General features: G+C 39.3%; 3 protein-coding genes across 15 annotated transcripts; 2 read left to right on the top strand and 1 right to left on the bottom strand.

Moving 5' to 3' along the window:
• The first annotated feature begins 22,218 nt into the window (after positions 1–22,218).
• On the top strand, positions 22,219–42,725 carry GLRX2 (glutaredoxin 2). Of its 6 annotated transcripts, none has more exons than XM_069544549.1 (5): positions 22,241–22,412; positions 24,824–24,884; positions 30,382–30,558; positions 31,759–31,894; positions 42,542–42,725. In XM_069544549.1, the coding sequence occupies exons 2-4, from the start codon at positions 24,825–24,827 to the stop codon at positions 31,888–31,890; spliced, it is 369 nt and encodes a 122-aa protein (XP_069400650.1). In that variant the 5' UTR covers positions 22,241–22,412; position 24,824; the 3' UTR covers positions 31,891–31,894; positions 42,542–42,725. The 6 variants fall into 6 exon arrangements, with proteins under 6 accessions (XP_069400649.1, XP_069400650.1, XP_069400646.1 ...); XM_069544546.1 differs by lacking the exon at positions 22,241–22,412 and adding an exon at positions 22,833–23,059; XM_069544550.1 differs by lacking the exon at positions 22,241–22,412 and adding an exon at positions 23,300–23,590.
• On the bottom strand, positions 37,889–65,270 carry RO60 (Ro60, Y RNA binding protein). Of its 3 annotated transcripts, none has more exons than XM_069544536.1 (9): positions 64,875–65,270; positions 50,998–51,596; positions 49,029–49,249; positions 48,272–48,418; positions 47,876–48,013; positions 43,856–43,972; positions 42,959–43,072; positions 42,524–42,670; positions 37,889–40,815 (listed from the first exon to the last, which is right to left on the bottom strand). In XM_069544536.1, the coding sequence occupies exons 2-9, from the start codon at positions 51,575–51,577 to the stop codon at positions 40,663–40,665; spliced, it is 1,617 nt and encodes a 538-aa protein (XP_069400637.1). In that variant the 5' UTR covers positions 51,578–51,596; positions 64,875–65,270; the 3' UTR covers positions 37,889–40,662. The 3 variants fall into 3 exon arrangements, with proteins under 3 accessions (XP_069400637.1, XP_069400636.1, XP_069400639.1); XM_069544535.1 differs by having other exon boundaries at positions 64,419–65,246; XM_069544538.1 differs by lacking the exons at positions 50,998–51,596; positions 64,875–65,270 and adding an exon at positions 50,795–50,997 and having other exon boundaries at positions 49,029–49,631.
• On the top strand, positions 64,746–112,272 carry UCHL5 (ubiquitin C-terminal hydrolase L5). 6 transcript variants are annotated; one of them, XM_069544541.1, is made up of 12 exons: positions 65,189–65,482; positions 75,307–75,370; positions 77,348–77,453; positions 79,563–79,689; positions 90,508–90,633; positions 90,716–90,777; positions 90,864–90,994; positions 92,513–92,576; positions 96,538–96,640; positions 103,368–103,481; positions 106,218–106,316; positions 111,596–112,272. In XM_069544541.1, the coding sequence occupies exons 4-12, from the start codon at positions 79,651–79,653 to the stop codon at positions 111,638–111,640; spliced, it is 783 nt and encodes a 260-aa protein (XP_069400642.1). In that variant the 5' UTR covers positions 65,189–65,482; positions 75,307–75,370; positions 77,348–77,453; positions 79,563–79,650; the 3' UTR covers positions 111,641–112,272. The 6 variants fall into 6 exon arrangements, with proteins under 6 accessions (XP_069400640.1, XP_069400641.1, XP_069400644.1 ...); XM_069544542.1 differs by having other exon boundaries at positions 103,371–103,481; XM_069544539.1 differs by lacking the exon at positions 79,563–79,689 and having other exon boundaries at positions 64,746–65,482.
• The last annotated feature ends 31,907 nt before the right edge of the window (positions 112,273–144,179 follow it).

Genomic DNA, 144,179 nt, shown 5'->3' on the forward strand with positions numbered 1-144,179 from the left:
CACTGCAGAGAGACCTGTAGAATGTGGTTCACTTTTCTGTATTCACTCTTCAGCCATTTTGCAGCAGAATTTGAGAAATTTTGACTATTCTGTAAATTTTCCTGTTACAATAGTATTTTCCTAAACTTCACCCCAAACATGTTAAAAATAACCTTTTTATTTATCCCCAGTACTATCTACTCTATTTATACTTGTATCAGAGCATCCAGTACTACTTGACTATCTCACCGCAGAGGAATTCAAGGAAGTCAGGGTTTTATGATACATTAGGAGAGTCATTAGAGTCTCCTCAGAAGATGCTGAACTTTGTTTCCCACACAAACGATGACTTGGTCCATTAAGGCTGCTACAAGAGAATGACGTATACCAGGTGTCCTATAGACAGATTTATTCCTGATAGTTCTGAAGGCTAGGAAGTCCAAAATGAAGGCACCGGTAGACTGTTTGGTGCGAGCCTGCTTGCTGCTTCAAACACCTGAGTCTTCACATTGCATCCTCATCTGGTGGGAAGAGTGGTCTCTGAGGTCTTTTTTGAGTAAGGTCCTAGTCACCCCCACAAAGGTCTCACTCTTAGTACTATCACTCTGGAATTAGAATTTCAACTTATGAATTTGAGGAGGACAGGAACATTCAGTTTTATGGCAATAACCAAAACCAGTTTCTCTTTTGGGGTAAATTATGTGGGTTTTTTTGAAGGGTAATTATTCTTTTTTTCTATTCCATTAAAGTTTATTACAAGATATTGAATGTAGTTTCCTAGGCTATACAGTAAGTCCTTGTTGTTTATCTGTTTCACATATAGTAGTTTGTATCTGCTGATCCTAAACTCTTAATTTACCCCTCCCTCTTTCCCCCTTGATAACCATGTTTGTTCTCTATGTCTGTAAGCCTGTTTCTGCTTTGTAAATAAGTCCATTTGTATAATATTTTAGATTCCACATGTAAGTGATGTCATACTATTTTTCTTTGACTTCACTTAGTGTGATCATGTCTAGCTCCATCCATATTGCTGCAAATGACATTATTTCATTATTTCTTTGGCTGAGCAGTATTCCGTTGCATACTATGTCTTCTTTATCCATTCATTCAGGTTGCTTCCATGTCTTTACTATTGTAAATAGTGCCGCTATGAATATTGAGGTGCATGTATCTTTTCAAATTGGAGTTTTCTCCATATACATGTCCAGGGGTAGGATTGCTGTGGTGGTTCTAGTTTTACCTTTTTAAGGAACCTCCAAACTGCTCTCCATACTGGCTGCACCAATTCATATTACCACCAACAGTGTAGGAGGGGGTACTATTTCTCCACATCTTGAGCGTAATGATACTTAATGTAGTGAGATATAGCATTAATAATCTATTGCTTGTAACAGTCAAAGGGCTGAAAATTGTAGATCATTTAGTTTTTAAATCCCTTAAAACTGCCTCACTACTGTTGGTTCAGTAATGTTGCTGTCAAAATACAATAAAAGGCAAGGTCAGTTGTAGAGCTGAAAAATTAGAAAATTAATTTTTCCTGTAGTCATGTACGGATGTGACAGTTGGGCCATAAAGAAGGCTAAGCACCAAAGAACTAGTGCTTTCAAATTGTGCTGGAGAAGCCTTTTGTGAGAGTCCTTTTGGACTGCAAGGAGATCAAAGAAGTCAATCCTAAAGGAAATCAACTCTGAATATTCGTTGGAAGGACTGATGTTGAACTGAAACTCCAATAGTTTGGCCACCTGATGCGAAGAGCTGACAGATCAGAAAAGATCCTGATGCTGGGAAAGATTGAAGGCAAAGGGAGAAAGGAATCGCAGAGGATGAGTTGGTTAGATAGCATCACTGACTCAATAGACATGAATTTGAGCAAACTCCAGGAGACAGTAAGGGACAGGGAAGCATGACATGCTGCAGTCCATGGGGTCACAAAGAGTCAGACATGAGTTAGCAACTGAACAACAACAAACAGAAAAATATTGAGAAATTAGCCTTGTTTGTTGGTCTTAGAATGAAAGCTGCTCATTTTCTCCAGTCATTATCATCTTCTAAAGAATTCCTAACAATCCTCAATTTGAAGTCTACGAGTAGAATAAAGCCCAGTGGGATTTCCCTGGTGGCCCAGTGGTTAAGAATCTGCCTTGCAATGCAGAGGACCTGGGTTTGATCCCTGGTGGGAGAACTAAGATCTGACATGCCATGGGACAACTAATCCCATGCACAGCAACTAAAGAAGTCCCTGCAAGCTACAACTAGAGAAATAAGCCCATGCACCACAACACTTAGCACAGCCAAAATTTAAACAATAATTTTAAAAAAGAGTATATCAGAGGACAGGAAACCAGTAATTATCTCGCTAATTTTTTTCCTCCATGAATGTGCATTTTTATATCATTTTAATAATTTGGAGGTAGTAAAAATAAGCATACATACTACCCAGAAACATTTGTTAATCCATTGCTTTTCCTAAAAATAGGAGTAAACAAAATTATGTTTAGTAACCAGTGGTTTTCCATTCTGCTTTTTAGTTAGAATTTGTCTGAGCATCAAAAGATTAGTTATTAATTTAATTCTGTGTCTCATGTCTTAAAGTTAGTTAAGGATCTGGAATTTAGGATTTTTAGCTAACACATTAATTCCTCATTATTTGTAGCATTCTAAGAATTTATTGAAAAAGATATCTGTTATTACCATTTCATTTAGTTAAATACAATTACATATATTTTATTTTTATATATGTATTTATATATGCACACATGTATGAATATAATTTTAACCATGGTGTAGAAACAATGATAATTCATTTAACTCATAAAACCAACTTTGCAAATTTAAGAAATTTAAATTAAGAGAAGTTTAACCCTAGTCCTGTATAAAACAAAATATTGTGTTGACATTATTTTTATATAGTAAAATAAAATGTAAAATACATACTATAATGTCTTCTTTTGGAATTAAGTTAAGCTTTGTATTCTTATAAGCATATAACTAGGGCTATTCAGTATAAACATTTCTCAGGGTTCACAAAATAAACGCTAAGACTTTGACGACTTATTTTTTTAATATTTTAACTGTTTATCTGGACTAGATATTCCTAACTATGCCAGTTAGAAAGCTAAGCATACAAGTTAATATTGTGGTGTGAAACATGAAGGAAGAAGGTTTGGGACATGGAAGTGGCAGTTTTCGATTGCAAGGAACCCACGAGAACTGCAGTGTTCCCCAAAGATATGCTTGTGCAACGCTGCATCTCTGGAAGTTGGCCAAAGGCTCAGCATCACCAAACACAAGTTGGACAAACCTCTTGCTTTGAAGCAGGTGGAATTATAATTTTAAAACAGAGACTTGAGGCAAAGTTGGTTCAGAGACACTGGTCCGAGGAGACTATGCTCATCAGCCCAGGACCAGCTCAAGCAAGGACTTATGAGGTCTCTGCCTGTCCTCTTCCCATAGACTTTCCCTCTAATAGACAACAAAAGAAGCAGACAGGCCTCAGGAAAAAAAAATGTTAGAAAGCTAGAAAACAGTTTTACTAAGGAGCAGTTCAGATAACAGATATCTGATAACAGATACTCTTCTGATCAGATAACAGAAGGATCCCCTGACACTTTATTCTGAAGAAAAGAAAGTAAAACCCAACACGAAGGCCCTCAACAAAATACTAGAGCTCAATTAAACATCGGTTTACCTCCCCATTCCAGGAATGAGGGCTTTAATCAGGAGACTATGGAAGAGATTTCAGCTGTCCAACCTAGAAAGTTGTGGGTCCTGTTTGTAGACATGAAGATCTGAACTCAATCTTGGTGGAAATTTCACTTCTGTCGGTGACCTTCAAAGAGTGACCACCAGGAGCCCACTGTAGGGGAGAGGCAGTCCACCAAGGGCCCTGGGAGCCCCTGTATGTTCTTTCTGAGGGTGCCAGACTGCAAGGCTCACCCATCTTCTGATTCTAAATAGTTTCTGTGTAAAGTAATAGAGGCAACTAAATGTCAAGGTACCTGCAACCTCACTTCTGTTCAGCCGGCAGGCAAAAGAGACTGGTTTAATGGCATCTTGTTATAACCTTTGCTATTGCTTGAAAAGTGCTGGATGCTTAGCCCTGGGTTCTTTTTCTGTAAAGCAACACCCTGAATATACTGGTGTCATCTGGCCCTCCACATCTCCCTGTTAGAACTGAGGTTCAGGAAACCAGTGTAAACATGCTGACAGTCTAGCCACTGCTTCCAAAAATAAAGTCCTTCTCTGATCCAGGAATCTTGTGTCTTTTATCATCATCTATGAAACTGATGCAAATTAGCTTGGCAGCTTGTAAGTACAATAAAATCTCAGACCCTTCACAGTTCTTGACCAGGAGTTGGCAAATTTTCCTTGAAGGGTCGAATAAGAGATATTTTAGCATTTGTGAGACATATATAGTCTCTGTTACATATTCTTCCTCATTTGTTTGTTTAATTTGAAACAATCCTTTGATTTACATAAAATCACTCATAGCTTTCAAGTCACAGGAAAACAGCCCACAGAGAGGATTTGGCTTGAGTTTGCTGGCTGTTGTTCTTAATACATTTATTAGTCAAAGGAAGTTGGGCATATTGACTGTTTGCTCTAAGAAAGACTATGCATTATGTGTATCTGTACAGTATCTCCATAACGGGATGTTAGGATTACTGTAGGCTTTGGGGCCTGACTAAGGTAATTTGGGGAAGTATTTATGGATGTGGAGCTTTTCTCAGCTATGACTGGATTTCTTAATTTTCTCCAACACAAGGGTTGATAAACTTTTTCTGTAAATGGCCAGATGGAAAAAACATTTTAGGCTTTGCAGGTTACCTATGGTCTCTTTCACATATTATCCTCTGTTTTGGGGGGTTTTTTACCTTTAAAAAATGTTAAAAACCACTCTTCACTCAAAGGCTATATGGAAACAGTCAAGGTCCAGATCTGGTCTTATCTTGAAGGCGAGAGGAATGAAGTGAGACCTAAGCTGTAACTGGCAAATGAGCCCCGATAGTGCTCATGTTTTGATGTGTGCTCAGATCTGATTCCTGAGTGATCTTGTTTTGTCTTGATCCACTGTGGTCACAGAGTGATCTCATTTGAAGTTAGTTCTCTGTAAAATTCTCTGTAATTAGCAGGAGAGCATCATGGCCTCACTGTTGGTGTGGACCCAGACCCTAGATGGCAAGGACAACTTTTCTTTTTGTAAATGGACAGAGGGCCAGACTGACTTCTCTCACTGTTGGCCTAGCTGGGCCCACCTCAGGTGCCCACTAAGATTTACACTTTACAGCAAACAGTTTAATGGGCCTTTTTTTCTGTACTTGATCCTCATAGCATACTGGAATGTTGGTGAGATTTGAATTAGAGAAACCTGAGATCAAATTTCAATTCTGTCAGCAGTAAGTATAGCCTTGGTCCTGTTACTTGCCCTTCCTGTTTTCATTACTGGTTAGAGATAGAAATATTTCATCATGGGTTTTGGTTTCAGACTACTTGGATTAAAAACCCAATCTATCAGCTGTATAACTCTAGACAAGTTACTTAACCTCGTGGTGCTTTGGGTTCTTTATATGTAAAATGGAGGTAAGAACAAACCTGTTTCACAGAGTGGCTAACAATAGTCAATGAAAGAACATGTCAAGTACACTGGATCCTTGAACAAGAGATTCGGAATTAATGTGTCCACTCATACATGGACTTTTTTTCAACAGTAGATACTACAGTCCTGCACAATCTGAGGTAGGTTGGACTCCTAGATGCAGAACCTTAAATATAAAGAAATCGAGGATACAGAAGACCAACTAGGAATTACACGTGGGGATTTCTGACTGTGCAGTGCCCTTAACCCCAGCATTGTTCAAGGGTCAACTGGATTTTCCAAGTAAGCTGTTGTTTGCCATGTGAGTTTCTATACTGGAATCACTCAAATGCAGCATCTGACATATCATTAAGTGTGAGTTATTTTCCCCTCTTCATGGTGCTGATAACCTCCTTTTCACCTGAGCGAGGGTCTGGCATTTTGATCTTTGTTACCTAGTACGAGGACAAAGTGAAGACACCAGTGGTCTTCTACAGGCTCCAGGTCCCTTCCTTCCGGCTCAGACCTGGAGCATTGCTGAGAGGTTCTCTGTGTGCCTTGGACCTGCCCCTTTACCTTTTTTTTCTCCTTCCCTCACTTCAGCTGTCCAGACCACCTGGGCCTGCTTCAGCCACAGCTTCACAATCAATCCCTTTGTCAGTCACCTCTAATCTGACTTCTGCTACCACCATGACTATTCATGAGAATTTGGTCCTGTGAAAGATAATATCTTTCCTCTTACAAATCTAAGAATCTGTGTAAGTTCTCACTCCCTCACTCTCATCAATGTCCTTTTTTTTTTTTTTTTTGCTACTATAGACTCGCCTCTCTTCGGAAAACTTTTTCCCTTCATAATTCTGCCTACATTGTCTTGTGGATTTCCAGAAAGGATAAAAGATAAAATTCAAGGAAAAATAAACGGGTTACTAAAGTCCCTCTATGTCCCTTGCCACTTTTTATTTTATTATTACTATCGTTTTAATATTTCCTTGGCTGTGCCATCCAGCATATGGGATCTTAGTTCTCCAACCAGAGACAGATCTCACACCCCCTTGCAGTGGAAGTGGAGTCTTAACCAGTGGGTCACCAGGAAATTCCTCTCTGCACCTCCCCCACCCAGAACTGTGCCATCTCTTGTTTGTAGAAAAGCTGAAGTCTCCCAGGCTTCCCAAAGTCACAGAGTAGCATTCTCGAGCAGTTGATGATTAGGACAACAGAGTCAGAGACTCAGTGTTTGATGCACATTGCTGAATTGTTTTACAGATACTGTAACTGCCACCAGAGGACATGACAGAGCGATTCCAACCTGAGCAGCACTGAACCTATGGCTGATGAGATTCTAAGAACTGGCCTCAAGACCATGGGATTAACATGATTGCTCATAGTAATCTATATCTTTGTGGGCATCAAAATAATTGTAACCTGCTCTGCCCATATACGTAAGGGGGCAAATAAAATTGTCACCAAAGAGATGCCACAGACCCGTGTTGACATCTTCCCCTCGGAGGAGATGGCGCCCTATGTCAGCATGAGAAAATTACAGAAGATAAACCTTGGCCCACAGCCCCACAGAAATGAAATGATGTCTGACAATGGGGCATTGAAAGCAGCTGTTCTGACCAACCTAGACAGCATATTGAAAAGCAGGGACATTACTTTGTCCACAAAGGTCTGTCTAGTCAAGGCTATGGTTTTTCCAGTGGTCATGTATGGATGTGAGAGTTGGACTATAAAGAAAGCTGAGCACCGAAGAATTGATGCTTTTGAAGTGTGGTGTTGGAGAAGACTCTTGAGAGTCCCTTGGACTGCAAGGAAATCCAACCAGTCCATTCTAAAGGCGATTAGTCCTGGGTGTTCATTGGTAGGACTGATGTTGAAGCTGAAACTCCAATAAATTAGCCACTTGATGCAAAGAGCTGACTCACTTGAAAAGACTCTAATTTTGGGAAAGATTGAGGGCAGAAGGAGAAGGGGACGACAGAGGATGAGATGGTTGAATGGCATCACCAAGTTAATGGACATGGGTTTGGGTGGACTCTGGGAGTTGGTGATGGACAGGGAGGCCTGGCATACTGTGGTTCATGGGATTGCAAAGAGTTGGACACAACTGAGCGACTGAACTGAACTGAACTTCTGCCCCTTTCCTGTTTACCCATTTCTGTCCCCTCTGACCTTCAAAGAACCTAAGAATGAGATCACTAGGCAATATAACCTAACTCCAGACTTATGCTCTCCTGAATGCACACCATGCCTTGTCTAATCTGTCAGTTCTTTTCCTAGATAAAAAGAAGTAAGAATTAAGAATTAAATAATTGAAGAATGATTAACTCTTTCTCCCCAAAGACCTCCTAAGGACCTGCAGGCGGATCCTGCAGGTAAGATAACATCTGAAGAAAGAATCAGCCAGTCTGCTGTCTGCTTATAAGGGACACTGATGCAGAACCCAGCCACCTGCCTCCATGGTTCACTGAGATTCTTCCCTTCACCCCACTTTTCCCTTTAAAAATCATCGTGGTTGAGCAGAATCTTTGGGGTTGGTCTCTGGATGTGAGTCCAGATTGTCAACTTTTCTGGTTAAATCACCTTTCTTTTCTACTGGCACTTGCCCTCAGATTATTGGCTTTTGAGCAGCAAACAGCTGAACCTGAGTTCTGTAACAAGTCCAGCCTCCTCTTAAGAAAACAGATAGGATAGCACAAAGCAATATTGACCTCCATACAGACAGAGAGAAGAGATAAAACTTTGGAATGCAAAGGTTGCTGCTGCTGCTGCTGCTAAGTCCCTTCAGTCGTGTCTGACTCAGTGCGACCCCATTGACGGCAGCCCTTCAGGCTCCTCTATCCACAGGATTCTCTAGGAAAGAATACTGGAGTGGGTTTACATTTCCTTCTCCAATGCAAAGGTTAGGAAACATTTATCACAGATGCTGTTTGTTCAACACCAGATGGCACTCTGGTTATTAATTTGTCTAGTGCAAAGCTTAAAGACTACCCGAGATCTTTTTTTAATGTGAGGTATGGCTGATTTATAATATTATAGAAGTTGCAGGTATGCAATTTAGTGATTCACAACTTTTAAAGGTTGTACTCCATGTATGGTTATTATAAAATATTGGTTCTATTCTCTGTACTGTACAACATACCCTTAAAGTGAAAGTGAAGTCACTTAGTCATGTCTGACTCTGCAACCCCATGGACTGTAGCCTACCAGGGTCCTCTGTCCATGAAAATTTCCAGGCAAGAATATTGGAGTGGGTTGCCATTTCCTTCTCTCTGTAGCTTATCTATTTATGCATAGTAGTTTGTACCTCTTACTCCCTAACACCTCTCTTGCTCCTCCTCTCTTCCCTCTCCCCACTGGTAAGCACTAGTTTGTTCTCTGTATCTGTATGTTCACCCAAGATTTAAAAAAACAATTTGCTCACATTTCAAAACATAATATTTTCTGGTCTTGTCAGTGTATTGACCAAAGACTTAAGGACACACATATTAGGAATGTAGAAATGACACAGAAGTTAAGAAGTTCTTGATAAAAAATAAAAGCTAAATAAATATTTTCATTAGAGCATGTGTGTGTGTGTGTGTGTGTGTGTGTGTGTATTGCTCAGTTGTGTCCAACTCTTTATGACCTCATGGACTGTAGCCTGCCAGGCTCCTTTGTCCATGGAATTCTCCAGGCAAGAATCCTGGAATGGGTTGCCATGGCCTCCTCCAGGGATCTTCCTGAACCAGGAATCAAACCTGTGTCTCATGTCTCCTACACTGGTAGGTGGGTTCTTTACCACTAGCACCACCTAGGAAACTCTTCATTAGAGCCTACTGGATGCTAAATCTTCAGTGAATTAAAGTAGTAGAGCTACTTTTTTAAAAGTTCCCCTAATTCACGATTTATCTTTCATTTCCTTCTTAAGTATGTCCAGGGCATACTTGTTTGGGGAATTCCAAGTCTTCCATATAGGTATAAAATACTCCTTATCTGTTTTTCTGTCCCCTGTTCTCCAGGCTCAGAGCATTTAAATATCTCTCAGTTTGACACTTAAAGATTCTGAGTAACTTTTGACATAATCCTTTCCCTTCTTGCTATGCTGGCTAATATTCTAATCTACCTATCAAAGATATTTTCTTATTCATTTCATTCTTGAATTAGGAACCTTAGCTATATGCTTTCTGAGTATAAGAACTTAAATAATGTTTGACATGCCCATTCATTATGGCTTACCCTGGGTTTCTACAAAAAGATCAGATAGGTCCTTGTGGTGTAATAAAAATATATATATTTGAGTTTTGCTTCTGGTTTGGTTCCCAGCACAGAGCTCCTAAAACTCTTGCAATTTCCTGAGTGATTGAAGTGTCTTGTTATCCATATCGAGTCTCTTTCTCTCATAACTGAGTTTATGTTAATGAAGTTATTATTATTTTTTTATTATTCATTTATTTTTGGCCATGCTAGGTCTTCATTGCTACTCGAGCTTTCTCTAGTTGCAGTGAGCAGAGGCTACTCTTCGTCGCGATGCGCAGGCCGTGGCTTTTCCTGTTGCCGAGCACGGCCTCCAAGACACATGGGCTTCAGTAGTTGCAGCTCACGGGCTCAGTTGTTGTGGCACACGGACTTAGTTGCCTTGCGGCAAGTGGGATCTTCCCAGACCGAAGATCTTCCCAGATCAAACTCGTGTCCCTTGCAGTGATAGGAGAATTCTTAAACCCTGAACCACCAGGGAAGTCCCTGTGAGATTATTCTTGATGGCCCCATATTTAGTTTCAAGGGAAGTGCTGCTGCTGCTGCTGCTGCTGCTGCTAAGTCGCTTCAGTCATGTCCAACTCTGTGCGACCCCATAGACAGCAGCCCACCAGGCTCCCCCGTCCCTGGGATTCTCCAGGCAAGAACACTGGAGTGGGTTGCCATTTCCTTCTCCAATGTATGAAAGTGAAAAGTGAAAATGAAGTCGCTCAGTCGTGTCTGACTCTTAGCGGCCCCATGGACTGCAGCCCACCAGGCTCCTCCATTCATGGGATTTTCCAGGCAAGAGTACTGGAGTGGGGTGCCATTGCCTTCTCTGAAGGGAAGCACTAACTCTGCTTAAAAGATGGACTTTTGATGGCTCTTGCCCCTTCCCCAAACACACATCTCAAAGGAAGGGACTATGTCAAGTAAAACCAAGTCAGTGATCCAATCTGTGTCACCCACCCAATGGGACTTTAATACAACTCTGGAGTAACAAGGTTTCAGGGGGCTTCCAGGTTGGTGAACAAGGTGATTTGCTGGGAGGGTGCTGCTCCTGGAGAGGGTGCTGGACTTTGGAACCCAACCTCCTCCCAGCTGCATCCCAAGCATTCCTTCCATTTGCCTGTTCTTGGATTGTATCCTACATAATAAAACTGTAATTGTAAATAAAGTTTTGTTTGTTTCGTCAATTATTGAACCTGAGGTGAGGTCATAGTAACTTGTAAGTTTACTGGCTAGGCAGAAGTGTGGGCAGCCTGGACACCCCATTAGTGGCTCATGTTTGAAGTGGAGACAGTGTTGTAGGACTGAGCCCTTGATCTTTGGGGTCTGTGTCAATTCTGGGTAGTTAGTGTCAGAATTAAATAGAATTACAGAACACCGAGTTGATGTCAGAGCACTGGAAAATGATGCTGTTTGAAAAACTGGAGTCCTTGTCAAGCTTTCCTATGAAATAATGTGTTATAATTTTTGTACTTGTTGAATGAGAAACTCTGTAATGCCAAAAAGCTTGTAATGGATTTCAGGCATAGTTTTAAACTGCTGCTGCTGCTGCTAAGTCGCTTCAGTCGTATCCGACTCTGTGTGACCCCATAAAAGGCAGCCCACCAGGCTCCCGCGTCCCTGGGATTCTCCAGGCAAGAATACTGGAGCGGGTTGCCATTTCCTTTTCCAATGCATGAAAGTGGAAATTGAAAGTGAAGTCACACAGATGTGTCCAACTCTTCGCGACCCCATGGACTGCAGCCTACCAGGCTCCTCCGCCCATGGGATTTTCCAGGCAAGAGTACTGGAGTAGGGTGCCATTGCCTTCTCCAAGTTTTAAACTAATGTGCTTTTAATTTAGAGTTGGAGTCTATTTGGGAGGAAAACACAAGGGGGAGACATTGTACAGAATAAGACAGTGCATGGGTACACATAAGTTTGTTTCTACCTTTTCAGATGGGGGTGTTTTTAACAGCGATGTCAAAGTAAAAATATGACACTTCTTTGTAAACAATGAAGTTTACACTGAACTTTTTATTGAATGAAAATAAAAACAACAAAAAACAAATGAGATCTAATTAAACTTAAAAGTTTTCGTACAGCAAAGGAAAAGAAACCATGAATAAAACAGACAACCCTCAGAATGGGAGGAAATACTTGCAAATGAAGCAACCAACAAGGCATTAATTTCCAAAGTATACAAGTAGCTCATGCAGCTCAATATAAAAAAAGAAACAGACAACCCATCAAAACTAGGCAGAAGATCTAAATAGACATTACTCCAAAGAAGATGTACAAGTGGCCAAAAAGTACATGAAAACATCAACAGCACTAATTATTGGAGAAATGCTAATCAAAACTACAATGAGGTATTGTCTCACACTGGTCAGTACAACCACCATCGAAAACCTACAAACAATAAATGCTGGAGAGAGCATGAAGAAAAGGGAATGATCCTACACTATTAGCAAGAATTTAAATCGGCACAACCACTATGGAAAACAGTATGCTGGTTCTATAAAAAAACTAAAAATAGAGCTACTATATGACTTAGCAACCCCACTCCTGGGCATATACGTGAAGAAAACCAGAATTCAAAAAGATACATGCACCCCAGTGTTCTCTGCAGCACTTTACAATAGCCAGGACACTGAACCAACCTAAATGTCCATCAACGGAGGAATGGATAAAGAAGATATAGTACATGTATACAATGGAATGTTACTCAACCGTAAAAAAGAACAAAATAATGCCATTCATAGCAACATGGATAAACCTAGAGATTGTCACATTGAGTGAAGTAAGTCAGATACAGAAAGACAAATATCATAACAATTATATGTGGAATCTAAAAATAAAAGGTACAGATGAGCTTATTTACCAACAGAAGTAGAGTTACAGATGTAGAAAACAAAATTATGGTTACCAGGGGATAAAGGAGGAGAGGGATAAACTGGGAGATTGGGATTGACATGTACACACTACTATACATAAAATATAATAGTGTATATATGTCAATTCCCTGGTGGCTCAGAGAGTGAAGAATCAGCCTGCAATGCAGGGGACCTGGGTTCCGTCCCTGGGTTGGGAAGATCCCCTGGAGAAGGGCATGGCAACCCACTCCAGTTTACTTGCCTGGAGAATCCTATGGACAGAAGAACCTGGTGGGCTACACTCCATGGGGTGGCAAAGAGTAGTCGGACATGACTGAGCGGCTAACACTTTCACAGTACTCTGTAATGGCCTATATCAGAAAAGAACCTAAAAAATAAAAGAATATATGTGTGTATGTATGTGTGTGTGTGCTTAATTGCTCAGTTATGTGCAACTCTTTGCAGCCCTTTGAACTGTAGCCTTTCCTCTGTCCATGGAATTTTTTGGCTAAGAATACTGAAATGGGTTGTCATTTCCTCCTCCATGGGATCTTCTCAGCCCAGGGATTGAACCCTGTGTCTCCCACATTGCTAGCAGATTCTTTACCTGCTGAGTCATAGGGAAGCCCATATATATAAATACACACACACATACATACTATATACATACATAAAAGTGATTCACTTTGCTACACACCTGAAACTAACACAACATTGTAAATCAACCATACTCTAATAAAAATTAAATAAAAATTGTTGAAAAGATAGAGTGTTATTTCTTATTAGTTCCTCATTATGAGGGATACCTTTTTGTATCCTATGTCTAGAACAGAGGCTGACATAATAAATGAAGTAATACAGTAAAACAAACCTAGAAAATGAATATAATGTGAAATCCAAAGGATTTGAACAAAACACACAGGACTTCAATGAAATATCAGGATTTCTCTAGGCTGTGTTATGTGTGGTAGATTGCAAAATGGTCCTTCGCTCACCATGTGGAGGTCAAACCCCTGAAACCTGGGAATGCTACGTTATGTAGAAAACTGAGTCTGTAGAGGTAATTTAGCGAAGGGCCTAGAGGTGAAACCATCCAGGATTATCCTGCTGGGCCCTCAGTCTATTCACAGTGTCCTTGTAAGAGACTAACAGATGGAGACAGAGGCAGAGATTGAAGGGATGTGGCTACAAGTCAAGGAACATTTGGAGCCACCAGAGGTGGAAAAGGAAGGAAATGAATTCTCCTCTATAGTTGCCTCTAGAAGGAACACAGCCCTGCCATAATTTGGACTTTTGGCTTCCAGAACTGTGAAAGAACAAATTTCTGTTCTTTTAAGTTTGTGGTAGTTTTTTTTACAACAGCCCTAAGGAAACAACAGCAATACAATAGCTGATCCTTGAGGACTCATGATCACGTTCTATTTAAAGGAAGAGTTTTGGAGGAAGAATTTTCAAAGGTTCCTAGATGCCTAAGGTCCACAGGTTGGACCCACTCTAGAGAAACTCCCTTAAGGTTCTTTCAAGGAGATCTCATTTACTGATCTCAATGACTTTCAATGCTAGGAAGGGGAAAACACTGCTTTCAATGTAAACACAATGTGTGAGCTTTAATTGAAAATTAAAATATAAAAAACAAATTTGAAAAAAACATTGAAAGATATGTTAATTCTTTTAATGAATAACACATTGAATCATGAAAAAAAATTATAGAATGCTTAAAACTGTGTTTGGAGCTTCCTAGTTGGCTCAAGTGGTAAAGACCCCACCTGCCAATGCAGGAGACATAAGAGATGTGGGTTCAGTCCCTTGGTTGGGAAGATCCTCTGAAGGAGGGCATGGCAACTCACTCGAGTATTCTTGCCTAGAGAATCTCATGGGCAGAGGAATCTGACAGATCTATGATCCACATGGCTGCAAAGAGTTGGACACAACTGAAGCTACTTAGCAGGCATACTCACAGGTTGTAATTAACAATGTATCCTTGATCTACCTATACTGACCATCCCATCTTATAGCCACAGCTTTCATGTAAATAAACAGCTGGCATATTTCTTCTTATGTCATTGTAGACATCACAATTTTGCCTCCAAAACACCACTTCTGTAGCTACTCAGAGTTCAACACAGTTCAGTCACTCAGTCATGTCCAACTCTTGTGACACCTTGGACTAGAGCACGACAAGCCTCCCTGTCCATCACCAACTCCCGGAGCTTACTCAAACTCATGTCCATTGCATCAGTGATGCCATCTAACCATCTTATCCTCTGTCATCCCCGTCTCCTGCCATCAATCTTTCCCAGCATCAGGGTCTTTTCAAATGAGTCAGTTCTTCGAATCAGGTGGCCAGCGTATTCGAGCTTCACCTTCAGCATCAGTCCTTCCAATGAATATTCAGGACTGATTTCCCTTTAGGATGGACTGGTTTTATGTCCTTGAAGTCCAAGGGACTCTCAAGAGTCTTCTCCAACTCCACAGTTCAAAAGCATCAATTCTTTGGCACTCAGCTTGCTTTATAGTCCAACTCTCACATCCATACACGACTACTGGTAAAACCATAGCTTTGAGTAGATGCACCTTTGTTGGCAAAGTAATGTCTCTGCTTTTTAATAGCAGAGGTTGGTAATAGCTTTTCTTCCAAGGAGCAAGCATCTTTTAATTTTATGGCTGCAGTCACCATCTGCTGTGATTTTGGAACCCCCAAAATAAGGTCTCACATTGTTTCCATTGTTTCCCCATCTATTTGCCATGAAATGATGGGACTGGATGCCATGATCTTAGTTTTCTGAATGTTGAGTTTTAAGCCAACTTTTTCGCTCTCCTCTTTACTCTCATTAAGAAGCTCTTTGGTTCTTCACTTTCTGCCATAACTGTGGTGTCATCTGCATATCTGAGGTTATTGATATTTCTCCGGGCAACCTTGATTCAGGCTTATGCTTCATCCAGCCCAGCATTTCTCATGATGTACTCTGCATATAAGTTAAATAAGCAGGGTGACAATATATAGCCTTGATGTACTCCTTTCCCAATTTGGAACCAGTCTGTTGTTCCATGTTCAGTTCTAATTGTTGCTTCTTGACCTGCATACAGATTTGTCAGGAAGCAGGTCAGGTGGTCTTTCAGAATTTTCCAGTTTGTGGTGATCCACACAATCAAGGCTTTGGCATAGTCAACAAAGCAGAAGTAGATGTTTTTCTGGAACTCTCTTGCTTTTTCGATCATCCAACCAATGTTGGCAATTTGATCTCTGATTCTTCTGCCTTTTCTAAATCCATCTTGAACATCTGGAAGTTCACAGTTACGTACTGTTAAAACCTGGCTTGGAGAATTTTGAGCATTACTTTGTTAGCATGTGAGATGAGTGCAACTGTGTGGTAGTTTGAGCATTCTTTGGCATTGTCTTTCTTTGGGATTGGAATGAAAAGTGACCTTTTCCAGTCCTGTGGCCATTGGTGAGTTTTCCAAATTTGCTCACATATTGAGTGCAGCACTTTCACAGCATCATCTTACAGGATTTGAAATAGCTCACCTGGAATTCCATCACTTCCACTAGCTTTGTTCATACTGATGTTTCCTAAGGCTGACTTGACTTCACATTCCAAGATGTCTGGCTCTAGGTAATCATACTATCATGATTATCCAGGTCATGAAGATCTTTTTTGTATAGTTCTTCTGTGTATTCTTGCTACCTCTTCTTAATATCTTCTGCTTCTGTTAGGTCTTTACCGTTTCTGTCCTTTATTGTGCCCATCTTTGCATGGAATGTTCTCTTGGTATCTCTAATTTTCTTGAAGAGATCTCTGGTCTTTTCCATTCTATTGTTTTCCTCTATTTTTTTGCATTGATCACTGAAGAAGGCTTTCTTATCTCTCCTTGCTATTCTTTGGAACTCTGCATTCAAATGGGTACACCTTTCCTTTTCTCCTTTGCCTTTTACTTCTCTTCTTTTCACAGCTATTTGTAAGGCTTCCTCAGGCAACTATTTTGCCTTTTTGCATTTGTTTTTCTTGGGGATGGTCTTGATCACTGCCTCCTGTAAAATGTCATGAACCTCCATCCATAGTTCTTCAGGCACTCTGTCAATGAGATCTAATCCCTTGAATCTATTTGTCACTTCCACTGCATAACTGTAAGGGATTTGATTCTGTCTAGTCAAGGCTATGGTTTTCCTATGGTCATGTATGGATGTGAGAGTTGGACTGTGAAGAAGGCTGAGCGCCAAAGAATTGATGCTTTTGAACTTTGGTGTTAGAGAAGACTCTTGAGAGTCTCTTGGACTGCAAGGAGATCCAACCAGTCCATTCTGAAGGAGATCAGCCCTGGGATTTCTTTGGAAGGAATGATGCTAAAGCTGAAACTCTAGTACTTTGGCCACCTCATGCGAAGAGTTGACTCATTGGAAAAGACTCTGATACTGGGAGGGATTGGGGGCAGGAGGAGAAGGGGAAGACCGAGGATGAGATGGCTGGATGGTATCACTGACTCGATGGACGTGAGTCTGAGTGAACTCTGGGAGTTGGTGATGGACAGGGAGGCCTGGCATGCTGCAATTCACGGGGTCGCAAGAAGTCGGACATGACTGAGTGACTGAACTGAACTGAACTGATTTAGGTCATACCTGAATGGTCTAGTGGTTTTCCATGCTTTCTTCAGTTTAAGTCTGAATTTGGCAATAAGGAGTTCATGATCTGAGCCACAGTCAGCTCCCTGTCTTGATTTTGCTGAATGTATAGAGCTTCTCCATCTTTGGCTGCAAAGAATATAATCAATCTGATTTGGGTATTGACCATCCGGTGATGTCCATGTGTAGAGTCTTCTCTTGTGTTGTTGGAAGTGGGTCTTTGCTCTGACCAGTGCGTTCTCTTGGCAAAACTCTATTAGCCTTTGCCCTGCTTCCTTCTGTACTCCAAGGCCAAATTTGCCTGTTACTCCAGGTATTTCTTGACTTCCTACTTTTGCATTCCAGTTCCCTATAATGAAAAGGACATCTTTTTTGGGTGTTAGTTCTAAAAGGTCTTTTAGTCTTCATTGAACCATTCAACTTTAGCTTCTTCAGCGTTACTGGTTGGGGCATAGACTTGGATTACTGTGATCTGAATGGTTTTCCTTGGAAACGAACAGAGATCATTCTGTCGTTTTTCAGATTGCACCCAAGTACTGCATTTTGGATTCTCTTATTGACTATGACAGCTACTCCATTTCTTCTAAGAGAGTCTTGCCCACAGTAGTAGATATAATGGTCATCTGAGTTAAATCCACCCATTCCAGTCCATTTTAGCTTGCTGATTCCTAAAATGTCAATGTTCACTCTTGCCATCTGTTTGACCACTTCAAATTTATCTTGATTCATGGACCTAACATTCCAGGTTCCTATGCAATATTGCTCCTTACAGCATCAGACTTTACTTCCATCACCAGTCACATTCACAATTGTGGTTGCTTTTGCTTTGGCTTCATCTCTTCATTCCTTCTTATTCCTCCACTGATCTCCAGTAGCATATTGGGGTTCATCCTTCAGTGTCCTATCTTTTTGCCTTTTCATACTCTTCATGGGGTTCTCAAGGCAAGAATGCTGAAGTGTTTTGCCATTCCCTTCTCCAGTGGACCACATTTTGCCAGAACCCTCCAGCATGACCCATCCATTCTGGGTGGCCCTACATGGCATGGCTCATAGTTTCATTGAGTTAGACATGGCTGTAGTCCATGTGATTAGTTTGATTAGTTCTCTGTGATTATGGTTTTCAGTCTGTCTGCCCTCTGTTGGAGAAGGATAAGAGGCTTATCACTTCAGGAAGCTTCCAAAAGCTTCCTGATGGGAGAGACTGAGGGGGAAACTGGGGTCTTGTTCTGATGGGTGGGGCCATGCTCAGTAAATCTTTAATACAATTTTGTTTTCTAACACCATACACAAAAATAAACTCAAAATGGATTAAAGATCTAAATGTAAGACCAGAAACTATAAAACTCCTAGAGGAAAACATAGGCAAAACACTCTCTGATATAAATCACAGTAAGATCCTCTATGACTCACCTCCCAGAGTAATTGAAATAAAAGGAAAAGTAAACAAATGGGACCTAATTAAACTTAAAAGCTTTTGCACAGTGAAGGAAACTATAAGCACTGTGAAAAGACAGCCTTCAGAATGGGAGAAAATAATAGCAAATGAAGCAACTGGCAAAGAATCTCCACAATATACAAGCAGTTCATGCAACTCAATACCAGTGAAATAAACGACCCAATAAAAAAATGGGCCAAAGAACTAAACAGACATTTCTCCAAAGAAGACGTATAGATGGCTAACAAACACGAGAAGATGCTCAACATCACTCATTATCAGAGAAATGCAAACTGAAACCACAATAAGGAACCATCTCATGCCAGTCAGAATGGCTGCCATCAAAAAGTCTACAAACAATAAATGCTGGAGAGGGTGTGAAGAAAAGGGAACCCTCTTACACTGTTGGTGGGAGTGCAAACTAGTAGACCCACTATGGAGAACAGTGTGGAGATTCCTTAAAAAACTGGAAATAGAACTGCCATATCACCCAGCAATCTCACTGCTGGGCATACACATCGAGGAAACCAGAATTGAAAGAGACACATGTACACAATGTTCATTACAGCACTGTTTACAATAGCCAGGACATGGAAGCAACCTAGATGTCCATCAGCTTATGAATGAATAAGAAAGTTGTGATACATATACACAATAGAATATTACTCAGCTATTAAAAAGAATGCATTTGAGTCAGTTCTAATGAGGTGGATGAACCAGAGCCTATTATACAGAGTGGAGTAAGTCAGAAAGAAAAGTGCCAATACAGTATATTAACACACGTATATATGGAATTTAGAAAGATGGTAATGATGGCCCTATACAAGAGACACCAAAAGAGATACAGATATTAAGAACAGCCTTTTGGACTCTGTGGGAGAAGTAAGGGTGGGATGATTTGAGAGAATAGCATTGAAACAAGTATATTCAGTTCAGTTCAGTTCAGTTCAGTCGCTCAGTCGTGTCTGACACGTTGCAACCCCATGAATCGCAGCACACCAGGCCTCCCTGTTCATCACCAACTCCCGGAGTTACTCAGACTCACGTCCATCAAGTCAGTGATACCATCCAGCCATCTCATCCTTGGTCGTCCCCTTCTCCTCCTGCCCCCAATCCCTCCCAGTATCAGAGTCTTTTCCAATGAGTCAACACTTCGCATGAGGTGGCCAAAGTACTGAAGTTTCAGCTTCAGCGTCATTCCTTCCAAACAAATCCCAGGGCTGATCTCCTTCAGAATGGACTGGTTGGATCTCCTTGCAGTCCAAGGGACTCTCAAGAGTCTTCTCCAACACCACAGTTCAAAAGCATCAATTCTTTGGCGCTCAGCCTTCTTCACAGTCCAACTCTCACATCCATACATGACCACAGGAAAAACCATAGCCTTGACTAGACGGACCTTAGTCGGCAAAGTAATGTCTCTGCTTTTGAATATACTATCTAGGTTGGTCATAACTTTTTTTTCAAGGAGTAAGCGTCTTTTAATTTCATGGCTGAAGTCACCATCTGCAGTGATTTTGGAGCCCCCAAAAATAAAGCCTGACACTGTTTCCACTGTTCCCCATCTATTTCCCATGAAGTGATGGGACCAGATGCTATGATCTTCGTTTTCTGAATGTTAAGCTTTAGGCCAATTTTTTCACTCTCCAGTTTCACTTTCATCAGGAGGCTTTTTAGTTCCACTTCACTTTCTGCCATAAGGGTGGTGTCATCTGCATATCTGAGGTTATTGATATTTCTCCCGGCAATCTTGATTCCAGCTTGTGTTTCTTCCATTCCAGCGTTTCTCATGATGTACTCTGTGAAATAGATGACCACTCCAAGCTTGATGCATGATACAGGGCACTCATGAAAGCTGGTGCACCGGGACAACCCAGAGGGATGGGATGGGAAGGGAGGTGGGAGGGGTTTTCAGAATAGGGGACACATGTACACCTGTGGCTGATTCATGTCAATGTATGGCAAAACCCACTACAATATTGTAAAGTAATTAGCCTCCAATTAAAATAAATTAATTAATTAAAACTAAGATCATGGCATCTAGTCACTTCATGGGAAATAGATGGAGAAACAATGGAAACAGTGACAGATTTTATTTCTTGGGCTCCAAAATCACTGCAGATGGTCACTGCAGCCATGAAATTAAACGCTTGCTCCTTTGAAGAAAAGCTATGACAAACTTAGAAAGCATATTAAAAAGCAGAGACATTACTTTGCCAAGAATGGTCTGTCTAGTCAAAGCTATGGTTTTTTCAGTAGTCATGTGTGGATGTGAGATTTGGACTATAAGGAAGGCTAAGGGCTAAAGAATTGATGCTTTTGAACTGTGGTGTTAGAGAAGACTCTTGAGAGTCCTTTGGACTCCAAGGAGATCCAACCAGTCCATCCTAAAGGAAATCAGTTCTGAATATTCATTGGAAGGACTGATGCTGAAGCTGAAACTCCAATACTTTAGCCACTTGATGTGAAGAGCTGACTCATTAGAAAAGACCATGATGCTGGGAAAGATTGAAGGCAGCAGGAGAAGGGGATGACAGAGGACGAGATGGTTGGATGGCATCACCAACTCAATGGGCTTGAGTTTTGGCAAACTCCGAGAGATAGTGAAGGACAGGGAAGTGGTGTGCTGCAGTCCATGGGGTTGCAAAGAGTAGACAGGAGTGAGGGACTGAACAATAACAACTCTCATTTGGGACTCCCTTTAAAAAAATCTGTCCATAGTTTTGCCCTTAATCTAGGCCATCTATACTATATTCAAATCAAAGTCTGACATAATTGTTTTACCTCACAATACACAATTTGAGACAATAAGGTAAAATTCTACACCAAAACAAAAAACATAGTAAATTTCCTGAATTGCTAGTTGTTGTTTGATTAAACACACACACACAGACAATATGCCGAGACATTGTAGATAACATATCTTTATTTTTAAAGTTAATTTTCGATTTATAAAGAAAGCTTTACACCTTTTGGGATATTTGATTTTGCAATAAATCTTCATCCTTTTATGAAGTAATGAAACATGGTCCACTTGAAAGTAGGGAAAGAACTATTAGAAACAGAAGTTCTCATTCTGAAACTTGGTAGCATGAATCTTAAATTTAGCTAATTGAGAATGAACCATCAAAAAAAGGTCTGGTTTGTTCTAACAATTGCCTAGAATTTTAGACACACTATTTGACCTTTGACCTTAAATAGATTTCAATGCCAGTAAATAAAGGACGACACGCCTCTTTTTTACCTAGCTATGCATAAAGGGCTATTATTACCATGACTCAATGACACAATCCTGTCATTAACAGCTCTCAAAGCCAGAGTGAACACTCGTGGGTTTCTTTAAGTTGTATTTTCTAATTTTATGTTTAAAATACAATTTTGTTTTCTTTGGAATGCACGTTCTACATTGGATCACTTTCTTCTAAAATCCAATATTCCTGATTTATGAGTTCTCAATCAATGGCTTAATTTTGAGATGACATCTTTAGGCTCTGATTTCATCAACACAAAGACCAGTCCGACAGGAAGTTGCGCTGACGCTACCATCCTATGTAAACATCCCAGGCATTTTGATTCCGTGTCTGACACTCACTGTTTTTGTTTTCCGTTTCGTCAGAAGGTTGGCCACAGTGCCCAGGCAGTGCCTGCACGTGTCTGTAAGCCTTTATGAGCGTTCTCGATTAGAAAAAGCCTAGGGGCGGGACCTGGATGAACCCTGGACAAAGGCAGGTGAGGGCATCAGCTGGGACTCCGACAGCGGCACCCTAGTAGGCGGGGGCTGCCTGAGGGAGAAAGAACCGGCAGCCGCGTAGAATAGACCGGCGCCTCAAGGGCAGCCCGTAGGGGGCGTGACCGGCTAGCGGGGGCCGGGCCGGCGGGCGGAGGCGGGGCCGGAAGACAGAGGCGGGGCTGGGAAGAAGGGGGCGGAACCGGGTGAGGAAGCGGATTCGGCGGGTGGAGGCGGGGCCGGCTGCAGAGAGAGGGCCGCGGGCGGGGCGGGGCTGGGAGGAAGGGGGCGGAACCAAGTGAAGAGGCGAGATCCGAGGGTGGAGGCGGGGCCAGCCAAAGGGGCGGGGCCACCGGTGGAGGTGTGGCAGCCCAGCGGGCGGGACCGCGGTTGGAGGAGAAGCAGCCCGGAGGGGCGGGGCCACGGGCGGGGGGCGTGGCGTGGGCGTGGGCAGCCGGGTAGGGCAGAGCCTGCAGGCGGAGACCGGATCTCCAGGGCGGCTGTTGCTGGTCCATCTATCTGCTCGATGAGGCCCCCGCACTAAGACCATGTACTGGCGCCGCGCAGCGCTGGTGGGGACTCGGCTCGTCCCGATCAGGAGCAGCTCAGCGGGCCGGTTTGAGGGGCCAGCGGGAATTTCGGGCTCGGGGTAAGCGGCTCTGCGAGCAGCACGAGCTGGACGTGGCTGTGCGGCCTCGCTGGGGTCTGGACCTAGCGGTGGGCGGAGGCAGCTTCTTCCCGGGCGCCCGGTACGCCCCGAGTCGATCGAACCGCTGAGGCGCCTCGGAGAGCGGGAGGCCGGGAAGGGACCGAGAGAGAAGGTGCCTTAAGCGCTCTTGGCGATTTCGTGACCACGTGATCTTCAGATTGCACAAGCCTAAGTCTTGCTGGCTTGAACCTCCCCTTCTCCTCGGTTACTAGATAAAATACAAGATGCCCTAATAAATTAGTATTTCAAGTATACAGCGAATAATGGTTTGGCTTAAATATATTCCAGATATTGAACGGAACATACGTAGGCTAAACAGTTATTCGCTGTTTATCTGAAATTCTAATTTAACCGAGCGATCTGCATTCTCATTTGCTAAATCTGGCTCCTGCGGCAGGAAGTGGAAGTGGCGCTTTCTACCAAATGGCCAGGTCTTCGAGGTTGGACGGTGTCGCCTCTGGCTCGAGCGAGGTTGGTGAATACCCGCGGCCCCGAGGCCTGCGTTGCGAGACCGCCTCCTCTCTGCCCGCCTCATTCCCGTGAGGCCGGTCGGGGCTGTCCTACCAGCTCGCCTATCTGTACATCCAGCCCTCTGTCTGGGACGTTATTCCTAACTCCTCGATTTGTTAACTTCTGCCAGTTTTGCAAGACTCGAGGAGCTCCTTGATTAACCTTCTCTGCTAAACTAGAAACCCCCTCCAGAAGGTGCCAATCACATAGTGTAACTATTTGACAAGTCCTGGAGGTTCAGTGGTGTTTTTACAGTGATACTATCCCTTCGGCATTTCAGCCCTTTAGCACATAGTACGGAGAAGGCAATGGCACCCCACTCCAGTACTCTTGCCTGGAAAATCCCATGGATGAAGGAGCCTGGTAGGCTGCAGTCCATGGGGTCGCTAGGAGTCGGACACGACTGGGCGACTTCACTTTCACTTTTCAGTTTCATGCACTGGAGAAGGAAATGGCAACCCACTCCAGTGTTCTTGCCTGGAGAATCCCAGGGATAGGGGAGCCTGGTGGGCTGCTGTCTATGGGGTCACACAGAGTCGGACACGACTGAAGTGACTTAGCAGCAGCACGTAGTAGGTGTTACATAAACGTGGCATGGCTAGTGGCTACTTCATTAATGGAGAAGAGAAACGTGTATTGAACAACTTACTTTCTTTTTCTTTTTTTTTACAACTTACTTTCTTGACTGGAATTGGAGAAAAGTGCCTTCCAGCAGCTTTCTCTTTTCTTTGGCAGGGAAGGAGACGTTTCAGAATACACCTTCCACTTCCTCTTAGTAGGAAAGGAAATATGGTCTTAGAAGGTCTACTAGAATTCCTGCTTCTAGAGTAGACGCAAATAGTAGGTGCTTGGGGAATGCTAATTAAGTGTTGGAACTGAGATGAAAAGGATGTGTTCTCTTAGTTAATAAGACAAATAGATTGATGTGTTGTTCCACCTAAGCTCCTACTTAGGTCCACACCTTCATCCTTTAACCTCCATTTTCTTTCCTGAAAGCTAGATAGTAAATGATGTAGGCCTTTGTGATATTAGTAAACAAATACTTTGACAATGCTATTTTGTACTGATAGCAAGTAAAACTTTTCTCTTTCATATGTTTGGATATATATTTGCATATTGGGTTGCTCTGAATGGATCTCATCTGATATATTGTCCTTAATGTTTAACTGCACTGCTCTTTAAAATTCATTTTAGGATGGGGAACAGCACATCATCTTTGGGAAACGAAGCAACTGCTCCTGTGAATCAGATCCAAGTGAGTGATGGGGGACATGTAGGAAAAAACTTTCCTTGTTGGAAATAGAATTGTCATACATATTTAATATGCTTATCCAAACTTGACAGTCTAGAAAATTAATTACTAAGTTTATTTATATATATATATATTTAGTTAATATATTTTAAAATCTGCTATCAAAATCATGCATGATACAAAGAAGTTCTGGATCATTTTCTTAGTTTTTTTTTTTTTTTTTTTTCTCAAAATAAACTTATGAGATTTATTCTTTTTTTCGCTGTGCCAAATTGCTTGTGGGATTTTAGTTTCCTGACCTGGGATCGAACGTGTGCCGTCTGCAGTGGAAGCACAGAATCCTCACCACTGAACTGCCAGGGAAGTCCCTATGAGATTTATTCTTAAGGTGCCTTCGCTCCTCTAAGTTGGGTCTATGAGGTTGACTGTTCTTTCCGTCTCCCCCACCTCAGGTTTCCTGTTGTTACCAGTCAGGGTGCCTTAGCCAGGCATACTGTTCGCTTCTGTCCCGAGAAGCTGTTTCTCTAAAACATAGAACCTAGTTTGCAGTAGTTACTCTGTGACTGATCCTCTCAAGGATACTGTGCACTGCTGTGTTCTCTTGTGTTTCTCTTGCTTGAACTGCAAAGCCCAGTTAAGTCTGCCTCAGGAAATTCCTCTTGTGTGTATGTTTTTCTACCCCTGCAGCCTACTGCTGCTGCTGCTAAGTTGCTTCAGTCATGTCCGACTCTGTGCAAACCCATAGACGGCAGCCTACAGGACATACGTATTTCTCTGTCTCTCACCACCAAACACCACTACACACAAACAATTTCTGCCTTGGGTTTATTTGACTACAAAAATATTCACTCACAGCTGCTGAAAATAACAGTAATGTTGGAGACCTATTGTGAGGGATTGCTTCTTTTAAAATAAGAATAGGAAACCAGGAGGAACTTCCCTGGCATTTCAGTGGTTAAGATTCCATGCTTCCACTGCAGGGGGCACAGGTTCAATCTCTGGTCATGGAACTAACACCTCGCAATTTGGCCAAAAACAAACAAACAAAAAGAATATGAAACCATGAAATATTTAGTAAGGACAGTGTTGAGAAAATGTGAGAAGGAAGGTTCAAGAAACTGTGACACTGTCATCCTGAGTTTCTGCTCAGTTTGGAATCTCTCAGTTCAGTTCAGTTGCTCAGTTGTGTCTGACTCTTTGCAGCCTCATGGATTGCAGCACGCCAGGCCTCCCTGTCCATAACCAACTCCCAGTGTTTGCTCAAACTCATGTCTATTGAGTTGGTGATGCCATCCAACCATCTCATTCTCTGTCATCCCCTTCTTCCTTTCCCAGCCTTCAATCTTTCCCAGCATCAGGGGCTTTTCAAATGAGTCAGTTCTTTGAATCAGCTGGCCAAAGTATTGGAATTTCAGCTTCAGCATCAGTCCTTCCAATGAATATTTAGGACTGATCTCCTTTAGGATGGACTGGTTGGATCTCCTTGCGGTCCAAGGGACTCTCAACAGTCTTCTCCAACACCACAGTTCAAAAGCATCCATTCTTCAGTGCTCAGCTTTCTTTATAGTCCAACTCTCACATCCATATATGACTACTGGAAAAATCATAGCGTTGACTAGATGGACCTTTGTTGGCAAAGTAATGTCTCTGCTTTTTAATATGCTATCTAGGTTGGTCATAACTTTTCTTCCAAGGAGTAAGCGTCTTTTAATTTCATGGCTGCAGTCACCATCTGCAGTGATTTTAGAGCCCCCCAAAATAAAGTCTGACACTGTTTCTACTGTTTCCCCATCTGTTTGCCATAAATTGATGAGACCAGATGCCATGATCTTAGTTTTCTGAATGTTGAGCTTTAAGCCAACTTTTTCACTGTCCTCTTTCACTTTCCTCAAGAGGCTGTTTAGTTCTTTTTCACTTTCACTATAAGGGTGGTGTCATCTGCATATCTGAGGTTATTGATATTTCTCCTGGCAATCTTGATTCCAGCTTGTGCTTCATCCAGTCCAGCATTTCTCATGATGTACTCTGCATATAAGTTAGATAAGCAGGGTGACAATATATAGCCTTGATGTACTCCTTTTCCTATGTGGAACCAGTCTGTTGTTTCATGTCCAGTTCTAAATGTTCCTTCTTGACCTGCATACAGATTTCTCAAGAGGCAGGTCAGGTGGTCTGATATTCCCATCTGTTTCAGAATTTTCCACAGTTTGTTGTGACCCACACAGTCAAAGGCTTTGGTGGAGTCAATGAAGTAGAAGTTGATGTTTTTCTGGAACTCTTTGCTTTTTCTATGATCCAACAGATGTTGGCAATTTGATATCTGGTTCCTCTGCCTTTTCTAAATCCATCTTGAACATCTGGAAGTTCACGGTCCACATACTGTTGAAGCTTGGCTTGGAGAATTTTGAGCATTACTTTGCTAGCGTGTGAGATGAGTGCAGTTGTGTGGTAGTTTCTGCATTCTTTGGCATTGCCTTTCTTTGGGATTGGAATGAAAAGTGACCTTTTCCAGTCCTGTGGCCACTGGTGAGCTTTCCAAATTTGCTGGCATATTGAGTGCAGCATTTTCACAGCATCATCTTATAGGATTTGAAATAGCTCGACTGGAATTCCATCACCTCCACTAGCTTTGTTCATAGTGATGCTTCCTAAGGCCCACTTGACTTTGCATTCTAGGATATCTGGCTCTAGGTGAGTCATCACACCATCGTGGTAATCTGGGTCATGAAGATCTTTTTTGTATAGTTCTGTGTATTCTTGCCACCTCTTCTTAACATCTTCTGCTTCTGTTAGGTCCATACCATTTCTGTCCTTCATCGAGCCCATCTTTGCATGAAATGTTCCCTTGGTATCTCTAATTTTCTTGAGGAGATCTCTAGTCTTTCCCATTCTGTTGTTTTCCCCTATTTCTTTGCACTGATCACCGAGGAATCTCTACATCACTATTTGTCAGGGCTTCCCTGGTGGCTCAGATGGTAGAGAATCTGCCTATGATGCAGGACACCTAGGTTCAATTCCTGGGTCAGGAAGATCCTTTGGAGAAGGGAATGGCTACTCACTCCAGTATTCTTGCCTGGAGAATCCCATGGACAGTGGAGCCTGGTGGGCTACAGTCCATGGGGTCTCAAAGAGTCACATGCAACTGAACGACTTTCACTTTACTGTGTTTCAGCCCCTCTCTCTAAATTTATGGTCTCGGGTGTCTCTAACCTGCGGCAGCACAGTGTGGAAGGAGCACTTGCTTTGGTTTTGGGACAGGGTGGGTGGAATCCCACCCAGTGCTGTGAAGTCCTCAACCTCAGTTTTCTCATCTGTAAAATGGATTCAGTAGTATATCTCTGGCCTGTCTAGCTCTCCCTGAGATAGACTTCTGTAGTAGTAAATATTGAGAGTGAGCAGAAGAGAAGCATGGAAATAGATTTGCATACACATAGAGTCTTGAGAGTCCCTTGGACAGCTAGGAGATCCAGCCAGCCAGTCCTAAAGGAAATCAACCCTGAATGTTCATTGGAAGGGCTGATGCTGAAGCTGAAGCTCAATACTTTGACCACCTGATGTGAGGAGCCAACTCATTAGAAAAGACCTTGATGCTGGGAAAGATTGAGGGCAGGAGAGAAGGGGATGACAGGATGACGTGGTTGGATGGCATCACCAACTCAGTGGATATGAATTTGAGCCAACTCTGGGAAATAGTGAAGGACAGGGAAGCCTGGTGTGCTGCAGTCCATGGGGTCGAAAGAGTTGAACATGACTTAGTGACTGAACAACTGAACAGACACTGACTTGGAACCCTTCTGGCCCCCGAGGGCATATGCATCTTCTGAACCACTTTGTCCTACTCTCTGATTTTTGACCTTCATCTTGAAGGTGCTGCTTATGACTCACACTAGGACAACCTAGCAGATGCTAGATCTGTCCATTCAGAAATTCCCGAAAGACATTGACATGCACAGAGCTCAACAAACTTCACCCGTGAAGTTGTGACCCAGATGCACAGCGAAGCCTTGGGGTCTTTGTGACGAAGGCAGGCAGGATAGCCTCCAAGGCTAGTATAGCTTCCAGGCTGATGTTAGAATTGTTGGAAATGTTTTTCAGAAATAGTTTCTGACCTCTGCCTCAGACCCACTGAGTCAGCATGTCTGGAAGTAGCTTTTCCAGGAACAATGAATGCTGGAGAATATCTTATCAAAACAGTGATGACAGTTGTTTTATTTTTTTACTATAAAGATATACAAGGAAGGAGTGGAAGTTGAAGGGAAAAACTATTGTATACCTGGATCCTTGAAAGCCTTACATTTTGAAGAGAAATCATACATCACTGGGGCTTCAGGTGTCACTAGTGGTAAAGAACCTGCTTGCCAATGTAGGAAATGTAAGAGACATGGGTTTGATCCCTGGGTCAGGAAGATCCCCTGGAGAAGGGCATGGCAACCCACTCTAGTATCCCACGGGCACAGCAGCCTGGCAGGTTACAATCCAAAGGTTTGCAGAGACTCAGACATAACTGAAGTGACTCAGCATGCATGTGTACGTCATTTTTCACCATTGAACAGTAAGGAAGTGGGTTGATCATTTTGTAAAATATAAAAATACCGAATCACCATGCTATACACCTGAAACTAATATAATAATGTAAGTCAGTTATATTTCTGGAGAAGGAAATGGCAACCCACTCCAGTGTTGTTACCTGGAGAATCCCAGGGATGGGGGAGCCTAGTGGGCTGCTGTCTATGGGGTCGCACAGAATCAGACACGACTGACGCGACTTAGCAGCAGCAGCAGTTAGATTTCAATGTTAAAAAAAAAAGCAAAGAAGGGAATTCTCGTGGTCCAGTGGTTAGGACTTCAGGCTTCCACTGCCAGGGACATGGGTTCATTCCTGGTTGGGGAGCTAAGACCCCATAAGCCGTGTGGTTCAGCCAAAAAAAAAAAGCAAAGAATGGTTAAGATGGTAAAAAAAAAAAAAATTTAAGAGACAGTTAAGTAAGGAGTTAACTCCTGAACACCTGAATATTTGAGAAGTAGTATGACAAGAGATTAAGTATCTGGGCTGTGGACTCAGACTTGTGTGGGTTCAAATCCCAGCTCACCCACTTTGAGGACCAGGGTTATTTACCCTCCTCTCTGCCTCAGTTTCCTCATGATGAAGGCGATGATAAAGATCTATCAGGATTGTAGTGAGGTTTAAGTGAACTAGTGAAGGTAAAGTGTTGAAGATCGTGTTGGCACACAGAAGTGTCTGCTGTCTATGAATTGGCGGTGATTACATGTGTTATTACTCTGTGCCAACACTTTCCACCCATCACATCCCTTTTCCCTAATAATTTTCTTTTGTCTTCAATCTACAGATGAGAATTAGATGACATAGGCTGAGTCTGAGCCCTGAATTGTGAGGCTCCAAAATCCATACCCTTCCTACTATATCATATATCTCCTGTATCATGATTCCTTTCTGAGAGGAAATGTCTAAAATTAAAATGATCTTTTTGTTTTTCTTCAGGAGACCATTTCTAATAATTGTGTGGTGATTTTCTCCAAAACATCCTGTTCTTACTGTACGATGGCAAAAAACCTTTTCCATGACATGAATGTTAACTATAAAGTGGTGGAATTGGACATGCTTGAATATGGAAGTCAGTTTCAAGACGCTCTTCACAAAATGACTGGTGAAAGAACTGTGAGTCCATTCCCTGCATTGCTTTGCCCCAAAGTGGGTGGTGAGCTGGGTCACCTTGGGCCTGTGTCCTTGTGTAGGGAAAAGTGAGCCAGACATACTCCAAGAGATTCATAGACCAGGAAACAACAGAGTTCTATTTTTTAAAAATTTTTACTGTGTGTGTGTGTGTGTGTGTGTGTGTGTATGTGTGTGTGTGTGAAATGGGTGGGTTAATGGTGTTGGCGTGAGTGGTGGTCTATAAATGGTTGACATCCTCCTGGGACTTTTTCAAGATGAAAGAATTCTTTGCTCACTTGAACAGTGCAGATCAAGGGTGCTTCATTTTCTGTGCTAATGAGTGCTTTCAGGCTCCATGTTTTTAGATTCTTGAAAATCTGAGGATGTTCCCATAATAATAGAGGAAATTCCATGGTTGTCCAGTAGTCAGGACTCTGAGCTTCCACTGTAGAGGACTGGATCCCTGGCCAGGCAGAATTAAGATCCTGCATGCTGCATGGTGTGGCAAAACAAACCAACCCAAAGGAACAAAAAAGAAAAATAATGGCAACATTATTTTTCCTTCCTGTTTATATGTGCCATTTTCCTATTTATATGTGCCTGTTAAGGAGTTGATAATGTACTCTTCCCCTTTAGTAAACAGTGATAAGAAGAACCACTTAAACATCACTAATCATTAGAGATTGCTGATTGCTTTATTTTGCCTTTTATATGCCAAAGTGATGAGGAGAAAGGGATTGAGAGTCAGTTTGTCCTGGGTTTAAACCCCAGTTCTGTCACTTACTTTGTGATCTTGGGCAAGCTCCTGTGCCTCCTTTGCCTGCAAAATAAGACTAAAAAATAGTACCCACCTGAAAGGTTGTTGTTTAGACGCTAAGTGTGACTTCTTTGCGAGCCCATGGGCTGCAGCCAGGATTTTCCAGGCAAGAATACTGGAGCGGGTTGCCATTTCCTTCTCCAGGGGATCTTCCCGACCCAGGAATTGAACCTGTCTCCTTCATCGGCAGATGGATTCTTTACCACTGAGCTAACCAGGGAAGCCCCACCTAAAGGGTTGAAAATTTTAAATAGGTAATTATCAAAGAGCTTTATATAGTGCTTTGCCCATAAAAGCACCCACAGAGTAGCATGTGTTAGGATCCTGTGAATGGCTTTATACTTCTGACACCCAGGGTGACATCTAAACTTTTGTTTATCCAACAGGTACCACGAATATTTGTCAATGGAACTTTTATTGGAGGTGCAACTGACACTCATAGGCTTCACAAAGAAGGAAAATTGCTTCCACTAGTTCACCAGTGTCATTTAAAAAAAAGTAAGAGGGAAGAACTTTAGTGATGTAAGTGCATATAACTTTGCTAGTAATATGTCACTACATATTTAAAATGATATTGCCTGATAATGTCTTTTAAATATTTGAAGGTGTTTTAAATATATGAATTATCTTCATGAAAAGGTTGTAAAAAATAATGAACAATAAATCACTGTGGAAACATCTTATTTGCCAATTCTTCAGTAAAAAAGATACTTAAAACTGAAGGAGCAGATAATAGGTGACAACCTGGACAGACGGGCATCTGAAGTGAGTGCTGCAGGGACAGTCCTGTGGGTCTAAGCAGCTGCCCAGGTGACATGCCAGTCCCAGATGACCAAGAACTTTAGTCTGATTATGCAGGGAGTTGTTACTAAGCGGAGGATTAACAGAAAGACTTTTGGGTGGGGGGACGTAAGTTTTCAGTAAAAAAAAGCATAATTGTTACTGGGAATGAGGGTTTCAACATAAATTTTGGGGAGACACATTCAGTCCATAACACCATAAATTATAGCTGGATAAAAGTCTTAATGTAAATCTAAGGCAAAACTAGATTTTGGCAGCCGTACTTTCCAGAATCATAGGTTAGAAAGAAAATGGTGATCGTTTAAGAAAAAGTATGATCTTTTTGGGGGGGTCTTTGATTTTTAATGTTAAGATCTGAAAGACTAACTGTTTAATATTTTTTAAAAAACAGGCAATCTTTCCCCCCTCACTTTTACCACTAATCAACTTAGACATGAATTGCCAAAAAATTTAACTGGGAAGCTGAAAAGCTGCTGGGAAAAAAGGGATTTTTTAAATATATTTGAGTTTCACTGTTTACTAATACTAAAAAAAATACTATTTGAACAATTTTTTTTAAAGGCAAGTTTCCCAATTAAGGTTTAAAATAAAGTTTAGTTTTGCTCATCTGTGAGGAAATATTTACAGTTGATTCCTGAACAAGGCAGGGATTGGGGCTCCGAATACCACCTTGAAAATCCAAGTGTAACTTAGAAATCAGTCCTCCACACCCTCAGATTCATCACTGTCTAGTACTGCAGTATTTATTACTGAAAAAAATCCATGTCTGAGTGGGACCCACACAGTTCAAACCCACGTTCCAAGGGTCAACTGTAGTTTGTGATCTTCCTTTCTCCATTCAGCTGTTCACTGCCATCTTTAAATGGAGAACTCTAATATCGAATGAATGTTTATACAGTTTTGGTGGGTATGCTCGTATGTAGTTTCAATTCGTATGTTCTCTTCAATTCCTATGGCTCAGATCTTAGAACTTATTTTTATTTTTTTTTCTTAGAACTTTTAATATGAAAGTTTGATGGGAATTCAGAGAAATCTCTGTAAATTGGCACTTAGAATATTTTTATTTGCATAGTTGAGTTTTGGTGTTACCTTTTCCCAAAGGCAACTTTTATTTTCTATTTTTTAAAATTTTGTAGTTGAAGTATCATTGCTTTCCAGTGCTGTGTTAGTTTCAGGTATAAAGCAACGTGATTCAGTTAGATTATATACCTATTATATATGTGTGCATGTGTATATATATATTCTTTTTCAGATTCTTTTCCCTTATAGGTTATTTCACAGTATTTAGTAGTTCCCTGTGCTATACAGTAGGTCTTGTTAGTTAACTACTTTATATATAGTAGTGTGTATATGTTAATCTCAAATTCCTAATTTATCCTTTCCTTCCTCCCAAAGGCAACTTTGAATAATTTTTTTCCCACAAAAGAATCTTGTTTTAAACTCTTTAAAAAATGTATATTTTTATTAAATGTAGTTTTGATTCTGTAATTAATACCTATTGAAAAGAATCCTCAAGCACATATTTTAAATAAACATTGAGGCATTTCAAGACCAGTATTAATGATCAAACCTTAATTTCATTTTATTTAACTATTATAAGATTGAATATTCAAATACTGTAAGATTATAAAATGTAAGGCCAAGAGCCTTACATCTTGTAAGCCATGCATGCTAAGTCACTTCAGTCATGTCCCACTCTGTGGCCCTATGGACTGCAGCCTGCCAGGCTCCTCTGTCCATGGAATTCTCCAGGCAAGAATACTGGAGTGGGTTGCTGCGCCCTCCTCCAGGGGATCTTCCATTGAACCTGCGTCTCTTGTGTCTAACCTGCATTGACAGGCGGGTTCTTTACCACTAGTGCCACCTGGAAGCTTCTTACAAGGCACATAATAACCTTAAAATTCTTCTTTCAAGAAATAAAGACAAATACTTGATGTGCATAGAGTTTATTTGGTACCTCTATCAAATTCTACAATAACACAAGTGACTAGAAACAGTTCACATTGTGCCCACCTGCACTCCATGTCTAAAATGATTTATCCAGTATGGGTTTTGCAGGGCTACACAGGAGAGTCCAGATTTCACAGTATTGGTGGAAACTATTTTGTCATGAAACAAATTTCATACATTAGTGTTTCATCCATTTTTCTATCAGAAAACACGAGAATTACATTGTTAGATGTGTTATTTACAGTGATAACTTGGAAGACTCAACAGAGTATCAGTGAGTTTCTAGGAAACCCCCGCCCCTCCTTTCAGGGTCCTTTTCCTTTGAAATGGAATGTGTTATAAATCAGACTTTATATACTTTAAAGCACCAGCTTGACAATTTAAAGTTTTCTCTCATTTTTATAAAATATTCCTGCTTTAAAAGGCAAAGTGAATGTAAAAATATGAATGTAATTAAACATCACTGGCCTGGATACTTCTTATTGCAACTGTTTACAACTGTATTCACTTCTTTGAATGAATTGGTGGTAGGCTTGAAAGAATATATTTGCCTTTTGTCTTGAAAAATTCCCTTAAAAAATTAATCATTTTTGGAACTGTACAACTTTATTTTTCACTCAGAGTGTTTAAATATGCAGCTTGGTCCTTGGAGATCATGTTACATAGAGTCCAGCTTCTTGGATAATTTGTTATACAAAACAATAAAAAACCTTAAACTATCACAAGGTATTACTGATGTTAACAGTCATGTATGTATAACACATCAGTGTCCTAGATTATCCTGTTAATGGGTGCTTAAACAACTAATGTACAATCAGATTTAAAACTTGTTAAATTTCCATTCTTTATGTAAAAGAGAAAGCTGTAAAAGAACCTCAAGTTCTATACTTTAGAAATACTGACACTATTAAGGCATTACTTAATGAACAGACCCTAAGCAAAGTATGTATGCCTGTGTTGGAGAACTAGTCATATTTTAAGGCAGTCAGAAGGTTCATTTTTTCACTTTAAGGCTCTTATATACTTCAATTTTACTCTATGCAGGCATTAGTCTGTATCATTTAAATACTGAGTGGTCAAATACGGAAATCAAAGCCTTTATATAAAGAAAATGGAGATTTTATAACTAGATTATAACAGTTCTTCCCCAGCCAATTTTTTTAAAGCTGACTTCATATATCTCATCCCTTAGGAGAATTTCTTCATTATCAGAAGCTGACAATAAAAGGCAGAAAATATAATTCAGATGCATTACAAATTATGTCTAGTCACACCATTCCAAATTACATGCAGTCCATCTTTAGCAGTGCAACAAAAATATTTTTTCTCGGTTACTATTCATTAATTATATAATATCTTTGATTTGGCCGTGTATGGATTCTAAACAGTTTGCATTGCAAATATAGCTTAATAAGCCATTTAAACAGAGGTTTCAATACAATGATTGTATTGATATAATGGTCCATCAATTTTGTGGTAATGATACATAAAATAGCAAGGCTTTAACCCCATTTACTACCCTTAACAATCCAAGTGTTCATTAAGTGAAACGTATCTAACTTACTATTTCTTTTGTTCATGTAGAGATTCTGATAGCTTCTAAAGGCAGAAAAATTTAAATATATTTGAAAATGAAATATTTTCACTTCTGTTCATAAAATTACTATAACATGGTGGTACTAAATTAAATAGAAGCAAACAGAAAAATTTTCTTAGGCTCAGAAATATCTTTTATATGTTTTCATTGTATTTACAAAATTAATTCTCATCGAAAATAATCACATTAATTTCAGTCAGAATTCTGCAACATATCTCCTAAATTTATGTTTCTTTTTACCGATTTCCCATATAATTTGGTATTTTCAGAGTTTAGGAAAATGTGTCATTTATTATAATTTCTATTCAAACAGTTAAGTTTAACTACATTATTAGTTATCTTTTTTTTAAATTATTAGTTTTCTACATGAAAAATACTACCATAGGATTAATTTTTAAATAAACGTCATAATAATTTTTCAAAAGTAAATAAAACACTTACCAAGTAAAAAAATGTTCAATGTGAATACAAGTCTTATTTATAAGACCTTTTATACTACAAGCCATGTATACAGAAGCATCGTCAAGTACTTGGTAGACCAAAGATTTTGTGGGTAGTCTTTATAATTATGGAAATATGAGCACTGAGATGTGCTACTTTCTGAGAGTATCCAGTTATTTACTTTTCAAAGAGTGCTTTTTCTAAGAGCCAGGTACACTTATAATTGCAAACAAAGGCTGAATAACTAACCCTACTCAAAAGGCCACAAAATATCTGCATACAGCTTATATAAAAGTTATACAAGTTAACTTGATTGGGAAGATAATTTATCAATTTGATTATTGTTCTAGGAGACATGCCTGTTATTAATTTGAAAAAAAAATGTGACCTTAACTCTATGTGGAACAAAAAGCACTCTGCAAAAGATGTATCCCAAACCGAATACAGGTGACTTTCTTGTCATTCACGTTATTACTCAGGTAGAGCAGGAGTAGAAAAACAAAAGACCAAAATGTCAGAAGAAAGGAATTTTAAAAGAGGAAAAAAGAAACAAGGAAAAAAGGTATAGAAGTAATCTTTCAACAAATAAGGGACTAGGGAGCAGGTATATGGGATATACTAGATTAAATTGCATACAGTAAGTACACCTAACTAGTTCAACTTACCTTTTTTTCCTAATTCTCCCTTGTGCATGTTTCCATTGCAGCTATCTGACATTTCTCTAAAGGGGTTTATCGCCTTAACAAATCACCCATGTCTGTGGTAGACAAGACTAGAAGTTTTCATTTTTGATTACTTGTAAGGGCCTTATTGAGAAATGTGTGGGTACCTTTAAGTCAAATTAAAATAAGTTCAATAAGTGATCACAATTATTTTCCTTTATCGTTTAGATGTAGCTTTATTGTGCTTCTAAAGACGTTTCTCACGTAACTGTCAGATCCTCACATAACTTTAAATTTCCCAAATAACTTTAAATTGCTTTGCAGAAAAAAAGCCTGATTAACTGATATTCTATCATTTATAGATTTACCTATTATTTAAAAGGTTATGCAAATGTTTCTAAGACCATCTTCTTATTTAGAATATGAGTTTGTTTTTTAATGGGATCTTAGACTTGGAATATATTACTACTTTCTCTTATCAGAGAATGATGACATTTCCCATTCAGAACAGGAAGTGTTTAAAAAAATTACTCAGCTTAATGAGCTGTTTTTCTAAAACACTTTATCTTTCAAAACATATACCCTATTAAAAGTTCTAATTTTAAAGAAGTTCTAATTTGTATTGCAAGCCCTCTTCCCAATTTTGACTTTTATACAGATATAAATTCATTGATTCTTCTATGATCCAAGGATTAGATATGGTACTTTTTAAGGAGAGCAAAATTGAATCACACAAGTTAAACTGGTTGTCTCCAGTCACACAGTTAGAGTGAAAGAGGCTCCAGAGAGATGACGGTACATCCCATTCACTGAGCATTTTCCTCACCAATATTCCCATAAGATGATCACTAAACTAAACAATACAAGACAGTGTTCCTAAGTGGAATTGCCTAGAAATTTCAAATAACAAGGAAAGGGTAGGATTATAAGATTAGTTTTTGTTTTTACTAATTAAAACTATATCCTGAAAATATTTACGTATTTTCTGGGACATAAAGTTTATTTTTCTTAGGGTTGTTTTTTTAAAAGCAACATTTTCCTAATCAGCAGTAATGCTAAAAGTAATTCAGAAAATAAAACTTCTTTATTACTTGAGAATATTTTATTCATAATGAGGTAAAAGTTTTTATTTTTTCTATATGACTATGTTATATAGCAACAGGTTATTAAGATATTAATTGTGCTTGAGGGTCACTATGAACTACAAAAGTATACATGTTCACAACTTCTCTGTTTTTCTACTCCTAAAGCAATCATGTATATACATTAATTACTTCCTAATACCTAAAAAGATAAAAGTCTTGAATAATTCTATTTTACCCCTTACTCTTATAAGTAAATGTCTTCCCACAAAATGGTACTTTTTAAGGATAGCAAAATTGAATCACACAGGTTAAACTAGTTGTCTCCAGTCACACAGTAAGTTAGAGTGAAAGAGGCTCCAGGGAGATGACGGTACATCTCGTTCACTGAGCATTTTCCTCACCAATATTCCCATAAGATGATCACTAAACTAAACAATACAAGACAGTGTTCCTAAGTGGAATTTCCAGTGAACGCTGGAATGAGAATGAGGAGGCCATTTCTAGACCTAGGGCTCCAGTGTCACACTCTCTCGGACCTCGGGTTCCTAGCCTAAGTCAAAAAAACTACCTTTTACATTTCTAAGGTTATTTCCAGCTCTAAAGCTCCATATTTGAAATAAAGCTACCTTGTGTGGTTGTCTTTAGTTTTCTTTCTCAAATCTTAACATTTAATAGACTTTTCTATGTGACTTCAAAAAGGCCACAGCTAATCTTACTTCTCTGATGGATTTGTTAATATTAGTTCCTGAATATTCTGCCTAAAAACAATATAGAAACAGTATTTAACCGAGGAAATAAGCATTTATATTATATTCCACTTAACATTTCTATTAGGAATAAGAAGTTAGATCATGTTATAATTTTTAATTTAAGAAGACCTTGGGTTTATGTAATGAATTCAAGTATGATTACATAATTCTATTAGGTTCTTGAAGCTTTAAATTCAATCTGAGCATAATATTTTAATGTATCAAAGTAGCTATCATTTCAAATCTAATGCCTGACAGAAGGTAAAAAAACCAAAGATACCAGAAGCAATGTATTTTGCGGGTGTTGGGTAGTGATGCCACTAGCTTTGTTGACCAAAATCTCAGGTAAATCACAATATTTATAAATTGCTACCAGTTGCCTTGAAGGAATGGCTACATAGCAGATAAACCCAGTATAAATATGTCAAATAAGTTTGAAAGGGACATTTTCTTGTCACTCCCAGAGCCCAAATTTCTCATGAAACAGAAGAAAATATACAAATTCTAACATTACTTAATCCTTCTGCCCCCTAACATAAAATCTCTAACCCCCAAGCACACAAGTATGTGATTTACACTTATTGTTTGACTTTTCATAGTGAGAAGGCTTTAAAAATCCCCAGTAAATCTTTAAATACATTTAAAGAACAATACATAAAAACTAAAGTTTTATGTCCACATTATCTTAAGCAACCATGATATAATTATGAGCAAATATATTGGCATTTCAACAGCTTAAAGCTCCCCACACAGAAGGGGTATTTGCTCAAGGAAATAATGCACTTTATAATGAATAGGAAGTTTAATATACACAAATAAGAAAAATTTAATTTCCTATAGACTGGTTAGTGGTAATATGCCACTCAAAAATTGCCTTTCAAACCTGAAAGACCTAGCTTGCTTTTTTTTATCACACTATCAAAAAAGAATATTTTGCCACAAATGAATAGTAGACAAAGAGAGGAGGATGCCAACATGTTTACAATCAGAAATATCTAAAACTCACTTATAATTGGATAAAAAAGTAATTAAAAGTAATTAAAACAAAATTTTAAAGTAAGGTAAAATATTTTAAAGTAAGGTATAACCAGATTATGGTTATAGCTGAGATTTTATCTGTCATATTTTTCAGATTATCAGTAGGGGAAGTTAAATGCTTGAAACATCTTATGTTTTCATTTGTGAATATGAAAAAATGTGTCCCTACATGTGGCTATGTTGGTATAAGCCATAGGAAACCAACAAATCATGCCCCTCACAGCAATAAACCAACAAAAACAAACCAAAATAGACTTCCTCAGCTGACACAAACTTTAGTATCTCTTCTCAAAGGTTTCCATTATGTTTCTGGTTAATGGTAAACAATCCTGTAAATGTAAATTAACCCTCAGAAACAGAGTATCTTTTTCACTGACTGAGAATGCTGCTATTTATGAGATCGGTGAAAACTGTTAAAGCAATTTGTAAAACTCATTCATAAGCAAATGTCTTGGTGGTGGTTTTATCCCCTTGGTATAAAAATTTACAAGGAGTTTCATAATCACAGTACATGGTCCAGTGCATTTCAGAGTATTTGGACATTATCAAAGCTGTCCTTTACCAATGAAAACATTTAAGAAAACTTAAAGGCATTTCTCAAACAAATGACATGATATAGGACTACTTACACTTTTGGCTCTCACTTCTTTTAAGTACAAATGTGATCATTCACCAAAGCAGAACTGTTTGACTATTTTACAGTATCTCAACAAGAAGTTCTCTGTTAGGTAGAGGGGGCTACAGTGTACTCTGAAGCTATTTCCCAAAAGCTAGTTTAGTAGAAAGAACTTTGGGCTCATCTTATTGTTCCTTCTTTTTTTTTTGGTAAGGTAACCTTTCCATTATGCACATACTGTACCACTGTCTGACTTCTTTCAGTGGATTAAGATTAGCTGGGAAGTAGCTGTTTGTTTTTAGCGAGATCACTGATGGCAGTGGACCTCTTAGATTGTGCTGGTGCTTATGGTTAAATCATATCTAATGTGAAACTTCGAATCACATCCAGAGCTCCAGTATCAAAGCCACACATGTCCAGCATGCCTCTATCATCTGGGTCTGCAATGGTAAAGCCACTTGATGTCATTCCACAAACAATCAATTTAGCTGGAATATCCATATTCTGTAGGAAAAGATAAAAGATATTTAAAAAATAGCATGTTAATAAGCAAAAACAAATAACCTCCAAAATTAAAACATTTTAAATCCTATCACAGCTTTTCATTACAAAGCCAATTTGTGTTTCCTCCATAAAATCTGTCAGTCTTCTGGGGCCAGAAGACTTCAGAAGAGAATGTGATCTTTAGAAGTATAGACAATTAAACATGTGAACAGCCTGCCTGAAATTCCTGCTTCTCTGCTGCATGTTATCACTCATTTTATGGACACAAAATACATTTCTGAGCAGCACAGGGACTCTGTACTCATGAAACCTGTCAGAATGTTCAGAGACATCAGACATTTTTACCAGCACATCATACACTGGGGCAGTATGTATGGGTACAAATAAGGAAAACAGTTCCTGGGGTTATCAATTTTTGTTCTGTGACATTGCTATGTATGACATATATAAATGTCGTAACTATAATGTCAATGTAATAACTTGTTCTCTGCAGCTATGATTTAAGGCTACAATACTTGAGTTTTTGAGAAAGACTAACAATCACTGAGTGTGCACTATGTCAGATACCATGAGCTCTTTAGACGACTGATCTAATGTTAACTATTATAATGAGGGCTTCTCTGGTGACTGTGGTAAAGAATCCATCTGCCGATGCAGGCAACAAGGGCTCGATCCCTGGGTGGGGAAGATCCTCTGGAGAAGGAAATGGCAACCCACTCCAGTATTCTTGCTTGGAAATCCCACGGACAGAGGAGTCAGGAGGACGACAGTCCAAGGAATCACAAAAGAGTCGGCCATGACTTAGCAACTAAAGAGTAGCAATTGTTATAACAACCCTGGAAGGTAAGTAGTACTTTTAACCAACATGGTACATACCACAGCAGTGATACACTATTATGACATGTATCAGGTAAATAATTCACTTGGGTCCACAGCTAGTATAAAGAGAAAGACCCAGGACTCAGAACCCAGGCTTCTTGACTCTGAGTTCCATTCTCACTTTTTCTTAAGCACACACGAGAATCCCCAGAAAGGGTTGTTAACACACAGTCCCATCCCCAGAGTTCCTGACTCAGCAGGTCTCCCAGGGGCTCCAGGAACATGCATTTCTAACAAGGTCCCAGGTGATGCTAAGAAAAGGTGCAGATGCTCAGAAAAGGAAACCACACTTTGAGAGCCACTGCTCTTCATCAAGTCCTAGTTCTACTTCCAGTCACACCTGCCACACAGTTCAAATGCTCCACATTCTCACCGGACTAGCAGATTCCACACTGGATAGTGCAGACACAGATCCCTCATTTCACAAAGTTCACCGGCAGAGACTGATTGGAACTTAGAAATACTCATAACACTTAAAGCACACATTATATTATAGCTTTGCTTTACATTTATGTAGTTCTTAGCAAAACTCAGAAGTGATGTTGAAACATTAAAAAATTTATGGTTAAATTTCAAAAAATTTTGATTATTACTGAAAATACTGTTTGCAAAGTATATTAAAATATGTACATCTGGAACTGGTTGAAATAAATTATATATGTGTACTCAGTACTTCCTCATTTCAAGTACTGTTGAGTCCAGAACTAGAGTCGTATTCCTTTTACAAAGGTACACAACTACTTTCAGTGTCATTTAAAAAAAATATATATTGACTGTTTTAGAACTGAATCTTGTTTGGGGTGAGAAAGAATATTAGACTTTGCTTTACCTTTCGATATTCTCTCAGAGCGACAGCAGGATGGACACTTCCAGCAAAGGTCTCGTTATCAGTGAATACAATGAAGACATCGGCAGCTGTATTTGTCTTTTGAGCCCAGATCATTGGAAGAGAGCAATCAGTTCCACCTGCTGGGATCTAACTCAGAATAAAAACATGGTTAAGAATAAAAGAAAATGCTCCCATTTCCATACTGAGATGTCTGAAATAATTACTTAAAAGTACTATTTTACACATTATCATCTTGTTTAGCGCCAATGTATATGCTTTCAGAAAGCTTGTAAATATATTTTTGACTTTGTGCTCGTAAAAAAAATTGAGATGTAACACGATTTGTTCTCATATATTGATTAATATCAGTCATGACACCAATACAAAATTATTATAAAATACATATTAAGTAGACTACATGAAATAGTTTCTTACCTGACTCATAGCCAGTAAAACTTGTTGTAAGGTCATATCTGTAGTCACTGGACATGGTACCATTTCATCTGAAAAAGCAACTATAGAAGAATCTTTCTCTGTTCGTGTGACAACCTGAAAAATTCAATAGTAGGAATTTTCAGTACATTCAGGGGAAACAAATACAGTCTCTTAAAGTTCATCTTTAAAAGAAAATATGATGATTTATTTCTGAACTTAACTGCGTTTGAAAACTATACAGTAACAGTAGTATAGCTTTCAAAGCACTTTCACAAACTCTTACGAAGAAACTGGTTTTAACAACAATCCTTTGAAGCAAGTAGAGTATATATTCTTCTTCTTATTTTATTAAATAGGCAATAAAGCCACAGAAGAGAAACTAAGAAGCTCGCTGATGATTACTCACTACTGAGTCAGGCTAGAACCGGAAGTCTCCTGTCGTTATTAGTCCTTGATCTTTTAACATCTATATTCGTTAATAATTTCTCTAAGAATTATCTATTTCTTTAAAAATACCAGTAACATTTAATCTGTTATTGTAAAATTAAAAGTTCTACTCTGATTTTTCTTTAGACATGCTTTTTCAATATACCTACAATATCATATATACCTAAGTATTAAAGTATATGTAAGTATGTTTTTGTTGTTGTTCGGTTGCTAAGTTGTATCTGACTCTTTGCAGTCCTATTGACTGTAGCCTGCCAGGCTCCTCTGTCCATGGAATTTCCGAGGAAAGAAGACTGGAATATATAAGTATACTCAAGTATATATACAATACTTAAAGCTCTGCTTAAAACAAGTGAAAATATAATTTTTGATCGTATCCAACTTTATAGTTTTGTGCTGGGTAAATATTTTCAGTATGGCAAAACCCTAAATTGCCTTAGGAGTTCTCACCATGCACATCGCTGCAGCTACTGTGCTTGCGTTGAGTACACTACCCAAAACTCTTTGGTTCATAGAACCACTGACATCAATTGCCAGTAAGAAACGCTTTCCAGTTGGCTCAACTGTCTAAGGAGAAAACAAAACAATCATTAAAAGCAATCACAGATACCGTAAATAAATTTCTAACATATCATATTTAATTTTCACTCAAAAGACTAAGATAAAAGGCTTGACTTTTGATTTACCGACTGACAAATATTTAGAAATGCTTAGCTTTAACTAGAGGTAAAACAATGAAAATAAGATGGCCTATTTAGTAACTTACAGAAGTTACAGTCTCCCTTTTTTTTTTTTTAAACTTTTCCTCATGAAGTAAACTGGGAATTTCTAGCAAGGAATTTTTTTTGTAGTAAAATATAAACAACATAACATTTACTTTCTAATCATTTTTAAGGGTCTAATTCAGTAGCATCAAAAACATTCACAATGTTATATACATACATATATATATGTATGTATATAACCACCATTACTATTTCCAGAACTTTTTCATCATCCCAACAGAAACTCTACCCACTGAGAACAACTCCTCATTCTTATCCACCTCTAGCCCTAGGAATGGAGAAGGAAATGGCAACCCACTCCAGTACTCTTGTCTGGCAAATCCCATGGATGGAGGAGCCTGGTGGGCTGCAGTCCATGGGGTCACTAGGAGTTGGACACGACTGAGCAACTTCACTTTCACTTTTCACTTTTCTGCATTGGAGAAGGAAATGGCAACCCACTCATGTTCTTCCCTGGAGAATCCCAGGGACGGGGGAGCCTGGTGGGCTGCCGTCTATGGGGTTGCACAGTCGGACACGACTGAAGCGACTTAGCAGCAGCAGCCCTAGGAAGCTTCTGTTTTACTTTCTACATCCATGAATTTGTGTATTCTGGAAACCTCATGAGTGGAACCAAAGGATACTTATTCTTTCCTGTCTGGCTTTTTTTCACCTAGCATAATGTTTTCAAGGTTCATCCCTGCTTTTTAGCATCTTTCAAGTTCTACTACTTTGTAAGGCTGAATACTCCATTATATGCATATATCATATTTCATTTGTCCATTCATCTCCTGACAACAACTCAGGTTGTTCCCACCTTTTGGCTGCTGTGAATAATGCTTCTATCAACATCTGGGTATAAGTACCTGTATGAGTTCCGGTTTTCAATTCTTTTGGGTATATACATAGGAGGTGGTATTTTTGGATGGCCAGAGCCATCCAACTAGGTGTGAAGTGGCATCTCACTGTGGTTTTGATTTGCATTTGCCTGATGACTAATGTTGAGCATCTTTGCATGTGCTTAACTGGCCATTTGTTTACCTTCCTTGGAGAAGTGTCTGTTCAAGTACTCCGCCCATGTCTTGAATTGGGTTGTTTGTATTTTTACTGTTGAGTTGTAGGAGTTTTATATATATATATATATATATATATATATATATATATATATATGCTGCTACTGCTGCTGCCAAGTCGCTTCAGTTGTGTCCGACTCTGTGTGACCCCATAGACGGCAGCCCACTAGGCTCCTCTGTCCCTGGGATTCTCCAGGCCAAGAATACTGGAGTGGGTTGCCATTTCCTTCTCTAATGCATGAAAGTGAAAAGTGAAAGTCAAGTCGCTCAGTTGTGCCTGACTCTTAGTGACCCCATGGAGTGCAGTCTACCAGGCTCCTCCGTCCATGAGATTTTCCAGGCAAGAGTACTGGAGTGGGGTGCCATTGCCTTCTCTGATATATATACACACATATATGTATATAAATATATATATATATATTCTGGATATATATATATTCTGGATGTTAAACCCCTGTAAAATAGATGATCTGCAAATATTTTCTCCTTCTCTGCAGATATCTTTTCACTCTTTTGACAGTGTCCTTTGATGCACAAAAGATTTGAGTTTTGATGAAGTCAAATTTATCTACTTTTCTTTTTCTTTTGTTGTCTGTTCTTTTGATATCACATCCAAGAATCTACTGCCAAACAGTAGAGCTTTTATAATATGGGTCATGAGCTTTTAAAAGGGTCATGAGGTTTTATAAAAGGTCTTCTTCTAATAGCTGTGTAGTTTTAAGTCTTATCTACAGGTCACTTTGAGTTAATTTTTGTATGTGGTATAAAGTAACAGTCTAGCTTCTCTCTTTCACATGTGGATATCCAGTCTCCTCAGCACCATTTGTTAAAGACTTTATCTTCTTTCCATTGAATTGTCTTGACACGCTAGTCAAAAGTCAATTGACCATACATGTGCGAGTTTAATTCTTGGCTCCCTGATCTATTCTGTTGGTGTACATGTTGTATTTATGCCAATACTACACTGTTTTGATTACTGTAGCTTTGTAGTAACTCTTGAAATCCTAAATTTGGAAGTGTGGGTCTTTTGACTTTTTTTTTTTCAACATTAGGTTTCCCGATTTGGGGTCCTTTGAGAGTCCATATAAATTTTAGGTTGGGGATTTCTGTTTCTGCTAAACATGCCACAGGGATCACAATGAATCTGTAGATTGTTTTGGGTACACTGGCATCTTAACGTTATGAAGTCTTCCAAACTAGGAACACAGGATGTCTTCTCATTTATTTATTTCTTCTTAAATGTCTTTCAGTAGTGTTTTGCAGTTTTCAGTAAGTCAGTCTTACACCCCATAGTTAAATTTACTCCAAAGTTTCTCATTATTTTTGATGCTGTTGTAAATGGAATGTTTTCTTAATTTTGTTTTTGGACTTTTCACCGCTAGTGTATAGAAATACTACTGATTTTTTCCTGCTGAATTTATATCCTGGAACTCTGCTGAATCCATTTGCTAGATCTAATATTATTTTGTGGAATTTAAAAAAATCTTTTTGGTCATGCCACGTGGCATGTGTGATCTTAGTTCTACAACCAGGGGCAGAAACTGCCCCGTGCAGTGGAAGGGTGGAGTCTTGACTACTGGACTCCAGGGAAATCCTATTTTGTGAATTCTTTATGGTTTTCTCCATGTAAGATCAAATCATCTGAGAACATGATAGTCTTTCTCCCTTTCCAGCCTGGACTGAGATGTTCTGGTGGTTCAGTGGTTAAGACTGCACTTCTACTGCAGGGGGCATGAGTTCCGTCCCTGGTCGAGGAACTAAGACCCTGCATGCTGCAGGAGTGGTTTTTTCAATAAAAAATTTTTAAGTGAAAATGAAAACAACCTGGATACATTTTAATATTTGTTTTCCTTTTGTAACTGCTAGAACTTCCAGTAAATGTAAATCAAAGTGGGAAAAGTGGGCATCCTGGTCTTGTTTCTGATCTTAAGGGAAAAGATATCAATCTTTTACCCCTGAGTATGATGATGGCTGTAGGTTTTTTACACATGACCTTTATCACACTAAGGAAGCTCACTTCTATTCCTGGTTTACTAAGAGTTTTTTTTTTTAAAATCAGAAAGGGTACAGGATTTTCTCAAATGCTCTTTCTACATCAATTGAGATATATGTGTTATCTTTTAACAATGATGTTATATTACATTGATTTTTCTTATATTGTATGATCCTTGTATGTTGAGGGTGACTCACTTGTATAATCTCTTTAATATGCTGCTGAATTTGGTTGCTCATACTTTGTTGAAGAGCAAGACTTTTTTAAAACCAAAAACTTTAACTTATGGCTCTGATATAGAATTTCCATTTGTAAAAAAAGATTAGTCCCTATCAAGACAGAGGAGATCTATTACTGATTAACAGGGAAAACAGAAGATCAAGTCCCAGGACTCCACAGGAATGCAAATTTTTAGTAATTTAAAACATCAAAATTTAATGGTTGATGTCTGGTTGTTGTCCAAAGGTAGAGACAAATACTTTATTCATAAGCTTATGACTATAATCATAATTATATATTCATTTTCACATGAACAAATGAATACCTAATCAAAAATGGTTAAACTACTAATATCATCTTTAAAATGTGTTTCTAAATCTTAACTGGGTTTTTTGTTTTCAAACAAAAATCAAACCATTACCTTAAACGTTTTATAAAAAGCAGCATCCAAAGCTTGCAGAATTTCTTCATCAGGGCGCCACTTCAGTTTTCCTCTGAGCCCATGACCTGTCTTATAAGTTTCTAACGCAATTAAAACATGAAATGGATGTATACGAGCCTAGAACATGACAGAGACAGAAAGCAAATGTCAAATTCAAGTGAAAAACAGGAATCATGTCTCTTAGATTTTTGTTATTGTAGCTAATAAATCTATTTCATAAAGAGAAAAATGAGGACATATTAAAGTTAGATTTCAGAGTCAATGCCATGTGGTATGATAAAAGTCTCAAAACACCTAAAAAATTCGCTGATTCCATCTCCAAAATTTAAAAGCCAGTTTTTTCAATTAGTAGTAGTTAACAAAGGTAACACTTACCTTTTTTAACAGTTTTTCATTACACAGCTTTTCACATACTAAAGACACTTCTGAGTTTCCGGGTTCAAGCACTGAATTAGCTGTCATCTTTCCCAGATTCCTTAGTAATGCTGTGAGAGGCATTTCTTGTAACAAAGCCTTCCACACCTATTGCAGTAAAACAGGTAGAAATAAAAGGAATTAAGGGGAAATGAATACATGTAACATAGACATATCAATTAATAATAGTCTTTAAGGCTTTCTTTTGGGGGTTTGGACCACTTTCTAAATAAAAATTTGTGTGGGTTGGTCAAAGACTCATGGAACAAAGTAACCTGCTCTTTATTAGAGTAATAAAGTTAAAGTACATTATATTTTGTGAAAGAACTGTATATAAGAATTTTATTTATGTAATTAGCGAGGTAAACTAACCAATACATCTTCTGGAGTGGAACTAATACTTAAAAATTGCCAACTACATCTGGGCATTGTGCCCAGGTGTTTTAAATAAATGTTAATTTTAAGATATATTTTAAGTATTTTTTAGGGAATTCCCTGGTTGTCCAGGGATTAGCGCTTGGTGCTTTCCCTGCCGGGGGCCTGGGTTCAATTCCTGGTCCCCTGGTCAAGGAACTAAGATCCTACAAACCATGCAGTATGGCAAAAAAAAAAAAAAAAAAATTTAAGTATTAATATATTTTAATGCATTAGCAAAATTTATCCTTTTACCACACAGCCTAAGTTCCTCATGTGCTAGAACATATTATCACTTTCTTACCTCTCTCGACTTTAAGTGATTTGTTAGGAGGTGCTCCCTAACCAGCCTGTGCTCTTCTATCAGATGAATGACTTCCAGTTCATCTTTTGTGCGCTTCACTTTCTCTACAGCCTCGAGATACTTTAATAATTTTTCAGCCTCCACAGAAAGCGCTTTTTCTTTATACATTTCATGGACCTCTTTCCAGCCCTTTGTAATATATTTGGTGACAATAGCAAGTCCTTCAACAAAATAAAGAATTAAAAAGGCATGTAGGATTAGCAGGTAGAAAACTGGACGTGTTACTGAGAACACCTTATGTGAATGGCACATCTAGATACACAGGAGTTTAAACCAGGATGCTACTTCTCATAATATGACACACACTTACGCAAATGGAGCCAACTAATTTTTGCCTCTCCCATGAGACTCTGGAGGTAAAACTCTAACCTAATATGTTTTGAAGTCTAATGACTCCAAAGTCATTTTATTATAGAGCTTTATTTTTGGAAGCAGTAGCATCAGAACCTTTAGTACACACTGACTATCTCAGGTCCACAATCTCAATTCACAAAAGTATAGACCTACCTCAGTTAATCTCATATTCACCTGCCCCTTTACCTGCTAAAGAAAGATGCATTTGTAAATTACAGAGATAGGTAGGTAGGTAACTTGACAAGTAGGTAGGTAACTTGTAATTTTTAATAGCTGAGAAAGTATTACAGGCCTAAATAATGTGTCCATTTCTATAATTCCTTTTAATAGTTGAAAAAGCTTTGCACTGGGGGAGTGAGGAAATCTGGGTTCTAGCCTACATGTATGTGTGACCAGAGGCCTTAGTTTCCACTTCTGTAAAACAGTGGGGGGACATAATTATCAAATTTCAAGGTCTGTGGGGGGAAGGTAGGTAAAATAAATGACAGAGGTCATTGATATAATAGTGGTCATGACTGTGGTGAATTAAACAGAATATGCCTGACAGATATTTTAATAAAATATTTGGAAAAAAAAAATTTGGCTTGGTACTGCTAAAGGAATGTATTTTCAATATAAGGTGCAACATGGATTTTTATGTAACACTGGCAAATAATTGATTTTTCCCCCTAAAATATAGTTCAGGCCAAGTAAAATACACCTCTAAGGCAGACTGAGCTGATGTGTTCTTTCTGAACTCTAAATAATTTGAGTAAAAGTTAATACTGACATGCAGGAACTTGTAAAGTATTGTGACTCTGCTGTCTTACACATCTTAATGTGAAATCTGGAATTCCCTGACAGTCCAGTCGTTGGGACTATGTGCTTTTACTGCAGGGGTTATGGATTCAATTCCTCATGGGGGATCCAAGATCCCACAAGCTACACAGTACCCAAATAAATAAATAAATAAATATAACAAGGATGTAGTTTCTAATAAAAAAAATCAAAATATACATGTGTTTGTGTGTATAAATATAGTAATTTATTGCCTAAATTTCATTTGAAAAAGTTCATTTGTAGTTTTAGAAAAAAGTGGTAAAACAGAAACTACTGAGGAGATTCCATGTATGAAGACATCACCATACAAGATGTGTAGGAAGAAGGAGAAGCAACCAACACTGCCCTTTACTTGTGTCAGAAACTGTGTGTGTAAGTATTCCAATACACACTATCACTGATAGTCACACTAATTTCAAGGGCTATTCCCTTTCCACCTTTTTTTAGTAGATGAAGATACAGAAAATCAGACAGGTTCAGTTACTTGGTATACGGACACACAGTAATTAAGTAGAACTGAAATCTGAACTCACCTGAGGGGCCGTCATTTCAAGTTTCACCTCTGCTGTGAAAAAATAATGTCAACTTTGGACATGTTCATGAATTAGTCAATCAATGTCTTGAGACTGAAAGACTATTTCTAGAAGATATTACACAATTGTCTTACCGCAAATAAAAATTTGCCATTTACTGCATATCTGTACCTCACCTGTCGCCATGAAGATCTCACACTTACCTTCACTGGAAGGTTTAAGATGTGACAATCTTAACAGATCTTTGTGAGACCAGCCGTTTCTTTGTTTGTATTTTGTAACTGCCAGGGCGAGGGCCATGCCACCCTTTTCATTATACCAGTCTGCTACAGCCTTCCGGAGGGCACGACCCCACATGCCACACTTCATGCTTTCCTTCAGATCTTTCTTAAACTGGATAAAAGTAAAGAGGTGTGTAGGGATGCGACAAACTTCAGGAACAGCTTTGAAGGCGGCTTGTTTGGTGCTTATGTCGGAACACTGGGAGCAAATGGCCAGGGCAAAGAGTGTGGGTTCCTGCTTTGCGGTTCTGCCTTCTTGACTGAAGGACTTTATTTCCTGTATCACTTCACATCCTCTGCCATCTTCAATCAATCTGATTAAAGCTTCGGCATTCTCAAGGCCTAGCTTCTGTTCTTTGATATAGTAAGTCCCACCTTCAGAACCAAAACACAAGAACCGGTGTAGCCGATTCATATCAGTGACTTGCCACACATATCCGCCTTCGGAATTAGCTATCTGCTTCTCATTCAGTGGCTGCATTTGGTTTACAGATTCCTCCATTTTTCTGTCTTTAGGAAGCCTATTGGAAAGCAAAATGTTATTACAAGAAAAAAATAGAATTCTGTATCATTGAAACTACCATTTAACAGAAAAACTTGTAATCACCTTTAAAAATCCAGATACATTAACAGAATTATCTTGGAATTTTCTGAAAAATACAAAGGCCCAAAGTGAAACTGAAAGTCACTCAGTTGTGTCCGACTCTTTGAGACCCCATGGGCTATACAGTCCATGGAATTCTCCAGGCCGGAATACTGGAGTGGGTAGCCTATCCCTTCTCCAGGGGATCTTCCCGACTGAGGAACTGAAGTGGGGTCTCCCACATTGCAGGTGGATTCTTTACCAACTGAGCTATGAGGGAAGCCCCACTATCACTATTTTCCCCAGAAAAAAAAAATTTATTACAGGTAGATAGAAATGATAAATTATAAAAAGGAAAACCATTTATTAATCTAGGCTTATTGAAATCTGCCATGAAATATTTTAATTTAAAAATATTGTATAAGTAAGTTATGGTATGATGATCAGAAGTGACAGTCAAGAAGTCACATTTTTGACGCAGTTTGCTGCTCCAGAGCCTGAGCAGGCAGCTCGGGTGGAGTCCAGAGGAGCAACCAGGAGAGGAAAAGGGGCGGGGGCGGAGCAGTAACGGTCTCTGACGCAGTGACTGCAGACAAGCTCTGCTTGTACCCAACATCTGTTCCTCCCTCCCCTTTTCTAACTAGTATCCTCTTTCTGGTAGTAACATCCTTCAGGGGACATTCCCCAGCCCCAAGGGATGAATCTTGATTGCTCTAAGCCAGTGGTTCTCACAGTCTATGAGCATCAGAATTACTTGAAGTGCTAGTTTAAACATAAAATGATGGGTCCCACTCACCCCGTCCCCCTCAAGTTTCTTTCACAATTCAGAATGTCTGGCTGAGGCCTGAGTTTTGGTACCAGTTACGAGTCTCCAGGTGATGCTCTCACTCCTCTTGCCATGTGACTGGTACAGGTATTGAGCAAGTATCACAGCTCCTGCCAGTGAGACATGATAAATCTGCCAATACTTTGGAGGTCTCCTTCCCTCTTAAAAAGGGGCCTGGACTCTTAAAAAGGCATGTTCTCTAAAAGAAACAAAGGAGCTATATATAGAAAACTATAAAACACTGATGAAAGAAATCAAAGATAACACAAATAGATGGAGAAATATACCATGTTCACGAATCGGAAGAATCAATACAGTGAAAATGAGTATACTGCCCAAAGCAATCTATAGATTCAATGCGATTCTTATCAAGCTACCAATGGTATTTTTCAGAGAACTAGAACAAATAATTTCACTATTTGTATGGAAACACAGAAAAACCTCAAATAGCCAAAGCAATCTTGAGAAAGAAGAATGTAACTGGAGGAATCAACTTGCCTGACTTCAGACTATACTACAAAGCTACAGTCATCAAGACAGTATGGTACTGGCACAAAGACAGAAATAGATCAATGGAACAGAATAGAAAGCCCAGAGATTAATCCACACAGCTATGGACACCTTATCTTTGACAAAGGAGGCAAGAATATACAATGGAGAAAAGACAATCTCTTTAACAAGTGGTGCTGGGAAAAACCAGTCAACCACCTGTAAAAGAAACTACAAAATGTTCTAACACCAAACACAAAAATTAACTCAAAATGGATTAAAGATCTAAATGTAAGACCAGAAACTATAAAACTCCTAGAGGAAAACACAGACAAAACACTCTCTGACATAAATCACAGCAAGGTCCTCTATGACCCACCTCCCAGAGTAATGGAAATAAAAGCAAAAATAAACAAATGAGACCTAATTAAACTTAAAAGCTTTTGCACAACAAAGGAAACTAGTAAGCAAGGAAACTATAAGGCAGCCTTCAGAATGGGAGAAAATACCAAATGAAGCATCTGACGAAAAATTAATCTCTAAAATATATAAGCAGCTCAATACCAGGAAAATAAACAGCCCAATCAAAAAATGGGCCAAAGAACTACACAGACATTTCTCCAAAGACATACAGATGGCTAACAAACACAGGAAAAGATGCTCAATATCACTCATTATCAGAGAAATGCAAATCAAAACAACAAGGTACCATCTCATGCCAGTCAGAATGGTTGCTATCAAAAAGTCTACAAACAATAAATGCTGGAGAGGGTATGGAGAAAAGCAAACCTTCTTACACTGCTGGTGGGAATGCAAACTAGTACAGCCACTATGGAGAACAGTGTGGAGATTCCTTTAAAAACTGGAAACAGAACTGCCATACAACCCAGCAATCCCACTGCCGGGCATATACACCGAGGAAACCAGAATTCAAAGAGGTGTGTACCCTAGTGTTCATCACAGCACTGTTGACAATAGCCAGGACATGGAAGCAACCTAGATGTCCATTAGCAGACGAATGGATAAGAAAATTGTGGTACACACACACAATGGAATATTACTCAGCTATTAAAAAGAACGCATTTGAGTCAGTTCTAATGAGGTGGATGAAACTGGAGCCTATTATACAAAATGAAGTAAGTCAGAAAAAAAACACCAACACGATATATTAACGCATATATGTGGAATTTAGAAAGACAGCAATGATGACCCTATGTGCAAGACAGCAAAAGAGACACAGATGTAAAGAACAGCCCTTTGGACTCTGTGGGAGAAGGCAAGGGTGGGATGATTTGAGAGAACAGCATTGAAACATGTATATTACCATATGTAAAGCAGATGACCAGTCCAAGCTTGATGCATGAAACAGGGCGCTCAAAGCTGGTGCACTGGGACAACCCAGAGGGATGGGATGGGGAGGGAGGTGGGACACATGTACTCCTGTGACTGATTCATGTCAATGTTTGGCAAAACCCACAATATTGTAAAGTAAATACGAGTAAATCCAATTAAAAAATTAATTTAAAAAAGGCATGTTCTTTCTGCCTTGAGATACTCATTTGCAGCACATGATGCCTGACGTGGTGTCAGCTATCTTGAGTCATGGGGGAGCCAGTTTAAGATGACATACAAAGGATGGCAGAGCTAGAAAAGATTTAAAAAAAAAAAAAAAAAAAAAGGAGTCCAGGCTATTGATACTACCAAGTTACCTGGACCTTAGAAATGTGCTAATATATCATAGTGTGTTAGTGTCAGCTGCTCAGTCGTGTCTGACTCTTTGCAACCCCATGGACTGTAGCCCGCCACGCTCCTCTATTCATGGGATTTTCCAGGCAAGAATACTGGAGTGGGTGGCCATTTCCTTCTCCAGGGGATCTTCCCAACCGAGGAATCGAACCTAGGTCTCCTGCATTGTAGGCAGATTCTTTACTCTCTGAGCCTAATGTATCTGTATTGTTTAAATCGTTTATAGGTTTTCTCTTACCTGTAGCTGAGAGCATTCTGATTAACATCCTGTATCAACAGTGCTCATTTATAGTTTGTGTCACCTGTAACTACCCACATTTTCCTCCTCCCATTATCTCTAAAGCTACTAGAACTGACTGTCTGGCAGCAATATCACTTTTTCTCCTCCTAGCAGAGTAACTACAATCATCCACTGCTCTCCACTGCTGTTCTCTCTACAAGTGTTTGCTCTCAGGTTTCCCGCCTGCACTGCTACAGTGCACTGGGCTTCTCCCCATGGCCAACACAATGACACAGCCAACAGAAAGTCCTCAACCAGCATTTATTACATACTATGTGGAAGGCATGAAGGAGACTCTGTTCCATTAAAAGTAAGATTTTCAAAACTTTTCCTGCCCTCAGGGAAATCAGTCTGTATGATGTGGTAGAGATCTATTTATGCCTCAATTTAAATTTATATATAATTATGCACAACTTTATATACAATTGATAAAGCACTTGTAATCAAGTGCTTTAATAGAAAAGTGAATAAGCAGAGGAGGATAAACTAATGCTGTCTCAATAATCCAGGAAGGCTGAAAAACTGGCATATAAAGTTTGGGGAATGCATTCCAGGAAGGGGTATCTGTAATTTTGCTCTGTGTCTTTCAAGTTTAGAAAAGGAAGTAAGAATACTCCAAAGAAATGTTGGTAAGTGCAGATGACACCACCCTTATGGCAGAAAGTGAAGAGGAACTAAAAAGCCTCTTGAAGAAAGTGAAAGAGGAGAGTGAAAAAGCTGGCTTAAAGCTCAACATTCAGAAAACGAAGATCATGGCATCTGGTCCCATCACTTCATGGCAAATAGATGGAGAAACAATAGAAACAGTGGCAGACTTTATCTTTTGGGGCTCCAAAATCACTGCAGATGGTGACTGCAGCCAAGAAATTAAAAGACGCTTGCTCCTTGGAAGAAAAGTTATGACCAACCTAGCTAGCATATTCAAAAGCAGAGACATTACTTTGCCAACAAAGGTCCGTCTAGTCAAAGGTATGGTTTTCCCAGTGGTCATGTATGGATGTGAGAGTTGGACTGTGAAGAAACCTGAGCGCCGAAGAATTGATGCTTTTGAACCGTGGTGTTGGAGAAGACTCTTGAGAGTCCCTTGGACTGCAAGGAGATCCAACCAGTCCATTCTGAAGGAGATCAGCCCTGGGATTTCTTTGGAGGGAATGATGCTGAAGCTGAAACTCCAGTACTTTGGCCACCTCATGCGAAGAGTTGACTCACTGGAAAAGACTCTGATGCTGGGAGGGATTGGGGGCAGGAGGAGAAGGGGACGACAGAGGATGAGATGGCTGGATGGCATCACTGACTCGGACATGAGTTTGAGTGAACTCCGGGAGATGGTGATGGACAGGGAGGCCTGGCGTGCTGCGATTCATGGGGTCGCAAAGAGTCGGACACGACTGAGCAAATGAACTGAACTGAACTGAAGGCAGTAAAATAAAGAAGCAAAAGAAAAAATTCTTTGAAGACGATAAAAGCTTGAGCATGTTCATATACTGTAGGGAAGGCTAAAGATAGAATCCTGGTCAATATCAACAATTAAAAGCTAAGGAGAAAAGGGTCCTTTAAAGGAGAAACAGGAGAGGCCCACAGACTTTAAATCAAGAGAAAGTGGTTATCATAGATCATAACAGAATTTCACGGAGTGAATGGCTGGTAATGTCAAACACTTGGTAATCAAGTAAATAAGGCTGAAATTGGTAACAGGAATGCTGAAGAGAGGCAATCACAGTCAGGGGCTGCGAGAAACAGCTTGATTCCAATGTGGTGAAGAGGGCACACAGCAAGGAAGAGCCTTCACGGGTAAATGCTCTTTTATAGAAGGAAAGTTATAAAGGCAAGGGAAAAGTGAAGGTGGGAGATAGAGGAAAAATCTTTTTACCTTTTCAGATGAGAGGACAGGAGGCTGAGGTTGGAAGTTTAATTTGGAGAGTTGAAGGCCGTGGAGGAAGGGAGTTTAGTGAGGCAATGAGATCCCTGAAGGCTGCTCAGAGCACCCACGCGGAGACTGGCCTTGACAGCACAGGGCTGTCCCCTTCCCAAAGGATGAGGGTGATGGGTAAGGGCCCCCTGAGGGAGAAGGAGAAACAAGGAAATGACGGCGTTCCTAATGGGGAAGTAAGCCTGGTTAGTGAGACTGGGTCTCAGAGCGGGGAACACACAGTGCTTGGGAGAAGGTAGGTAAGGGGTAAGTGGGAGAAAGCCTCACGTTTCTGAATGTGACTGCGGGGGACAGAGATTTGGATTGTGTGGAAATAGCAGTATCAGTATTTCAGTACAGCTCTGTTACAAAGTAGTGAATGTCAGGGCAGGCCTTGGCCTCAGGCAGTGTCGGAGAGGTGGTGGTCATATTCTATCAGCCACTGGGGACTGATTTACAGTGACTGCGAGCAGCACAGGCTGAAACTCCTGGTGTGGTGGCTGGTGCTTTTTCTACGTATTCTTAACCTCGTTTCAACATGGCATGTACCTCTTCTTTTCAATCCAAAGAGACTAACTGCCTTCTCAAAGACTGATAAAATTAATCGCTAATTCCAGTAGAAATTATTATTTTGATTTTTATACTGCATTTGACGTTACTGGCCTCTCCTTTAGATTTTACAAAAACATACTCTCTGGTGTTACTTCAACCAGGCCATTCTTGCTTACGAGTTATGTTTGTTGGATGAGTGTGAAATGGCACTCAATTATCAGATTATACTACTACCCCAGCTTTCCTGCACCAAGGTCCCAGTGGTGAGTTCAAGGTCCCAATATAAACCTCAAAACCCCCTCCTCTCCAAGTTTTCCCTTGTATTATATTCTTTGTTACACGTCCAGCTAACATAATGGTTCCCTTGAGAGTGGGGACCAGGTCTTACTTGTGTATCACTCCCCTAGAATATCATTTCTAAATAATTACAAATATATATTTAAGAATAACTAAGCAGGGCTTCCCTGGTACTTCAGCCGGTAAAGAATTTGCCTGCAACGCAGGAGAACCCAATTTGATTCCTGGGTTGGGAATGTCCCCTAGCGGAGGGCATGGTAAACCACTCTATTATTCTTGCCTGGAGAATCCCTATGGACAGAACAGCCTGGCGGGCTACAGTCCATGGGGTCACAAAGAGTTGGACATGACTGAGCAACTAAGCACAGGACAGCACCAGTAACATTAAAGTTGATTTTTCTGAACCATTTCTCTAAATATTATGCATGACTTGCTTTTCTTTCCTGTAACATTTACTTTATAAATAAGTCTTAATGCACGCAATTAAAAACATAATTCTTTAACATAAATTCTGTAATCAGACTAATAAATGTACTATGTATATGCAGGTAACAGAAATAGTTAAGAAAAATAAAACATGAAAAAGTTACAAAGTAATGAGTTCTGAGTAAGAAAGTCATCTGAGGATAGTATTTCTCTGTAAATTCTTCTAATATGTTTAATATTAGGTATTCAAGTATCTTTTGTACAGCAAGCAGCAAAATGAACTTTAATTCTAGGGAAGATGCCTGAAAAAGAAATGTAATTTTTATAATTCCTATTATAAGAAATGAAATCACTTATTCATAGCTGTGCCAATGGAATCTTCCCTTGAGTCTTAATGACAACTCTGACCATGTATCTTTTCAATATTTCTGCAAGAGAAACTGTTCACCTTTTTCATCTGCTTCTGTGAAAGTACTTTCCAAGATGCAACATAAAACAGTGGACATAAAACATCATTAACAGCTATGGCCCCTATCCACTTGCCTGTGTACATATACCAGAGTCAGAATTTTTAGTTTAAAATAAAAAACAGAATGGCAGCATATTCCAAGCTACTCTGTCACTGAACCTGCAATAGAAATTAACTTTAAAATTGGCTAGGTGGAGACCAGTCCTGGGTGTTCATTGGAAGGACTGATGCTGAGGCTGAAACTCCAATACTTTGGCCACCTCATGCAAAGAGTTGACTCACTGGAAAAGACCCTGACGCTGGGAGGGATTGGGGGCAGGAGGAGAAGGGGACGACAGAGGATGAGATGGCTGGATAGCATCACTGACTCGATGGACATGAGTTTGGGTGAACTCTGGGAGTTGGTGATTGACAGGGAGGCCTGGTGTGCTTCAATTCATGGCGTCGCAGAGTCGGACATGACTGGGTGACTTGACTGAACTGAATTGAGGTAATAAAACATAGTGGTATAATAAGAATATTTGGTTTTTGTGGGAGGTACGGACTACAGAGGTGGCTGGTGCTCAGAGGTTAAAGCGTCTGCCTCCAATGCAGGAGACACGGGTTCGATCCCTGGGTCGGGAAGATCCCCTGGAGAAGGAAATGGTAATCCACTCCAGTATTCTTGCCTGAAGAATCCCACGGACAGAGAAGCCTGGTAGGCTTCAGTCCACGGGTCGCAAAGAGTTGGACACGACTGAGCGACTTCACTTTCACAGACTACTGGAGGGAGGGGCTTCTGAGGTGGTGTCAGTGATAAAGAACAAGCCTACCACCAATGCAGAAGATGTGAGACATGGGTTCAATCCCTGGGGAATCCCATGGATAGAGGAGCCTGGAGGGCTACAGTCCATAGAGTAGAAAAGAGCCGGACAAAACTGAAGCAACTCAGCACACATGCAGACTTCTGGGTATAAGACAGGCTATAGTGATATACTGTACAACACAGGGAATATAGCCAGTATTTTGTAACAACTATAAATGGACTGTAACCTTTAAAAGTATTAGACTATCTGGTTTTTGTCCTTGAGTTTCAAAAGGCTTCAAAAACCACCTGGGGTTTATATTAAAAAAAAAAAACTCAAAAATATACACGCATCCAATGTTCACAGCAGCGTTATTTACAATTTCCATACCTTGGAAGCAACCTAAGTGTCCATCAACAGATGAATGAATAAATAACATGTGGTATATGTATATACAATGGAATACAACTCAGTCATAAACCATAAAAAGGAATGAAATTTTGCCATTTTCAGCAACACGGGTGGACTTGGAGGGCATTATGCTACATGAAGTAAGACAAAGACAAATATTGTATGGTATCACTTATGTGGACTCTAAAAAGTGCAACAAACTAGTGAATGAAGAAGCAGTAAACAGGTTCACAGATACGGAGAATAAACTAGTGGTTAGCGGTGGGGGGGTGGGGGGTGGGGGGAGAGGCACAATACAGGTGTAGAGGATTTATAAAGAGTTATTGTGAGACTATATGAAATCATGTGTGTGAAACTTAAAAATTGTACAGCGGCATAGAATTTAAAGAATCTTTTATTCAAAACAATGTTAACAAAAAAAAACCTTGCAATATCCTGATTGATGGGTGTCTTTGTTATGCTAATGAGAGGGCTTTCTGGGCCTTTGGATTGCTTCCAGATGGGATCACCATAAAGACCAATCGTCTGATTAGAAGGCTGGAACATCCTCTCAGGAGGGGAGGACGGCAGCACACTGGGCTCAACCATGTGGTCAATGAATTCATCAATCCTGCTTAATCATAAGACTCCATACACAAACTGCAGACCCCCAACTTCAGCACAGACTCCAAGTCAGTACTGGTGGGGTGCCGTGCCAGGACTGCACAAACTGCCTTCTCACTGGCCCGGGCGTGTCCTCCACTGGGCTGTCCCTGAACTGCGTCCTTTTAAATAAAACAGTAATCATAAGGCTGGTGCTTTTAGGGAGTTGAGTCATCCAGGTGAACTACTGACCCTGAGAGGGCTACAGGACGCCCACCTGAGCAGGCAGAAGTGTGGGGAGACTGGGGCCCTCCCAGAAGCTGCTGTCTGAAGGAAGGGCAATCTGTTGGGGGTCCTGCCCTTTAACTTGGGAGATCTGATGGAACTGCACTCTGGGATGGAACTGAAATGAATTCTGAGGTGAAATGAATGTAAGACACTGAGGTGACATCAGAGAACTGATCTCAAAACACAGACACCAAAAGCATAAGTGACGAAAGGAAAAAAACCAAGCTTTCGTCAAAATTTAAAACTGTGTTTCAAAAGATACCACAAAGAAAGCAAAGAGACATCCCAGTGAAAGGGAGAAAACACTTGCAAATCATATATATGATAAGGAATTTGTGTCTATAATATAGAGAGCGCACATAACTACATAATAAAATGGCAAATGCCCCAATTAAAAAACAGGCTAAGAGTCTATATAGGCCTTTCTTCAAAGAAGATATACAAATGGCCAACACACAAAAAAAATGCTGAATATCACTGGTCATCAGCAAATAAAAACTGCAATGAGGTATCATTTCACATGTACTAGAATGGCTATAATCAAAAGGACAATAATAAGCAGCATTGTGAGGATCCGGAGAAATTAGAACCTTCATACCCCGCTGGTGGAATGTAGAATGTTGGATCATATGATATCTCTATATTTAACCTTCTGTGGAATTGCTAGATTCCTCTCTAAAGTGTAAGAGGTTTCTTTTTGGGGGTGATGAAAATGTTCTGAAATTAGATAGTGGTAATGATTACACAACTGTGTGTGTGCAACAACTCTGAATATACTAAAACTCCTTGAATGGGATGTGTGAGTCTGTCTTAAAAATGTTACTTAAAAAAAAAAATGACTAGGCAAAATTTGGGAAGTTATTTTAAAAGATAAACATCCAAATGATATTTAACCTTACTTTTTTTATATTTGTCTTTAGAAAGCAATTTGGGATACACATGGACATATATATGTGTGTGTGTGGTGTTGTTTAATTGCTAAGTCATAACCGACTCTTTTGTGATCCCATGCTAGGCCCCTCTGTCCATGGGATTTCCTAGGCAAGAATACTGGAATGGATTGCCATTTCCTTCTCCAGGGGATCTTCCTCACCCAGGGATTGAGCCCATGTCTCGTGCATTGGCAGGCGGGTTCTTTACCACTGAACCACCTGGGAAGCCCATATGCGTGTGTGTGTATACCTACATATGTAAAAATATATATGTGTGTGTGTGTATGATGAGATGGTTGGAGGGCATCACCGACTTGATGGACCTGAGTTTGAGCAAGCTCCGGGAGTTGGTGATGGACAGGGAAGCCTGGAGAGCTGCAATCCATGGGGCTGCAAATGAGTTGGACATGACCGAGTGACTGAACAGATATATATAAACACATACGTGTATGTTATATATAATACACATACATATATAGGACCTTAATTTCTTCCTTCCCCAACTGCTTTCATCCCCCTTCTCAAAGCTTAAGCTCCAGCGTCAGTGGTTTAGAAAGCAGTTGGGGAGTGAGTTAGGTCAGAGCCTGGTCATCAGTTAATCCAGTCCTGAACATCCAAGTGTTGTAAATCCAGATTAACAAAGATAGTTAATTCTTCTTTCAGTCGGACTGACATACCCAGTATTCTTAAAGCATACCCCTCCAAAGAAATTTAATACAGCTAAAGTTTTATTAAACTTCTATAAATTAAAATTTGGGGAAGCAATCAAACAAATCACAATGTTACTAAAAGCACAGCCACACTTTGAAATTGGTTGTGGTTCTCTTTTTCCTAATTTTAAATGCAAAATCAGTGAATGCTAGTAATACACAGTATGTAATAGCATTTATTTCTGCTTCTCATTCACTGGAACTATAACAACTACTGAAGCTGAAGCTCCAACACTTTGGCTACCTGATTCAAAGAGCTGACTCACTGGAAAAGACCATGATGCTGGGAAAGATTGAAGGCAGGAGAAAGGGACAACAGAGGATGGTTGACATCACCAACTCAATGGACATGAGCAAACTCCAAGAGACGGTGAAGGACAGGGAAGCCTGGTGTGCTGCAGTCCAGGGGGTTGCAAAGAGTGAGACAAGAACAACTATAGCACCTTTTAACAATGCTAATACATGATTTCTAAGCATTCCTACGTTTTTCTTGAAAGTACACATCTAAGTATCTTTCCAAAGTCTCTTGATCATTTGTTACTTGAAAAGGCTCCCTTTCATCCCAAGAGGTCAAACAAGTTGGTAGCTTACTCCTTTTTAAATGAAGTCAAAACTTACTTACACCTATGAGAGAGAGCAAAATAGTCTGAAAAAAGAGGGAATACTGCAAAACCTGGGGCCACACTTTCAGATAACTATCACTCAGACTGGTAATGGACATGAGTGGATCAAGTCAAGTGTGATGTAATAAAAAGCAGTGAAGAACAGTAGGAGATGTAACAGCATGATATCCTGAAGGCATGCCCTTTCAGCCAACTGGTCAACGTGTAGTAAGGGCCTTGTAATTCCAGATCCTCTCATTTTGCCCAAAGACCCAGAAATCTGGATTTTTATGTGAACTCTTAAATGTTAACAATATAAGGAAATTTGACCCCCATTCCTTTTCTGATTACTTATAGGTTCTGTCAAGGGCTAATTTTCAGTTTGGTCTCTCTACAACAGGCACATTGACTGGAGTATCAAATGTTAGTTCTGCTGTATTCACTTAGCCCTGAAGTTCTAAGTTCTATTGCAAGTTCACAGCAATACTGCAGATTAAAAAGTACCACAAATTACTGCAAACAGTTCTAGGGTCTGATGACACTCATTCTAGGTGTGGTTCATAAGGAAATAAGCCTAGACTCCTCGCCTCACAAACTTTCCCATTTAAGTATACTTAGCAGAACTCCTGGAGAAGACAATGGCACCCCACTCAGGTACTCTAGCCTGGAAAATCCCATGGACAGAGGAGCCTGGTAGGCTGCAGTCCATGGGGTCGCGAAGAGTCGGACACGATTGAGCGACTTCACTTTCACTTTTCACTTTCATGCATTGGAGAAGGAAATGGCAACCCACTCCAGTGTTCTTGCCTGGAAAATCCCAGGGATGGGGGAGCCTGGCGGGCTGCCGTCTATGGAGTCGCACAGAGTCGGACACGACTGAAGCGACTTAGCAGCAGTAGCAGCAGAACTCCATCCCCTCCACCCCCTACCCCCACCAGCTTTAGGACAGAGTCTCTCAGGTATAAACTCCCAGGCAAGTTTCCAAAAAACACTTTTAAATCTAACACCTGACACAAACTTGGGCTTCTACTCCATAATACAACCATGTCTTAATATTAAAGCTGTCCCGTTCTCAATAAAATTTATCACGTTTACTTTGTGGCTTCACATAGCCCTGTAGGACAATGTTCCCTTATTCCAGGTCCACCAGACTGAGAAGCAAAGAGAGTTCTACCAAGTAAAGCTTTTTTTCCCCCTGAAAGTCAAGGGCCCCTCCTGGAATTCAGAGATTCAGGGAGTGATGCATAAGTAATACCACCCTTAAAGACTTTATCTTAACATCAGTATTCTGCAAGGGCTTGGTGAAGGGGGGCTGTTTCGTGATTTAGTGAAGACAGCCATTTTTGGTTCAACGCATCCTTTAGTCTTAGGACCATTATACATGTTTTCAGATTTAACACACTACATTTTTCAACCTCCTGAGCCTTGGAGGCATCGCACAGCACTTGTCTATCACCTCCGATGGACGACAGGAAGGATTCTTCTCTCCCTCGTCATTCCCTCCAGCACAAACTCGTCCTGGGTCTTCTCACAAAGATCCTTCTCAAAGGCTGCAGGCCGGGCAACGCCTCTCGGCGCAGCAGCGGCGGGAGGAGGAAGGAGGAGGAGGAAGAAAGCGGGTCCTCGGGACGTCGGTCGGCGGGAAGCTCCGCAAGCAGCAGCGGGAGGGGTCCGGTCTTCCGGAAGGGTCCGGCCCAGCGGGGAGGCTCACGGAGCGGCCGGTTCCGCTCCCCCCACACCCGAGACGGGCAGAGCCCCGAGGCGGGGCGGGAGGAGGTCTGCTCCGGCCGCGGAGATGCGGAGCGAGAGCCACGAAGGACCGGCCGGACCCTGCGCATCCGGCCTCCCACCCCCCGCGCCGCTCAGACCGCACAAAGGACCGCAGCCACTCGGCCGCCCGCGGCTCCCTCACCTGTGCCCGGCGGCCAAGCCTCCGAAGCCGCCTCGCCACTGGGAGAAGCGCTACGCGGCAACGCGCCGCCGCCGTAAGACGACGACGCACGGCGGCCTGACGGGCGACGACTGCTCGGGGGAAGCCGCTGGGGCCTCCGGGTTCTGCTCCCGGGCGCGAGCCCCGCCCCCCGGCCGCGCCCCGCCCCTGCCCCAGACCGGCGAGGGGCCCGGATGTTCCCTCCTCAGGGGCCCCAGGCCCCGCCTTTTCTCGGATTTTGCCCAGACCGTCCGCCCCCCACCCCTTCCAAATCCGCTAGTCGTCCTCCGCGGCCCAGGGAGAGTCTCGCCAGCTCCCGGGCGGCTAGAGCGTTCGCCCGCGCTCTGTCGCGTTCCAGGTGACGGCGCCGCGGAGGCTGTCGGGAAGTAGGCGGGGTGACGTGAGGCGGACGAGTCCGCGGCGGGTTTGCCGAGCTCTGTGGCCGGCGCTGGCAGGAGCGAGGGCCGCGGCGCCCGGAGCCTGAGGTGGAGCGGGGCGGCGCGCGGCCGGGGCCATGACGGGCAATGCCGGGGAGTGGTGCCTCATGGAGAGCGACCCCGGGGTCTTCACCGAACTCATTAAAGGATTTGGTGAGAGCCAAGGGGGCAGTCCTGGGCCGGTGGCGGGTTACGGGAGGAGGCCGGAGCTGGGCACGAGCGCTTCTCTGCGGCTCCGGTAGCCTGGCGTCTGAAAGGAGGCGACTCCCGAACCCTGGAGTCGGGGAGAGGCGGGGTAAAGGCAGGGCTTCAGCCCCGGCAAGTCGCGTTTCCGTGGCGATCTGAGAGCCACATCTCGGGGACAAGAACGTGTACCCGGGATTCGACGCTCCAGGACTGGATTCGCTGGCCCGAGCCCTCCGCCCCGGCTGCCACTTTTACGCCTTGGAAGCCTCCTCTTTCCACCCCTGGGCGCCCCCATCCCGGGCAGGTGTGTCCAGGTGCGCGTCTCGGGGCATCGGTCCTGCAGAAAAAAAGTCAGATGTGCCTTGTCGAGGGTGGAGGTCCAGGGCCCCAAGCTGCCCGGGAACCTGACATCCGAGTCATTCGAAGCAGAACCCGTCGAGTGTGTGTGATCGGCCCTGCGGCCGTCCGCGCGGGCTGGCTACACGGAACGCGCGGGCCACCTCGCTCGTTCAGCTCGTTGTCGCTTCCGGGAGTGTGCATTCTCCAGCGAGTGTTCTAGAGGCCACATGCTTGCCTCCTAATTACTTTCTGACTCTATTCCTTGTCTCTGGTCCCAAGTAACCAACGTATTCGACTTGGTGGCCTTCTCTGCCGTTCTTGTTGCCTGTTCTCTACTTTGGCAGTAAGTTTATTTTTATCTGTTAAATTTTTAAAAAGTATTATTCATTTTAGCTAGTATGTTATTAAAACTTGTACTGAAGGTAGAAATTCAACATTGATATGTATACTGTTTGTCCTGCGTCCATGCTCAGTCGCTTCAGTTGTGTCTCTTTGTGACCACATGGACTGTAGCCTGCCAGGCTCCTCTGTCCATGGAATTCTCCAAGTTGGGATACTGGAGTGGGTTGCCATGCCCTCCTCCAGGGGATCTTCCCGATCCAGGACTTGAACCCGTATCTCTTGCGTCTCCTGCATTGCAGGCAGGTTCTTTTCCCACTGAGCCACCAGGAAGCCCACTGTTCGTTGTACATAGCTATTTGAAATACCATTTATCACGCATATATTGTTTACCTACTGTATATCTCAGACATATTGGTAGCGTTTCGGTATTTTTAGTCTGAAGAACTGACTGACAGTATATAATGTGGCATATTAACTGCTGCCTTAGAGTATTTACACACAAGTCCTGGAAGAACACAGGCAGAAGGAAAGGCATAAACAGTAGTGATATTAAAGTATATGACTTAGGGAACAACTGCTCAGTCCTGTCCGTTAGCTCCGTTCTTTACCACTAGCGCCACCTGAGAAGCCTAGGGAAGGGGCCTTGGAAGTGACTAAAACAGTGTAACAGATTAGAGGAGTATTTGAATCCCAAACTGAAAAGATAAACCGAGGCCCAATTGTGTGCCATGCTGTGTTGTGTGGATTGGCCTGTAACCCCCCGGGACTGAACTGTCAGCTATTTCAATGCTGAAATGATATTTTTATAATTGAAAAACATTTACTACATGTAGTGTGCAGTACACTGGAGTGGAATGAAGTGAGAGACTAGAAAACTCTTAAGATGGTCAGAATCTGAAAAGGTTAGCTCGATATGAAGTAGTGATTTGGAGAGGAGGTGGTCAGTAATTTTGGCTTTATTTAAGTCCACAGGACAGTGAACTGGTGGGATAAAGGGGGAAAGGTGATAATGACTTTAGTCTCTAGCTTCAGTTCAGTTCAGTTTCTCAGTCGTGTCTGACTCTTTGTGACCCTGTGAATTGCAGCACGCCAGGCCTCCCTGTCCATCAGCAACTCCCGGAGTCCACCCAAACCCATGTCCATTCAGTCGGTGATGCCATCCAACCATCTTATCCTCTATCGTCCCCTTCTCCGCCTGCCCTCAAACTAGCTTAGGAGACTGGTGAAGTAAAAGAGAAGAGTAGGCTTGATGGACAAGGAAATAGGTTCAACTTTGGACATACACTGAATTTGAAATGTGCACAGTTTAACCATGAACTTTTACCTTCAAAACCTTAACTATTATGACATGTTAAAGTTAACCTTAAAAAATGTTGTACCAGACAAGTTTGCTTATTTTAAATTTAGTTCATTCTACTAACAGCTGTTGCTTCACTTTCATATGTGCAGAAAGCTTGGAATTGAAAGTGATTTAAGTAAAGTCATGTATAAGAGTGGAGAAGGCGATGGCACCCCACTCCAGTACTCTTGCCTGGGAAATCCTGATACGGAACCGCACCTCCTGTACCTGCACTTGTGAAAAGTGAAGCGATATGATTGGTCAATTAGCAGGAGAACTTTGCCAAAAGTTAAATGATGGAAGTTGTTCATCGTTATCAGCTGCTTCAAAGAGACAAAAAGTTTATTTCTGTCTTTTTTTTCCCCTCATTCACGTCATGGATTTAAAAAAGCTTTTGGAAGTTTATTATTTCAAAAGTGAAACATCTTACTGTTTTATAGGTGGTACTGTAGTTTTAAGTTTCTTCGCTGAAGGGGAAATTGTGAGTTCAGTGATTATATAATTAAAAATTCTGGTGGAATATAACATCAGGGTAAAACAAAGTTCTTGTGTTAAGAAACTGATGGAGCAGAACTATATTTTTAATTGATACAGTGCATACGTGATTAATAAATTGAGTAAAACAAACTATGATAGTCTACCAGTTAAAAATAGAAGCTGTAAATTTCTGCTTCTACCCTGGATAAAGTATCAGGGACTGGATTTAGTGCAGCAAATCAATGACCCCAGCTTTCCCTTCAATAAACTAGAAAAAGAAGGGCAGATTAAACCTATAGTAAGCAGATAAAAGGAAATAATAGAGATCAGGGTTGAAGTTAGTAAAACAGAAAAGAGAAGAATAGTGGAGAAAGTCAATGAAACCAAAAGCTGTTGTCTCAAAGATCAGTAAAATGGATAAACCTCTAGTCAGACTGATCGGAAGAAAGGAGAGGAGAAAGATGATGAATATCCAGGAATAAGAGAGATGATATCATTACAGATTCTATAGATATTAAAAGGATAAGTGAATATTCTAATAAATATTTGTGCAAATAAATTGACAACTTAGCTGACGTGTACAAATTTCTTTAGACACAAATTACCAAAGCTCACTCAAGAAGTAATTGATAAACAGTATAGCTTTATGTGTTTTTAAAAAATTGAAATTGTAATTTAAAATTTTCCCACAAGGAAAACTCTATCCAAAATGTCATCACTAGTAAATTCTTGCAAATATTTAAGGAATAAGTAATACCATTTCTACACAGACTTCTCCAGAGACATTGGAGAAGTACTCCTTATCTCATTTTATGATGGTCAGCATTAATTTTAACACGCAAACCAAAGACATTGTAAGAAAAGGAAACTGCAGACCCATATCTATTGTCAACGTAGACACAAACATTCTAACCAAAATATTAGCAAATCAAATCCAATAATATATTAAATAGACAGTATGTCATGAGTGAGAGGGGTTTATCCCAGGAATTCAGGGTTGGTTTAACATTTGGGATTCAATGTAATTCACCGTATTAAATAAGAAAAACCATACGATTAGATTATCTCAATAATAGCAAAAGACATTGGACAAAAATCCAACATCTGTTAAGAATTACAAAGTGTTAGGTTTTAGCCTACTTGCCAGCCAGCAAGTGAGCCTGCCACTATTTTATAGATGCTGGTAGACAGCTTCAGCTATAGAGGTAAATAATAGTATTACTCATGGCACGGTAGTCAGCAGGAGATTCATGTTTGCATTGGTGTCCTTATCCTTTGAGTCCATAGGAGTGAAGGTAACGCCACAGGCATGAGTTTCTGTCAGAGCTGAGGAACCCCTGACCTTTGGGAGCCTCAGCTTTAGAGTCTGCTTGCAAACTTGCTCAACCTTTGACTCTAGGGAGATGATATTATAAACAGCAGATCCGTCTTCTCTCTGCCCCACATGGGGGATACTATCCCTGATCTTCAAGTCTGTTTACTATTTTGACATTCTTGAAAAGACAGTTCTGAACGAACCTCGCAATTTCTCTCAGAAGACAAGCAGTAACAGTAGAAACTGATTGAGAATTGTCTCCCAATACAATCTATCCTTTCTTACTATACCAAATATGCCATTCCGTCAGCTACTCTGATTAATCTGACTGGACCTGCAGGACTGGTATCAAATCTGTTTATCCCTTGGGATGTTTATGTTAGGAAGCCAGGTGACTTTCTCAAGTTTTTGTATTGGCCTTAAGGCTTAAGGCTTAAGGCATTAAATCAGGCATAACAGTATGTATTAGTGATTGCACAGACCCTACCTTGGTCTGCAGGGAAGAAGTCTAAAACAATTCCATCATCTACAACTCTGGCCCATGAGTTGAGGCATATCTGAGGGATTCAGGGCCAGTGTGGTGTTTCCTTTACATGGATGTCTATTTCAAACACTCATGAGGTACACGTCTGTTATTGTGGGGAGGGAGAGAGGTGAGTTAATGCCTGGCATTTACACAAGAAATGAACAGTTGAGTGTGCATGTGGTACACTTGAAGTGAGTGTTGATTCCTATCTTTGGGACCTCCAAAAAGGCACCTTCTTAAGAGTGAAAGTTGCTCAGTTGTGTCCTACTCTTCGCGACCCCATGGACTGTACAGTCCGTGGAATTCTCTAGGACACAGTACTGGAGTAGCAGCCTGTCCCTTCTCCAGCAGATCTTCCTGACGCAGGAATCGAACCAGGGTCTCCTGCATTGCAGGTGGATTCTTTACCAGCTGAGCTACCAGGGGTATACGTTAATAGTGCCTCCAACTTAGGGCTCCTTGTTCATTTTTAATAACTGAGTTTAGTCCTTCTTGGAGACATTGCCTAAGAGTTGACCATATCGTTTTTCCTATTTTGTCACATCACCAGTTGAATGGCATTTGTCTGTGCTGTGTAATAACTGAAAAAGATAATGGGGTTGGGAAAGATATCTGGGGCTGTTTTTTGTGGGAAGTGTATAAGCTGGTGCCATGCCTGCTGCTTCTGGTGGAGCTGTTTATATGGTCATGGGGTTGGCAATCAATGTGTCCAAGCTATTTGTTGAAAGATACCATTCCTAGCAGTCAATTAAATTTGAGTCACTGATAGTGGCTTAGTGTTAAAGAATCCACCGGCTAATTCAGGCAACACAAGAGATTCTGGTTCAATCCCTGGGTCGGGAAGAAGCCTTGAAGTAGGAAATGGCAACCTATTCCAGTATTCTTGCCTGAGAAATCCCTTGGACAGAGAAGCCTGGCAGGCTACAGTTCATGTGGTCACAGAGAGACACAACTGAGCACGCACAACAGTTTGGGAGTACTTACCCAGAGTATTTTTCTTGGGGAAAAAGACTCCAGGTTATGTTGTTAAGAAAATGATTTTTAGAATTAGTTTCTCAATAGAGCTCTTTTATGGAGCCACCAGCACTATAGTATAAATGTGTTTGTCAATATATAAATATTTTTAAACAGTTTAATGAATGAATTTAAAAATTTATTTAATGTTTTATTAAGTAAAATCAGTTCAATAAAAGCGGTGTTCTGGTTTGAATGGCAGATTATTTGGTTATCCTATTTAAGGCCCAGGTTAGCTGTTCTTTAAAGTTTTTTTCCGACCTGCAGTGGTAGTCTGCTACCTCTTAACTTGCAGAACACAGCCCATGTACCTTTCATATGCAAACTATGCAGCCTGCATAGTCTTTGAGTCATATATATGTGTTTCCTACTAGGTTGAAGTTCTTGTATGTGTCTCTGTGTGCTCATTGTGTCCCACTCTTTGCCACCCCATGGACTGTAACCCACCAGGCTTCTCTGTCCATGGGATTGTTCAGGCAAGAATACTGGAGTGGTTTGCCATTTCATTCTCCAGGGGATCTTCCCGACCTGGGGATCGACCCTGTGTCTCTTGCATCTCCTGCACTTGCAGGTGGATTCTTTACTGCTGAGCCATTGATTGGAAAAGCCCCAGGTTGAAGTTTTTAAATATTGTTAAAGTATTTTATTATTTTCTGGCCTTGTTAGGACCTAATACCGTGCTTGACATATATTTTCAACCTGTGTTTGGTTGAATCACGCATACAGAACCTATAGATACAGAGTGCTGAATGTATTTGTTAAATACCAGCAATTCATTAACTTTTTAAAGCTCAACTCCCACTCAACATTTTACTTAATAAATATTAGAGAAGTCAGCATGGTGATACTTTGTGCTTGGTATTTGAGAATGTATACCTCACTAGAGAATTTTGTGAATTAGATAAAGCAGGTAGTATTCTCATTTTAAACTTGAGGAAAGTGAGGCTCAAAGACATTTTCTTGCTAAAGGCAAAGAACTTAAAGCCATTGCTAGGATTACAACCCAGGCCTCTTGAGTCATTGATTATTTTTATTTCCATTATAATCTGCATGATTTGAAATTGAATGTACATAAAGGGATTATTGGGCTTCCCTGGTGGCTCAGATGGTAAAGAATATACCTGCAATGCAGGAGACCCAGGTTCTATCTCTGATTTGGGAAGATCCCCTGGAGAAGGGAATGGAAACCCACTGCAGTATTCTTGCCAGGAGAATTTAATGGACAAAGGAGCCTTTGGGCTACAGTCTGTGGGGATTCAAAGAGTTGGACACGACTGAGCAACTAACACTTAAACTTTTTCACAAGGCGATTATTCAGTTCAGTTCAGTTGCTCTTTAGCATCACTCCTTCCAAAGAACACCTAGGACTGATCTCTAGAATGGACTGGTTGGATCTCCTTGCAGACCAAGGGACTCTCAAGAGTCTTCTCCAGCAACACAGTTCAAAAGCATCAGTTCTTCGGTGCTTAGCCTTCTTCACAGTCCAACTCTCACATCCATACATGACTACTGGAAAAACCATAGCCTTGACTAGACGGACCTTTGTCAGCAAAGTAATGTCTCTGCTTTTGAATGTGGTATCCAGGTTGGTCATAACTTTCCTTCCAAGGAGTAAGCATCTTTTAATTTCATGGCTGCAGTCACCCTCTGCAGTGATTTTGGAGCCCCCAAAAATAAAGTGTGACACTGTTTCCATTGTTTTCCCTCTATTTCCCATGAAGTGATGGGACCAGATGCCATGATCTTCATTTTCTGAATGTTGAGCTTTAAGCCGACTTTTTCGCTCTCCTCTTTCACTTTCATCAAGAGGCTTTTTAGTTCCTCTTCACTTTCTGCCATAAGGGTGGTGTCATCTGCATATCTGTGGTGATTGATATTTCTCCCGGCAATCTTGATTCCAGCTTGTGCTTCTTCCAGCCCAGCGTTTCTCATGATGTACTCTGTATATAAGTTAAATAAGCAGGGTGACAATATACAGCCTTGATGTATTCCTTTTCCTATTTGGAACCAGTGTGTTGTTCCATGTCCAGTTCTAACTGTTGCTTCCTGCCCTGCATATGAGTTTCTCAAGAGACAGGTCAGGTGGTCTGGTATTCCCATTTCTTTCAGAATTTTCCACAGTTTATTGTGATCCGCACAGTCAAAGGCTTTGGCATAGTCAATAAAGCAGAAATAGATGTTTTTCTGGAACTGTCTTGCTTTTTCCATGGTCCAGTGGATGTTGGCAATATTAGATAGATTAGAAACATCTATCTCCTTATACATCAAGTTGAGTACTGTGTTTTCCTTTTGCAAAGATGTGTATGTGTCAAACATAAGGTTATTTAAACAGTGTCACCACTTGAAATTATTCCTTTACAAAAGACTTTGGGACTCTTAATTCAGTGACTTTTGTCATTGTGTTTTTGTGTGATATGTGCAGTGTTTTAATGTTTGGTCTTTTTATGGTAGATTTACAATAGCTTAACCAGTGTTAACAGTTGCATCAGTGCCCTTTTGTGCCCTTTCTTGTTACTCGCATAATTATAGGTTCAGTTTCATAAGGTTTTTTTTCCCCCAGCTTAATTATGTGGACATCTAGAAACCTGTTATACATATGTGGGTTGTTTCTAGTTCTTCTCTACTACAAATAGCATAGGGCTTCCTTGGTAGCTCAGCTGGCAAAGAGTCCACCTGCAATTCAGGAGACCCCGGTTTGATTCTGGGGTCAGGAAGGTCCCCTGAGAAGGTATAGGCCACCCACTCCAGTAATCTTGCCTGGAGAATCCCTGTGGACAGAGGAGCCTAGTGGACTACAGTCCATGGGGTCACAAAGAGTCGGACACAATAGAGTGATTACACGCACAAATAACGTAGTAACTCTCCTCGTACCTGTAACTTTAATACCTGAGTGGGTGCTAATAGATATTTGCTGAACGGAGCAAATTGTGGTAGTAAACGGTATAAATGCTCAAAGTCACAGAGTTGGTTGGTCGTTGGTCCAATTTTTTTTTTTTTTAACCACTCACTTTTGCAGTTGGTCTAAAGGCTTCTCCATCTCTGACTGGAAAATAATCAGGAGTATTAGAAAAATGCCCAGACTTTGGAACCAGGCATGTTTTAATTAATTTTTTGGCATATGTTAGTTTTGGTGAATTTAGGCAAGACACCTACTATCCCTAAGCCTCTTTCACATAATACTTGTTTTGTAGGAGTTAGAGAAAATCCATTTAAAGCACTTTATCCATTGAAGTTACTGGTAAATATGACTGTTTTTTTGGTTTTGTTTTTTTCTCATGATAATACTACTACCTGACATTTAGTGAACCCTAAAAGTGTGTGAAAGTGTTAGTTACTCAGTCGTGTCTGACTGTGACCCCATGGACTATAAGCCCACCAGGCTCCTCTGTCCGTGGAATTCTCCAGGCAAGAATACTGGAGTGGGTTGCCATTTCCTTCTCCGTAAAGTGTGTGAAGGCACTATATTGAATGTATGTCATTCATAATAAATTATCTTATGAGATAATAAGTAATCTCCTTTATTCCTCACAATAGCTCTATGAGTATGGGGAGCGAGAAGGTCACTGGTAGTGGAGGCAGGGTTCAGACCCTGGCAATTTGGAGGCCACATTTTAACGTTACCACGATATGAACTACTAGAGCTGGGTTCTCCACCTTGGTTCTCTTGCCTTGGTGGGATTAGACACTTTGGGTTTGATAGTTATTTTGTTTCGACACTTTGGGCCAGGTAATTATTTGTTTTTGGGTGCTGTCCTGTGCATTGTAGGATGTTCAGTATCTCTGGCTTCTACCTACGAGTTGCTGCCCCCCCCCACAAGTGACAATAGTGGCAGTAAAGGCGTCTTCAGACATTTTGAAACGTTCGTGAGGGAGAGGGGGATTATCTTGGTTGAGAACCACTGGGGGACTCTGATGTAGTTGACATTAAATTAAAATTTTAATTTGTATAGTATAAAATTTTAATTTAATTTGTATAGTAATTTGTATTTTAAAATGTATAGTATTGGAATTTTGGAAAGGGATCAGGACTGAATACGTGATCTGAAAGTCGCTGTTAAGTGCTAGTTACGTATTACCACTTTATGGATCAAGTGGACAATAAGGAAGAAAGAGAGCCATGGGCAGAATTGTGGGAACTTAGCAGCTGAGTGAAGAGGGTGGATGAAGAGGAGTCAGAGATAGAGAGAGACTGAGAAGGGACAGTCATGGGTGGTGCTTCAGTGAAAATCAGTGGGGACAGTTTTTAATATACTCCCTTTGTAAATAATTAGAAAATAGTAAAGAAAGGGCTAGGATTTGCTGTGAACTTGATCAGTTTTGCCATTTTAATTTGTCATGTCATATTGCCCCTAAATGTGCATTTCTTTCTGTTGGTATTTTATTTAATGGTGAAGGGGAAAATGCATTGTTTTGTCTTCTGAAGAAATAATTTATTTCAGGTTGCCGAGGTGCCCAAGTAGAAGAAATATGGAGTTTAGAGCCTGAGAATTTTGAAAAACTAAAGTAAGTATGTTTTAAATTATGTTAAAAATATGTCTATACTTAAGCAAACTTAAGCCCATTATCTCCTTTATATTTTTCAACTGTGTAAGGGGCTTCCCTCATAACTCAGTTGGTAAAGAATCTGCCTGCAATATGAGAGACCTGGGTTCAATCCCTGGGTTGTGAAGATCCCCTAGAGAAGGGAAAGACTACCCACTCCAGTATTCTGGCCTAGAGAATTCCACGGACTGTGTAGTCCAAAAAATCAGACATGACTGAGTGACTTTCAAAAACAAAAAAAGGTCGATATTATTCCCATTTTATAACCAAGAATCCGATGCTTATAGATAAGTAATTCACAAGGGATTCAAAACTAGGTCTGTGTAATTCCATATCAACAAAGTACTGATTGGTCAACTTTTTTTTTTTTTTTAACAACATTCACTTTATAGATCGATAGTGTTAGAACGTGGAACACATTTTAACACAAACACAAAACACATGAATAATAGGTCAGTCTACAAAACTGTATTTAATAGATAATGTACTTGGCTAACCCAATGTATTGATAATAATTCAGAACTTTTTTCCCCTACATTATTACATTGCCTCTTGGGGAGGTTCCAGTTCAGATTCCGAATGTTGATTCCTGGAAGTACCTTCCTCTTACCCCATCCTTCTGACTGGAGTCACTTGTCTGAGTCTCTCCCTAACCCTGAAACCTCTGTGTCCACAAGCACCAACCCTGTATTACAGATGGAAGGCTAGAAGAGTTTTCGATGTGGGAAGCATTCTTAGAGTCCTGGAATAGGGACTCTAGGGATATGCTTTTAATATCTTCAGTAAGGAAATAGTTTAACGACCCCCCTCCCCCCATTTTTCTCCTTCCCCACAAAAGGAACAGTCATTTTGGATGGAGTAAGAGGATGATCAGGGAAGATTAATTAACAGTGTATCATTTAACCTGTCTTTGCTGAATAGGAAAGAATTTGTTGTGTGGAAGGTAGTGATAAAGACTGGAGAGACTCCTCACGTGGTGATTTAATTGTTCAGTGGTAACAACCATTGTAGGGAAGTGTGTGAGATGCAGCATCCATCCAGTAATTACATAGTTTGCAGTATATATGCCATCAGCTGATTTATCTGTAAGCATCCTACGTGAACTTTGTTCCTGTATATTGGAATTCACTCTAGGGCTAACAACTTCTAGTTTTGCCGTGTTCGTTCTGGTTTTAAGTGAGGGTGATAAATGGTAGAACTGAATAATCCGCAGGTTTAAGAATATACCTTTCATTATAATTCCATTTTAATTGATGTAATTTTAAGTTTTGTTAGCCTTATCTTGGGCAACATTCTAGTAACTATGAGTAGCAATGCTGCTGCTGCTGCTAAGTCGCTTCAGTCGTGTCTGACTCAGTGCGACCCCATAGACGGCAGCCCACCAGGCTCCCCCACCCCTGGGATTCTCCAAGCAAGAACACTGGAGTGGGTTGCCATTTCCTTCTCCAGTGCATGAAAGTGAAAAGTGAAAGTGAAGTCGCTCAGTCATGTCTGACTGTTAGCGACCCCATGGACTGGACCCCAGGACCAGGCTTCTCCGTCCACGGGATTTTCCAGGCAAGAGTACTGGAGTGGGTTGCCATTGCTTTCTCCGATGAGTAGCAGTAGAAATCGTAAAAAATTTTCTCTCATTTACTTCATTTGCACTGTATTTCTTAAGTAAGTGACTAAAACTTAATATATTGACAATGTTTTATAGAAGTAAAGAATCTTCCTGCAGTACGGGAGACCTGGGTTTGATCCCTGGGTTGGGAAGATCCCCTGGAGGAGGGCATGGCAACCCACTCCAGGATTCTTGCCTGGAGAATCCCCATGGACAGAGGAACCTGGCAGGCTACAGTCTATGGGGTCACAAAGAGTTGGACATGACCGAGTGACTAAGCATAGCACGTATAGGAAGCTGGGTTTGGTGTCACTAATTTGTATTTTATTTTGTAGGCCAGTTCATGGGTTGATTTTTCTTTTCAAGTGGCAACCAGGAGAAGAACCAGCAGGCTCTGTGGTTCAGGACTCCAGACTGGACACAATCTTTTTTGCCAAGCAGGTATGGTCGTTGGACACTCTGAATTCTCAAGAGCAATGCTTTTTATCAACCTGTGTGTTTTCCACCTGTGTGTCTCTAGTGTAGCAGTTCTCAAGTTTCTTGGTCTTAGGATTCCTTAACATTCTTAAAATTATTGAGATCCCCGAAGATCTTCTTTATTTGAATTTTATTTATTAATATTTATCATTTAGATATTAAACTGAGACATTTAAAGTATTTATTAATGGATTTAAAAGAGTAAATTCTATTAATGATAACATTCTTTAAATAAAACATATGTATATTTACCAAAGCAAGAGTAGTGAAAAGACTGCATTGCTTTACATTTTTGTAAATCTCTTTAATGTCTGGGTTAATAGGACACAGCTGGCTTCTCCTATCAGCTTTATTCAGTCTATTGCAATATTTTTGTTTTGTCTTGTTTTCATTTGAAATATATGAAGAAAATTTAGTCTCATACACGTATATAGTTGAGGAGGAAGGAGTATGTTCATTTCTTTTCTAGGAAATTATGGATATTCTTTGATATCAAAACTCCAAAAATGTTCTTCTTCTAAAGATTGGTTGCAATGTGAAATCTGAACTCATATTAGTAAACTTCGTACTTCGTTTTATTAAAATCCTTAGGTTTATCTTGCTCTTCAAAAGGATCTTTTACTCATGCAGCATCTGATAACATTGTGTGTTGGTCATTTTGAAAATTTACCAACTGATTTTGATTTTGTAAATGTTAGTATGTATGATTATGAAACTTTTAAACTCACAGAGGTGGGTCTAAGTCTTATAAAATTCTAATTTTCACTTGAAAGTTCAAATTTTATCAAGGATACCAAATATTATCAGGTGTTTTCCTTGAAGTGACAGACTCAATTCACACATTTCAAGAAAATAACTGCCAGATACAGTCTGAACTACTGTATTTATCTGCCATATGTCCTTTCAAGTAAAAATTATGTTCCTGGAGAAAACTTAGCTGACAGTTCAAACAGTAGCAAGGGTGCCTTTCCTGGAATTGACTGGCATATTTTGGTTTATAGTAAAAGTGGTGTATTTGTATTTCCTGTTTCACTCAGCAAATATTAAAGAATTATACTCTGTGGTCAAAATGAAATTAAAATAGTTTTTACTGCTTTATCAAAGATGTTCTTCAGTAAAAACTGGTTTTTGTTTTGCTAGTTTTTAGAATTATACCTATGTGTCAGTGAGAGAATTTAGTACCACTGCCTAAGTATGTTAATAAAATAGCAGCAGTGTTACCCACGATTGCTTTTGTGCTGCAGTGCAAATATGAAAGCAGGGGAAAACCAAAGACTGTCCTGGACTTATTATGGAGACAATTTTGAGCTCACAGATCCCTTGCAAATGGTCTTAGAAGTTCCCAGGGGTCCAGGTATCCCATTTTGAGAACTGCAGTTCTAATGTATACAATAAACATTGAAGCAACATTATTAGATGCCTGCATATTTTAGAGTCCATTGTTTGGAAAAGCTGGAAAAGAGAATGCTGAAAGAGGCTCGATTAATATAGAAAATCTAAGCTAAAGATGATTGCATTTGTTTGAAAATAGCACTGCTTTCTAAGACTCAAAAGATTAAGATAAACTGTTAAACCTTTAGAAAGGTGGAAACAATAAAACTGTTAATTCTCATTACTGCCCTTTTAACCTAACGTTTCCTATTCCACTTTGTAATTTGTTTTTCTTTTTCCTCTTCTTTTATTACTTCTTTGTTTTCCTCCCAACTTTTAAGAACGGAGTGTTTTTAAAGAAATTAGAATTTTCTTGCTTTACTTAAAGGATTAGAAAAACATTATATTATCATTTTGTAGTTAAAGTACTTAAGTTACAGAAATGTCATGATGAGTGAATATACACCTGTGTCTGCTAACCCCTCCCAGCAGTTTGACTCATTCATTAATCATCAAATAGTTGTTGAGCACTTCCTTTGTGCTAGACTTTATTTTAGATACTAGGGGTATAATGGTGGGTAAGACAGGCATGTCTCATTTATTACTGTCATGATAACAGTACCAATGGAAGCCAATATTTACCATTCCTGTTGTGTGCCAGATATTGTGCTTTAGACTATATTATTTATTTAATCCTTGCAGCAGCCCTGTGAGGTTGTTATCCTCATTTCACAGATGAAGAAATTGAGGCCTAGGAAAATTTACTTGGCTGAGGTCCCACAACTAGTACATGGTGGATCCAGAATTTAAACCCAGGTCTAAAGCCCAGGTTTGTCGTTTCACATTCTGTACTACCTCCCACAATTTCTATCCATCTGTTGACACATTCTTATTATCATTTTTTTAACTGAAGTTTGACTGTTGTGCAAAATATTTTGGTTCTTTTTTCACTTGAAACTTGATTTTGTTCCATTTCAGTGCACATAACAGTATTAGATAACATATTGAAGGTTTATTAGGTACTTACATATATCTTATTTTTTATTATTAATTTACTTGTAGTAACTGATCCTCACAACAACCCTATGTGGTTTTACAACTTCCTCATTATTTCACAGATGTGGAAACTGAGTCCCAGAGAGATTAAGAAACTTGCCCAAGTTATGCGGCTAGTCAGTGGCAGAGCTGGGTGCAAACCAAGGCACTGCTACGTTGAAGTCCATCCCATATCACACCACTACTTCTTTTAAAAGCATAGATCACTCAGTTCAGTTGCTCAGTCGTGTCCAACTCTTTGCCACCCCATGGACTGCATCACGGTAGGCTTCCCTGTCCATCACCAACTCCTGGAGTTTACTCAAACTCATGTCCATTGAGTTGGTGATGCCATCCAATCACCTCATCCTCTGTCGTCCTTAGTATAAGTGTCCTGTAATTTTTTAACTCACTTCTTAAGGGTAAACATTTTGAGATTCTTCTCATGTAATGCAAATAATCCATTTGTGAGTTGTAATATTTTATATTTATATAAGTACCATTGTACTATAATAATTATAATAATATAATTATAATCATAGTGTGTGATAATCTAGATAGTACAGAAGAAGTAGGGAACAGACAGTTTCATCCTTCAGGTGATTTTTCTAATTTTTAAGAACATTTTTGTTATTTCCATATGGAATCACATCAATTTAGAGAATGTTACTGCCTGTCTTACGCTAATCATATGCTGTAATTGGAAGTATGCAGGTGTGTGGGTCATTGATTAACAAAATATTGAGAAAAGAAATTATCTTCTGATAATGATTATTTGTGTTTAAGGATCCAAGAATAACCTTTTTGGTAATGCTTCTCTGCAAAACATTGTTGTCTCACTGCTGTTTCACCGATGAGAAGCTGAGGTCTGTTTGATGTATTGTTAAGGTCATGCTATGGTGGTATTGGGTGTGTGTGTGACTCCGCCTGTTCAGTCTTTCAGGAAAGATCGGTTGTGTGTCTGCAATGTGCCAGACACTGTGACAGGTGCTTGAGAGACAAGCAATGGTCAGGATCCCTGCCCTCCAAAGTGTTTAGAGTTTAGTGGAGGAGATTGGTTAAGCAGTGAAATGAAATACTATAGTGGAAATAAATGCTGCATGGAGTGAACCACCTTGTGAAGTTTGAAAATAATCTATTAAGAGTACGCTCACTTTGGACACTAACTGCAGGGTTTTGGGTCTTCAGTCCACCTTCCCTTCTGACACTTGCAAGTTTGGGGAGTCCCCAAACCCATCCTCAGGTTCTGTAGTTTGTTAAAGTCATAGACCTTACCATAAGCTGTGTAATAAACTATGTTTTAGTCACATGATGACTTTATTACAGTGAGAGGACAGATTAAACTCAGCCATGTGAAGAGACACATGGGTCAGAGGCCAAGAGCGTTCTCTGTACGCTGCTTCTGGCTGTCTTCTCCCAGGGGAGTCACGGACAGCACCAGCTTCACTGGCGGTGATTGTGACAAAGCGCGCGGTATTCAGGCCATCTCAGCTGATTCCTGGGATCCAGTTTTTAGTGGCCCTCAGTCTCCAGCCACATGAAGACTGAGCCGTTGGTCTAGAACCCACCCCAGTCACATTGTGAGACTATCTGTGTGGTGCCCAGCCTCCAGGTGAACACAGACGCTTTTGCCAGGCATGGCTCTTCATGAGCTTAGAGATTACCTCCCAGGAGCCAAGGGCCAAGGCCAGGCCTCTTTTAGGGCGAGGCTAAATTCTTCACTACACACATGAAAATGGGACTGACCTTTCAGGGAGATCTGAGAAAGCGTCCCTGAGTAAGTGACAATTCAGCTGAAATCTAAAGGTTAAGTAGGTATTAAGTGGGGGAAGGAAGCTGAGGATCATCCCAGATTACTACAGCTGTATGATAGAAAGGAGTAGGGCTGGTAGCGTGCACTGGAAGAAGGCCAGTACAGCTGGGCTAGAGAGAACACGGGCAGGGTGGCAAGAAATACAAGCAGCACGTGAGTCAGGGTTTAGTCTGATCAACTGTAGAGAAACAACGCTTTGTGAGAAAGACAGGTTTTTCTCTTTCCCATCCACTGTCAAAGCCAGCAGGGTGGCAGGCTCTTTTGCTTTGTTCCGTTGTATGTGCTTTCTATTCCAGAGTTACTTCTTGGTCCGAGATGATAGTTGGAATTTCAGCTGTTTCTTCTCAACTCCACATCCTTGACAGTAGGAGAGGACAGCACCCTCCTTTTTGACGGACGTTTTCTAGAATTTGCCTGTGCCGCCTGCTTTCTTCTCTTTGGCTAGAACTCAGTCATATGACTACTTAGTGGCAGAGGAGACTGGGGAGCTGTCTTCATTCCAGGTGAATGTGGACCCAGATACATGTGAGTCCTTTGTTCTGGAAGAGGGAGAAGGTGGATATTAGAGACTGACTCCCCGCTTCCTGCCAAGGTGCCAACAGAGGCGAATTATGCTTGAGCCCTTTGTCTGTATCCTAAGAGCAGTAGAAGTTTACTGAGGTGTTTTAAGAAGGGTGATATGATTAGATTTTCATTTAGAGGAGATCACTTTGGCTCCCGTGTGGGGAGTGTGTTTGAGGAAGAAGGAGTGGTATAGGGTAGAGATGACATAGCAGTTAATAGACTTCTGTAGAAGTCCATGCCAGAGTAGGTAACACTCCTAGTAGGGATAGATGTGAACAGATTTGAGTATCACTTAAGAGATAAAGTAACTAGCACCTTTAATGTGTAACGATTGGGAGTGACTAAGTGAAGTCGTTCAGTTGTGTCCAACTCTTTGCGACCCCATGGACTGTAGCCTGTCAGGCTCCTCCGTCCATGGGATTTTCCAGGCAAGAGTGCTGGAGTAGGTTGCCATTTCCTTCTCCAGAGGATCTTCCTGACCCAGGGATCGAACCTGGGTCTCCCACTTTGCAGGCAGGCACCTTACCATCTGAGCCACCAGGGAAGCCTTGTGGGGGGTAGTGACTAAGGAAGAGAGCATATCAGTCGATGATGCCTGTGCTTTGCTTTTCTCCTTTTTAAAAAATTGACCTTCCGGTCCACGAAATGGAATTACTATTATCCCTGATTGGTGACATACATTCCTGCCCTCCTTTACTTTACTCATTTGGTTACTTTATAACTAGTAAGCACCTTAGAACTCACCCTAGTAAACCTGCCCAAGTAAACCCGCCATCTGTCATTCCCTGTGTCCCCCCACATGACTTTCATCCTCCGTCCCTTCATCTGAGTAACCTGCATGATGAATTCTGTATCTCATTTCCTTGCTTTCTACTTTCTGTAGTTTTTCTAATCCTGAAATGGCTGCGTATGTATAAAATTTTAACTTTATAAAAAGTATCATGTTCTGTGTATTTATTAATAGTTACGGGGGACTGACTTTTTTAGGTTAATTTTATATTAAGGTTTATCCAACTTATTTTGCATGGTGTACAATAGTGATTGCATGAACATGCATGAAAAATAAGCAGTTGTGTGCTGTTGTTTAGTCACTAAGTCCTGTCCTACTCTTTTGTGACCCTATGGACTCTGTAGCCCACCAGGCTCCTTTGTCCATGGGATTTCCCAGAGAAAAATACTGGAGTGGGTTTCCATTTCCTCCTCCAGGGGATCTTCTGATCCAGGGATGGAACCTGTGGCTCCTGCATTGGCAGGGAGACTCTTTACCACTGAGCCACCTGGGAAGCTTAAATAATTGTTTTCTTTTCATTGTTTAGTTTTTATTTGCATCACTCTGAACTGTGCAGCTCTACTTATTTTTGTACATCTATTTTATCTCCTGATGTGTAACCAGAAGTACCATACTACTTAATCTGATAGGTAAATGTATAACTTAAGGAGGAAATATCAAAGTGCTTTCTGAAGTAGGGGCTCTAGTTTATACCTGTACTAGCAATATCTGAGTTACTGTGTAGCCACGTACTCCAATATGCAGTTATTGTTAGACCTCTTTGATTTTTGCCAGCCAGCTCATTCTAAAATGGTACTTCTTCGTGGTCTGAGTTTACATCTCCCTGGTCACTAATCCTGTTGAAAGGGTCTTGATGCCTAGTGGCATATGTGTTTCTTCTGTGAAAGTCTTAAGTTACTTTCTGTAGGATTAATGTACTTTTCTTTTTTATTTATAGGCATTGTTTATATATTCGTGATACTGCTTCTCCAAATTGGTACTTTATTGTTTTACTTTTTATGGGTGTTTTTTGATAATGGAAATTTGTATTTTAGAGCTTGTGCCTTTTGTATCTTGTTTAATAAATTATTATCTATCTGAAGTTATGAAAGATATTTACCTATGCATTTAAGTTTTAATTTTTGATATCTATGTCCATAATTCATCAGGAATTGGATTTTGGTATATCATGTGAGGTAGGGTTTCATTTTTACCTTTTTCCCACCTGGATCACCCTTTTTTTGAACATCCATATTTCCTTACTTATCTGACATGCCACCCCTGTTGTATATGTGTTCCACACGTGTGTGTGTTTCCTGAGTTGTACTGATCACTTTGTCTGTCTCTGCCAATACCACCCTGACTTAATTCTTTTCACTTCTTTATAAGTTCTTAGATCTAATAGGTCATGTCTCCCCTACCTGCTCTTTTTTGGAAATATCCTTCCTATTCTTGACCTTGTGCTCTTCATATAAATTTCAATTATCTTATCAAACTGTAAGAAAACTTCTATTGGAATTTTGACTCGAATAACATTGCATATATATATATCAACTTGGGGAGAATTTATATCTTCATGATATTAAGTCACAAACATAATACGTTTCTCTATTTAGACCTGCTTTTATTTATTTACTTTTAGATGTGCTTTTAAGCTTTTATTATCTTTAATATGTTGCATAAAAGACCTTAATAAAGGTCTTTTACATTTTTGTTAGAGTTATTTTAATTCCTTAATATCTCTGTTATAAATCATCTTTTCTTCAATTGCATTTTCTAGATGTTTGCTGCTAGTATAAAATAATTAATTTTTATGTCTTAATATTTAGCCATCTTCCTCAACTCTGTTATGTTTGTTATTTGTTGGTTTGAGAGAAGTGTTTCTATCTAAATTACTATATCAAATAATACCAGTTTTATTTCCTTATTTTGAATCCCTGTGTCTCTAGTTTATTTTTCCCATCTTATTGTTTAAATGTCCAATAAAATCATTGTGATTTTAGAGGGAATGCTTTTACCGTTTCCCATTTCAGATTTTTTTTCCTTTAATATTCTTTTTTGGGTAAGGAAATTCTTTTAATAATTTAGTAAGTGTCTTTATTATGGAAGGACCAAGTTTTTTCAAATGCTTTTCTGCATCTATTAACATGATCGTTTTTATTTTCCCTCTTAATAGGTTAATATGATTAGTTACATTTATGAATTTTTCTAATATTAAATCATTCTTTCATATCTAAGATAAGCCCAGTTGGCCATGATATATTCTCTTTTTATGCACTGTTGAATTTAATTCAGTATTTGTTTAGAGGTTTTTTTAAGCATCTATATTTTTGAATGAAATGGGCCTTAATTTTCCTTTCTTGTAATGACTTTGGCTAGTTTTAGTATTAGAGCTGTGCTTATTTCATGAATTGGGTTGAAATTTCTTCTTTTTTGTAATTGTCCTGAAGAATTTGTATAAAATTTAAATGGTTTGTTTCTTCAAATTTTGATAGAATTGGCCTATGAAATCGTCTGTGCCTGGTATTTTCTTTGTGAATGTATTTTTAACTACTGTAGCCATGTGCTAGTTAAAAGACTTATTTGGGCTACTTATTTTTTCTTGACTTAGTTCTGGTAAGATTTTTTTTTTAAATTTCTCCATTTTAGTTTAAGTTTACAAAATTGTTTTGTATGATTGTTATTCATATCCCCTTATTTTGTTTTAATCTTATTTTTAGTTGTATACCTGACACCGTGAGTTCTGATTGCATATTTGGGTGATCCTGGTTTTGTTTGCTCCATTAACCTATTGCCCTTTATTATTTCATACTAGCATTAAGGTGGGGCTTCCCTGGTGTCTAAGTGGTATAAAATCTGCTCGCCAATGCCGGAGACATACGTTTGATCTCTGGGTCAGGAAGATTGCCTGGAGAAGAAAATGGCAACCCACTCCAGTATTTTTGCCTGGGAAATCCCATGGACAAAGGAGGTTGGCAGGCTACAGTCCATGGCGTTGCAAAAGAGTCAGAGATGGCTTAGTGACTAAACAACCATGAACTTTAGGGTTGGAGAAGGAGATGGCAACCCACTCCAGTATTCTTGCATGGAGAACCTTGTGGACGGAGGAGCCTGGTGGGCTGCTGTCTATGGTGCTGCACAGAGTCGGACACGACTGAAGCGACGCAGCGGCAGCAGCATTAGGGTAGCAACCCAGTGGATCTTGTTTGTTTTTAGCCATTTTCAATCCTTCCTGTAAGTTGTATTAAACCAAACCTTTCTGAATCACTGTTTTTACTGCTATTTCCTATTTAAAATATCTTACTCCTAGGGTAAGCTCCTAATGGCTTATCAATACTGATTTAGTAGATGACTAATAACCCCATACTCTTGTCTACAAGCATACTAATACAGGCAGACCAATATACTTACTGTATCAAAGATCTCATCTTAATTTGTTCCTTTTTGTACCCTTTTCTCTTCCTAGAATGAATTCCCTTCTCTGTTCTCTAGGTTCTACTGTGCTTTCAGTGCTCTCTTAAAACTGGTGGTGGGAAAAACTGGCTCTCGCTCTGGTGGGCAGGGCCTTGCTCTCAGTAAGCTTTAATCCAAGTAGATTCCCTCCCTGGTAGTTTCTTTGGCCTAAGGCGACCCAGCCCTCTGGTCTGCAGGCTTATGGTCTGGTTAATGGTGACCTCCAAGAGGGTTTATGCCAAAGGGGACCTTCCCAGACTGCTGCTGTCAGTACTCCCATCCCTGTGGTGAGCCCCTGCCAACTCACACCTCCACCTTCAACACTAGCAGGTAGTTTTGGTTCAGTATCCCATGGAGTCACTGCTCCTTTCCTCTGAGTCTTTGTGCACACAAGGTTTTGTTTGTGCCCTCCAAGACTGGAGTCTCTGTTTCCCCTAGCCTGTGAAAATCTTGTAATCAAATCCTACTGGCCTTCCAGGTCAGATTCGCTGGGAATCAGTTCCTTTGTCAGATTCCTAGACTGGGAAGCCTGACGTGGGATTCAGAACCTTCACAACAGTGGGAGAGCTTCTTTGGTATTATTTTGTGGGTCACCTACTTTTTGGAAATGGGATTTGATTTTATAATGATTGTGCCCCTCCTGCTGTCTTTCTGCAGCTTCTTCTTTGTCTTTGGACATGGGGTGTCTCTTTGGTAGATCCCAGTGTCCTCCTGTCTATGGTTGCTCAACAGCTAGTTGTGATTTTGGTGCTCTTGCAGGAGGAGATGAGTGTGTGTTCTTCTACACCACCATCTTGAACTGGAAGTCCTGTCTCTGCTTTTTAATGCACTATCTAGGTTCGTCATAGCTTTTTTTCCAAGGAATAAGCGTCATTTAATTTCATGGCTGCAGTTACCATCAGTAATTTTGGAGCAGTAATTTTGGAGCCCAAGAAAATAAAGTCTGTTAATAAATATTAAAACATTATTAATTTATCCTATAGCTATGACTCAGTGAAGATTGACTATAATTTATAATGCAATACTTCAAGCAGTTTTAGGTGTATTTCTCTAGGCATCTGCCATGTTCTTTTCTGTACACCAGGATAAGAAGTTGTTCTCTAGCCTCTGTGTTGTGAAGTCAGGTAGCTGCAGGATCAGGTTGGCAGCATGAATGTGTGAATTGGATATTGTGTAAGAGGTAGAGAGTGGAAGAGCTCAGATGAATTAGAGAATATATGGCCTCTTCAAGGAATTCAGACCAAATTCCTAAGGTTCTGGGGCAACCCTTCTTGTGACCTGGTCTAGCCTTCTGTTGTTAAACTCTACTGCTTTATTTAAGTGTGTTACAAGTCAGAATGCTTTTAGTAGAACACTCAGGACTAGTTAAAGATTTAAGCAGTTGGGGACTGTATACATAATTTATACTGCAGAAATTATTTTCTGAAATAAGTTTAAGTTCTTCCAAAAGGATGTATATAAGGTGATTTTTACATGTTTCATGAGGACAAGGACCGCATCTCTTATGCTCACTGTGTGTTCAGCATTTATCACTATGTCTGGCCCCCAGTGGATATTTCAATAAATATTTGAGCAACTGAATGGCTGTGCACTTTTTAATGTCTGAAAAAGAATTTTTTGCTACTTCTGTGCAGTATCCCCCCGCCTTGTCTGCTGTTTTACTTTCCATGGTTTCAGTCAGCTCTAGCTGAAAATATTAAATGGAAAATTTCAGAAGTACACAGTGAGTTTTAAACTGTGTGCTGTTCTGAATAGTGTGACGAAATCTCATGCTGTCCTCCATCCCACATGGGGTGTGACGCATCCCTTTGCCCCTAGTGGATGCTACCAGCCCATTAGCATAGGAAAGAACATTTTATTTTTCGGGGTTGGTACTGTGCATGTTTGACGCATCCCCTGGGGGTCTTGGAAGATCTCTCCCAAGAGTAAGACTCGTGTGCTGTTTATAGCCTTACCACTTGGTGGCACTAAACTCATTTAAAAACCTGAAGAGCTGTATTTATACCCATGCACACACATAATGACTGTGCTTCACGCAAACACAAAACAGGCTGGTAATAAATCATGGACACTGTTTAGTCCTTATTAACTCCAGAGGAGGAGTATCAGCAACCACATGATTTTCTTTCTCTCTCTTTTTGTTTAACCCAACTTTATTGAAATATAACTGATATACAAAAAAACTGCATATTTACTGTATACAGTTTGATGATTTTGCATAGAGTTCTTTACTAATCCTTTAAAAAAGTTTCTGAAGTGATAGATTACAGATTTGAAGTTCTTAGATGATAGGAGGGTTTGTTAGTATTTTCCGCCGTAGCCTCAGTGTCTAGTGTAGCATTAGGTATAGAGTATGTCTTTAATGTGTCATCATTTTGAAAGAATGTGTGAATGAGTATAAATTTTAACTTCTGTTGACTTCACTCCTACCAACCCAACCCCAGATAATTTTGGCCCAAAATAAGAGAGCCCTAAGTCTTGTTTTAGTTAATGACCTTTATGATGTCTCCTTTAATCATTACAAATTTTCATCCAAATTTACTAAAGAACTGTGATTCAGCTCAGAATACATATTAAAAGAAGTCAGTGGCAGTGTTAATTGGATTCTAGATCTATTGTTACTTTTCTCTAATCGTCAACCGTAAGATAGTTTTGAGTACAAAATACTGTAAGGGGAATTCCAAGAGTGTGGTGTTATTACTGTTTGAGAGTTGGGAGTAAGAGAGTGGTCTCTTGGAAATGGAGAAATGGAAAAAGCAGGCTTAGCAAGGAATTTCTTAAACATACTGCAGTCAAAAGTGTAAGAACTCATGGATGTTTATAAGATTTCAAGTCTCTGACCACAGAAAAGTGTAGGAGTGTAAGAGTTAATAAAGGAAGATGATTAAAGGATTTTATTTTGAAATCAGGCAAAACAGAAATAATTTACCAAATTGTCAGATCATAAACGAATTAACGTTTTTGGAAAATGGTTTTTAATTACAGTGTTGTAATGAAATACAGCAGTAGGAATAAATTGTATTTTTAAAAGTAATTTATCAGGGTTAACTTTACAGTGAATCTAGCTGGCATTTGCAATGATGGTCTGAGGCTCTTTCCAGCTCTGTGATCTCAACCCTGAGTAGGTGCTATAGGGAGTGTGGCAGAGGCCCTTGTCCACGAGTAGGTTATAATCTCGCTGGAGAGACCACAAGTGTGTGTGGAGCCAGCCTCCAGTGTTGGCTAAGTAGACTGATTTTCACACCAGATCACCTGCCTCTTAGCTCTGTGCCCTCGGGGCAAGTTACTTAACCTTTTTGTTCCTCAGCTTCCACAAATGTAAAATGAGGATGATAATATTACTCCTTCTTCTTAAGTTGTTGATTGACAGGATTAAAAGAAGCCTAGAACAGTACTTGCACATAAGTGCTATCTAGATGTTTTCTTCTCTCAGTAGAATGTAAGGTCCTCACAATTTGTTAAATAAACAGTTAATAGCTAGAGGTTAGGGCTGTAAAGATTGCATTGAAAAATATGTGGACAGTATACTGCCGTATATGCTGTCGTTTTTAGAAATTCAAATGAGGGAAGAAACTAATATAGATTGTTGCATAATTTCTCTAACAGTTACACAGGTAAGTTAGAGTTTGCACTGGATTCTGAAATTTGGATTGAATATTTGAAGGTAGAAACAAGCTTATTAGGAAGTGAATAGGAGGGAAGCATAGGCTGTTTGGGTTTTATCAGGTATATTTTAGACCAGGAAATATTGATTTCGTTACTCTAACTAGATTAGTCTTCACTGATATTATGAATTCATTTAATCTATTTGATTCAGCTCCAGAATTGCATAAAATTCCTGCAAATAGATTAAAAATGGAAATTAATCATGTTTATTATGTTTATGCTAATACTATATTAAGTAAAATTTGGAAGCTATAATTTTTTTTCATATGTTAGGGGTCAGTGTCACCAGTTGAAAGCTGAGTTTTTTTAAAACACATTGATAATATTTTTCCTTTTATATTTTATAGGTAATTAATAATGCTTGTGCTACTCAAGCCATAGTAAGTGTGTTATTGAACTGTACTCATCAAGATGTCCATTTAGGAGAGACATTATCAGAGTTTAAAGAATTTTCACAAAGTTTTGATGCAGCTGTGAGTACAATCTTATTATTCCTAAAATATCCTGTTTGTGATGGTTCTTATTTTAATAGGCTACTTTCAAAACTTATTTCAGATGAAAGGCTTGGCGCTGAGTAATTCAGATGTCATCCGACAAGTGCACAACAGTTTTGCCAGGTAAAGAGACTTTATATTACATAAATATAATATTTGCTGGTTTATCTTTGCCGATTTGTTTCTCACGGTTTTTCTGTTCCCTGTAGACAGCAAATGTTTGAGTTTGATGCTAAGACAGCAGCAAAAGAAGAAGATGCTTTTCACTTTGTCAGTTATGTTCCTGTTAATGGGAGACTATATGAACTAGATGGATTAAGAGAAGGACCGATTGACTTAGGTAATGTAGTTCCTATTCCTGGCATTTCAATTTTGATGAAGAAAAGAGGATTGGATGTTCACCTTCGTTTCAGTGCCAGTGCTGTGCAGGTTTTGAAACGGGAGGTCATGTCCTTAAGCTCTTCAGTCCTTTATGAAACTAAGTAACAGGCAGTGAGGACATGTCGACTACTGTAGTTTCATTGGGACCTTTAATTTTTTCCTATGAGAAAAGTGTTTTTAGTCTCGAGATTACACAATTTATTTTTGATTTTTCAGTTAACTTTTAAAAACTACTTCTTTCAGTGAACTTAACTTGTCATTGATAAGAAATACGATCCCGTCCCTGTCATCTGTGTTAAAATATTTTCCCTTGGATTTAGATCTTTAAGAATCTCTGTAATTCAGTGTTCAACAGTCTATAGAAATGTTTTTCTTCAAAGCTTCTATTTAAATAGTGCAGTACCGTGCTGTCCTTTGTGCCAAAGGGTGGATTTGTCCTGATCCCACCCTGACTCCAGCCTTGAGCTCATGATAAATGGTTATTGAGTGAGGCTGAGGTGGTTCTGATCTAGTAATGAACTAACAACAGACCCACAAGTTTAACTCCATATTTTACCTCATTAAGTTTTCTTTGTCTCTTTAAAGTTCGGTTTAAGTTCAGTGAAACCTGTTTTTATGAAATCTAATGTTGTTTGCTGTTTGCAAAACTTTATACTTCCAGAATAAAAAAAAAAACATTTGCAGTTTTATTTTGCTTATTCTGTTCTTACTGCCCACACCCATGCCTGGAACCAGTAGTTCATCTCATGCAGATTTACATGTTTAAAAATATTTATTTTTCTATGTTTCTTAAAGAAAATTAATAGAATGTTCTTTTAATTATGTAGAAGTTGATTTTCTCTGGTTGGGGGTTGATCTGATCTCTGCATTTTTTCTCTTGGCATCTGTCTGGTCAGCCATTCTCTATTCATTGGATCCATCAGCTATAAAGGACGTAAACTATAAAACAGAACAGCCAGTTTTGCTACACAGCTGGTGGCTATGCTAAAATATAGGTAAAAAGGGAGGATTAAAACAACTGGGTAAAATCAGTTTTGCATTGTGTGTGGATTTTAGTTTTGTTTTGTTTTTTCTATAGTTGTGCTGGTGGGGAGTCAGATAAGGATTGAATCCCTATTTTGTCGCTAACGTGAGTGGGCTTTTCTTAGCCCTCAGTTTCATCATCTGTAAAATGAAAGGCAGTCATCCTTATCTCACAGAGACAAGAATTTTAATGAAATAATTCCCTAATTCATTACTTTCTCAAACATTTGTCTAGCACCGCTAAGTGACACAATGTGACAATGCAAATTATGATAACTTATCATTTCCCTCTAATCATTCCTGAGAAAGGAAGGGTTGAAGCTTAACACAGTTATGCTAAAAAGCTTTTTCTATAATGAGTTTGCCAAAATATTTAAAAAAAGATACTTTGAATAAACTTTTGAAATAATATTGATGTCAAATCTGATATAAATGCTTTTGCATTTCTTCCTAGGTGCATGCAATCAAGATGACTGGATCAGTGCAGTGAGGCCAGTCATAGAAAAAAGGATACAAAAGTAAATGCTCATCTTATCTCTTTGGCATAACGAACGTCCTCATTTTTAAACATTTCTTTAAGCCTTTTTTTAAATTGTTGTTTTAGCAATACTTACTGAACTTTTTCTTTGGATTGGATTAATATGTTCAGGAAATCATACAGAAAAATCTCTAAATTCTACATAATAATAAGTTATCTTGTCTCTATAGGAGCTAAACACGCGCATCTCTGTTTAGGTAGATACTTTATACAGTTATTTTGTGACGTTTATTGCTTCAGGACTGTCTGTCTTTTTTATGAAATTAATTTTGTTGTTGAGATAATTATAGATTGACATTAAGTTATACAAATAATTCAGAGAGATCCTGTGTACCCTCTACCCTTCGGGAGGAACATCTTGTAAAACTGTGGTACAATGTCACAGCCAGATGCTGACACTGATATAGTCAAGATGCAGGATAATTCCATCACTGCAGTGGTTCTTCATGATGCCCTTTTATAGCTACAGCCACTACACCCCTGCTCTGCCACCCCTATCCTTAATCCCTAGTTCTATAATTTTTGTCACTTTAGGAGTATTACATAAATGAAATCATAAAATATGTGACCTTTTTGAATTGACTTTTTTCACCCAGTGTAATTCTTTGGAGATTCATCCAGGATATTTAGTATTGTCAATAGTACCTTCTTTTCTATAGAAGAGTAGTAGTCCATGGTATGGATAGTCTTTTTTTTTTTTTTTTTGCCCATTCACTTATTAAAGGACATCTGGATTATTTTCTGGTTTTTGCTATTATGAATAAAGCTGCCGTAAACATTTGTGTACATATTTTTATGTGAACATAAATTTTTGTTTCTCTGAGATAATACCTAGCTGTATGGTAAATGCATGTTTAATTTTTTTTAAAGAAATTGACAAACTCTTCCAGAGTGGCTGTACTATTTTATTTTACATTTCCACCTATAAGTGGAAATGTATAGTATAAGTGATCCAGTTTCTCCGCAAGCTAGCTAGGATTTGGTTTTGTCAAAATTTTTTATCTTAGCCATGTTAATAGGTGGGTAGTGATATTTCATTGTGGTTTTAATCTGCGTTTCCCTAATGACTAATGTTGAAGATCACACCTTTTGTTTATTTTGTAATTGAATTGTTTGTTTTCTGACTGTTGAGCCTTGAGGTTCTTTATATACTCTTAATATCACCAGTCCTTCCTCAGACACTTGGGTGAAAACAGACTCTCCCGGTCCCATCGACTCATCCTTCCACTGTGGTCTTTCACAGAGCAAAAGCTCTCCATTCCAGCCAAGTCCAGTTTGTCAATTTTTCCCACTATGAATTTGTATTTTTGTTGTCCAACCTAAGAAATCTTTGTCTAGACCTAGGTCCCAAAAATTTCCCCCTTTTTCTCCTTAAGGGTTTATAGGATAATATTTTATGTGATATATTTTGAGTTAATTTTTGTTTGATGTCAAGTTAGGTCAAGGTTCATTTTTTTGCTTCATATTTTCAATTGGTTTAGCACCATTTGTTAAAAAATGCTGTCCTTTACTGAACTGTTCCTACACCCTTGTTAAAAAAAAAAAAATCCAGTTGGGCACATTTGTGTGGGTCTGTTTCTGGGTTCACTCTTCTGTTCCACTGATTTGTTTTTCTCCTCTCTGCAAGTACCTCACAGTCTTGATTGCTGTAGCTTTATTATAAGTCTTGAACTTTATTCTTTTTCTTTAAAGTTGTTTTAGCTGTTACAGTTATTTTGCCCTCCATGTAAATTATAGTGTAATTTTGTATCTACAAAAGTTCTTGTTAGGCTATTGATAGGAATTGTGTCAAACATCAATTTTAGGAGAATTGGTATTTTTTTTAAACTCAGCTGATTCTTCCAATCCGTGAGCTTGATATGGCCTTCCATTTACTTGGATCTTTAATTTCTTTCATCAGCATTTTGTGGTTTTTAGCATACTAATTCCATACATATTTTTCAGATTTATACCCCAAGTAGATCATGTTCTTTTGACTGATAATGAATGATACTATATTTTAATTTTTAATTTCCATGTGATCATTGTTAGTGTATAGAAATAAAGTTTAACTTTTTTTCTTTCTTTGTCTTGTATCCTTCAACCTTGCTGAACTCATCCACCAGCTTTAGAAGCTTTTTGTTAATTCCTTGGCATTTCCTACATAGATTATTAGGTCATTTGCAAATAGAGACAGTTTTGAATTTGCCTGTTTCTAATTTTGGTTTTATCAGTTTTTAAAGCTTTATATATTTTTGCAGGTCTGTTGTTTGGTACATGAACACTTATGATCACTATTTCATTTTGGTGGATTGACATTTTTACCATTACACAGTGCTGTCCTGCTCTAGTAATTTTCTTTCCTCTGAAGTTTACTTTATCTCCGGTTCATAGTCTTTTCTTTCAGCATTTGAGAAATAGTATGCCACTCCTTCTGGTCTCCATGGTTTCTGCCGATAAATTCAGTTATTCAGTGTGTTTTCACCCTGTAGATATGGTTAACTATATTTGTTAACTTTATTCCTAGGTATTTTATTCTTTTTGAGTAATTGTACATGGAATTTTTTTCTTGGTTTGTCTTTCTGATAGTTCGTTATTAGTGTATAGAAATGCAATAGTTTTTATTAGCTATTAAAACTACTGGGATTCCCTGGTGGCTCAGACAGCTCTAATAGTTTTCTGATAGAGTTTTTAGGGCATTTTGTATTTAGTTTCATGTCATCAGCAAATAGTGAGTTTTGCTTCTTTCCAATTTGGATGCCTTTTATTTTTATTGTGTGGTTGCTGTGGCTAGGACTTCTAATACTGTATTGAATAAAAGTGGTGAGAGTAGGCATCCGTGTCTTGTTCCTGATCTTAGAGGAAAAGCTTTTTAGCTTTTCACCATTGAGTATGATGTTAGCAGTAAGCTTGGCCCTTACTGTGTTGAGATATGTTCCGTCTATATCTTTGTTAAAGAGTTTTTAATCATGAGTGGATATTGAATTTTGTCAAATAATTTTTCTGCCTCTATTGAGATGATCATGTGATTTCTCCGCTTTGTTTTGTTGATGCAGTTATCACACTGATTGATTTGTGTATGTTGAACCATCTTTACATCCCTAGAATAAATCCCACTTGATCTTTTTAATGTATTGTTGAATTCAGTTTACTAATATTTTATTGAGAGTTTTTCTATATGTGTTCACCAGGGATATTGGCTTGTAATTTTCTTTATCTGAAGTGTCTCTGATTTTTGTATCAGGGTAATGCCATACTCAGAATGAGTTTGGAAGTATTCCATCCTCTTAATATTTTTAAGAATAGTTTGAGAAATATAAGTATTAATATTAGCTGTTCTTTAAATGTTGGGTAAAATTCCCCTGTGAAGTCATCTGGTCTTGGATTTTGTGTGTTGGGATTTTTTTTTTTTTCGATTACTGATTCAACTATTGTTATTGTTTGTTGTTTAGTCTTTAAGTCATGTCTGACTCTGTTGCAATCCCATGTAGCCTGCCAGGATCTTCTGTCCGTGGGATTTTTCAAGCAAGAAAATTAGAGTGGGTTGTCATTTCCTTCTCCAGGGGATTTCCCAACCCAGGTATCAAACCCACGTCTCCTGCACTGGCAGGCATATTCTTTACCACTGAGCCACCAGGGAAACCCTACTCATTCAATTACATGACTAGTAATCAGTCTATTCAGATTTTCTATTTCTTCCTGATTCAGTCTTAGAAGGTTGTTTCTAGGAATTTATCCATTTGTTGGCATATCATTTTTCATAGTATTCTGATTGTATTTTTGTAATATTGGTTGTAATGTCTCCTCTTTACGAAAGTTTTCTTAAAATATCAGTTTTTATGGTTAGCTGATTGGTAGATTTGTGTCTACCCCAGAAAATAAGGGAGTAATCAAAATAGGTTATCTTAATTATAACAGTGTTACGTTTCTTTATTACATTATAAACTGTCATTTTTTCTTAGGTACAGTGAAGGTGAAATTCGATTTAACTTAATGGCTATTGTGTCTGACAGAAAAATGATATATGAACAGAAGATAGCAGAGTTACAAAGACAACTTGCTGAGGTTTGTAGCCATGTGTTTTATGTACAAAGTTCTAGTTATTCTCTCAGGGAAACTATTTTCTTTTCTTTCCTTCCTTCCTTTCTTTTTCTAAAATATAGATTTAAACAAGTATCCTGAGTGGTGGTTAAGATAATGCACCCTGGAGTCAGGCTTCCTAGATTTAGCTCCTGCCTTTGCCACTTAGTGAAAGTATGATTTTGAATGTATTTCTTCGTGCCTCAGTTTCTCCATGTAAAGTGAAAATAATAGTCTTTACCTTAAATGTTGTTGTGAAAAATAACTGAGATATATATATATATATATATGTATATATATATATATATATACACACACACATACAAACCACTTCAAAAAAGTGACGGGCAAATAGTATGTACTAAATAAGTGTTCACAATGAACTATTTACTGTAATTTTATTATATAAGCAAGTTAGAATATATTTGTTACAGAATTAATTGGGCACATTAGAGTCACATGTAATCTTTATTATTCCTTACAATGATTGTCTTTCTAGTAAATATGATTGGCAAAGAGAATTAGTAATAGACAAAGACTTCTGTTTACATTTCTTTGATCACATTTTCCTGAGTATGTTTAAGCACATTTATTCTATAGCTAACAGAAGATTGTAACAGTTCAGTACATTATACAATGGATGGTTTTTAGTTAAAAATTCATACATACTGTAGAACACAAAAATTTGAGGAAATACTATTTCTTATACTTACTTATAAGCTCTAAATAAGCATTTCTTTCATCCTTTAATATTACAGTTATTAAGCTGATATTCCATCACCAATATTAAGATCAAAATTGCAAAATGGGGGGGTGGTCCTAAGATGGCAGAGGAATACGACAGGGAGACCACTTTCTCCCCCACAAATTCATGAAAAGAACATTTAAACTCTGAGTAAATTCCACAAAACAACTTCTGAATGCTGGCAGAAGACGTCAGGAACCCAGAAAAGCAGCCCATTGTCTTCGAAAGGAGATGTTTTATCAATGGTGCTGTATAGAAGGAGAAGTCTTGAGACTACTGTAAAAATAAGACTGAAAACCAGAAGCAGGAGGCTTAAGTCAAAACCCTGAGAACACCAGAGAACTCCTGACTCTTGGGAACATTAATTGACAGGAGCTTATCAAATGCCTCCATACCTACACTGAAACCAAGCACCAACCAAGGGCCAGCAAGTTCCAGAGCAGGACATACCACGCAAATTCTCCAGCAACACAAGAACACAGCCCTGAGCTCCAATATACAGGCTGCCCAAAGTTACTCCAAAACCACTGACATCTCATAACTCATTACTGGACACTTCATTGCACTCCAGAGAGAAGAAATCCAGCTCCACCCACCAGAACACCGACACAAGCTTCCCTAACCAAGAAACCTTGACAAGCCACCTGTACAACCCCAACCACAGTGAGGAAACTCCACAATAAAGAGAACTCCACAAACTGCCAGAATACAGAAAGGACACCCCAAACTCAGCAATATAAACAAGATGAAGAGACAGAGGAATACCCAGCAGGTAAAGGAACAGGATAAATGCCCACCAAACCAAACAAAAGAGGAAGAGATAGGGAATCTACCTGATAAAGAATTCTGAATAATGATAGTGAAAATGATCCAAAATCTTGAAATCAAAATGGAATCACAGATAAATGGCCTGGAGACAGGGATTGAGAAGATGCAAGAAAGGTTTAACAAGGACCTAGAAGAAATAAAAAAGAGTCAATATATAATGAATAATGCAATAAATGAGATCAAACACTCTGGAGGCAACAAATAGTAGAATAACGGAGGCAGAAGATAGGATTAGTGAAGTAGAAGATAGAATGGTAGAAATAAATGAATCAGAGAGGAAAAAAGAAAAACGAATTAAAAGAAATGAGGATAATCTCAGAGACCTCCATGACAGTGTTAAACGCCCCAATATTTGAATCATAGGAGTCCCAGAAGAAGAAGACAGAAAGACCATGAAAAAATACTTGAGGAGATAATAGTTGAAAACTTCCCTAAAATGGGGAAGGAAATAATCACCCAAGTCCAAGAAACCCAGAGAGTCCCAAACAGGATAAACCCAAGGTGAAACAACCCAAGACACATATTAATCAAATTAACAAAGACCAAACACAAAGAACAAATATTAAAAGCAGCAAGGGAAAAACAACAAATAACACACAAGGGGATTCCCATAAGGATAACAGCTGATCTTTCAATAAAAACTCTTCAAGCTAGGAGGGAATGGCAAGACATACTTAAAGTGATGAAAGAAAATAACCTACAGCCCAGATTACTGTACCCAGCAAGGATCTCATTCATATATGAAGGAGAAATCAAAAGCCCTACAGACAAGCAAAAGCTGAGAGAATTCAGCACCACCAAACCAGCTCTCCAACAAATGCTAAAGGATATTCTCTAGACAGGAAACACAAAAAGAGTATATAAACTCGAACCCAAAACAATAAAGTAAATGGCAACGGGATCATACTTAGCAATAATCACCTTTTGATTTGGGTTGAATGCCCAAATCAAAAGACAAAGACTGGCTGACTGGATACAAAAACAAGACCCCTATATATGTTGTCTACAAGAGACCCACCTCAAAACAATGGATACATACAGACTGAAAGTGAAGGGCTGGAAAAAGATTTTCCATGCAAACAGAGACCAAAAGAAAGCAGGAGTAGCAATATTCATATCAGATAAAATAGACTTTAAAACAAAGGCTGTGAAAAGAGACAAAGAAGAACACTACATAATGATCAAAGAATCAATCCAAGAAGATACAACAATTATAAATATATATGCACCCAACATAGGAGCACCGCAATATGTAAGACAGATGCTAACAAGTATGAAAGGGGAAATTAACAATAACACAATAATAGTGGGAGATTTTAATACCCCACTCACACCTATGGATAGATCAACTAAACAGAAAATTAACAAGGAAACACAAACTTTAAACGGCACAATAGACCAGTTGGACCTAATTGATATCTATAGGACATTTCACCCCAAAACAATGAATTTCACCTTTTTCTCAAGCGCACACGGAACCTTCTCCAGGATAGATCACATCCTGGGCCATAAATCTAGCCTTGGTAAATTAAAAAAAATTGAAATCATTCCAAGCATCTTTTCTGACCACAATGCATTAAGATTAGATCTCAATTACAGGAGAAAAACTATTAAAAATTCCAACATATGGAGGCTGAACAACACGCTGCTGAATAACCAACAAATCACAGAAGAAATCAAAAAAGAAATCAAAATATGCATAGAAACGAATGAAAATGAAAACACAAAAACCCAAAACCTGGGACACTGTAAAAGCAGTGCTAAGGGGAAAGTTCTTAGCGATACAGGCATACCTCAAGAAACAAGAAAAAAGTCAAATAAATAACCTAACTCGACACCTAAAGCAGCTAGAAAAGGAAGAATTGGAGAACCCCAGAGTTAGTAGAAGGAAAGGGGTTAGTAGAAGGAAAGAAACCTTAACAATTAGGGCAGAAATAAATGCAAAAGAAAGAGAGACCATAGCAAAAATCAAAAAAGCAAAAAGCTGGTTCTTTGAAAGGATAAATAAAATTGACAAACCATTAGTCAGACTCATCAAGAAACAAAGGGAGAAAAATCAAATCAATAAAATTAGAAATGAAAATGGAGAGATCACAACAGACAACACAGAAATACAAAGGATCATAAGAGACTACTATCAGCAATTATGTGCCAAAAAATGGACAACATGGAAGAAATGGACAAATTCTTAGAAAAGTACAACTTTACAAAACTGAACCAGGAAGAAATAGAAAATCTTAACAGACCCATCACAAGCACGGAAATTGAAATTATAATCAGAAATCTTCCAGCAAACAGAAGCCCAGGTCCAGACGGCTTCACAGCTGAATTCTACCAAAAATTTAGAGAAGAGCTAACACCTATTCTACTCAAACTCTTCCAGAAAATTGCAGAGGAAGGTAAACTTCCAAACTCACCCTAATACCAAAACCTGACAAAGATGCCACAAGGAAAGAAAACTATAGGCCAATATCACTGATGAACATAGATGCAAAAATCCTTAACAAAATTCTAGCAATCAGAATCCAGCAACACATTAAAAAGATCATGCACCATGACCAAGTGGGCTTTATCCCAGGGATGCAAGGATTCTTCAATATCTGCAAATCAATCAATGTAATTCACCACATTAACAAATTGAAAAAATCCATATGATTATCTCAATAGATGCAGAGAAAGCCTTTGACAAAATTCAACATCCATTTATGATAAAAACTCTCCAGAAAGCAGGAATAGAAGGAACATACCTCAACATAATAAAAGCTATATATGACAAACCCAAAGCAAACATTATCCTCAATGGTGAAAAATTGAAAGCATTTCCCCTAAAGTCAGGAACAAGACAAGGGTGCCCACTCTCACCACTACTATTCAACATAGTTCTGGAAGTTTTGGCCACAGCAATCAGAGCAGAAAAAGAAAAGGAATCCAAATTGGAAAAGAAGAAGTAAAACTCTCACTGTTTGCCAATGACATGATCCTCTACATAGAAAACCTTAAAGACTCCACCAGAAAATAACTAGAGCTAATCAATGAATATAGTAAAGTTGCAGAATAAAAAGTCAACACACAGAAATCCCTTGCATTCCTATACACTAATAATGAGAAAATAGAGAAATTAAGAAAGCAATTCCATTCACCATTGCAACAAAAAGAATAAAATACTTAGGAATATACCTAAAGAAACTAAAGACCTATATATAGAAAACTATAAAACACTGGTGAAAGAGATCAAAGAGGACAGTAATAGATGGAGAAATATACCATGTTCATGGATTGGAAGACTCAAAATAATGAAAATGAGTATGCTACTCAAAGCAATTTATAGATTCAATGCAATTCCTATCAAGCTACCAATGGTATTTTTCACAGAGCTAGAACAAATAATTTCACAGTTTGTATGGAAATACAAAAAACCTCGAATAGCCAAAGCAGTCTTGAGAAAAAGAATGGAACTGGAGGAATCAACCTGCCTGACTTCAGGCTCTACTACAAAGCCACAGTCATCAAGACAGTATGGTACTGGCACAAAGACGAAATATAGATCAATGGAACAAAATAGCCCAGAGATAAATCCACACACCTATGGACACCTTATCTTTGACAAAGGAGGCAAGGATATACAATGGATTAAAGACAATCTCTTTGGTGCTGAGAAAACTGGTCAACCACTTGTAAAAGAATGAAACTAGAACACTTTCTAACACCATACACAAAAATAAACTCAAAATGGATTAAAGATCTAAATGTAAGACCAGAAACTATAAAGCTCCTAGAGGAGAGCATAGGCAAAACCCTCTCCGACATACATCACAGCAGGATCCTCTATGACCCACCTCCCAGAATATTAGAAATAAAAGCAAAAATAAACAAATGGGACCTAATTAAACTTAAAAGCTTCTGCAGAACAAAGGAAACTATAAGCAAGGTGAAAAGACAGCCTTCTGAATGGGAGAAAATAATAGCAAATGAAGCAACTGACAACTAATCTCAAAAATATACAAGCAACTCCTGCAGCTCAATTCCAGAAAAATAAGCAACCCAAGCAAAAAGTGGGCCAAAGAACTAAATAGACATTTCTCCAAAGAAGACATACAGATGGCTAACAAACACATGAAAAGATGCTCAACATCACTCATTATCAGAGAAATGCAAATCAAAACCACAATAAGGTACCATTTCATGCCAGTCAGAATGGCTGTGATCCAAAAGTCTGCAAGCAATAAATGCTGGAGAGGGTGTGGAGAAAAGGGAACCCTCTTACACTGTTGGTGGGAATGCAAACTAGTACAGCCACTATGGAGAACAGTGTGGAGATTCCTTAAAAAACTGGAAATAGAACTGCCTTATGACCCAGCAATCCCACTGCTGGGCATACACACTAAGGAAACCAGAATTGAAAGAGACACATGTACCCCAATGTTCATCGCAGCACTGTATATAATAGCCAGGACATGGGAGCAACCTAGATGTCCATCAGCAGATGAATGGATAAGAAAGCTGTGGTACATATACACAATGGAGTATTACTCAGCCATTCAAAAGAATACATTTGAATCAGTTCTGGTGAGATGGATGAAACTGGAGCCGATTATATAGAGTGAAGTAAGCCAGAAAGAAAAACACCAGTACAGTGTACTAACACATATGTATGGAATTTAGAAAGATGGTAATGATAACCCTGTATGCGAGACAGCAAAAGAGACACAGATGTATAGAACAGTCTTTTGGACTCTGTGGGAGAGGGAGAGGGTGGGATGATTTGGGAGAATGGCATTGAAATATGTATAATATCATATATGAAACGAATCACCAGTCCAGGTTCAATGCATGATACAGGATGCTTGGGGCTGGTGCACTGAGACAATCCAGAGGGATGGTACAGGGAGGGAGGAGGAAGAGGGGTTCAGGATGGGGAACGTGTATACCTGTGGCGGATTCATGTTGATGTATGGCAAAACCAATACAATATTGTAAAGTAATTAACCTGCATTTAAAATAAATAAATTTATATTAAAAAAAATAAAATTGCAACTCAAAAAAAAATTGCAAAATGACTGTACTATGTTTATCATCTAAAAATGTTTTAGAGTTAAGCCTCAGTTATTAGGGTGTGCTATTCTTTTTCTTATCCCCAAGGAGGAACCCATGGATACAGACCAGGGCAGTAATATGTTAAGTGCTATTCAGTCAGAGGTTGCCAAAAATCAGATGCTTATTGAAGAGGAAGTACAGAAATTAAAAAGATACAAGGTAAGTGTTTCTCTTTTGTTCTTTAATGTAACATGGAGTAGTGTATTTTGATGTGAAGGTATATTGCTGCTTGATTGCTCTTCTCCCCATCACTTACATGTTTTCAGAATGTGTTGATCTGCCTGGCACCATACAGAGGTAACTAGTAAGGTTTCTTTCTTTTTAATTTTTTTTTCAAGTATTTTGATGAACAGATATTTAACACATCTTTTGCTAATGCTCCGGAGAAGGCAATGGCACCCCACTCCAGTACTCTTGCCTGGAAAATCCCATGGATGGAGGAGCCTGGTAGGCTGCAGTCCATGGGGTCGCTAAGGGTCGGACAAGACTGAGTGACTTCCCTTTCACTTTTCACTTTCTTGCATTGGAGAAGGAAATGGCAACCCACTCCAGTGTTCTTGCCTGGAGAATCCCAGGGATGGGGGAGCCTGGTAGGCTGCCATCTATGGGGGGTTGCGCAGAGTCAAACATGACTGAAGAGACTTAGCAGCAGCAGTTGCTAATGTTCACTGCAGTTATTTTTAATGCTCAAATTAACCCCATCTTTGACCGTTAGGAGCCACATCAGACTGTCTTCCAAGTTCTTTGGATGTGACTATCTTCATGTCTGATAGCTTCCTTGCTTCCTAGCATGACAAGATGTTTTGGACTCTTGTCTTGTACATTTCCTGCTGCAGACTTGAAATTGGCCATTTTTTCAAGAAGTCCTGAGTGCTTTTGGTGAGAAATGGTGTTTAGAAACTATTAGCAACCATTGGTTGCTCAGGGTGCTTAGTGATATTGATTCTTCATTATTTCCAGGACTTTTCAGAGCTAGGAAATACATTTTTACTTGTTTCTTGTTTTATCTTTGAAGAGAAAATACAATTTGAATTCATGTTAATACTCAAGCTAGGGATTAAAGGGCTTTATATTTGAAGTTAAGCATTTGTTGTCTTTTCAGTTGAAAATCTTGGTTTCTATCAGCATTAACATAATTACTTACTTGCTCTGTGTTATCTGTATAAAAAGGTTCAGAATAGCAATGCCAGTAGTGTTAACAACTGAGAAGTATTCTCGTAATTTTTTTCCTTAGGATATATTTCATTTTCAATGTACAATCGAACTAGCATATTTTAAAATTCACTTGAAAAAATTTTCTGTTGGTGTCATTCTGTTACCAGTTTGGTACATACCTGGGTTCATTTTTTAAATTTTCTTTCCAATTTTTTTAGGGTTTAAAAATTTTTAAATTATGTCAACCATTGTATAACTCAGGGTCAGATACTAAGCAAGCCTATCTTCAATTATGTCATTTTTCTTCATTTGCAGTCTGTCTGATAACTTTTTTCAGAGATGGAGAAGAGTGAAGGAAACTTAATTTTGTAGGGTGTTGGAAACAGTGCTTAGGTGATCTGTCACGTTTGTCACAGTAGAAAAAGCAGTTTTTCATCTGAAGCTCAGTTGAGGGCAGGGATTGTTCTTCTTTCTGTTGTTTAGCATAGTCTGAGAATGCTGCTTTGTTACTACTTAACAGCCAACAATGTGATTGTTAAAATACATGGACCCTGGGCAAGTAGGATTTCTTTAGGTGGAGGTGGTAGGAGCTGGCTGCAGAGTGTTCCAGACAGGAAAAAGAAGGGTCAAATTCATGGAGACAGGAAAGTAAGGGATGAAAGCTTGAATGTTATCTTCTCTTTTCAGTTCAGTTCAGTTGCTTAATTGTGCCCTACTCTTTGCAACCCCATGAATCACAGCACGCCAGGCCTCCCTGTCCATCACCAACCCCCATAGTTCACTCAAACTCACATCCATCGAGTCGGTGATGCCATCCAGCCATCTCATCCTCTGTCGTCCCCTTCTCCTCCTGCCTTCTCTTATTATGTGGTATTAAAAAACTGCCTGCTATTTATGTATTCTGGTGTAGTGTTGTTACATAATTAACTAATTTTTCATATTTGCCTTAAGTATAACACTGAGTTTTAGCATGTTTGCTTTGTTTGAGAATGCTTTGTTCAAAAATTGGGCCAAAGAATTTAGCCAAAAAGAATTCTCAGACCAGATATAAAATGAACATGCTAAAATTTTATTTACTTCATTAATTGAGCAAATCTGTAAGATGTCACAACTAGTTCAAAGGAGAAGTCAAAGAAGCTCAAATTTATATGAACTGTAGGAATGCTGAAATGAATTTACAGAAGATGGTAACTTTTTTTTTCCCTATGGAAAGGGAAGTAAATTGAACCTCTACCAGACAGTGACAGGCTGCAATCACATAACTTGGGAGAGTATAGACAATGCATAGTTACCCACCGGAGCACCGATTTTTCCCTACAGCTTTTCCCTTTTTGGTAAAAAATAATCAAAGAAAGATTGTTCTTAATCACACAATAAAACTGGTCTTATTAAGTGTGGCCTTATTGTTTGTATAGGTGTAGTAGCAGGAGTATTAATTTATCTTGTAGGCCTTCTTTGCTTTCATGAGTTATGTTTTCATAGATTATCTCAGATTAGACTTTTAAAAGACTCTGTTGTTTGCTAAGCCAAGAGTAGGATGCTGTACCCCAGAGAACTCTCTCCACATATTTTATTTTAATTAATCTTTATTCTCAGCGGTGATGGAAATCTCATTATTTCTAATGCTTTTTTTATGATAATGGAGGATTTTCTTTCATTTCTATTTTGATCTGGATCCAAAAATTAAAATATCAGAAGCTTAGTGAAAATAGTGTGGTTTGGTGTGTGTTTTGTTTTCAGATTGAAAATATCAGAAGGAAGCACAATTATCTGCCATTCATTATGGAATTGTTAAAGACTTTAGCAGAACACCAACAGTTAATACCACTAGTAGAAAAGGTAAGTCTTTTACTGGTGAGTACTTAGAGTCTCCAAAAAATGTTACTTGACTTGAGTAGAGATAAAATTTGTTGAAGCTTTGCTTTTACTTACTTGTTTTTCAGCTTGAGAAATGCTGGGTCAGTGTCATATTGCAAAATAAAAATAAGGAATTGCTTTGTTGCTTTAGCGTTCCGGAATCCTTAATGTTATGAATTCAGATTGTGCTATATTAGAATGAAATTTAAAACATCTTTCTTTCTGTAGCTGAAAACAAATTAACTTTAATTATTAAAGTAATAATGTTTCCCATTTAATTTAGCAAAAATTTGAATTATCATAGAATTTAGAACTAAAATGAGCATTGAAAGGGGGAAGAAGCATAACCTAGCCTGAGAAATAGGTTTCCTTATTCCCAACCTATTACCCTTTGCACTAAGGGAAAACTACAATAGGTTAGTGAAAAATTCTGATTACTAGGATTTTTTTCTTCCATATAATGCACTTTAAGAAAAATTTTGAATAAATGAAGTATAGTTGTTTTTTAAGTTTATACAGTGTTTATGAAAGTGACCACTGGATACTCTTTCATTTATTTATTTATTTTTGATTGGAGGATGGTTGCTTTACAATGTTGTATTGGTTTCTGTGACACAGCAGAGATCTCTTTACAACACTTGGTACCTGGCCCCTCCCCAGACAATCTGGTTTAGGGAGGGAATCTGTAATAAGTTCTCCCCAGGGATTCTAATGAAGCTGGTCTATTTACCACATTTTGAGAAGACACTACTAGGGAAGTACAGTTTTGAACCGTTAACTTAAAGACCAGAATACATTGTAGATGTTTTTTCTTATTAACTTTAAAGTTCATGAAGCACAGATACATTTCAACCCAACTGTTTGGTGCCATCATGAAATCTGAATAATTCAAGATGTGTGTTCAGGTTTTTGTGTATACTTTATTATATAGATCCTGAACATGCTATGTGCTGTGCTTAGTTGCTCAGGTGTGTCCAATTCTTTGGGACCCCATGGACTGCAGCCCGCCAGACTCTGTCCATGGGGATTCTCTAGGCAAGAGTATTGGAGTGGGTTGCCCTCCTCCAGGTTATCTTCCCAACCCAGAGATGAAAGCCAGGTCTTCCGTATTGCAGGTGAATTCTTTACTGTATGAGCCACCAGGGAAGCCCAAGGATACTGCAGTGGGTAGCCATCCCTTTTCCAGGGGAACTTCCTGACCCAGGAATTGAACCACGGTCTCCTGCATTGGCAGGCGGATTCTTTACCAGCTGAGCTACCAGGAAAGCTTGAATTACCAAGGAATTCTGAAGCACCTGAACATATGCTTCAGCTTTTAGCATTAAAAGTAAAATTGTTGCAGGAACACTGCTAAATCTTCTCTTTACCCATATAGATTTTTTTCTATTCATATATCTCAAGGTAGTAAAAACCATAAAAGTCCAAGATGCGAAACTAATTTTTAAAGGCTTAGAAACAATTAGGGTGCTGTAATCCTCAGGATTGCCTGATTAACTGAGTATCTAGATATTAATATTCTTTACATGAAACACTGTGAAATATTTCTCTGTCGAAAATACTAGAATATAGACTGCTGTGGCAAATTGTATGATATATCAGGTATTAAATATAGATAAATATTATCAGGGACCAGACAAATACTTTAGAGAAATTTTAAATGTATGTATTTTGCTTTAAAATTGGTCCGTGAGTAAACTTTTTTGTGCAACTTAAGAATAGGACCATTTTTATTTGACTTTAATGACAGTATATTTCCATAGTTTTTTTAAAGTACAGTTAAAACAGCCTTTGAGCTTTTGCATTAGAACCATAATTCTTTAGTTCACATTATTTTGGACACAGGGTGGCAGTATATGAATGCCTAGTGTTATTGGAATACCCACCCAGTCTTTTTTTCATTTGTATTTGTTTTACTGAAAGAGTAGTTACTGACTTTCTTGTTCTTTGACTAATAATACTGCACAGGCAATATTGAGATACAATCTTGTATATATGCACCATCTGTTATGTGCATAGATTCTGAAGGGAATTCAGATTCATTATTTGATTAAAGTTTTTGAGATGTTTTGATTATCCAACACTTATCTAACTGAAACTGTATTTGAGGCGGTCTGTTAAAGTCAACAGATGTACGCATGATTAAGACACATCTCTGTCTTAAGTAACCTAGTTGGGGAGAGGGTAGGAATACATAATTATAGTACTGTGCTGTATAGTATTATTCTGATAAGTGCCAGAATAAAGTCATGCTGGAGATTCTGGGGGAAGCACAGTGTAGCTCCTAAATATTAACTTTATGCCATTTAAAATTTCACAACCTCAAATTTTTAAATCTGTTGTTAGAATTAGATGCTTAATTTCTACCAGTGAATCAGCTTCTTTAGTACAAATATATTTTTGTTCATCTTATTTTGAAAAATCATATTTATTGAAATATCAGTTTCTGCTGATAACTGCAAATGTTAAAAATTAAAAACAGATCAAGATTAAATTTTATAGTTATATCCAATATAAAGATTTCAGTAGTGAAAATTACTTATTAAATAAGTAACACTTCTAAGAAGAAATTACATGTAGAGTTCAGAAGTGGATTATTACATTGAAACTCACGCCTCTTCCCCGCAATGCCAAGTGAAAGAAAAATTAGGGATGAAGTGTGGAAGGGGTGGAAGGAACTGAACAGGAAGGTGTGGCTACTCTTGGCTGTGTTGCTAAGAGATAAAGCTGTCCAGGATCAGATTTCTGAGAACAGCAGCATTTACTTACTGCCTGTGATGGCTTGGAAATATTTAAGCTGTGAAAATCTGTTCATTTTACAAAATAATAAAGAGTGCAGACTTTGATACTCCCAAGGGCCTATGCCTTTAATGAATTAGTTTAAGATCTTGCCTAATAAGTGTTCTTGTTCTGTGAAGCTTCTGTTCTTATCTGATGAGTTCATTGAGTGTATGTTAAATAAAAACTGCTCAGGAGGTAATATAAAAATGTATAGTTATAAAATTTCTTGTGCCATACATCAAATCTGTTCCTTAAACTATGAAATAAAATCAGCAGATTAACATTTCACTTGTGAAACTTTTACTTATTCACATATACTTATAATTCTTTAAAAATTTTATCCTAACTTTTATATGTGTTTCTGAATCATTTTCTGTCTCAGGTTTTTAGCAACCACCAATACCTACCATAATTTAAAATCATAGATTTTGTTACTGTGGGGGAGTCAGAGCAACCTCACAGTATTGAATTTTGTCCAGATTTTACAAAGACATTATAATTCAATTGGTAATAAATAACTGATATACAGAATTTACTTTTTCTAGCCCTTAATAGAAACAAGGTAGAACATAGTTCAGTTGTTTACAATAATATCTATGTTAATACCTATGATTACAGAATTATCTGACTTGAGTCAACAATTTTTAATATCTCAATAGCACACTAAATAGAAGGAACATATTTCTGAACTGTGAACATTTTTTTAATGCTATTTTGAAATTCAGTATTTTTTATTTTTCAATCAAGGCCAGAAAACAAACTTTTGGTTTAAATCTCAGAAATGTTACTTATTATTAGCTGTTGCTTTTAGGCAAGTTATTTATTTTACTATAGAATCTTTTCCTCATGTATAATTTGGGAATCATACTTAGTTCACATTCTTGGGGATTAAATGAGATCTTATTGGTCAAGGTATATAATTATTTTTAACTTATTTTATTTAACTTATCTTTAGTTTTATCTGAATTATATATTTTAATACATGAATGGATACTCTGCATGTCTTTGCTTAATTATGTTGTAAAATTTGTTATTAACCAGTTTAGTTAATTCATTCTTATTAATCCTAGTAAGGTACCTGTGTATTCAGACATCATTAAAAAAAGAAGTACACATTTTTATTTCCCAGTTACATCAAAAATGGAATTGTGTTTTTATTATTTGGAAACAGAAAACTCCTTTGAGAAATCATATGCATCAAATTACAAATTATTCTTTTTAATGAAAATGTTTACATATACAATGTAAAAAACTATATGGTACATACAACATATTTACTCTTAATATATTGTAAGGCATAGCGCTGTTTTATCATACAGTTGTATAATAATTTTATTACCTAATGCAGTATAAAAAAAGATTGTAGTTCTAATCAAGGAAGGTTTTTTCCTTAATTGTATAATATCAAGGGTTTAATTGGAGAAAGCAATGGCACCCTACTTCAGAACTCTTGCCTGGAAAATGCCATGGATGGGGGAGCCTGGCAGGCTACAGTCCATGGGGCTGCTAAGAGTCGGACACTACTGAATGACTTCACTTTCACTTTTCACTTTCATGCATTGGAGAAGGCAATGGCACCCCACTCCAGTACTCTTGCCTGGAGAATCCCAGGGACGGGGGAGCCTGATGGGCTGCCGTCAGTGGGGTCGCACAGAGTCGGACACGACTGAAGCGATGCAGCAGCAGCAAGAGCTTAATTTACTTGTTCCTTTCTGATTCAAGTGCCATAGTGGAAAGAGCATTATATTCTAGTCTTGTAAAATCTTGCTTCTCTAAGTGTCACCTGAGGGCCAGCAGAATTGGTATCACCTGAGAGTTTGTTAGAAATTTAGATCCTTGGGCATTTTACTGAGTCAGTCTGCATTTTGACACGGTTCCCAGGTTATTAGTTTGATAACACTTGTTAGCTCTGGCCTCATCTGCTAAAAAGTGAAATAGAATTACTGTGTTCAAGCTTTATACTTGTTATGAGCTTCAAGTGAACAACTCTTGAAAATGTTTTTTGAGTCATATTAGTGAGGTTTATCAACATTCCAGGTATGTGATCCTTTAGTTAACTTAAACTCATTTAAACTATTATGTTAAACTCATTTATTCAAATATGCAGAAATCAATATAGGATTTTTCTTATACTCATGTGTATGAGAAATGGACAGATATGTAAATATATTGTTGTGAAATAGTTATGAATGAATATGACTTTATGGAATGAGTAATTTTTTATCTTAAAATTATTACCATTATAATAATACATTTTCAACTTCAAGTAAGAAATAACTGCAAACCAAATATGATCCTTTTTTTATTGAGGACAAAGAATCACTAATTGTCCAGGAGGAGTTTGTTGTGAGTCTCAAATTATAAAAGATAATGCTTTAGACATAAACAGTGTATCTCAAGCGAAGAATGTCCTCTTAGACACATTTTAATATGAACTGAAACATACTTTTAAGATGTTATTGTATGCTATCTTTAATTTCTAGGCAAAAGAAAAGCAGAATGCAAAGAAAGCACAGGAAACCAAATGAAGAAGATGCTTTGGGATGTGCATACATTTCTGCTTCTGCACTTATCTTCATGGAAACCATTAAGTATAAAGAACCTTGAGCAACTTTCTCACTGACTCAGTGCACGTTTGGCAATAGTACCAGTCTGTCTTGTCTTTAATGCATGGATTCATAAACTCTCCCTACCTGCATCATATGCATGTGGTGCATACTAAATAAAAGCGGTGTTCAGAGCACTTGCCCAAATTCCATTATTTGACATTGGATCTGAGCACTCCTGTTGGTTCTTTGGGTAGATAACTGCCATAATGAACCTAGAAAATGGACAAATGCTATTCTCTACCTGTAATTGTTATAATTAATCTTTCATTCAATCTTCCAGCTCAGTTAAATACTTAAAATTTATAAATGTCAGATCTTGATTAAACTGAATCTCTTTTCTTCTCATCATTAATGAAAAAAAATCAATATTTCTATCTTATAGTATCTTAAGTATTTTGAAGATTTAAAAATGATTTTATCTTCTATGCCAATTATTTAAAAAAGCTTGATTTTTTAAGCAGATCATTGAAAAGAACAAAAGTATAATTTCTAGTGATTTTCATTGCTACCAGTAGAAAAAGTAATAAACATCCCAATTTTATTTTAGCAAACATTTTTCAGTGTTTGGAATTATTTATGTATTGTAGAATTGTTTCAGGAAGGTGTATTATGCGTCAAAGCAAAATTTTAGGTTAAGAGCAAATTGTGAAATCTTCAGGATTTTGGGTGTTACTCAGTTTGCCAACATTTTTTCAAGCTGTATCTTTATAAAAAATCAAAGATTGATCAATTTTGGCTATTATTTGCTTTTTTATAAAAAAGGTGATGGTGGCGATGGAATATCCTTGTTTGCCAATTTGAACAAAATTAGTACAGCCCAGTAGTTTATAAGAGCCATCTATAGTTTGCCCACAATGGAATTTGCTATTGCTTTGGAGAGTTGCTTTGTTCTTTATTTTATGGAATGATACTGTATTCTTGCTCTTAATCTTCTTTTTCGAGTTAAACTTTAAAGGAAATTTTATAAAACTTCTATTTATAAAGGAAATAATCTACTTTTTTCTTTACTAGGTACATTTGTAAAATTGATCCATGACTCTTTAGTATTTTATTATGGAAAAATTTAAATATAAGTAGAGAGACTGTATGCATCCTCTAATTTGAGACATTAATTTTTAAAGATTTTTTTTTGTTGTTGCTGCAAAAAGCTAATAATTATTGTTTCCATTTGGTCAAAGGCTTGGAAGAGGGCCCCAGGGTGATTAAAAAACTGCCTAGTGGCAGCAGAGAGGGGCTTTAGGCATAAGTCCTGACACCAGTGGAGCGCTCCAGAGTCTCCTAACTGTGCTCGAGGGTGAGCCTCTCAAAGAGATTCTCATCCAGTCCAGCCTGGGGACCTCCAGCCTGGGGAGGGTAGCCACGCGGTGGCTTATCTTCTGGGTGTTTCACCGCTCATCCAGGAAGCGGCTCTCCAGGAAGTCACAGAGGTGGGGGTCCACCCGGGCAGAACCCAGGGCAAGCAGACCCAAAAGGGCCTGGTTCACAGCGTCCTGGGTTTTGCACCATTCATCTTGGGATGGCTTCTGCACCTCATGAAAGAGGGTGTGGCCGCCCCAGTTGTTTTGCACTCTAGTCACTGGGGCCCTGGTGCTTCATCTTGGCCAATTCACAGAAAAAGTGGCCCACACCCTCCAGAAGCACAGTGTCACGGTGGGAGTAGAAGCCCAGAGAGGGAAGTGTAAGAGACCTGGAGGTGCATGTTGACAGGTGGTGAACCATGGTCTCTCCATCAGTGAAACTGGATGAATCTGGGAGCCCAAGACTGTTCCGGTAACAAGGAGTTCAGTTCAGAAAATAGAGTTGGCTTGTTGCGGAGACTGAGTGGCTGATTCTGAGGGTTGAATAAAAGCTTGGAGGGTGGTTGAAAGCTGGAGTTTGGGGGCGTCCCTAGGTCTGTCTGTCCAAATGCTGTTGAAATAAGAGACACATCCATAAGTAGCCAAGTGCACTGCTTAAGGATTGTTTTTATGCTTACTATATTGTGGTATTTTAAAAATAATGTGAGAAAACCTAGTGGGAAATTGAGTAGTAAAATTAATAAAATATTTTTCAAACATAATTTCAATTAAAGGTCATAAAGAAAATTTGTAGTTTTTCGTTTGTTCATGAGTAAATACATTTTGCTTTGGATACAGTAGTGATTATGGAGTGTTTTCAAAACCATGATACAGTTTAAAAATGATTTCATATGCATTACTTTAGGTCCATCTTGATCTATCTCAACTTTATATATTTTGTAAAGCAATGCAAAGAGTATTATAGTAAGTAGTATCCAGTGACCAAAGACAGTGTGATACTGGTATTGTTGTCGTTTAGTTGCTAAGTTGTCCCCGACTCTTTGCGACCTCATGGACTGGCCTGCCTGGCTCCTCTGTCCAGGGAATTCTCTAGGCAAGAGTACTGGAGTGGGTTGCCATTTCCTTCTCCAGGGGATCTTCCTGACCCAGATTGAACCCACAGTCTCTTGCATTGGCAGGCAGATTCTTTACCACTTAGCCACCAAATCTGTATTTATAAGGTCACTTGAGTTTTGACAGAGATAGCAAAGTAGTCCAACGGAGAAGGAAACTCTTTTTAACAAATGGAGCCAGAAGAGCTGAATATTCCCATGGAAAAGATGAACCATGATCTCCTACCTCACAAAAATGAATTTGAGGTGAATCCCAGACCTACATGGAATAGCTAAAATACAAAGCTTTTTATAACAAAACAACAGGTGACTATCTTAGGTCACAGAAAGCAGTGACCATAAAGATCTAAAATTGGTGTTCATGAAAATTAAAAACTTGTCATTGAAAGATTCTTTTAAAAAAAGTAACTAGTATCAAATGACATTTAAAAAAATGTGTCATAGTGAATTGTCAGAAAAAATATATTAATGCATTTATGTGAAATCTAGAAAAATGGTGCATTTCTGTCGCTCAGTCATGTCTGACTCTGTGACCCCATGGACTATACCATGCCAGGCTTTGCTATCCACCAACTTCCAAAGCTTGCTCAAACTCATGCCTATAGAGTCGGTGATGCCATCCAACCATGTCATCCTCTGTTGTCCCCTTCTCCTCCTGTCTTCAGTCTTTCCCAGTATCAGGGTTTTTTTCCAGTGAGTCAGTTCTTTGCATCAGGTGGCCAAAATATTGGAGTTTCAGTTTCAGCATCAGTCCTTCCAATGAATATTCAGGACTGATTTCCTTTAGGATGGACTGGTTGGATCTCCTTGAAGTCCAAGGGACTCTCAAGAGTCTTCTCCAGTACCACAGTTCAAAAGCATTGATTCAGCGCTCAGCCTACTTTATGGTCCAACTCTCATATCCATACATGACTACTGGAAAAACCATAGCTTTGACTAGATGGACCTTTGTTGATAATGTCTCTGCTTTTTCATATGCTTTCCAGATTTGTCACAGCTTTTCTTCTAAGGAGCAAGCATCTTTTAATTTCATGGCTACAGTCACCATGTACAGTGATTTTGGAGCCCAAGAAAATGAACTCTGTCACTGTTTTTGTTGCTTCCCCATCTATTTGCCATGAAGTAATGGGACCAGATGCCATGATCTTAGTTTTCTGAATGTTGAGTTTTAAGCCAGCTTTCTCACTCTTCTCTTTCACTTTCATCAAGAAGCTCTTTAGTTCTTCACTTTCTGCCATAAGGGTGATGTCATCTGCATATCTGAGGTCATTTTATTTCTCCCAGCATCTTGATTCCAGCTTGTGCTTCATTCAGCCCAACATTTCACATGATGTACTCTTTGTAGAAGTTAAAAAAGCACGGTGACAATATACAGCCTTGACGTACTCCTTTTCCTATTTGGAACCAGTCTGTTGTTCCATGTCCAGTTCTAACTGTTGCTTCTTGACCTGCATACAGATTTTTCAGGAGGCGGGTGGGGTGGCCTGATATTTCCATCTCTAAGGATTTTCCACAATTTGTTGTGATTCACACAGTCAAAGGCTTTGGCACAGTCAATAAAGCAGAAATAGATGTTTTTCTGGAACTCTCTTGCTTTTTTGATCATCTAGCAGACGTTGGCAATTTGATCTCTGGTTCTTCTGCCTTTTCTGAATCTAGTTTGAACACCTGGAATTTTATTGTTCACGTACTGTTGAAGCCTGGCTTGGAAAATTTTGAGCATTACTTTACTAGCGTGTGAGATGGGTGCAATTGTGCGGTAGTTTGAACATTCTTTGGTATTGCCTTTCCTTGGGATTGGAATGAAAACTGACATTTTTCCAGTCCTGTGGCCACTGCTGAGTTTTCCAAATTTGCTGGCATATTGAGTGCAGCGCTTTCACAGCATCATCTTTTAGGATTCGAAATAGCTCAACTGAAATTCCATCATCTCCACTAGCTTTGTTCGTAGTGATGCTTCCTAAGGCCCGCTTGACTTTGCATTCCAGGATGTCTGAGTGATCACACCACCATGGTTATCTGGGTCATGAAGATCTTTTTTGTATAGTTCTTCTGTTGTATTCTTGCCACCTCTTCTTAATATCTTCTGCTTCCGTTAGATCTGTGCTATTTCTGTCCTTTATTGTGCCCATCTTTGCATGGTATAGATGAACCTATTTGTAGAGCAGGAATAGAGGCCCAGGTGTAGAGAACAGATGTGTGGACATGGACTGGGGGAGAATGGGGTGTGGGATGAATTGGGAGATTTTGAGTGATACATCTGCACTACCATGTGTAAAATAGAGAGCTAATGGAGAGCTGCTGCACAGCACAGGGAGCTCGGCTCGGTGCTCCGTGATGACCTAGAGGAGTGGGTGAAGAGTCCAAGAGGGAAGGGATGTATATATACTGAGGGCTGATTCATGATGTTACACAGCAGAAACTAACATTGTAAAGTAACCATACCCCAGTTAAAAAAAAAAAAAAAAGCTGTATAAGGCCACTGAATTAATAGCTATAAGGGTATTTTCTTATTAGCCTAATTCTAGTAAAATTCCTTGATAGGCCTGTCCATACCTTAAGAATGGTTTATTTTATTGGCTCCTTCTTTGATGAATGCAAATGCATTGTAACCTTGCGTGATAATTTCTGGCAGTGAATAAAGGAGTATGTTATCATTTTCTGTGTCCTAAATGATGAAGCTAGTTGAGAAAATGGAGGAATAAGGAGCAATTGCAACCCACTGCAGTATTCTTGCCTGGAGAGTCCCAGGGACGGAGGAGCCTGGTGGGCTGCTGTCTATGGGGTCGCACAGAGTCGGACATGACTGAAGTAACTTAGCAGCAATAGTATATAAACATTGGTTATGTGGAAATTTTTTTTTTGAAGTTTTTAAAAAGAAAGTCTTATTTGCTCATTTCACTTTTGCCCTTTCCTTTCTAAAATCTGGTTTAGTGATTGAGTAGATAAAGGCACTTCCATTCGGTTTTATTCCTTTTAATATAGCCAGTCGTAAGGGATTTACTTCTACTGTTTTAAACAAAGAAAGCTTGCCAACAGCTGCGGTACTGGCTAGTCTCACTTCATATGTTTAGTTCCCAAGATAGCTGCCCTTTTTCTAGCAGAGAGCAGTCAGCTTGACTGTGTCACTGGAATAGACAAATATTTGTTCTGAGATCATGTGCTGTGGGGACTTGCTCCCCTATTTAGATCATGACGAATACTCCTGTGTGTCTTGTGGTATTACATGTAGATTAATACCATTTAGTTACTAATCCTAGTTGCCTCAAACATTTCAAGATACATTAAGAAATTGCTCTTTTCCTGTAAGATGATACTGTTACTTATGTTTGAGGAGGGAAAAATGGCTTTTAAAAGTTTTCCCCTTAAAAAGATAAGCAAAATAAAATTATTCTTAATTCTACCACCAGAGATGACTACATTAACATTTTAGAACCCTGAATATTGATCGGAAGGACTGATGCTGAAGCTTCAATAATCTGGCCACCTGATGAGAAGAGCTGACTCATTAGAAAAGATTTCAGTGTTGGGAAAGATTGAAGGCAAAGGAGAAGTGGGCAGCAGAAGATGAGAGGGTTGGATAGCATCACCGATTCACTGGACATGAGTTTGAGCAAACTCCTGGAGACAGTGGAGAACAGGGAAGCCAGGAATGCTACAAGCCCAGGGGATCACAAAGAGTTGGACATGACTTAGTGCCTGGACAACAACAAAAGTGATTCTTTTCCCTACATGTTTTTTTGTGTTAGTCTTACATGCCCTTTCTACATTCTGAAATAGATTTACGTAGTATACATTATTTTTAAAATTAATGATACTTTTTTGAATCATTGATAACTTCCTTGCAGGAAATAAATGTCTCTAGCTAGTTTAAGAGGAATGGGAATTAACATTGGGAATTTTGAAACTTCTTAGCTCTTGCCTGGAGAATCCCATGGACAGAGGAGCCTGGTAGGCTACAGACCATGGGGTCGCAAAGAGTTGGAAACGACAGCGACTTCACTTTAACTTTTCACTTTCATGCATTGGAGAAACAAACGGCAACCCACTCCAGTGTTCTTGCCTGGAGAATCCCAGGGACAGAGGATCCTGGTGGGCTGCCATCTATGGGGTCGCACAGAGTCGGACACGACTGAAGTGACTTAGCAGCAGCAGCAGTTCCTTACAAAGTCGTCAGAAGGTATGGAGGCGTGAACTCAAGTTTGGGTCCCCAGAAATGACTTGTAGTAAAATTGCTGGCCAACCAGGGCAACTGCTACTGCTGCAGTGTCAAGGGGTTCTCCACTGGGTTCCTGACATCAGAACAGGTTACAGTGGCTGTGTTCTGGGAACGTGCTACACCGTCTGCAGGCAACGAGCGACCATACGTGGGAAAGCAGAAAACCGCCACCTCTCCATGGCTGCATATGCCACGGAGATGGCTTCCACCTTACCTGTCTCCTCCAGATCTTAGGTTTTCTGCAGAGAGAGTCTGGGAAATCAAGTGTTTAGCCCTGCAGTCTGCAGGGTAGGAAGGCATCCCAAGGATGGATGAGGAGATCGATGTGGGTGCTGGGTGCAAATCCATTTCATCACACACTGTTAACGTTCTCCACCAAAATAATTCCTTCTTACATGAGTGGAACATGTTTATTTTAGAGAAATGAGAAAATACAGAGAAGGAAAAATGTATAAAAATCCAATTTAATCCCATTACCCAGAGATTAATAGTGTTCTGATACAGATTTCTCCTGGACTTCCCTGGTGGCTCAGACAATAAAGCGTCTTCCTACAGTGCGGGAGATCTGGGTTCGATCCCTGGGTCAGGAAGAGCCTCTGGAGAAGGAAATGGCAACCCACTCCAGTACACTTGACCGGAAAATCCCATGGATGGAGGAGCCTAGTAGGCTACAGTCCATGGGGTTGCAAAGAGTCGGACATGACTGAAGTGATTTAGCATGCACGCAAAGAGAGTGATATTGTTCAGGTGATATTCTTGAATCTATTCTAATTTGTAGGAGAAAGTAAAACATTTGTATGCTTGACATTCTAATTACTACTATTAAAATTATTTCAACACCCCTCATTACTAATGACATCACACCGCTTGAGGATTTTCCAGGGTATGGAGCTGAGAGCTGGAAGGCACTGACTTGATTCGATTTTTTTCAATGATTTTAAAAGATAAACTTTTTGGATTGCAAGGGATATAGTCTGTTGAAGACACCTAGAGTTTTGAGGTGTAATAGAATGGCTCAGAGGGTAAAGAATCCACCTGCAATGGTAAAGACACAGAAGACACAGGTTTGATCTCTGGGTTGGGAAGATCCCTTGGTGAAGGAAACTGCAACCCAATATTCTTGCTTGGGAAATCCCACGGACCAAGGCAGGCTACAGTCCATGGGGTTCTCCAAGAGTCGGACAGAACTAAGCATGCAAGCACAGCCGAGTTCTCTCTTTTTTTTTTTTTAATTCTAATCCCAATGGAAACGAGTTTAAATAGTGAGAGAAAATATCCTTAGCAGATGTGTCTGCTGATTCTGACTCACAGGCTTGGAGTGGGAATCCCATGAGACCCTCATGACTGCTGCCCACGAGGAACTGCAGTGAACGGGAGTAGGTTTAGTTCAGAGAACAAGTCCGGCCAGAAAGAGCGAGGGAGCAAGGCCTGTTAGCAAACTCACCGAGGTGAAGCCAAACAGCCTGATTGTAGCAACCTAATCCTCTGAGTAGGGGCATCCCTGGTGAGCCAGTGGATAAGAATCTTCCTGCCCCACTGGCAACTAAGCCCACGCGCCATGACTGCTGAGCCTGTGTGCTGCAAGCGCTGGAGCCCATGCACCCTTGAGCTGATGCTCTGCAGCAAGAAGCCACTGCACTGAGAAGCCCGCACACCGCGACTGGAGAGTCACCTTGCTCACCACAGCTAGAGAAAGCCTGCATGCATCAGTGAAGACCCAGAATAGCCAGGAATAATTCATTAATTAAAATCTTCTAACCCATAAAAAAAAAATCCTCCAAGTAGAGCTTTGTGGGAGATTTAGGTCTGCAGAAAAGCAGGGCATAAGATGGAAATGTAACCAAGAAGACAAGAGCCTGTGCTATTGCTGGAACTCGGTACCCAAGGTTGCACATCTTCTCTCCAGGAATAATCCATGGAGTCACGAGTGACTTAACGAAACCTGTCACAGACTAACTGTCCCAGTGAGCTGGGCCAGCCCTGAGTGTGGGCCAGGCCCCGGGTATAACACACAGGAATGACAGCAAGTGCAGGGCTCCTTCAATAACCTGACGCACCTCCCTCCGTTTATCTTCATAGGATTGGGGTGGAGGGACCCCTAGAGTCACCAATTGAAAAGTGAAAGAGAAATCACTCAGTCACATCAGACTCTTTGAGACCCCATGGACTGTAGCCTACCAGGCGCCTCTGTCCATGGAATTTTCCAGGCAAGAGTACCGGAATGGGTTGCCTTCTCCAGGGGATCTTCCCAATCCATGGATCGAAACTGGGTCTCCCACATTTCAGGCAGACTCTTTACCATCTGAGCCACCAGGGAAGCCCCGTTAAGAGGTGAAAATGTTCAAGAGAGAAAATCCTTTCTTCACACCCAGGATTTTTTAAAACTTCTTGGGTCACTACTTTTTAATGACACAAGCAGAAATCCAGATAACCGCTCTAGTAAAATTAGACACAGTAACACTCTGATCTGTATCTTTATATATCAATACTTGTTCTAGAGGAATGATTAAGGGTTGAGAAACTGCCCGTCATAATGTTACTAACAGGGGCCATAAGATGCTTGCAGGAATTTTACTTCAAAGTCTGAGGAGAATTGCCTTTACACAGCTCACCAAGTACAAGGCAACTTCACAGATTTCTCCAGAGACTGTGTGTTTACACTCACGCATGTAATAGGTTTCTTCTTTTTCTGAAAATGGGACTATGTTGTTGCATGTGTTTTCACCCCAAACGTCTTATTAGTAATTATGCTTATTCCACACCTTTGTTCGATGGTTGCTTAGAATTCCACTATCTAAATATGCTTTAATGTATTTACCAAGCCCCCATGGAGGCTTATAAGGAATAAAACTTAGAAATAAAATGGGCAAACTGGATACCTCAATTTTTAGGGAGGAATTTAATTTTTATTTTTTAAACCTTTTTTTTTTAAAGTCTGTTTTGAATTTGTTACAGTATTACTTCTGTTTATGTTCTGTTTTTTTTCCTGTGAAACATGTTGAGATCTTGGTTCCTCCACCGGGGATCAAGGGCCTTCCTGGTAGCTCAATGATAAAGAATCTGCCTGTAGTGCAGGAGATGCAAGCGACTGGTTCAGTCCCTGGGTCAGGAAGATCCCTGGGAGAAGGAAATGGCAACCCACTTCAGTACACTTGCCTGGGAAATCCCATGGACAGAGAAGCCCGGTGGGCTGCAGTCCATGGGGTCGCCAGAGTCAGACATGACTTAGTAACTAAACCACCATTACCACCAGAAATCGAACCAGCACCACCAGCATTGGAAGGCAAAGTCTTAACAATGGACCACCAGGGAAGTTCCTTATTTTTTAAAGTAAATTAGATCAGTCAATAACATGTATCTTTCATTTGTTGTTTTCTTTATCACGTGGTTACTGGCAGTAAATCCAGTGACTGACCAACTAAAGATTCATCACTCTTAGCTTACCTAGTACTTTTGATTTTGACTTGATATGTTAACATCTTGACATATCTTTCTAGATGCATTAGTATCTTTGGTAATTTATTCTCATGATCATTTATTCAGCATACCTGAGTTCTAGATGCTGGAGATAAACTGGCGAAAGAGATAAGGACCCATTATCATGGTAAGATGAGGAATAAACAAGCCTGTATAATACCATCTTTCAAGTAGTAGTGAGAACTATAAAAAGAAACCAAGACAAAAGGATGGAGTTGAGGCTTAATAGAATGGCCATGGAAATATCCCGTTAAAGAGGTGATGTTTAAGCAGAGACCTGAATGAAGAGAATTGTCTTTCTGAAGTACTGACTCAGCAATGTGAAAGTGAATTGCATATGAGCAGAACAAACGTGAAAATTCAGAATATTAATTTGCAGTAATGTTTGATGACAGTTGATTTGGGGTGTCAAGGTGAAAATAATAGGTTGACTAAAAGTTACATTGAGAAAAGCCTAGGACCACTGGCCTGTGCTTTTTAGGCTATCCAGATATTTTACATAATAAACTCTTTTAACTCTTTCCTGTAACAGTAATAATATAGTACTGACTAAACGGTAAATCCAGTGGTAAAAACCTCATGCAAATATATTTTAAAAAATAATTTGAGATATGATTAATGATGATTTAGATAATACAACTAAAATGAAATTACTAGAAAAATGTGAGAGAATATTTTATTATTTGGGGGTCAGGAAAAACTTCTAAGCAAGAAATAAAACATCAAAAAACATAAAGAACCCAGAAATGAAATGCTTAATTCTATGAAAACTTCTGTACAATAACGTACACCATAAAACTCTAAAAAGACAGCAAGCCAATAAAATCTTACCATAAAAAATGTAATATATATATTAGAAGTATAATATCTAATATACAGAGAGCTGTTACAAAAAAAAGGAAAAGGTAACCTAGGAGAAAAATTGGCAAGTGATATGAGCAAACAGTTCACAGAAGAAGTTAAAATGGCTAGTGATATTTTAAAAGAGCAAATCCCACTAATGATTAAGAAAATGGAAGTTCAAATAATAAAGGGATGCCTTTTTCCTGATTATGAAGGCAGTTAAAGTGATTGCCAGTGTCTCTTTCCCAGTGTGGACGTAAGACAGGCTCCTGAAATAGTGGTAGAAGCTGTTTTGAAAGCAGTTTGGCAACTCTCATGTTTAAGAAAATTCATCATCGTATTTGTGAGTGTGTGTATGTGTGCTCAGTCATATCTGACCCTTTGTGGCCCCATGAATATAGTCCACTAGGCTCCTTTGTTCATGGGATTTCTCAGGCAAGAATCCCAGAGTGGATTGCCATTTCCTATTCCAGGGGATCATCCCAACCCAGAGATTGAACCTGAGTCTCTTGCATTTTCTATATTGGCAGATGGATTCTTTACCATTGAGCCACCTGTAATTGCAAGTAATTGGAGACATCCTAAACACATAGCAATAGGGAAGAATAAATGAGTTATAGTATGTTGGAATACTGTGCAGTCACTGAAAAGAAGGAGGTGAATTCTTATGTATTAACATGGAAGGATGTTTGTGATATATTTTTGAAGACAGAGCAAGTTGCATATAGTGATGTAGTAAGAATTCATTTTCTGAAAAAAAATCTTAGATGGGTATATAAGAAAAAATGCTTTAAAGTATCATACCAAACTCTTCAAAGTTTTCAGTCTAGGAACTTAGAACTTTAAGGGTGAAGTGGGAAATTTTTTCCATTTTAAATTTATAGGTTTCTGAGATAATTGAGTTTTTCCTACCAGAATATATTACTTTTGTATTCTAAACAATAAGTAAATATCAGTAAATTAGCTAATTATTGTCATAACAAATGTATTGGCAGAATTTTTTTTCAATAAGATGCTCCCTAAGTACAGTTAAATATGAACAAAACAAATGTATCTATATGCATATATATACACACACATATACAAATAACATATATTTGAAATAGATATATTTATTGTGCAATCTAAGGCATACCTAGAATGCCTTTCGAGCAGTAATAATACAGCAGATTATGGAGTTATCCCCTTTAGTGACCATTCCTCTCACATTTTAAATATATTCTTTGATTTTACTTTCTTCTGCCTATTTTTTCCTTTGAAGCAAACCATCTGTATATAGCTTAGCTACTCACAGACAAGCAGCATCGGGCATCACCTGGGAACTTGTAAGGAATGCAGAATCTCCTTGCCCTGGACCAAGGAAATCAGAACCTGCATTTTAACAAGATGCCCAGTTGTTTCCTATGTGCATGAAAATTTAACAAGCACAGCCTCACTTGTTACTGTTATGTTTATGGAAATGTTTTTATAATCAGTGGACGTTGGGCTTTATTTGTTGCACTTAAGAAACAAGTTTTAGGATTTTTACAGTTTGTGGCAAAAAACAAAAGTGCAGTTGACTAGAAAATTTATTAGAAATAAAATGCAAAACCATCCACAATATGCCAGGCATTATCCTGTGTATTTTTACATAGTAGCTCTAACTCCCTACAAGATTCAAAGTAAATCCTGTTATACCCATTTTTCAGACGAGGACACTAAAGCACTAAGATAGTTCCTTGCTCAAGTTCACACAGCTAGTAAAGAATAGTCCTAGGATTCAAACTCAAGGTGAGACTGCTCAGTTCATACTTCTTTTCCTTCTCTCCCTTCCTCCTCGTTCCGTCTCTTTTTTCCTGCCTTTCTCTCTTTCCTTCTCTATCTCCCTCTTTCTTCCTTTTTTTTCCTATCCCACTTTTCCTCCCAGCCACCTTTTCCTTCTCCTCTCCCTTCTACTCTCTTTCTTCCTCCCCACCTCCCATTCTTAGAAGTGACGTTGCTGTTGTTCAGTCACTGAATTATGTCCAACTCTTTGTAACCCCATGGACTTCAGCACACCAGGCTTCCCTGTCCTTTAGTGTCTCCAGGAGTTTGCTCAAACACATGTCCATTGAGTCAGTGATACCATCCAACCATCTCATTCTCTGTCACCCCCTCATCCTGCCTTCAGTCTTTCCCAGCATCAGGGTCTTTTCCAGTGAGTCAGCTCTTCACATCAGGTGGCCAAAGTATTGGAGCTTCAGCATTACTCCTTACAATGAATATTGAGGGTTGATTTGCTATAGGATTGACTGGTTTGATTTCCTTACTGTCCAAGGGACTCTTCTGTAGCACCACAATTCAAAAGAGGTGAAGTTGCATTATCATAAAGCACAGAGTGGAAGTACTCCCATGAGAAAATTATGTCTGGATTTATTAGAAGCTTTGCAGGAGATGCTGATGACCTTTGCTGGGTTATTAAGGAATGCACATAAGTGGTAACGATGAGCTCTGGGACCTGGTTATTACAATGATTCTGATTAGAGACTAACAAACTCTCCAGGTTGGGCTGTGTCTCCTAGTGAGATTACCAAAGTCCAAGTTCTGCCCTTTAGGCGTATGATGAAGGTGATAAGGACATTGGATAGTTGAGACAACTTAATAAAACTTGGAGGCTAATGTACACCTGAAAGACAATTTATTCATTTACAATTAAAACTGCAAAGAGAGCCAAATATTCCTGATTGCCTATCAATACTCTCAGGTTATGAGAAAAGAGAATTAAGACCAGGAGATTGGTTAACTGTGGTGGTGTGGTTTAGTTGCTAAGTTGTATCCAACTGTTGTGATGACTGCCCCCTGCCCCTGGGCTTCAGCCCACCAGGCTCCTCTGTCCATGGGATTTCCCAGGCAAGAGTGCTGGAGTAGGTTGCCATTTTCTTATCCTGAGGATCTTCCTGACCCATTAGAAGTAATCCAGAAGGAAATTACTTGTTTTTTAGAGGTACTGGCTGTTGTAGCCTATGACATGTTTTGCCATACTTAATGGCAAACAAATCTGCCTGGTTCACTACACACCTCCTTGGTCAAAGAGTTACTATATCTTTTTCCTACACATTGCTAGGACTCAAAGTTTTAAACTCCACAATAATCACTGGTTGATATTTTCCTACTCATATCACATGTTTTCAAATATGTTGTAATTTAGATTTATTGATTTCAATGTTATCCTAATCTGGTTTCTTCTAATGACACGTGGAGGGAGCTTTTATATTTTTTAAAATATAATTTTTTAAACTGTCTCCAAATAAGGGGACTATTTCCTATAACCTGTGTAACATCTGGGTTCAGTCCCTGGATTGGGAAGATCCTCTGGAGAAGAAAATGGCAACCCACTCCAGTATTATCTGGGAAATTCCATGGATAGAGGAGCCTGTCCATGTGGTTGCAAAAAGTCAGACACAACTGAGCACACAAACACGTTTAACACCTATGGACAAGGAATCAGTGTTTCTGTTCTAACGTGGCCGGCATGACTGTTCTTAATATCACCTTCTGGGACATGAGTTTGAGTGAACTCTGGGAGTTGGTGATGGACAGGGAGGCCTGGCGTGCTGTGATTCATGGGGTCGCAAAGAGTCGGTATATCTGAGTAACTGAACTGAGACAATTTATATCTAATTTATGTATTTGGAATGCCATGCACACTTCTGTGGAAAGTTTTTCTCAGAGCACACGGGGTTGTTAATTGGAATAGTTAATACTGTGAACGTTTGGTGACACCATTACTTTTTCAGATTTTTTTGCAAACTTTATTTGGATGAACATTTGTAATCACAAACACTGATGTGTCCACGTAAGTCACTTCTGTATATCTCTGTGAATCACTTGGTCACTGTAGCCTCTACTGTCATCCTAAGAACTGAGCATAGTTGCTAACTTGCTTAAAGCTGGTAAACACAGCTTCACAGTTAAAACATTGACCTTTCTGCATAAAATTTTCTTTCCAGATTGTAACTTCCTGGTGCAAAATATTACCAGTTACTGTGCTTGGACTTAAGAGGCCTAGGATTCTAGTCTTCCCACACTACTAACTATTGTGTAACCGTGACCTATATATTTTGTTTTCTGCTGAAACGTACTTTGTCCTTTGTTATACATTTCAAGTAGCCCTTATGGGCCAAACAGATGGCTTTCACATCCGTTTATACAACTAACCCTTAAAACAAATACTGCTTTATTAAAGCTTCATTGTTTTAGACACACACTTCTGGCCCTCTCTTGCTCTCATGGTTGAGTCTAAACATAAGAAATCAAGCCTATGAGTATAAGCTGTATAAACTATGCATTCTGACGCAGCATCTCCAGTCTGAACCCCAGTTGTTTGTATATACCATCTTTATAGCTTCTTTCCAAGTGTATTCACCAAAATGAAAATCAGCTGCTTTCTGGATGTGTCTTTAAATAAAGCAAACAATTCGGGGGCCTTGGGGTAGAACTACCATTTAAAAAATTTGAGGGACTTGGCTGGTGGCTAATAGGCTGCACTCTAAGTGCAGGGGGCCCAGGTTCAGTCCTGGGTCAGGGAACTAGATCCTACATGCCACAGCTAAGAGTTTGCTTTCCACAACTAAAAAGATCCCACGTGCTGCAACTCAGACCTGGTGCAGCCAAACAAATAAATACTTAAAGAATTGAATTCTATATATTAGCATCAGTAAACGTCAGAACAGAAGCCCTGATTTTATAAATGCCACATGATAGTATTCTAATAGAAGCAAGATTGAGAATAAGACTTTACCCTCTGCTTGCCCATTCACTGGCTCATTCAGTCTGAGGTTCACTGCTTTGTTGGGAAAACATGGATGAAGAGACATGCTCTTGCTCTGTAGTCTTGGGCTGGATTTTAATCTTGAGAGATTATAATAGACACTGGTGATAACTTTGCCAGAGAGCAAGGACACCATGATGATAAGTAACTATTACCCATCCATTAGACAAAACAGTCTAAATGAAGTCTAGTTACTGCCGCACATGCAGTAATAATATTTATGTAGTTCGAACAAATGTTTATGAGAATCAACTTCCACTTCAGATACTGACTTACTATTATATGTTGTGGTCATGGTGTAAATACTCCTGTCAACATTTTTCTTTTTTCAGATTCAGTAACAGCTTCTTGTCGGGGGCAAGAAATAGAAGGAGAAAAAAGAATAGAGGTGTTAGCTGGTTTTCAGTTTAGGTTCTAGATAAATAATACGTAAAAATGGTGACTTCTAAGTTCTGTCAGCATTTGGGGGCTAGAGAAGTGCTCCCCAGGAACTGGGGAATTAAGGAAATAAGATTGCATTCTGCAAGTTAAATTGTAAGGTCAACACCATAACACAATATTGAAGTAGACAGTCCCCAGAATGAGGCAGACTATTTCTAGGCCATTTGGATATGGCATAAATCAGAGGTCACAAACTTGGGTCTGCAGACCCAGGCAGGTCATATAAAAGAGTAAGCTGATCAGGTTTAACATAACACAAAGTGATAGTCTTCACTTTTCACAAAAATATGTGCTTCCTTCTACTGTTCTTTGACATATATGCCCCTCTTTGTTCAATTTCCTTTTCTCTCTCATCTGTGCAATAAAACAGCACATATTTTATTTTTCTCTCAAGTTTGAGAGGGAGAAAGAAGAACACAAACAGATTAATGGCAGGTGACCCGTGGCTGGAGTGGCAGAAGTCTTAGTGAGCAGGAGAACTCACACCTTACCTGAGGGGCACAGCCATTCCTCAGACATAGCTGATTGTTTCAGGTGAAAACCAGGGCTGTTATTGCAGATCTTCTGTTTTTGAAAGAAGCCCCCAAACCAGGATTTACTAGAATTTCTCAATTTGGCAGTGTTGATTTCAGTTTCCTTTATTTTATTTATTTTTTTTTTTGGTTTGTAAATTTTTTTTTTTTTAATTTTAAAATCTTTAATTCTTACATGCGTTCCCAAACATGACCCCCCCTCCCACCTCCCTCCCCACAACATCTCTCTGCACCAAACAAAAACCATCTGTGGGCTGAATTTGACCCAGTTTCCACTTTAAAACCTCAGCTATAACGTAATTGAATGTAGTAATATTTTATGAACATAGCTCACCCAAAAGGAGTTAGTCTAAAAAGAATGGCCAACTGTAGACTTGCGGTTGTAATAGAGTCGTAGTATATGTTGAAGTATGTCAGGAGGAAGAGTCTTACCCACTAAATGCCTGGGTGTCTCTGATCTCAACACTTAGATATCTCTAATGTTAAACCCATCTTGCATTTCTTGGATAAAACCTAACTTGTTCCTGCTATAGTAGGTGTTTTTATATATTACTGGATTCTGTTTGCTAATATTTTGCTTGGGATTTTTGTCTCTATATCTGTGAGTAATATTGGTCTTATTTTATTTTTCTCTTACTACTTTGCTTTTATTTTGATAATAAGGTTTTGCTGCTGCCACATAATGAGTCTGATCATTCCAAAATCTGGAGTCTTACTGGATCTTTTATTGAGGTTTCTTTTAGTGCTTGCTTGAGTTGCCGTGTGTATTCCTTATCTCATTGTTCTTGAAAAGTTATTTGTAGGAATATTTTGAGGCCTGGGCTGCAGTTTCCTCCAGAAAAGGTTTACATTGCTTATACCAGGTACCCAAGGCTTCCCTGGTGGCTCAGGTGGTAAAGACACTGCCTTCAATGTGGATTCAATCCCTGGATCGGGAAGATCCCCTGGAGAATGGAATGTCAACCCACTCCAGTATTCTTGCCTGAGGAACTCCATGGACAGAGGAGCCTGGTGGGCTACAGATGGGGTTGCAAAGACTTGGACACGACTAACACACGCATGTATACCAGGTACCCAAGGCTCAGCAAATTTGGAATAACCTTAATCTATGTTGAAGACCGGAGGTTTCTTGAGCTTCCTGAATGGTGCAGACCTGGGCTATTGGACTGTGCAAAGGCTGATTTAAGTACGTGTCATACTTTGGAGTCCAATTTTTTTGTGTGTGTGTGGGAAGAATTTACAATTGAATCCTTATTGTACAGAAGACAGGGCTTTGATTTCTCTTCCTATTGACCTGGGTGGCCATAACAATTAGTTTAAATTTTCAGAGTTTGACATATGTGTAAAGAGCAAAGGCATCTTTCATGGGTTCTTGTCTCTCTTTTCTTTGGCCTGGTAATTTCTTATTACCTGTTGGTGCCTTGATAATTTCATCTATTGTTTTTTGTTTAAAGTTGTTCTAAGCAGGAGATTTAGTCCACTACCAGAATAGCATTACTAGACAATGAAGTTCCTTCTCTGTTCATTTCTACATGTAAAGACTGTCAAGGTTTACTAGTAGAGTTCTTTTTGTTTTAATTTAAATGTAATTGGCATACAACAATATATTAGTTTCAAGTATCCAATAAAGTGATTTGACATATACTTTATGAGATGATTGCCATGATAAGACTAGTTATCATCTGTCACCATATAAAGTTATTTTGATATTATTGACTATATTACCTATATTACATCCCTGTGACTTAATTATTTTAGAGCTGGACATTTGTGCCTCTTAATCCCCTTTATCTGTTTCATTCACCCTCAGGCCCCTACCCTATGGTGACCACCAGTTTGTTCACTGTCTCTATGAATCTGTTTCTTTTTTGTCTTGCTTATTAGATTCCAACTAGTAGTTCTTACTTATTTTTAAAACTTGAGAATAATTTCATTGAAAATATATGTAGTTCTTATCTCTTCAGTAGTGGTATACTTTGTATCTCCATTTTCTTTGATCACTAATGGAATTCATCTTTTGTGTATTTGATGGCCATTTGTATTTCTTTGCTAGTGAAGTACCTACCTGTCATGTATTTAGTCCATTTTTTTCTACTGATGTGCTAAAATTTTAGAAATTAATGTTAGAAATTTCAATAGCTTTTTTAGATATTAAGAAATGTTCATTTTATAAGAAATGCTAAAATCTTATTTCTAGAGCTTCTAAACCATCAGGTTACTCCATCAATAAGTGAAAGTCACTCAGTTGTGTCTGACTCTTTGCAACGCCATGGACTATACACTTCATGGAATTCTCCATGAGAGAATACTAGAGTGGGTAGCCTTTCCCTTCTCCAGAGGATCTTCCCAACCCAGGGATCAAACCCAGGTCTCCTGCATTGCAGGCAGATTCTTTACCAACTGAGCTATCAGGAAAGCAATAAAGAGGAGGAATATTGGTATGGGTGGCTTAAGGCTAATGATATTTGTCTCATTATAGTGCTGGAGACAGTGTCCTCTAAATGTTTACTCACCATACTAAGCATCAGGTACTTAATGAGGTTCTGGGCATATAATAGTAAAAACAAGTTATGACCTTCATCTTCATTAAGTTTGCTCTTTAGTGAGGCTGACAAACCTGAAAAAGTCATGTGTATAGATACACACACACACACACACACACACACAGATACACACACACACACATTTGTTATTGTTCAGTCGCTCAGTCATGTCTGACTCCTTTCGACCCCTTGGGCTGCAGCACATTAGGCCTCCCTTTCCTTCACCATCTCCCAGAGCTTGCTCAAACTCATGTTCATTGAGTCAGTGATGCTATCCAGCCATTCTCATCCTCTGTCTCCCCCTTCTCCTCTTTCCCTCAATCTTTCCCTGTATCAGAGTCTTTTCTAATGAGTCAGCTCTTTACATCAGGTGGCCAAAGTATTGGAGCTTCAGTTTCACCATCAGTCCTTCCAGAACATTCAGGACTGATTTCCTTTAGGATGGACTGGTTGGATCTCCTTGCAGTCCAAGGGACTCTCAAGAGTCTTTTCCAGCACCACAGTTCAAAAGCATTGATTCATCAGTGCTCAGCCTTCTTTATGGTTCAACTCTCACATCATGTGACTACTGGAAAAACCATAGCTTTGACTAGATGGATCTTCATTGGTAACGTAATGTCTCTGCTTTTTAATATGCTGTCTAGGTTTGTCATAGCTTTCCTTCCAAGGAGCAAGGGTCTTTTACTTTCATGGTTGCAGTCATCATCTGCAGTGATTTTAGAGCCCAAGAAAATAACGTCTGTCACTGTTTCCATTGTTTCCCCATCTATGTGCCATGAAGTGATGGTACCAGGTGCCATGATAGTCATTTTTTGAATGTTGAATTTTAACCCAGCCTTTTCAGTCTTCTCTTTCACTTTCATCAAGAGGCTTTTTAGTTCCTTTTCACTTTCTGCCATAAGGGTGGTGTCATCTGCATATCTGAGGTTATTGATATTTCTCCCAGCAATCATATGTAAATATAATATAAAATCAATATATTTCTCCTGGCAATTATATATATCATTATGAACCAATGTAAGTGCTATGTGAGTAAAGATCTCTGTGAGATTATAATAGATCATAGGAGACCTGACCTGGAGGCTTTTCTGATGGCTAATTGGGTAAAGAATACACCTGCAATGCAGGAGACACAGGAGTCATGAGGGTTCTATCCCTGGGTGGGGAAGATCCCCTGAAGGAGGAAATGGCAACACATTCCAGTATTCTTGCCTGGATAATCCCATGGACAGAGGAGCCTGGCGGGCCACAGTCCATGGGATCACAAAGAGTCAAACACAGCTGAGTGACAGTACATATACATGATTTGACCTCTCTGGGGGGAACTTTGAGCTGAAATCTGAAGGAAAAGAGGGAGTTTAGTAGACAAACCTGGGGGTTGTGTGTGGAGGGAAGTGTCCCAGACAGAAGGAAGAATGAAAACTGTAGATAGACTAGAGCTAAGGAGGTTTAGAAATGCTCAAGTATGCCTGGGGTGTACAGAGTGAACGAATGTGTGGAGTCTGGAGAACTAGCTGTAGTGATTGTGCAGATTTTTGTGAGTTACACCAAGGAGTCGGGTCCTCAAACTAACATGAATAGAAACCATTCAAGGAGCTGAAGCAGGAGAATGATGTGGTCATCATGGTGGGTTCTTCTTCAACTGGAGGTGACTCTGGTCTACTTAAGTCTCCATCTGTGTCTTTTTGGTGATACCTCCCTGCCACGGATGAGTTATGACTTAAGTGTCTTCTGACTCATGGCTTTTAGCTTCCCTGTTCTTCCTACACTTATCACATTCTGCCCCCACACAAGGGTGGACCCTCCTCAGAAACAGGTTACTCTATTTCTTGTGAAGTCTGGGAGCATACGTCCTGTCAGCCACAGGAAACTGTGATGACATCCAGGGAGAATTAAGGTTCCTGGATGAGCCATTGGGCAAATGATGGATGCAGTTGTCTGCTACCCTTGCACTCTGCCACTGCCAGCTCCCACTCACACAGGCTCACTTCATCAGCATCTACATCCACTTCCCTTCCACAAACATAATAAAGGGTAGCAAGGCTTTTCATTTTGTTAGGATGAGATTAGAAAAAAGATTCTACAACTTTTAAGAACAATAACATTGCTTCTCCTCTCAGTTCAGTTCAGTCGCTCAGTCGGGTCCAACTCTTTGCAACCCCATGGACTGCAGCACACCAGGCTTCCCTGTCCATCACCAACTCCTGGGGCTTACTCAAACTCCTGTCCATTGAGGCAGTGATGCCATCCAACCATCTCATCCTCTGTCATCCCCTTTTCCTCCCACCTTCAATCTTTCCCAGCATCAGGGTCTTTTCTAGTGAGTCAATTCTTCACATCAGGTGGCCAAAGTATTGGAGTTTCAGCTTCAGCATCAATCCTTCCAATGAATATTCAGGACTAATTTCCTTTTGGATAGACTGGTTGGATCTCCTTGCAATCCAAAGGACTCTCAAGAGTCTTCTCCAACACCACAGTTCAAAAGCATCCATTCTTCAGCTCTCAGTTTTCTTTATAGTCCAACTCTCACATTCATACATGACTACTGGAAAAACCATAGCTTTGACTAGACGGACCTTTGTTGGCAAAGTGATGTCTCTGCTTTTTAATATGCTGTCTAGGTTGATCATAGCTTTCCTTCCAAGGAGCAAGTGTCTTTTACTTTCATGGCTGCAGTCACCATCTGCAGTTATTATGGAACCCCCAAAAGTAAAGTCTGTCACTGTTTCCATTGTTTCCCCATCTTTTTGCCATGAAGTGATGGGACCAGATGCCGTGATCTTACTTTTCTGAATGTTGAGTTTTTTGTTTTTGTTTTTATTTATTTATTTTTTTTTTAGTTTTTTATTTTTTTAATTTTAAAATCTTTAATTCTTACATGTGTTCCCAAACATGAACCCCCCTCCCACCTCCCTCCCCATAACATCTCTGTGGGTCATCCCCATGCACCAGCCCCAAGCATGCTGTATCCTGCGTCAGACATAGACTGGCGATTCAATTCTTACATGATAGTATACATGTTGAATGTTGAGTTTTAAGCCAACTTTTTCACTCTTCTCTTTCACTTTCATCAAGAGGCTCTTTAGTTCTACTTCAAAGACTTTCTGCCATAAGGGTGGTGTCATCTGCATATCCGAGGTTATTGATATTTCTCCCGGCAATCTTGATTCCAGCTTGTGCTTCATCCAGCCCATCATTTTGCATGATGTACTCTGCCTATAAGTTAAATAAACAGGGTGACAATATACAGCCTTGACGTACTCCTTTTCCTATTTGGAACCTGTCTGTTGTTCCGTGTCCGGTTCTAACTGTTGCTTCTTGACCTGCATACAGATTTCTCAGGAGGCAGGTCAGGTGGTCTTGTATTCCCATCTCTTTAATAATTTTCCACAGTTTGTTGTGATCCACACAAAGGTTTTGCCATAGTCGATAAAGCAGAAATAGATGTTTTTCTGGAACTCTCTTGTTTTTTTGATCATCCAACCAATGTTGGCAGTTTGATCTCTGGTTCCTTTGCCTTTCTTGAACATCTGGAATTTCACAGTACACATACTGTTGAAGCCTGGCTTGGAGAATTTTGAGCATTACTTTGCTAGCATGTGAGATGAGTGCAATTGTGCTGTAGTTTGCACATTCTTTGACATTGCCTTTCTTTAGGATTAGAATGAAAACTGGCCTTTTCCAGCCACTGCTGAGTTTCCCAAATTTTCTGGCATATTGAGTGCAGCACTTTCACAGCATCATCTTTTAGGATTTGAAATAGCTCAACTGGAATTCCATCACCTCTACTAGCTTTGTTTGTAGTGATGTTTCCTAAGGCCCATGTGACTTCACATTCCAGGATTTCTGGCCCTAGGTGAGTGATCACACCATCGTGATTATCTGGGTCATGATGATCTTTTTTTGTATAGTTCTTCTGTGTATTCTTGCCACCTCTTCTTAATATCTTCTGCTTCTGTTAGGTCCCTACAATTTCTGTCCTTTATTGTGCCCATCTTTGCATGAAACGTTCCCTTGGTATCTCTGATTTTCTTGAAGAGATCTCTAGTCTTTCCCATCCTATTGTTTTCCTCTATTTCTTTGCACTGATCACTGAGGAAGGCTTTCTTATCTCTCCTCGCTATTCTCTTTTCACACTGTTCTATTTTCTTTGTTAGGCTCCTCCATTCTTACAGGTTCAACACAGAGATCTAGATGACTTCCAAGGGTTCCTCTCCCAAGTGCTGTCCAACTACTGCTGAACTTCTCTTTATAGATAGTCTTCTGTAATCTCAAAACCATTGTGGCTGAAAATACATTCACATCTTCCTTCCTGATTTATCTGTTCCCTTACTGGTAACTAGACACCCAAAACGAAGAGTCGTAGTCATGTTTGAGTTCCTTTTACCTTCTCGTCCTACTCATTGTGGAGGTCTTGAGGAGACAGTTCGCCTCTGTAATGGTTCATCGTCACTCGCTTGCGTTTCCTATGCCGCCACCCTGACACTGGCAGGGCTGTCTTTAAAGCTTTAAGCTTCCTTCCTTCCCTGAACCATACTCAAATGTAAAGCTATGCCAAGGACTTCTCTGTCAGTCCAGTGGTTAAGACTTTTCCTTCCAGTGCAGGGGGTATGGGTTCAATCCCTAGTGGGAAGCTAAGATCCCACATGCCTTGTGGTCAAAGAGTGAAAATGTAGAACAGAAGCAATATTATGACAAATTCAATAAAAGACTTTTTATATGGCCCGCATTAAAAAAAAACCCTTAAAAAATAAAATAAAGCTATATTCAACTGTAACATAGGAAGCTTAACTTGCACATGGAAATTTTAGAAATTATTTACTACAATTTATGAAAGCATAATTCTGTATATATTCACTGACAGTGAACTTTTTGTTTTCTTGCTATCTCAGCTTTATTGTTGCCTTAAGTTAGTGGACAGAATTCAGCCTTACCCAGACTAATACAGATATTTTGCTTTTTAATTCTATAACTGCATATATTTCCCTTTGATTTATTCTCTTCTTTAAATTAATCTTCCCCAATCAGAACTCTTTTCTTCTCAGGAAAATGGAAATGCTCTCTCACTTACCAAATACATAAACTAACCAGACAGCTAAGACTTCGTGCTTCCACTACAGGGCTCGTGGGTTTGATGCCTGGTTGGGGAACTAAGATCCTGCATGCCACACAGCAGGGCCAAAAAGAAAAAAAAAAAAGTGAGTGGTTTATAGGCTGCTCATGTTATATTTCTGGGCTGCTTTCCAGAAGTTCACCAAGACTCAGAACCAAAGGTGTCCCAGATATTTGTTGGACTGCAAATGAAGCTGAGTGCCAACTTTCTCTAAACTTGAACTCTGGCTTGGGCTTTCAATTTCTTCCAACCTGTTTTAAGTAAGTTCTGCTTACCAGATTCTTCTCTTCCCACATGCTGTTGAATTTCAGACTAAGTGTCTGCTGCTTCCACATTTATAAAAATATTGAATTGCTCCCTCAGGACAGTCTTGCTTGGACCTAGCAGATTTAGGTCAAGTGAGTGAGATTAATTTCCATTTTAATAAGCAACCCAGACCCCATCATTGGGTGCTCCTTTTCACTTTCCTTTTAATCTTTTTTATTTTTTAAATCAAAAGTAGGTAGAGAGTATTTTTTCTTCTGTCCAATAACACACTTTTCTCCTCTTTTCTCTCTGTGTCTTTTTAATGCTGAAAACTCTTTGCCAACAGCTGCAGAGCTGCCCGACTCTCAAACCAAACACTCACCCCAGGACTGGGTGAGAATCTGTGAGACTGGAATAAGTCTGGGGTAGACAGACTTCCAGAACCCATCTGTTTTAGGGAGAAAGAGTTCCTTCCTTGCTGGAGAGAAGAAAGTGGATTTGAGGAAGAATGGGGAGTATTTCTGTCACAAACCAGCTGCTAAGTGTTGACTAAAGTCTTCTGGTAATTAGCCACATTGTTTATAGTATATACATGGTATAAATGTATTCTTTCCATTTCTGAGGAATTCAGTAGGTTTCTGAAAATCATCTCATCTCTATTTTTAAAATAATTTTTAAGTCTATGTTTGCCTTTTGAGATGGGAGAATGACCATTTTTTCAACACACTTTACCACTGAAGAAAACAGAGAAAGGCATATTTACATCAGTTTCCCAAGGTTATGCAGAGACATGTAGAGCAGAGTCCCTTCTATATATTGCTTAAGTATTTTTAGATTTTAGGCTATTTCAGTGGACTCAGTAACTTCCACTTGCTCTGTTGTTCAGTTGCCAAGTCATTCCCAGCTCTTTGCAACTCCATGCATTGCAACACACCTGGCTTCCCTGTCTTTCACCATCTCCCAGAGTTTGCTCAAACTCATGTCCATCGAGCTGGTGATGCCACCCAACCATCTTGTCCTCTGTTGTCCCCTTCTTTCTTGCCCTCAATCTTTCTCAGCGTCAAAGTCTTTTCTAATAAGTCAGCTCTTTGCATCAGGTGGCCAAAGTATTGGAGCTTCAGCTTCAGCATCAGTCCTTCCAATGAATATTCAGGTTTGATTTCCTTTAGGATTGACTCATTTGCTAGCATTTATACTTGCTACTGCAGAAAATAAAACAGTTAGCACTTCCCCTCTCAACTCATCAGACTCAAAGGAAACTTTAATATATTTTGTGTAACACCATTGTGGTCATTTAAAAAAATTAAAGTGGCAGGCGTAAATTATAACATCATAGCAAAAAGTAAAGTGTAGCTTCTCCCATATTACAAATGTTAGTAATGCAATTGTCTGCTCCTGAGAAGAACTAAGTAACATGGAAGGCAGTACTTTTGTCAGTCAGTAAACCAGTATTTATTGAACACAAACTACATTACTGGCCCAAGGCAGGGACCCAGCCTGACAAACCTGTGGGGTGTAGCATGCACAGCTGCTAGTGCACACAGCCCAGGAAGATGGGGCATTCTCGGCTGTAAATTCCTTGTTCAACTTCAACATCCTTTCTGACAGTGTTCCAGGAACCCCTGCTGGGCAAGTGGCTAGGGAGGTAACTGATTTTCCTTCTCTATCTGAAGTAATCACTATTAATCACTGAATTAATCACTATATGAAAATAAAACTGAATGGTGTAGTACTGAGATCATAGACTTTGAAGAGAGATAAAGCTGGGTTCGGAGATTATAGACTTTGAAGAGAGAGACGGCTGGGTTCGAGTCATGACTTTTTGATTGTTGTGTATCCGTAAGCAAGTCAGTTAATCTCCCTGAGCCTCAGTTTCCCCATCAGCAAAACAGATAAAAATAACCTCCCAGGACAGGCCCTGTGAGCACTGGTGGTAATGGCATGTAGACAGTGCTCAGTGAATGTATGAAATGGAAACTTACTCTTTCAGAAACATTTGAATGATAAAATGGGTTGATTAGTTTTCATCTGTGTTTGGCATCATATAGGTATCATTACTTTGCCAACAAAGGTCCATCTAGTCAAAGCTATGATTTTTCCAGTAGTCATGTATGGATGTGAGAGTTGGACTACAAAGAAAGCTGAGTGCCGAAGAATTGATGCTCTTGAACTGTGGTGTTGGAGAAGACTCTTGAGAGTCCCTTGGCCTGCAAGGAGATCCAACCAGACCAACCTAAAGGAAATTAGTCCTGAATATTCATTGGAAGGACTGATGTTGTAAATAAAACTCTAATCCGTTGGCCACCTCATGAGAACTGACTCATTTGAAAAGACCCTGATGCTGGGAAAAATTGAAGGTGGGAGGAGAGGGGATGGCACAGGATGAGATGGTTGGATGGCATCACCGCCTCAATGTACATGAGTCTGAGTAGGCTCTGGGACTGGGGATGGACAGGGAAGCCTGGCCTGCTACAGTCCATGGGTTCGCAAAGAGTTGGACACGACTGAGTGACTGAACTGACTGAGGTATAGCCTTTGTGGCTGGTAAAGAATCCGCCTACAATGTGGGAGACCTGGGTTCGATCCCTGGGTGGGAAGATCCTCTGGAGAAGGGAATGGCTACCCACTCCAGTATTCTTGCCTGGGAAATCCCATGGACAGAAGAGCCTGGTGGGCTACAGTCCACGGGGTTGCAAAGAGTCGGACATGACTGAGAGACTAACACTGAATTTAGCTGAAAGGTGTAGCCCGAACAAAGTCTTCTAGCTGTTTTCTGATAGGAAGTTAGAAGTTTTCATTATAAGAGTTGTGTAGGAGGAACTTACATTTATCGAGGAGCTCTGTTCCAGTCACTATTTAGAAATTTTATAGATTTGTCAGTGGCTCAGATGGTAAAGTGTCTGCCTACAATGTGGGAGACCCAGGTTCAATCCCTAGGTTGGGAAGATCCTCTGAAGAAGGCAATGGCAACCCACTCCTGTATTCTTGCCTGGGAAATCCCATGCACAGAGGAGCCAGGTAGGCTACAGTCCATGGGTCGCAAAGAGTCGGACACGACTGAGAGACATCACTTTCACTTTTCATTCCTTCCAACAGTGTATGAGGTCGCTATTATAATTTTCATTTTACATGTGAGGACATGAAGCTAAATTTGGTTAAGGGGGTTATCCTAAATCATATGGCTAAAAAGTGGTAAAATCTAGCTCCAAAACTTCTATCATTTTCAGTACTTGTGTAAGATCAATGAATTGTTTATATCTAAGACATGAGTTTCTGAAACTCCGTAATCATATGCCTGAGTATTCAGGTAGTGAGGTATCGACTGCCTATGTCCACTGAAAGCTTTTGTCCCAACAAAGAGGCTTTCAAATTTGACAAAGGATCCTAATGGTCAAGTAAACCTTGATGATGTAAACTGAAAAATAAAATATCCAGGCCAGCACCAACTATTTTAGTTTTCTTACAGTTTTTCAAAAAGTGTAAGTAAATTTGGAATCATTAATACTTTGGGAAAATAATCAATGATGTTAAGGTGCATCCTTGGAATGGGGAAAATTTTCTAACTATAGAATCACTACTATGGATATAAATAAAGAGATTTCTCCTGATTATAAAAGTAATATTTGCCTATTAGAAAATGTTTAGAAATAAAGAAAATATAAAAAGTGCTTTTCCATTGCCCCAGCTCTAAAGACTACTGTAATTATTTTGGTTATTCTGTATATTTAAGAATTAAGAAATTTTTGAAAAATTTAACTGGATAATTTTTAAGATTAGAAAACTAAAGGTTGAGAAAGCTTACATGCCTTACCTAAGGATTTGTTGTTGTTGTTTAGTCACTAGGTTGTGTCCTACTCTTTGCTACCCCATGGACTGTAGTAGCCTACCAGGCTCCTCTGCCCATCAGATTTTCCAGGCAAGAATACTGGAGTGGGTTGCCATTTCCTTTTCCAGGGTATCTTCCCAACCCAAGGATCGAACCTGCATCTCCTGCGTTGGCAGCCGGGTTCTTTACCACTGAGCCACCAGGGAAGCCCTACCTACAGATACTAATAACTAAAAACAAGTATTGGGAGAATGGGAATTCTAACGTGTATACTATCATGTAAGAATTGAATCGCCAGTCCATGTCTGACGTAGGGTGCAGCATGCTTGGGGCTGGTGCATGGGGATGACCCAGAGAGATGTTGTGGGGAGGGAGGTGGGAGGAGGGGTGATGTTTGGGAACGCATGTAAGAATTAAAGATTTTAAAATTAAAAAAAAAAAATAAACAACAACAACAATGAAAAAAAAGTAAATAATCATGTGCTAATTTACATAACTTCATTGCAAAGATTGGAATGCATTTCATTACTATTAGTAAATGTATTATCCTGTTTTAATACTCAGATGAGGTATGGAACTTATAGCAATCACTCCCAAGTCTTTCTTTTATTCAGTTAATGGAAGCAGATAACATTTAGGGCCTTCCAGGAATACTCACCAATGAGAAATTCCAAGTGAAATATGAAGTAACAGAAACAATAACATTAGGGGCTATTTTAATGGCCCATGTGGTTGTTCCCTACTCCTACCCTCAATGTTCAAAAATGCACTGTTGTTCTAGAATGAAAATAAGAAGCAATGTACTAGATGAAATAGGATCTTTTTGCACCTTGACTCAGAGAAACAAACTGCTCTAAGAAACTCTTCTGGGAACTACACAATTCTGGTCTCATAAATTTGCAAAATAATTTATTTCCTAAAAGTTTGGTAACCTCAGGTTTTAAAAAAGGCCTTATTGAATCTAGGGTGAGTCAGAACACTTTTTATCTTGATGGAGCCAGTTACTTTTATTTGTTCAAAAGCAATCTTTGTTCTAGTTAATTTGTCTTATGTTTCTTTTCTATTTTTGTTTTGTGGAAATAAAACATGGTAAACAGACGCATGTTCAGTTCCTGGGTCGGGAAGATCTCCTGAGTAGGAAACAACAACCCATTCCAGTATTCTTGCCTGGAAAATTACATGGGCAGAGGAGCCTGGTGAGCTACAGTCCATGGGTCACAAAGTGCTGGACACGACTAAGCGACTGAGCACGTACACATGCACACAATTAGTGGGTGGAGTAGGACTTTGTTCATGAAAACAAATTCAAATCTCATTTTATTTACACATTGGGTGATGCCAAGTCACTCACTTTCTCTCTAGGTCTCAGTTTCTTAATTTTAAAAAATTTTATTAGTTTTATTATTGATATATACTTACTTGCTTTACAATGTTGTGTTGGTTTCTGCTACACAACTAAGTGAATTAACTATATGTATACCTATATCCCCTCCCTCTTGAACCTCCCTCCCATCCACCCCCCATTCAACTTCTTTAAACTCGTGGCGATGTTGTCTACCTTGTAGAGTTATGGTGAAGATTTTAATCTCTGTTTAAATGATAAATGTAAGCTCTTAACAAGTGTTTTGTCCTGTTTCCCTTCTGAATGAATATAATAGCATCAGTTTTGTTGTGTTGTATGTCTTGGTCATGGGAAGCAAGGCTAAATTAGCATTTTGCCTTTGTTTCCATTCATTTCCATACAGAGGACTATCCTATCACTATATATACACAATAATGATTACTTGAGACTGAAAGTAGCCACACATGAAGAATAATGGCTTAAAAAGGACAGCAACTGCAGAGGAAGCTAGGCCTGAGCAGTATGGTATTTCCATGGAATCAGAAACAGAGGTTCTTTCTAGTTTGTTGCTCTGTCAAACATGGCTCCACCTCCCAAGGTCACCTTTTTGGGAGCTCTACAACAGGAAGGGGGACCCCTTTCATGGCCCAAGACTGGGGTCTTGTCTAACACTCAGAAATGAATTGTCCAAGGAGATACACATGCTGACGAAGCAAGAGACTTTATTGGGAAGGGGCTCCTGGGCAGAGAGCAGAAGCATAAGGGAACCCAGGAGAACTGCTCTGCCACGTGGCTCACAGTCTCAGGTTTTAAAGTAATTGGGTTAGTTTCCAAGTTGTCTCTGGCCACCTATGGTCCTTCCTGGTGGCACATACATCACTCAGCCTAGAGGGATTCCAGTGAAGATTCTGGAAGATTCGTAGGAAATATGGACTGGAGTCTCCTTTCTCCATTTGACCTTTCCGGAATTCTTCTGGATGGTGGTAGCTTGTTAGTTTCACACTCCTTACCAGGACCTCCTGTTTAAGATAACTCATGCAAGCAGTTACTATTGGGTGGGGCCAGCATGGGCGGTGTCAGTCAGTGGTTCCCCTAGCAGTTCCACCTGGATATTGGAGCCCAACTCATAACAACCGTGATCCCAGAAGGAGGAAAGGGAGTGTTAGAAGATAGTTCTCCCTCCCTTTTAAGTAAAGTCCTTCCCGGGAAATACCGCACAATGTTTATTTTGATTGTTCTAATTAATTACTTAATAAAAAGAGGTCAACATATAGTGGCAGGTAGGTAGGACTCTCCTCCACGAAGTAATCCAAGGGACCCAGGCTAGTGAGGTGGCCCTGCCACCATCAACACGAGGGTTAAAAGGCTGCCACAGATGTTGCCTGTGGCTATTTCTTAGCCAACAAGGAGAAAGGTAGTTGTAGTGAGACCAGGGCAATCATCCTGGGAGGCTGACACATCACTCCAGTCTTACCATGATGGTCAAACAGTGTAATGTCTGAGGCTGGCTGGCTGTGACTACAATTTAACTTCGTGAGAAGTTTGTATTAGGCACAGGAAAAAGAGAATGGTTACTGGGGTATGGTCAGCAGTCTTCATTCCACGTGTCAGTGGCCAGAATTTAGTCGTCAGTCCCTTCCACCTGCAGTGGAGGCTGGGGAGTGTAGTCTTTGGGTTGGGTGGCAAAATATATCTGAAGAACGGGGGCACTTTCATTATAAAAGGAAGGCAGAATGAATAGGGAGAGGAAATTGACAATCTCCATCACAGTATGTGATTAAACTGCTGGATTACTAACTTTTATTACTAGAATCTCAAAATGTTAAGGGCTGGGTTTTTCAAACTGAATCAGTATTCTCAGGTATTTAGATTGAAGGTAAAATAACTCATGTGATACAGTAAAACCTGTGAGTCTTTAAGATACACACAGTTTATCTATGATCACTGAAAATAAGTTGATTTCCATGTTGATTTTGATATAAACTAAAACTATTCTTACTAAGTTCATTGACTTTTAAATTGCCATGTCCATAACTACCTGTCATTTCTTATGTGACTTTACCTTGCTAATGAACTTGGTATTGATTATTTCCTCCTCAGGAAACATCCTACCCCTTTTGTTTCTGAATCATTGACTTTCTCTTTGCTCTTCTGAAACTTCTGAGATTGCTCCTTTTAAAGGCCACCTATTTTTTAAATGTTTGTGCTCCCTAAACCTCTGTCTGAAGAGCTCACTTCATTCCATGTGTTCTCTGTACAGTCTCACGCTCATGGCTCTGCTGCTGCCTCCAGAGCATAGCTCCAGTGTTGGCTTCTTCAGCCCAGGCTTTTCCTCTGAAAACCTCATCTGGACGTTAAATACCTAAGGGATAATTGCCAGTCTTTTAAAATGTTTTTTTTTTTAATTAAAGAATGCAGAATATAATATGCCAGAAAAGTGCACAAATCATAAATGTGTAGTGTACCACATCTTTATCCATTCATCTGTTGATGGACCTTTAGGTTGCTTCCATGTCCTAGCTTTTGTAAATAGTCCTGCAAGAAGATATGGTACATATACACAATGAAATATTACTCAGCCATAAAAAGGAACGAAATTGGGTCATTTGTAGAGCTGTGGATGGACCTAGAGTCTGTTGTACAGTGTGAAGTAAGTCAGACAGAAAAATATCATAT

This window comes from Ovis canadensis, chromosome 12, assembly GCF_042477335.2.
Source record: "Ovis canadensis isolate MfBH-ARS-UI-01 breed Bighorn chromosome 12, ARS-UI_OviCan_v2, whole genome shotgun sequence".
Classification (NCBI taxonomy): domain Eukaryota; kingdom Metazoa; phylum Chordata; class Mammalia; order Artiodactyla; family Bovidae; genus Ovis; species Ovis canadensis.

What these genes read in the sequence shown, in the direction of transcription:
- GLRX2 (XM_069544545.1), top strand. Translation starts at nt 22,959, where the DNA reads ATGTACTGGCGCCGCGCAGCGCTGGTGGGGACTCGGCTCGTCCCGATC. An exon ending in GCGGGAATTTCGGGCTCGGG is followed by an intron (nt 23,060 to 24,823) that starts GTAAGCGGCTCT and finishes AATTCATTTTAG; the next exon opens with GATGGGGAACAGCACATCAT. An exon ending in AAATGACTGGTGAAAGAACT is followed by an intron (nt 30,559 to 31,758) that starts GTGAGTCCATTC and finishes TTTATCCAACAG; the next exon opens with GTACCACGAATATTTGTCAA.
- RO60 (XM_069544535.1), bottom strand. Translation starts at nt 64,459, where the DNA reads ATGACGAGGGAGAGAAGAATCCTTCCTGTCGTCCATCGGAG. An exon ending in CTTCCTGTCGTCCATCGGAG is followed by an intron (nt 51,597 to 64,418) that starts GTGATAGACAAG and finishes GCTTTCCAATAG; the next exon opens with GCTTCCTAAAGACAGAAAAA. An exon ending in TCTTAAACCTTCCAGTGAAG is followed by an intron (nt 49,250 to 50,997) that starts GTAAGTGTGAGA and finishes ATTTTGTTGAAG; the next exon opens with GACTTGCTATTGTCACCAAA.
- UCHL5 (XM_069544539.1), top strand. Translation starts at nt 65,407, where the DNA reads ATGACGGGCAATGCCGGGGAGTGGTGCCTCATGGAGAGCGACCCCGGG. An exon ending in CGAACTCATTAAAGGATTTG is followed by an intron (nt 65,483 to 75,306) that starts GTGAGAGCCAAG and finishes AATTTATTTCAG; the next exon opens with GTTGCCGAGGTGCCCAAGTA. An exon ending in GTGCACAACAGTTTTGCCAG is followed by an intron (nt 90,778 to 90,863) that starts GTAAAGAGACTT and finishes TGTTCCCTGTAG; the next exon opens with ACAGCAAATGTTTGAGTTTG.